The sequence below is a fragment of the Phaenicophaeus curvirostris genome, chromosome 18 (genome assembly GCF_032191515.1).
Source record: "Phaenicophaeus curvirostris isolate KB17595 chromosome 18, BPBGC_Pcur_1.0, whole genome shotgun sequence".
Classification (NCBI taxonomy): domain Eukaryota; kingdom Metazoa; phylum Chordata; class Aves; order Cuculiformes; family Cuculidae; genus Phaenicophaeus; species Phaenicophaeus curvirostris.
Genome location: NC_091409.1, coordinates 14,689,541 through 14,796,581, shown reverse-complemented (window position 1 = coordinate 14,796,581; position 107,041 = coordinate 14,689,541). Strand labels below are relative to the sequence as shown.

Sequence of the window (107,041 nt, the reverse complement as noted above, 5' to 3'; positions counted from 1 at the left end):
TTTCTCTAAACAAGGATTTTGTCTGAGCCCACACAGAGCTGTCTCGTATTTGCCTTGTGTATTGGAGCATTTTCCTGCACCCTCAGTGCGTCGCCTGCTGACACGAAGGTGGAGGGAGAGGATGAATCCAGAGGGACCTGGGCAGGCTGGAGAGTTGGGGCTGTGCGAATTCGATAGGAATGGTTGGACTCGATGATCCGGTGGGTCTTTTCCAACCTGGTGATTCTATGAATCTCATGAGGTTCCACAAGGCCAAGGGCAAGGTCCCTGTGCCTGGGTTGGGACAAACCCAGCCTGGATGGAGAATGGATTGGAAGCCTCCCGGAGGAGAAGGACTTGGGGTGCTGGAGGATGGGAAGCTCAATGTGAACCGGCAGCGTGAGCTCACAGCCCAGAAACCAACCGTGTCCTGGGCTGCATCCGCAGCAGTGGGAGCAGCAGGGCCAGGGAGGGGATTCTGCCCCTCTGTCTGGTGTGGTGAGACCTCATTTGGAGTGCTGTGTCCAGTCCTGGAGTCCTCAACATAGGAAGGAGATGGAGCTGTTGGAACGGGCCCAGAGGCTACAAGGATGATCCGAGGGCTGGAGCGAGACCAGGCTGAGAGAGTTGGGGTTGTTCAGCCTGGAGAAGAGAAGGCTGTGGGGAGACCTTAGAGCAGCTTCCAGCACTGAAAGGGGCTCTGGGAAAGCTGGGGAGGGGCTCTCGTCAGGGAGGGCAGGGACAAGGTTGAAGGGGAGAGGTTTTAAGCTGCAAGAGGGGAGATTTCATAGAATCATAGAATCATAGAATAATGAGGTTGGAAGAGACCCACCGGATCATCGAGTCCAACCATTCCTATCAAACATTAAACCATGCCCCTTAGCACCTCATCCACCCGTGCCTTAAACACCTCCAGGGAAGGTGAATCAACCACCTCCCTGGGCAGCCTCTGCCAGTGACCAATGACCCTTTCCGTGAAAAATTTCTTTCTGATATCCATTCTGATCCTCCCCTGGTGGAGCTTGAGGCCATTCCCTCTTGTCCTGTCCACTGTCACTTGGGAGAAGAGCCCAGCTCCCTCCTCTCCACAACCTCCTTTCAGGTAGTTGGAGAGAGCAATGAGGTCTCCCCTCAGCCTTCTCTTCTCCAGGCTAAACACCCCCAGCTCTCTCAGCCGTTCCTCATAAGGCCTGTTCTCCAGCCCCCTCACCAGCTTTGTTGCTCTTCTCTGGACTCGCTCCAGAGCCTCAACATCCTTCTTGTGGTGAGGGGCCCAGAACTGAACACAGGATTCGAGGAGCGGTCTCACCAGTGCCGAGTCCAGAGGGAGAAGAACCTCCCTGGCCCTGCTGGCCACGCCGTTTCTGATCCAAGCCAAGATGCCATTGGCATTCTTGGCCACCTGGGCCCCTGCTGGCTCATGTTCAGTCGCTGTCAACCAACACCCCCAGGTCCCTCTCCTCCAGTTAGTTTCCAGCCAGACTTCTCCCAGCCTGGAGCTGCTCAGGGTTGTTGTGCCCCAAGTGCAGGACCCGGCATTCCATGAGATGTTGGGAGCAACCGCCTCCCTGAGGGGGCCGAGGGGGCGGGGCCACCCACTGGCCACGCCCACCAACATGTCAATCACCCACACCCTCCGCTTGGCCCCGCCCCCATCGGGCCCCGCCCGAGATGACGTCACACAGCTCGCCTCAGCCCCCCCCCTTTCGTGCCGCGTCGCGGTGACGTCACGCGCCCGCCGGCCGCCCCGAGGCCCCGCCCCTCCCCATGACGTCACCCGCCGCCGCCGCCGCCCGAGGAGCCGCCGGTGCCGTCCCGGCTCGTCGCGGCCGCCATGCCCTCGGACCGGCCCTTCAAGCAGCGCCGCACCTTCGGTGAGCAGCGCCGCCTCCCCAGCGCCGACCCGGCCGCGTCCTGCGGCCCCGCCGTCCTGTCGCCCCCTCGCGTCCTCCCGCCGCCTCATCCCCTCATCCCGCCGGCCCATCGCCCCACCGCCCTCTCCTGCCTTCCCGCCGCCCCGTTCCCGCTATCTCCGCCGTCGCCTGCTCCTCCCCCTTGCCCCATCGCTCCCATCCTGCCTTCCCATCACCCCCGTCCCTGCTGTCACACCCATCCCCAGCGTCCCTCCTGTCCCTATTCCTGCCATCCCTCCCTTTGCACCCACCCCGCTGTCCCCACTGTCACGCCTGTCCCCATCGTCCCTGCACCCATCCCTCCCGTCCCCGCTGTCCCACCCTTCCCCGTGATGTCCCATCACTCCCCGCCGCCCCTTCCCATCGTGCCCGTCCCTCTGTCAGGGGCACGAGGGGACGGGGAATGGCAGGGGGGGACGTGGAATGCACGGGAGGGACTAGGAGGCACCAGCTGTGACCCTGAGCCCCGATGGTGACATCGGGTGAAGTAGAATCATAGAATGACCAGGTTGGAAGAGACCCACTGGATCATCGAGTCCAACCATTCCAATCAAACACTAACTCATGCCCCTTAGCACCTCGTCCACCTGTGCCTTCAACACCTCCAGGGAAAGCAGCAGCAGCTGCTCCTCCTGACCTTTGCAGCTAGTGCTGGGAAAGGTGTGTGTCTGGCTGGTGCCATCCCAAGGTGAGGATTGGTTGGGCTTTACTGCCCGAAGAGCACAGAAATCTGTGTATCTGTGCCAAACGCGGCCTCGCTTCGTGTCAGACGCTGTCCAGACACAGGTCAGGACGTGTTTCCTACCTGAGTTTCAAAATTGGAGCTTTCTGTTAATCCAACCCCTCGCTGCTCTCTTGGAAACTGTAAATATTTGGTAATTTATTGGCGCAACCCTTCTGGCCTTGAACGCGTACCCGGCCTCCTCCACCCAGCGGCCGAGCCAAGCGAATGGGCACAAACAAGGGTGAAACGAAGCCTGAGTGCCCTGGGGTGCTCGCTTGGGACCCTGCCGCGTCCTCCCGAGCCGCATGTGAAAAGCAGGGAAATCCTAAATCAAACCCTGCTGTTTGACTGGTGAGAAACAGCTCATTATGGTCAGGGAGAGTCTGGTTTGCCGCTGCAGATCGGTCAGAGTTTGTGTGAGCCAGAAGGAAAACAATATCCGAGGCTCAGAGCAGTTGAGAGAAAGCAGGATTAAAATAGCCCAGGAGGGGAAGGAGGTGGGAAGGGAGTTTGGCGCTGGCAGCTGCGGGTGCTCCTTGTTTTGGAGTGTTTTCCTCTGCCCTTGTGCTCTCTCAGCTGACTGGGCTGCAGCCCTCAGCCAGGAGGAGGAGGAGAAGGCCTGGCAGCTCATGTGGTTGCGTTGGGTCAGGGCTCAAATTGCTGGGTTGGAGAAAGTAAATACAGCTTGTTTTTGTCTTGGAATCATTACACAACAGGACCAGGAAGCGATTGTTTACAATGCAGTTGGAAAGGGCCGATGGAAAACATCACGGGTGACGCTGTACCCTCAGAATGGCTTCATTTTTAAGTCTTCAAAACTTTGTAGAAGTGGAACGCTTCCAAAAAACCAGAGAAAAGGCAGAGTCAGGAATCTTGGCTGTTTACAAAGGGCACCCAGGCTCCAGTTTCACAGCAAGTGGCTGCCTGAGGTCTTGGGTCTGAAGATTCTGCTTTCCTCAATGCTTGTTTTCCTCCTCCTTGTATTTTTGAGATTAGTTTTTAATCTGTGAGTTTCTTCTACTTGTTCTGCTTTGTGTTGGGCCTATCCTGAACAAAATGTTTGCTTTTCTGTTCATCATTGAGCACTTGAGCAAGGAACTGGCTGGGAAACACCAGGCTTTGAGCCAAGGTGTGTTGAGGGCACCGAGCGCCGGCTTCTCTGTGCATTAGTGGTGAGAGGGTGATGCTCTGTGGCCTGGGCTGGTCCTCAGCACATCCACAGCGGAGCATCTTTGGGTGCTTGGGATATAGCCTGACTAACCCTCTGCTCTCATCTGAACCCGCCTGCCGATGCAGAGGCAGCTGCCTTCTGCACAGTCACCTCCATTGGAGGAGGCCAAAACAATTCCCAGAACAAAGCTGTGGCCTGGGTCGAAGGAACAGGCTGTCCTGGCACCACTGCACTTCCCGTACTGAGCACGAGTCCTTCAGAGCGTTGGGTAGCGCTTGCACCTCCCACTGCTCCCAAAGTGCTGGGTTTGAAGTGGTTGCTCTGCTGCTGCACGGCTGCCAACAGGCTTCAAGCTTTTCTTCCAGCGCAGCGTGGTTACGGACGTGGACCTTAGACATAGACCGGCCGGCTCCCTGACCTCAGCTGGCCTCGTGCCCAGCATCCTGCCGGGATGAGGCATTCCCAGTAGGACACGCAGGCCTGTGTCCTGTCGGTCAGCTGGAGCTCCTGGCTGGGTGACAGATGCAGAGGGGTGATCTTAGCCTCTCTGGGCTGAGCATTCCCATCCCAGGTATACTCCTCTAGGAGTTCTGGAATGCCACCTCTTTTTAGAGGAGAGGCAGCAGTAGATAAAGTCAACGTGTGGAGCTGAATTCCCTCTTCTCTTGGCTGTGGGGAGAAGCGAGATGTTGCTTTTTCATTGCATGTAAGCCAGCCGTGCTTGTGCTGGTTGAAAGGCCAGCAGTGGGTGAATTGCTTGGTGCACCATCTTGGGCTTTTCCTAATGATTTTGCTTGCTGGTGGCTTAGAAAAGTGTCTTGATCTTGATCTGAGGTTGGTTGGAGCCAGCTTGTCCTCCTGCACCGTGCTGGGGTACTTGTGCTGTGGGAGCTGGGATTCCTCAGGGTGCGGCTGCTATTACCAGTCGATGCTGAGCTGCCCGTGTCTGGCTGTGTTAATTACTGAGGACATTCTGGGGCTTGATTTGATGTGGGGTTAATTCTCAGCGTTGAAGAAAACACTGGTGCCAGAAGGACTGAACAAAAACCCAGAACAAATGCCAGCTGGACACGCAGACCACAAATATTGATTTCTTTATTATTCTTTAATATAACAGAAGATCCAGACGGGAAGCCAGGAATAATAAACGTTACTAAGTCCTTTCTTCACTGGAGGCTCCTGATATCCCGTCGGGCAGAAGGGAGGAGGCTGATGAGGCCAGGAGCTGTGGGGCTTCTGGGCTCTGCTGCCTCTGTCATCCTGTGGCTGTGAGCCATGGCCAAGTTGTCTGCCTTGGCCACTCTCGGTGGGGACAGCAGTCAGGACAGTCCCTCCCGAGGTTTCCTGGAGTGTCATCCCACTTGTGTGATGTCCTGTGGTCTGCAAACAGCTCTGGTTGCAGTCACGCTGCTGCATGCTGCCTCTTGTCTTCAGAAGGCACTTTGGGATTGGGGTGTGAGAGAAAATGAAGGTCTAAGTCCAAGCTGTGTGTATCTGGCGCGTCTCCTCAAATGGGTCCTGGGGATCTGTACGTGCCGAGGCGTGTTTGTGCACAAACAGCAGTGACCTGGGCTGTGCAAAGTCTCTGTGTGCCCGCGCGTGCGTGGTGTTCTCTGCTAAAATGCGGTTCTGGCGGGGGTGCCAGGTCTTTATCAGAGCCATTTGAAGTGTCCTGGGCAGTTCTGAGAAATCTGAGTGCTTTCCTGATGCCTTGGAAGTTGTCATTGTGACGGGTGTTGAGGAGAAGGTCAGGGAAGAGCTCTAGGAGAGCCTGTGCAGGGGCTTCCAAGGGAACGCACTGTTCTTTTTTCAAGGCTACTGAAATTGTGATTAAACATCGAAGGGGGAAAAGCAGTTCCCTATCTGGAATTGTAATGTAAATGCTCCGTACGCCATCCAGACGTGGCCCAGGAGGGGTTGTCCATTCCCAGCGCTGGCTCAGGAGCTGTGGCGGGTTGGGAGCCCTGGTTTAAGGTGTTTGAATGCCAGAAGTCCAGGGCTCATCCTGCAAGGGGTGACGTGGTACTGTGCAACCAGAGAACAAGTGTCTTAACAGGAATTTGGGCTTCACAGCTGGTGTGGCTCCACTTGGTCACGAGCTGAGCCATTATCAAGGATTTGCCAGATACAAATACTCATTCCTGGAGCCAGGCTTAAAATCACAGAATCATTAAGGTTGGAAAAGACCTCTCAACTCATCCAGTCCAGCCATCACCCCAGCCCCACTGCGCCTGCTAAACCGTATCCCACTGCCACATAGTTTATGAACCCCTTCAGGGATGGAGACTCCACTACTGCCCTGGGCAGCCGGTTCCAGGGCTTCACCACTCATTCACATGCAGAAATTTTTCCCAATATCCAATCTAAACCTCCCCTGGCACAATTTGAGGCCACTTCCTCTCGTCCTGTCCCTTGCTCCCTGAGACCAGAGCCCAGCACCCACCCCCCACAACCTCCTTCCAGGAGCTGCAGAGAGCGATGAGGTCTCCCCTCAGCCTCCTCTTCTCCAGGCTGAACAACCCCAGGGCTCTCAGCTGCTCCCACAACCCCTGTTCTCCAGACCCTTCCCCAGCTCTGTTCCCTTCTCCAAACCCATTCCAGCCCCTCAATGTCTTTCCTGGGCCACTGCTGGCTCATGTCCAACCGCTATCGTCCAGAACCCTAACCCTAACCCTTTTCCCCAGGCAGCTTTCCAGCCACTCTTCCCCAAGCCTGGAGCTGCATGGGGTTATTGTAACCCAAGTGCAGGACCCGGCGCTTGGCCTCGTTGAACCTCTTACAGTTTTCCAGTCCCACTCAGTCACATTGTGAAACTGCTAAAGAAATGAAGGTGATTCCTGTTTGTCTTTTCAAATCCATTTTCAAGCTCCACCTTGGAGCCGGAAACATTGGGAACTTATGCAAATGAACAAGAGTGCTGAGATCCTGCTGCAGGCACCAGCCCCAGCAGCCCCGCATGCAAAAAGCCACCCAGATGTTACACATCTAGTAAGGAAGCTGTAAAAATGGAACGGATAATCGTGCAGGGAGGTCATGTGGGTAACTCCTTCCTCTGGCAGTGGAGCATCGCAACCTATACCCCGTTTCAGAGACATAGTTCCCATCAGACTGTAAGTGCAGAACATCCTTTCCTGAATGCAGGAGTCTCCTCCTGCTCCTTCTGCGGTGCCGCTGGCCTGAGAACGAGCTCTGTGGTGTTGGGCAAGGACAGGCCAGGTCAGCTGTTGTGGGGACTGTGACATGTATGTGGGAGGTATTTCCTGGTGCCTCAAGGTGTCTGGCCTTGGGGTGGTGTGATATTACAAAAATACTTGTTGATGTTCCTCTGGATTGACCTACATGACTTGGTGGTGTCTTCAGTGGTTGCCAGCTCGTCCCAGACATAGCCTGATTTCAAACCATCCAATTCCTTCTCTCCTTGCGGAACATCTCATGGAGAGCAGAGGTCATTCATAGGCTCGTAGAATCATTAAGGTTGGAAAAGGTCTTTCAGCTCATCCAGTCCAACTGTCAGCCCAACCCCACCTTGCCTGCTAAACCCTGTCCCCAGGTGCCACAGCCACATGGTTTTTTAACCCCTCCAGGGATGGAGACTCCACCACTGCCCTGGGCAGCCGGTTCTAGTGCTTCACTCTCTGTCCTGGGCCTGCCCACAGCAGCTTCTTGAAGAAGCGTGTTCATTTTTGCATCTGCCTCAGATCCACCCACAGGCTGCCCGGCAGAGCGTCTTGTGGCTGGCAGGGCTCTCTGCACATTCCCTTCATGCCGTGGGCAGCTTCACCTGGAGCCCTGGGATGTGGGACTGCAGGGAGAAGCAATAGCTCATGGCTGAATTTCTACTCCCTGCTTTGCTTCCTGCATGCGGATCTTTCTGAGCTCCAGCTGTTGACCTGGTTGCACATTGATGACGTTTCCAGGTGGGGTTTTTCCTCATTGGTGTGTTCTTAACAGCGTTCCTGTTGGGCACAGGAGCCGGGCTGGTTGGAGAGTCCATCCACTGCCCCAGGGCAGCACGGGTGCCTGACCAGTGTTTGTCCAGTGTCTCCTGAAGAACGCTGCCCTTTACGCAACTGCGTTGTTGGAGACCTCGCCATGTGTTTTGCTTCTGTTCCACCATCTGTACCTTCTGTCCGGTGAAGCTCTCGTGCATTCTGGGCTGTGCTTTCATTCTGTGTCTGCACAGCGCCCGGCACAGCAGAGACCACGGCCGCACAGCTGATCAATAATGCTTGGAAGGTCTGGCTTAACATCTTCTGCTGTTCTCCTTAACTGCCATAACGATTTCCTCCTGCATTGCCATGGGATCTGTTTTGTGCCTGCATCTTTGGGAGAGCAGCTTGGGAAGGACCTCAGTCCAGAAAACAGCTGAGATTCTGGTGTTTGGGACAATTTGCAAGCTTTGCTGCTGGTTCTTAACAGTTGAAACGGCAGTTGGAGGAATTTTCCTGGCACATGCGATGCTACAAAAATAATTCTGCCTTTCGATAGGCCCTAGCGGTGAAATTTTACTAGGAAGAACCAATAAAAAGTGTGTGTTTTTATCTCGCTGCTATCTTGGGCTCTGGCAGCCTGGGGAAAAGCCTGGCTTCCCACGTGGGAGCCGTGCGGTGCCCACGCCTGGGAGCAGAGGCCGCGCTCTTCGTGTGGAGTTCATTAATCCTCACTCAGCTCCTTCAAAGCAGCAGTGGCTGCAGCCCCTTCATCTTCACTTGCCTGGAGTCCCCAAGCTGCTGGAATCCAGTCTGGTGTTTGGCTTCTGCTGCAGCGAGGAGGGGACAGAGGGAAAAATGTGGGTAGGGACTGGGATGTGTAAGCAGCTCCGGTTCACTGTGTGTAGGTTAAGGATCATACGGGCAGCCGCCTGGGCTGCATCCCAAGCCGTGGGACCAGCAGGGAGGGAGGGGATTCTGACCCTCTGCTCTGCTCTGGTGAGACCTGCTTGGAGCCCTGAGTCCAGCTCTGGCATCCTGAGCATAGGAAGGATGTGGAACTGTTGGAGTGAGTCCAGAGGAGACCAAGGAGATAATCCAAGGGCAGGAGCACCTCCCGTATGAGGACAGGCTGAGAGAGTTGGGGTTGTTCAGCCTGGAGAAGAGAAGGATGCAGAGAGACCTTACAGCAGCTTCCACTGCTGAAAGGGGCTCCAGGAAAGCTGGGGAGGGGCTCTGGATCAGGGGGTGCAAGGACAAGATGAAGGGGAAGGTTTTTCAGCTGGAAGAGGGGAGATTGAGATGAGATTTTAGGAAAAAATGTTTTGCTGTGAGGGTGGGGAGGCCTTGGCCCAGGTTGCCCAGAGCAGTGGTGGCTGCCCCATCCCTGGAGGGGTTCCAGGCCAGGCTGGATGGGGCTTGGAGCAACCGGATCCAGTGGGAGGTGTCCCTGCCTGTAGCAGGGGGGTTGGAACTGGATGGGCTTTGAGGTCCCTTCCGACCCAAACCATTCCATGATTCTATTACTCATGATGGCTGAGTGCAGCAGAACAGGGGAAAGTCTCAGCCTCAGCACAGGGATAATTTGGGAGAGCAGCAGGAGAACAAGGCTTGTGAAAGCTGAGGTGCAATGTTTGAAATACGAATGTGCAGGCTTTGGTAGTCACTGAGCAGAGGGAGCATTTTGTCTGCTGTGAGCTGACATCACAGGTGCTGGGCTGGCAGCTCTGTCCGTGTCTCTCAAGTGCCCAGCAGCTTTCTTCTCAGTCCAGTGACATATACATTAAATTACAGGTGGTGTTTATAGCCATCCCTCGGCGTGTGGTGTTGAAGATGCTTTTATGAGACAGAGGATCAACCTCCAGCTTCCGCCCCAGGCTAAGGAGGGTGTGGGTGACCATCACCTCTTTCTTGTGGGAGATCTCTAGTACCTCAACTGTTGTGCAGACAGAAGTTGCCCTCGTGCGGGGTTTGATACAGGATCGCTTCTCATGGTTCCCAAGCCTGCTCAGTTGGATTTTCAGGCTAGAGTGGGACTGAGCATGGTCCTTAGCAGAACTTCAGACGTCCCGGAAACTTCATAGAATGAATCATGGAATGGTTTGGATTGGAAGGGACCTCAGAGCCCATCGAGTTCCACCCAGGCAGCAGCCTGGCTGAGGCAGAGCCGTGGGTGCCCCTTGGGGGATGAAGGGCTGTGGTTTCGGGGCAGGTCTCTGAAATGCCAGGTAGGTGAGGTACTCGATTATTTTCTGTGTAGTGGCTTTTTGAGTGTGATGGGCAGGGAACATCCTGCCATGGCTCCTCAGTGGCAATGGCCTCCGGCCTTGTGTGGGAGCTGGTGATGCTTCCTGGGAGCAGGAAGGGTTGTCAGGCGTATGACGGCCCTTCAGTGCACGCAGCCTGGACTGGCAGGATGCTCTGGGATTATCTGTGTTCCTAGCCACAATCACCGGCAAAGGCTTCAAATTTGCCTTTGGTGAGATGCTTCTCAGACCCTTCTTGTAATCGACTGCGTTGTTGGGGCTTCCTCTGCCAACGGTTCAGTTGACCCGGCATCTTCTCCTGTGGAGCAAAGAATGGGATGAGAGGAAATGGCCTCAAGTTGTGCCAGGGAGGTATAGATTGGATATTAGTAAAAATGTCTTCACTGAAATGAGTGGTGAAGCACTGGCAGAGGCTGCTCAGGGCAGTGCCGGAGTCTCCATCCCTGGAGAACCTTGTGGCCGTGGCACTTTGGGACATGGTTTAGTAGGCACGGTGGGGTTGGGCTGGATGGGTTGAGAAGTCTTTTCCAAACTCAATTATTCTATGACCTTGCAAGGAAAGGTGTGATGTCTGGGAAGCCTGTCCACACGGCCATCTGATAGTGTGGAGAGAGGTGCAGGATAGGGTGGACACTGAAGCTGGAAGAACCAACCAGCCATGAGGACACCCAGCTTTCTGCAGGCTCAGTTAATGCCCAGCAGGTCTGAGTCAAGCTGCCCGAAGTCCTTTTGCTGATAAGTGTTGTCGACAAAGGCTGTCGATCTCCGACCCCCCAGCTGCTCTGTCCTGCTGAAGCCTGTCCCCTGGGAACGTGTGGGAGCCGAGCTCTGCAGAAGGGTGGGGCGTGCTCCTGGTTGGGTGCTCCTGTGCTGGGTGCTGCTTGTCACTGTGTCCTTCAGCATTCCTGAGGAGGCACTGCTGTACCTGTGTCACGTGCAGTTGCTGATTCCTGCATAGCTCCTTGCTAATTGGGACCTCAGGGGAGAATTGTCTGTGTGACAAGGACAACTCTGGATGCTCTGGAGCCCTGGTCAGGGTGAGAAGGAAACAAGAACCACATCTTCAGTCATAAAACCCAAGCTGAATTTTCCATTAAATCCAAATAATCATAGAGTTACAGAATGGCTTGGGTTGGAAGGAACCTTAAAGCTCATCCAGTTCCATCCCCACCTTGGGCAGGGACACCTCCCACTGGATTAGGGGCTCCAAGCCCCATCCAGCCTGGCCTGGGACACCTCCAGGCATGAGGCAGCCACCACTGCTCTGGGCAACCTGGGCCAGGGCCTCCCCACTCTCAGCCTGTCCTCGTGCGGGAGGTGCTCCAGCCCTTCTCTTTGTCAGGTTGTGGCTTGCAAGGTGGTTGCCTTGGTTTTGTCTCAACTAGCACAGCTGGATGTTTCTAACTTCACTTCTTTACTCTCTTTCCAGCGGATCGTTGTAAAGAGGTACAGCAGATCCGGGAGCAGCATCCAAACAAAATCCCGGTAAGTTCTCATCCCTGCTGTTCTGCATTCGACTTGGTTCTCAGAACCCCTCTGTGCTGCTGGATTGCCTCCACCTACTGGCATTGGAGGTCACCAACTTTTGCTCCCAAAAATCAGCGCAGGATGCTCTCCGTAAGCCTCTGGAGCCTTGTGCTAGCTGCTCAGTAGTGGAACACATTGCCAGCAGTGCAAAATACAGCCTTTCTGTTAAGCTTTGTGCTCACTCTAGAGGCACGGAACTGATTTGATCTCAAATCTGCGGTGGGAGAAAACTCTGAAATGGCCTTTGTTGTGGTCGACATAGCTACCTGAGTTTTCCTGGATGACTCGGTAAGGGTTTCTCTTCATCTGCTCGGAGAAAGCTGTATTGAAAGCAAAGAGCCTCTGTTAAGATAACTTATGCACAACCAAACGGTCACACCCGTTCTGTGCTTTCCTAGAGCTAGTAGGTGAGGCTCCGTGAATTACCTCCAGTTCTTCCTGCCCTAATGCTCTTTCTTGCTCTGGCTGTGAATGTGCTTCTGCTGTCCTGCCTGAGTATTTACTTCTCTTCTTGAAAAGATGGAGAACTCAGAGAAGTAACTCAGGGCTTGCTCAGGTTAGTATTTGCCATGCCGTGGTGTTTGTGACCAAAACACGGGAGGTGTTCCTAGCTTAGCTCACTCTCAGCGTTGGCCGAATATCAGCCTTGTCTGAAAATTGCCCACAGTCCCTCAGAGTTACACCTTCAGGGCTTAATGTCTCAAAGTGCTCTGGGCACACCTGTGTATTCCTGCCTCGCTCTTCTTTGGATTTTAGTGCAGCACGGAATCACAGTCATTGAGGTTGGAAAAGACCTTCCAACTCATCCAGTCCATCCATCACCTCAACCCCACCGTGCCTGCTAAACCCTGTCCTCAGCTGCCACTGCCACATGGTTTTTGAACACCTCCAGGGATGGGGACTCCACCACTGTCCTGGGCAGCTGATTTCAGTGCTTCACCACTCATTCACTTAGAGAAGTTTTTCTTGATATCCAATCTAAACCTCCCCTGGCACAACTTGAGGCCATTTCTTCTCATCCCATCCCTTGTTCCTTGGGAGCAGAGCCCAGCACCCACCTCCCCACAACCTCCTTTCCAGGAGCTGCAGAGAGTGATGAGGTCTCCCCTCAGCCGCCTCTTCTCCAGGCTAAACAGCCCCAGGGTGCTCAGCTGCTCCCACAACCCCTGTTCTCCAGTCCCTTCCCAGCTCCATTCCCTTCTCCAGATGCTCTCCAGCCCCTCAGCGTCTTTCCTGGAGTGAGGGGCCCAAAACTGAACCCAGCATCTTCTAGCAGAAAGAATTCTTTCCCTTTCCTGTCTCCCACCACCATTGTGGTGTTCATGTGTTGTCAGTGCAGCCGAGCAGGACTTTCCCCTCACAGCACAGCAAATCCTGTTGTGCTGTGCCATCCACCGACGTTGACCACTGCTTTCAGTGTGGTTTTCATGGCATTCTACTTGTTCTACTTTTCCCCGGGGTTACAGCGGAGCAGTTGTTGTTACAATGCCCTAAAGCTCTGGCCATAGCGACAGGCTAGAAATAGGTTGTACCTAAAATACTCAGGCGTGTGTCTGTCGGGTGCCTGTAGACAAGGACGTGGTGCCTGGGAAATGAACGGAAGGAGCCACAGCTCTGCATCCGTGCGCAGAGTTTTACCAGCATTACTAAAACGTGGTGGGAGAGCTTCCATGGCTGGCGTGCTCATTGTATTGGGGTCAAACGTCACGTGCCACAGGACAAGACCTTCGTGTCATCGGGACTGTGGGTGTGGTTGTCTGGGGAGCTGTGTGTGGGGAGGTTCAGCCGTGGCAGATAGCTGACCTCCCACCCCTGCTCCGGGACCTCTTTGTTTGGTGCCTCGTTGTCCTTGCCTGTGTCCTGAGTGCCAGCATTGTGAGAGGGTGGAGGACTCAGCTGAACGTGCAGCCGCTTTGCTGTCCTGGCTGATGGACGTGCCAGGGGAGGGTGCGCTTTGCGGAGGGTTTGCTGGAGCCGTGGGAAGAACCAGGAGAGGAAAAGGATCCCAAAGTCCTCAGAGATCCAGCTGCATCTGCCTCATTGGTACCTCTCAAGGCTTGGTCCCCGTTAGACCCTGACACCACATTTGATACTGTCTCTTCTCTGCATTTGGTGTTCGGGCTGCCTGCAAAGCAGAAACAGAGCGTGGTGTGGGGTAGCTGTGGGTCAGAGCGGCACAGGAAGGTCTAGGTCCTCTGTAAAAGGCAGGAGGTGGGTTTCCCAAGTAGCTGGCTTCCCTGGAGAGACTCTTGGAAGGAGCCAAAGGGGTTTGAGCCCACAGCCTGGGGGAGGAGTTAGGGAGAAGATTGCCCTGGTCACCCCCTAATGCTGGCAGAAGTCACAGCAAGCTGTGCCGCAGCTGCTGCCTCTTCTTGTGTCTCCAGTTTCCACTCAGAGCCCTTGGGTGACTCGTCTTTTGCTCTGACAGAGGGCCGGGAGGATTTGCAGAGCGCACGACTTGGCTTTGTGCCCAGGGAAAGGCATTTCTCTCGTGTTTCCATGAGGGTAATTCCAGCGGGGGCTGAGGAAGGGGCTGTGCCATATAGACGGGGGGGGCTGTGTGGGGATGGAGCTGGTGGTGAGTTTGCCTGAGCCCGCCAGAGACAAAGCACCGGATAACCCGGGCTGCCGGAGGCAGGGAGTCAGGGTGAACCCATCCCAGGACCCCTCACTGGCACATGGAACAGGGAGACGGGCAGGAGCCGAGGGCTTCCCTATCCACCTCGTGCCGGGGGCTCCTTCGCTCCCCCAAAACTGGCTGCACTTCCATGGGAAGCAGCGCTGGGCACGGAACATGCGGCTGTGTCGAGAAGGGCAGGGTTGGATTGGCAGCGAGGTGCTGCTCACGCTTGTCTCTGCTGGGAAGGAGCCTCCAGCTGCTGCTGGCTCCTCCGCGGGCCTTCTGGCTGCACCCTCCACCCAGAGCCTCGGCAGGTGCTTGGGAAACGCTCGTCTACCCTGGTGGAGGAGAGGCCGAGCTCCTGCCTGCCCATCGCCCTTGCCGGCGCTGGCCGCAGGGCTCTCCTTCGGGAACCCACGGAGCTGGGTCCCGGTGGGAGCAGCTGCCAGCTGGAAGCCAGCTCCGGTGAGCCCTGGGAAATCTGAACGCTGGAACAGCTTGTGCTGGGCAGCAAGGGGAGCAAACCACATCCCAAAGCACTGGGATGGGGAATTCAGCGAGGCCCAGGGAGTCACAGGCCATGCTGCCAACGGTGGGTTAGGGAGTGCTCCTTTCGTGCTGATAGGGAAGGCTGAAGGAAGGTTTGGGAGGGCTGGGGGTGCATTTGGGAGGGCTGGGGGTGCATTTGGGAGGGCTGGGGGTGCATTTGGGCCATGCAGAGAGGTCTTTGTTGGGTTACATGATTAAAAGCTCACTGCACAGCTGCAGAGTGCGGAGAAGCAGTGGCAGGGGAGGGAGCCCAAGTAACAGCCTGTCCTGGCGCAGTGGTGGACAGAAACCCAAATTATGGATTTGGAGGAAGGGACAGCCTTGTCTGGGCCCTGCGAGGGCTGTGCCAGGGAGCCACAGACCAGTGTCCGCGGCGGACACAACTCAAACTGGATCGACACCAAAGCACCTTTTGGACTGAGGAGGGGTTACTCTGTGTATTCCCACTAAAGCAGCTCTGCCCAGCTCAGCCAAGGGTGTGGGATGAGGCTGTTGGTGCTGTGTTCGTGTGAGCGCTCTGCGTGTCCGTGCTGGTCTCTGTGGCTGAGCATGTGTGCAGGTTTGTGTGTGGTACACACACGTATTGCATAGAATCACAGAGCGGTTTGGGTTGGAAGGGACCTTAAAGCCCATCCAATTCCAATCCCCTAGCCATGGGCAGGGACACTTCCCACTGGATCCGGTTACTCCAAGCCCTGTCCAGCCTGGCCTGGAACACCTCCAGGGATGGGGCAGCCACCACTGCTCTGGGCAACCTTCCAACCCTCATAGGAAAGTGTTTCTTCCTAAAATCCCGTCTCCATCTCCCCTCTTTCAGCTGAAAACCGCTCCCCTCATCCTATCCCTGCACCCCCTGATCCAGAGCCCCTCCCCAGCTTTCCTGGAGCCCCTTTCAGTGCTGGAGGTGGCTCTAAGGTCTCTCTTTTCGTGCATGCGCCTACTGGGGTCACATTCTCGGCCTGCAGTCGTGGGGTGGTGGCAGCCTTGCCTGTGCTGGGCTGCAAGATCTGGCCCGTTTGCTACCAAAACCCCTTCCCACCTCTTCAGAGTGGCCCCAGGACAGGGTTCAGTCTATGAATGCAGCCCAGACCCCCTCTGCCTTGGGGCTGTGATCCCAGGCTCTGTCTGTCCCCCTGTGGTGGGTTCCTGCTGCAGGAGCTGGTGTCCCACGCCGAGGGATGCCTGACCTGAGGCAGCATCTTGGGAGAGGATATGGGAGGGAGGTGGATTTGTATACAAGTCCTGTGGCCACGGGGATGTAATATTAGCATTTGGTCCTGCGTCCAAAGGCAGACAAGAACATCTTGTCCATTGGCCACCTGCTCCCATGGCTGGATCCTCCAAATAACAGTTGGAGACAGGAACTCTTGGAGCTCCTCTACACAACAGGCCCTCTGTCTGCTCAAAGCACAGGGCAGATGCTGCTATAACAGCAAGGCCGTCCTTCTCAGTCTGTTCTTGGACTAATTGAGAGGTTTTTCTTTGTGGGATGAAGCTGGCTGGTAATTAGAGACATTTGCCTCTGTTCCTGCTCGATGTGAGTGAGAAATGGGGTGCAGGGCCCTCCCTGCAGGTGAAGATCCACACACAGCAGGAACCCAGAGCTGTGGCAGGAAAGGGATGGAAAATGTCTCTTGCTGTGCGCCATGAGTTCAGTCCTTTGCTCAGGCCAGCAAAACTTGTGGGTTTGGTTGATCCAAAAGCGATGTTAAAATACACTTCACTCCTTTTCCGGATCTCTGGCATGGCAGGGGAGGTGGCTAAACTGTTCTGCTAATGCCTACTGCTCCTCGGGCAGCTGGAGCAGGCGATGCTCTAGTTTGTTTCTGTTGGATGCTCTCACTGCCTGGCTTGGGCAGACCGATGGCTCCCCTGAAGCTGTCTGCAGGCAACCCGATGGTCACCTCTTGTGGTCTTTTTCTCCTCTGAGGGTGACATGGAGTGGGGCTCTACCTCAGCCCTTCCACGCGTGCTGGCTGGATTTGTAGCCATGGCTAACCCTGCCCTTGCCTTCCTTCCCAGGTCATCATCGAGCGCTATAAAGGGGAGAAACAGCTGCCGGTGCTGGACAAGACCAAGTTCCTTGTCCCAGACCACGTCAACATGAGTGAACTGGTCAAAATAATCCGGTGAGTGGGGTGGCCCCAGCTGGGAACAGTCCGCACCCACAGAGCAGGGACATAGAGCGGTGGGTGAGGAAGGGCAGAGGCACCTGCCAAGGGTGGGATGGGGAAACGGCAACCACAATGTCCTTGCACTGAGGAGTTGAGGGAGGCAGGATCTGATGAAAGGCAGTGGCCTCCCCCTCATGGGGGACACTCCATGAGCTGGTGAGGGGGTCTCAACCCCCTTCTTTTATCCCTCAGCTCAGATGGAAAGGGCTTTGCAGAGTCTGACTTGGGAGGCCTTGTAGCCCTGAGCTGGGTGGCGGGCACTGTGTCCTGTGCCTGTGGGAGGAGGTCCCAGTGCTGTGGGCCCCATGGGGCAGCACTGCAGGGGGAGGTGGAACCTGCTGTCCCTGTCCTGCCCTGCTGGGATGACCCAGGCCCTCCTGTCCTTTCCCCCTCAGGCGTCGCTTGCAGCTGAATCCCACGCAGGCGTTCTTCTTGCTGGTGAACCAGCACAGCATGGTGAGCGTCTCTACCCCCATCTCGGAGATCTACGAGCAGGAGAAGGACGAGGATGGCTTCCTCTACATGGTCTATGCTTCCCAGGAGACCTTTGGCTACTGAGGCCTGCCAAGAGGTGGCATGCGGAGACGGATGAACTGTGGCGCACGGGCCTCCGGCCGTGGAAGACAACGCAACCCAAGGCTCAGGAGAGGGGGACTGCGCTGACTTCCTCTTCCTCCCTCCCTCCCTCCCTCCTTCCCCTTCCCATCACCCCATCACCGAAGAGGCTCGTGGCATGCGTTGGTTCACATCCATCCTTGAACCCATGTTCAAGGCCAGGTTGGATGAGGCTTTGAGCAACCTGACCCAGTGGGAGATGTCCCTGCCCGTTGCAGGGGGCTGGAACTGGATGATCTATAAGGTCCCCTTCAACGCAAACCATCCTGTGATTCTATGATCCCTTCACCTCTGTGCAGATCAGCCCCGCTCTCTCCGCACCCACGTGTGTGCACACGTACAGACACCCTCCCCGCGCCCACGTGGGCCTCGTCGTCCCGTCCTGTCCCCTGGTGTCACCTCCAGCTGCTCCCGCCGTGCCATGTGTTCCCAGCGTGCTGCCGGGGGCGGAGGGAGGACAGGGAGAGCCGCCTCTCCTCCAAGACACTCGTAAGGGCCGGAGGGCCGCAAAAGCAGCAAACAAATGTTACCGTTGCTCCCGAGTTTTAATTGATTTTAATTACACCCATATCAGATTCTTGGTGCTACTGAGTAGATGTAGGCGTCTCTATAGGTCTGTGGACAATGTATATCCTTTACATTTATTTTATCGGTTGGTTTGTTTGGGTTGGTTTTTTAGGGATAGATTGGAGTGGGGAGAGGGGGCAATCTTTCCTGTATTCTGTAGGTAAATAAATCGGGCTTTGTTGCACTTTAAAGCATAGTAGATGTCAGAGTGGAATTTACTTTTAATTTATACAGTTTGCTATATGAAGTGCTGCTCCTCTGTTGTACCTAGATTGTTTCTGGTTTGGTTTTTTTTTTTAAATACAATTGATTTCCCTTCTCTCTGTCTCCCCATTGCATGCAATTTTTCCGTCTCGGTGTGGCAGAGTTCGCTCCAGGAATATACTGATTTATATCTGCTATGTTCCTGTTCCTGTTTCTCATGTATTATACCAAAAAAATGTATATGATAAAACTCCCACCCGGTTTAATCTATACAAAGGTATATATATAAATATATATATAAAATAAACGTAAATTCAAGTTGTGTCTTGTAGGAACGCTCTGTTTCCATCTCATTTGTTAATGTTCTTAGTATCCAGGAAGAGTGATGCGTGCTCCCAGTGTTCACTGGTGCCTTGTACCTTGCCCAGGCTTTGGAGCTGGGCATTCCCAGCTGCAGCAGAAGGAAATGCAAATCCTCCCCATCTCAATTTTCCTTCTATCCAAGGAAGGAGCTGGTGTAAGGGACAGATCCAGCAGAGTGCACGCAGGCCGGGAAGCGCTGAAGGAAGATGGTGGGAAGCCAGCTGGAAGCCCAGCACCCGGCAGAGTGGGAGCAGTTGTTCTGCTTCTGGCAGCTGGAGCAGCAACGTGGTTGCTCTTCGCTAAGGACCAGCCTTGCAGTATTTCAACTCTGGTCCTGAGCCCAGGTTGTCTCCCACCAGTGGCTCCACATCAACATCAGCCCAGCTACAGCTTCTCCTTGTGGGAGCTGTAGAGGAGTAGCAGTGGGCTGGAGCCCTCAATGGGGTGCGGTGGAGCTGAGGTGTCCCACCACCATGAAGGTGGTCACCTAAATCGGGCTTTGTGGCCCCTTCCAACCCAGACCATTCTGTGATTCTGTTATTTTTCGGTTGGGAGTGAAAGGAAGGAGGGAAATGGAGCATTTGGTTCAGTTCAGTTCTGGGCCCCTCGCTCCAAGGAGGATGTTGAGGCTCTGGAGCGAGTCCGGAGAAGAGCAACAGAGCTGGTGAAGGGGCTGGAGAACAGGCCTTATGAGAAACAGCTGAGAGAGCTGGGGGTGTTTAGCCTGGAGAAGAGGAGGCTGAGGGGAGACCTCATTGCTCTCTATAACTGCCTGAGACAAAGTTGTAGAGACATGGGTGCTGGCCTCTTCTCCCAAGTGACAGGGGACAGGACGAGAGGGAATGACCTGAGGGGAGACCTCATTGCTCTCTACAACTACCTGAAAGGAGGTTGTGGAGAGGAGGGAGCTGGGCTCTTCTCCCAGGTGACAGGGGACGGGATAAGAGGGAATGGCCTCGAGCTCTGCCAGGGGAAGTTCAGGCTGGACATCAGAAAAAATATTTAATGGAAAGGGTCATTGGTCCCTGGCAGAGGCTGCCCAGGGAGGGGGTTGAGTCACCTTCCCTGGAGGGGATTAAATGACGGGTGGACAAGGTGCTGAGGGACATGGTTTAGTGATTGGTGGGAATGGTTGGAATTGATGATCCTGGGGGTCTTTTCCAACCTAGTGATTCTGTGGGGGTTCTGGGTGACAGCGGCTGAACACGAGCCAGCAGTGGCCCAGGTGGGCAAGGCGGCCACCAGCCTCCCGGCTTGGATCAGCCATGGGGTGGCCGGCAGGGGCAGGGAAGGGATCGTCCCCCTGGACTCGGTCTCGAATCCTGGTTCAGTTTCAGGCCGCTCACTGCAGGAAAGACCTTGAGGGGCTGGAGAAGGGAACAGAGCTGGGGAAGGGTCTGGAGAACAGGGGTTGTGGGAGCGGCTGAGGGCCCTGGGGCTGTATATCCTGGAGAAGAGGAGGCTGAGGGGAGACCTCATCGCTTTCTGCAGCTCCTGGAAGGAGGCTGTGGGGCGGTGGGTGCTGGGCTCTGCTCCCGGGAACAAGGGACGGGATGAGGGGCAGCTCTCCGCGTCCGGTGTCCCCGCCGGTGCCGGGATGCTCAGCCCCCCCACCCCCCCCCCCATCCCGGTGCCGCCCCCGACCCCGCGGTTCCCGTTCCGGTGCCGCCGCTGCCATGGCCGCGCGCTCCCTGCTGCCGCTGCTCTGCGCGCTGCTCCGCGCCGCCGCCGCCGCCGCCCCGGGACGGGTACGGGACACCCCCCCCCCACCCCGGCCCCGCATCCCCCCAAGCCCTGCACCCCGCACCCCTTCCCCCCGCATCCTCGCACCCCCCAGCTCCGCGTCCCTGCACCCCGCATCCCGCACCCCCACATCCCCCGGCTCCGCACCCCGCGTCCCTGCCCCCCGCACCCCCACAACCCTGTATCCTGCACCTCTGCGCCCCCCATCCCCCCAGCCCTGCACCCCCCAAGCCCCCAGCCCCGCATCTCGCATCCCCGCTGTTCCCCAGCCCCGCATCCTGTACCCCGCATCCCTCCCAGCCCTGCGCCCCGCAGCCTCGCACCCCCCAGCCCCGCATCGCAGCCCCCCACATTCTGCACCCCACTTCCCCCCAGCCCTGCACCCCACGTCCCTGCCCCCCGCACCCCCACAACCCTGTACCCCGCATCTCTGTGGCCCCTGTCCCCCCAGCCCCGCATCTCGTGTCCCCGCTGTTCCCCAGCCCCGCATCCTGTACCCCGTATCCCTCCCAGCCCTGCGCCCCACATCCTCGCACCCCCCAGCCCTGCATCCCGGCATCCCACATTCTGCACCCCACTTCCCCCCAGCCCCGCATCCCTGCACCCTGCATCCTCCCAGCCCTACATCCCGCATCCTCGCACCCCTCATCCGGCACCCCTCATCCTGTACCCCTTATCCTGCACCCCCCAGCCCCACATCCTGCACCCCACATCCTCACACCCCTGATGTTTCCCAGCCCCGCATCTTGTACCCCGCATCCCCCCAAGCCCTGCACCCCATGTCCCTGCACCCCACATCCCCCCAGCCCTGCACCCTGCATCCTTGCACCTCCCAGCCCCACATCCTGCACCCCACATCCCCCCAGCCCCACATCTCTGCACCTCGCATCCTGGACCCTGCACCCCCAAGCCCTGCACCCCCACATCCTGCACCCTGCATTCCCCCAGCCCCACACCCTGCATCCTCGCACCCCTCAGCCCCACCTCCCTGCACCCCACGTCCCTCCAGTCCCACACCCTGCGTCCTTGCACCCCCCAGCCCCATATATCTGCACCCTGCATCCCCCCAGCCCCACTTCCCTGCACCCCACATCCCTGCATTCCCTCCCCCAGCCCCACACCCCTGTGTCCTCGCACACCCCGGCCCCTCACCCCACATCCTCACAGCCCCACCCCCTGCATCCCTGCGCCCCCAGCCCCACATCCCTGCATCCTTGCACCCCGCACTCCTCCAGCCCTTCACCCCTGCAGCCCCCCACCCTGCAAACCCCAGCCCCCAGCCCCCCCAGTCCCCCATCCTCGCACCCCCAGCCCCGCAGCAGCTCTGCCCACACAGGGTGGGCTTGGGGGGCTCTGCCCTCCTTCCTGCTCCCAGGAGGAGCCGCGTCACTTGTTCCCAGGGGAGCGGGAGGGAGGGCAGCCCCGGGGATGGATCGGTTGGTGGGGGGTCCTTCTGCTCAAGGATGGTGGGGTCTGCACGCCGGTGTCGGTTGGGAAGGGAACGTCTGGGCCCTTATTGCATTAGCAGCTCCTTTTGGGGTGTGCGCTGCCTGGTTCTTCGCTTGGTGCCACCTCCTTCCCCTGGGGGTGACAGATCTCATGATTCGAGGCGGCAGGGTGCCCGGGAGCTCTCTGGAACAAGGACAGAGCTCCTTGGGCATTCCCAGTGCCCCAAAGACCTGAGTCTGCCCCAGTTACTCAGTCGGGGAGGTGTCAGGTCTGTATTGCTGGGTGATGTGGGTCCTCAGCCCTTCCTGGGGTCAGGCGTTACCAAACCCAACCCAACCAAATCGAAAGCTGCCTGGAGGAGAAGAACCTGGGGGTGTTGGTTGACAGCGACTGAACATGAGCCAGCAGTGGCCCAGGTGGCCAAGAAGGCCAATGGCATCTTGGCTTGGATCAGACACGGCGTGACCAGCAGGTCCAGGGAGGTTCTTCACCCTCTGTACTCAGCACTGGTGAGACCGCTCCTCGAATCCTGTGTTCAGTTCTGGGCCCCTCACCACAAGGAGGATGTTGAGGCTCTGGAGCGAGTCCAGAGAAGAGCAACGAAGCTGGGGAAGGGGCTGGAGAACAGGCCTTATGAGGAACGGCTGAGAGAGCTGGGGGTGTTTAGCCTGGAGAAGAGGAGGCTGAGGGGAGACCTCATTGCTCTCTACAACTCCCTGAAAGGAGGTTGTGGAGAGGAGGGAGCTGGGCTTTTCTCCCAAGTGACGGGGGACAGGAGGAGAGGGAATGGCCTCAAGCTCCGCCAGGGGAGATTTAGGCTGGACATTAGGAAAAGATATTTAATGGAAAGGGTCACTGGGCCCTGGCAGAGGCTGCCCAGGGAGGGGGTTGAGTCACCTTCCCTGGCGGAGTTTAAATGATGGGTGGATGAGGTGCTGAGGGACATGGTTTAGTGTTTGATAGGAATGATTGGACTCGATGATCTGGTGGGTCTTTCCCAACCTGGTGATTCTCTGATTCTATGGAATTGCAGCAGCACTAAAGGAGGCACAAAATAACCGGACAGTGCGAGGAGCACCCAGGGTTACTTGTAGCCTTCCAGGCTGCATGAAAAGGGAGAAAGAGAAAAAATGAGTGAACTAGGCAGGAGGGGATCGTCCAGCAGAAAGCTGATAAAGTCTTACTAGTGCTGTTTGGGGAAAGAGGCATCGCGTGGTGAGCAAAAAGAAGGCACAAATAATAGATGTTGCTTGGGCCCAGTCTGAGAGTTGTCCTGGGCCTTTCCTTATTGCACGCCAGCCCTTTTTGGGGCGAGCTCTGCCTGGTTCTTCATCTCTCCCGTTACGGCGCCGTGCTGGCAGAAGGGACACAGCAGAACCAAAGAAGGGGGCACAAAGTGACTGGTTGGTGAGAAGAACAGCAGGGTGTGGGTGCAGCCTTGCAGACTGCAAGAAAAAGGAGAAAGAGAAGAAATGAGTGAATTAGGCAGGAGGGGATTGTCCTGGCCTGGGAACGCCTCTCCCGTGAGCACAACATTCGTAGAATCATAGAATGGTTTGGGTTGGAAGGGACCTTAAAGACCATCCAGTTCCAACCCCCAAAATCCCTTTGTTCTCCGTTGAGGGACAGAGAAGATCCTGTTTGTTTGCTTTTTGAATGAGTTGAAGATGAGGTGCTTTTTAAAGGTGGGAATTTTCTGTCTGAGATCTCTTTGCTAAGTGCAGTTTGTCTTTGTCTTGAGCCCCTGGCCGGGTCCGTGTTGGACCTCCCTGTGTGTCCATTTACTTGGTCAGCTTCAGCGTGCCTGGCCCAGATGCTGCGTTACACCTTCTCTTCTGCTTTGGAATCAAGGCTTTTCTCTTCCTGGTGGATTCTGCTATCTTTTTGTTGCCACAGAGAAATGGGAATGATTTTCCCTCCTTCCTTGAGCCCCTTCCCGCTGCCGTTAAGGGACGATGCGCCGTTCCTCTTCTGCTCCAAGCAATCACCTGCCTGTGTGAGAGCAGCGCAGGCAGATGATTCCATGTCCTGTGGGCAGAGGTTTGGTCCTCCTGGCTGGGAAAAGCTTGTGGGATATATATCGAGCTCTTAGTAATCCCAGTCTAAGTATTGAATCAGGATATTGGACAGAGGAAAGAAACCCTGGGATGTGGGCAGGACAAGTTATGGTGAAAGGTCAGTGAAAGCAAATCTTTATTGGTATTTGCAGTTAACATTGGCTTCATGTTCCTTTTTCTCGTGGTTTTGAAGTGAGGGATGGAAAAAGAAATCCTGAATAAACAGGTGATATTGAAAATGCCGTCCTTAGTGTTTTGCAAGTTTGACCCGTGGTTTTATCTAGGGATGCGTTTGGGAAGGGGCAGGGAAGAGGGACAATGCTCCTAGAGGAGAAGTGGCTCATTTCTTTGTCTGACAGTTTGTTAGGTACCTGCTGCTAGCAGGGGGAGGAAAAGTCCGTGTTGCCAGACAAACTGCAAACTCCCCAAGCATGGGGTTTTGTTCACTTTGTTTTTTTTGCTTCTGTGCTCAGCGCACGCTGGGTCTGTGTTTGCAGGGACAACCCCAGCCTGCGAGGCTCCGTGCTTGGCGTGATGGTCCAGAGGCAGGAGTAGGAGGCGGGCAGTGGGTTATCGGGAGCCTGCTGCTGCGGGGGCTGGCAGATCTCATGGTGCCCAGGAGGTCTCTGGAACAAGAACAGAGCTTGGGCGTTCCTGGTGCTTCAAAGACCTAAATCTGCTCCAGTTACTCAGTTGGGGTGGTGGCTGGTCTGCATTGTCCTGTCAGAGCGGGCGATACAAGGCTGGGTCTTCACCCCATCCCAGGAGTCAGGTATTGCCCGACCTAACCCAAAAAAAGAGGTGGTTGAATGTTTTGGGCAAGTTCATCGCTTTTTCTTTGGAGGAAATGTTCTGATCTGTTAAGCCGAAAACTTCACCGTGGCATCTCACCGCCTGTTTCTTTCTTTTTCAGGGTTGGTTGAAAACTTACGGCTACTTGCTTCCATCCGACAGCCAAACATCTGCCTTGCAGTCAGGAAAAGCCGTGCAGTCCGCGGTTGCCACTATGCAACAGTTTTATGGGATCCCGGTGACAGGAGTTTTGGACCAGACAACTATTGAGTAAGATCAACGTAGGCTAATTTTGTCTTTCCCATTCTTAACGCATGGTCCTATTACCTGGGTAATTATTCCTGCTACAAGAAGTCCTCAAAAGGGGTAATGTGACTCAGCCCAAGAAGTCTTGATTATGAGAAAGTGTCCCTAATGAAAACATGTGGACAACTCCACCTTTTCCTGTTGCCAAAGTTCTGCTTGCGAGTGTGAGGAGAAGCTCTTGTTGAGTGCCGTGCTTTGTACATGGATCCCTGTTGCTGGTGCAGAGACAAAGCGTGAATCCCGTGAGCTTCTGACAGCGGAGAACATCAAAGGTTTAATATTTTTCATCTCTGTCTGGATTTCGGTGAAAATGTGGCTCCAGAATTGGCTTCTAATGTATTTCTTAATTAATCGGAGTTGTGGATCTCCAGAGATGCTGTTTGTGGAGATCTATAATGCTGAATTGAAGTGAGTTGTTGTAGTCTGGTGACTATAGTCACAACTACTTAGCTGTTGGTTATCATTTGTTAGATGTTAGGTGTTCTCTGCTGTGTTGACCATGTGTTATTTGCGATCGGTGCCTTGATACTGCTGAAGCGTTGGTCTAAATCACTTGGGCTGAAGGGACATTGCGTTTTCGAGTCTGCTGCCCTCGGTGTGCTCTCCAGCGTGTACTGCGAAGGGTAGCGCGGGAAGCGATGTCATGACGTGGGAAGCAGTGTCGTGACACATGAAGCAGTGTTTGTTGCTGGTGCCTGGATTGCCTGGATGTTGTGTACTGGCCAAACTTGGCTGCTGCTGGTCCAGATTGGAGGAGTTGGAAGGGACCTTAAAGACCATCCAGTTCCAACCCCCAAAATCCCTTTGTTCTCCGTTGAGGGACAGAGAAGATCCTGTTTGTTTGCTTTTTGAATGAGTTGAAGATGAGGCGCTTTTTAAAGGTGGGAATTTTCTGTCTGAGATCTCTTTGCTGAGTGCAGTTTGTCTTTGTCTTGAGCCCCTGGCCGGGTCCGTGTTGGACCTCCCTGTGTGTCCATTTACTTGGTCAGCTTCAGCGTGCCTGGCCCAGATGCTGTGTTGCACCTTCTCTTCTGCTTTGGAATCAAGGCCTTTCTCTTCCTGGTGGATTCTGCTATCTTTTTGTTGCCACAGAGAAATGGGAATGATTTTCCCTCCTTCCTTGAGCCCCTTTCCTGCTGCCGTTAAGGGACGATGCGCCTCTCCTCTCCCCCTGCTCTGTTCTCTCCCTTCACTCACAGGAAAATCCTCTCGTTCTCCATTGAGGGACAGAGAACATCCTGTTTGTTTGCCTTTCAAATGAGTTGAAGATGAAACGCTTTTTAAAGGTGGGGATTTTCCATCTGAGATCTCTTTGTCTTTAATCCCACAGTTTGTACTCAGGCTGCGGCAGAGCCAGGCGGGGTGCGTGCCGCTGGGTGTAGCAGCTTGCGGCTGGGGGGCTTCTGAGTTGGAATTAGGGGCAAGAAAAGGCTTTTATATTGAGCTGCTAGTTGGGAAAGTTCAGGAGCTGTTTCCGCTGCCCTGTGGGTGATGGTAAAGGAGCAAACTCCATGTGGGAGTCGCTGCTTGAGTAAGTGAAGCCAACCTGGCCTGGAACCCCTCCAGGGATGGGGCAGCCGCCACTGCTCTGGGAAACCTGGGCCAGGGCCTCCCCACCCTCACAGGAGAACATTTCCTCCTAAGATCTCATCTCATTCTCCCTGCTTTCAGCTGAAAACCATTCCCCTTCATTCTATCCCTACCCTCCCTGATCCAGAGCCCCTCCCCAGCTTTACTGGAGCCCCTTTCAGTCCTTGAAGCTGCTCTAAGGTCTCCCTGAAATCTTCTCCAACTATCTCAGTCTGTCCTTGTACAGGAGGTTCTCCAGCCCTTGGATCATCTCCGTGGCCTCCTCTGGACTCGCTCCAACAGCTCCATGTCCTCCCTGTTGTGAGCTTTGAGATTGCAGTTCTGAATTTTTGTCAGCATCGTAAGCTCCATCCCTTTAAGGTGACTTTAGAATCAGCCAGAGCACAAAGTTATTATTTTCTATGGTTGCTTTGTTAGGCAACAAATTCTGCATGTTCTGTTTATGCTTATTATAGAATCATAGAATCGTTTGGTTGGAAAAGACCTTTGAGATCATCGAGTCCAACTGTACCTGCCCACTACTAAACCAGGTCCCTGAGCATCCACCCACCTCCCAAATACCTCCGGGAATGGTGACTCCACCACCAAGCCTACAGATTTTCAGCTCCTTCCCCCCACAGCCCCAAATCCCGAGCTCGTCATTTCCCTCAGGAGCGGAACCCACGTGTGTGAAAGCCGCCACGTGGGAGATGGGAAGGAACAACCATTGGTTTTGCTTACTGGTACCTGCAGGGAAGTTGGGGGGTGTCGGCTGAGCAGAGGGGCTGTGTGGAGGTGGCAGGTTGAGGATGTGTGCTTACCTGGACAGAGAGTGGGGAAAAAGACATGAAAGCCTTGGACCGGAGCTGGGAGAGCAGCTGAGTCTGGATGAGACTCAGGTGGAATATGGGGGTTCAGAGAGACCGACATGTGATGGGGTTGAAGGAGGCGTGGGTTGCATAATTCTCTGAAAGTGCTGATGTCTTGGAAGTGCTGGCTCCAGAAGCCCTTGGCACCCAGCGAGCCAGTGTTGCAGCTTTGCCTCTGGAACAGCCCCGTGCCCTGCCCCGTGTCCGTTGTGATGCAGCTGGTGCAGAGGCAGGGAATCTGGCTGCCTTTGAGGGAATTGACTTTTGGTTGAGTGTCTGGGTGGTTCTGATCAGCTTTGATAGCGCGGGACTGATTCCCTGCTGGGCACAGGGCAGGTGCTGGGAAGGAGCAGCTGGTGTTCCTACAGGGAACACCTTGAGATGTGAGGGGCTTGGCTCTGTCTTGCTGGTGTGTCAGTGCATTTAGTGCAGTCCTGGGGATGGGTCCTAGGCATCCGTGTTGCTTTGGTGGCCTCCCTCTTACCTGTTGTCTTCTAGAGGACAAAAGCGCTTCTTTATCTTTAGTGCTGCTTCTCCTGGTGCTTAAAATGAGCCTGTTCTGAAGGAAGGCTCATGCACAGTGTGAATTACGACAATGCCATGCAGGTAGTCTGTTAAACTGCCAGTTTGAGTAGTTTATGGTGTAGGTGATTTTGATTTTTCCAAGTCTGTGCAATTCAACAACCTTCATATGAACACAGTAACTTGGTGTGAAGTGGGGCCCTTGTTACTTAGCTCAGACTTGAGACTTTTCTTGCACAGCAGGGAAATCAATCCATATCCCAGGGCGATTGAGAGGAAACAGAGGTTCATTTTCTGATTGTAGTCAGGGCCTGGTGATGGTGATGTTCAGAGTACTGGGCTTCTCATAAAGCTCAAGAGATGGAAAGCAAATTCACACTACGGTTGTGTAAGGTTCTGCTAAAAACTCTGCTGGATCACACGACTGGAATCAAAAACACTCAGGAAATACGTAGGGGAATACAGGCTACAGCAAGCTTGGCGTCTCTGGCAGAGTGGTAGAAGCAATGGAAAAGAACACAAATAAAGGACACTTGGAAACACCTGGGGTATTGATGTTGAATTAATGTGGCTTTTCTCAAAGCAAACCTTTAGATGTACCACGTTTCTTTTAAGAAGGCGGCAGCTGTGTGGGCAAGACAGATCTGGCTTCCGATTTCTGAAAGAGCTACTGTGCTGCGAGGTGTAAGGTAGAGTCAGTGGGGGAGAGCTGTGCTGGATTAGCGGCTTCCAGGACCTGAATGGGCTCCAGGAAAGCTGGGGAGGGGCTTTTTGCAAAAGCGCGGAGTGATAGGATGAGAGGGGATGGCTTTAAATTGGAAGGGAGAAGATTTAGATCAGGCATTGCGAAGAAATTCTTTGCAATGAGGGTGGGGAGGCCCTGGCCCAGGTTGCCCAGAGCAGTGGTGGCTGCCCCATCCCTGGAGTGTTCAAGGCCAGGTTGGATGGGGCTTGGAGCAACCGGCTCCAGTGGGAGGTGGAACTAGATGGGCTTTAAAGCCCCTTCGAACCCAAACCATTCTATGATTCTAAATAAAAGCAGACACTTAGCTCCCAGTCCAGGCACCCAAGCTGGTGACCTTAGTTCACTTCCTGAGTGTAGAAACCTGATGAATTTCAGTGCAGTCACCTGCCTTGCTCTCCCCACCAAGAACAGAGCGAATGAGAGCCATTCCACAGGCAGTCCTGTGCTGGACAGGAACCCAAGCTGCAGATATAAATCATAGAGTCATGGAATGGTTCTAGACCCTTGTAACAAGTCCCTCCCCAGCTTTCCTGTAGTCGTTTTCAGCACTGGAAGCTGCTCTAAGGTGCCCCTGGCGCCTTCTCTTCTCCAGGCAGAACACCCCCAACCCTCTCAGCCTGTCCTTGTAGCAGAGGTGCTCCAGCCTTTGGATCATCTCTGTGGCCTCCACTGGACCTGTTCCAACGTCATGGGCTCCAACCACCTGCTCAAACAGGGACAGCTAGAGCACGTTGCCCAGGACCATGTCCAGTTGGCTTTTAGATACCTTTGAGGACAGGGACTCAACCAGTTCTCTGGGCAGCCTCTGCCAGTGTTTGACCACCCTCCAGCTGGAGCAAGAAATGAAAAGGTCTGTTAAGGCTGGAGATAAAAGAGGTAGGGGAGGAGACCTGACTTCTCCGATAATAGTGCATGGATTCCCGTGCAAGGGGCAGCATCCATTGCTCTTCCAGTTCGCTTGGCCACAGGGGCAAGAGTTGCCCACGTCATGAGTGACATCAAAGGAGTCAAAGGTTATGGGAGAGCCTGACAGAACCTGGTGGCTGTGACCCACAGATTGGAGTGACCTGTTCTGGTTGTTACAGGTGAAAGTCTTAGTCATTATCTGGAAGGGTTGTGTTTGCACTCGTTCAGTCTTATCTAGCAAGTTCAGAATTGGAGGGCTTTTAACCAGCACAGCACTTTAACAAGCGGAGAGGGGATAGAGTAGGGGATAGTAGAGTTTGATCCCAGTGCCCACACAGTTTTGATCTGTGTCTCTCTTATTATTATGATTATCATAATCATTATGTTATTAATGATTATCATAAATCATTATCATCATTAAGCTCTTGTCAGGCATAAGGGCTACATGAGCTGGTGTCTGTGTTTCCGAAAGGAAAAATGGATTCTTTTTGTGTGTGGGTTGCCAGCAGTGAGGGGCTGTTCAGCTCTGTGCAGAAAGGGTAAACCTCAGAGAGGGAAAACCAAGCCCCTTGTGGTGTCCGCGTTGGCCGTCCCTCAGAGGCATTTGGTCATCTCCATAATTCTTTTGAATCTCTTTTCCAAAGTCTTTGTCAGCTTGCTTTTTCTTCCTTGCCTTCCAGGTGGATGAAGAAGCCTCGGTGTGGAGTCCCGGATCATCCCCACCTACGCCGTAGCCGGAGGAAAAAGCGGTACGCGCTAACCGGGCAGAAGTGGAGGCAGAAGCACATCACCTACAGGTATTGCCCCCTCCCCGCTCCTTTTTGTTTGGGGAATAAAATGTTCTGTACTGTTTGGTATGCAAATTCTGTAAATACTTTAAAAAGCCAGATGTTCCCTGTGATGACTGGTTGAGGCTTTCGTTCTCAGAACATGGTGGAGGGGAGCACTTTCAGAGCACTGGAGGAACGGAGGAGTCTATTCTCAGTTAGAAAATAACAGATTGGTAAAGACACCTAAATCCCAGCCATCAGTCCTGTAATTTTGACAGGGAAATCCTAGTAAGCTCCTTTGTTCCCCTTGAAATCTAAGGCTGTAGCCTTTAGATCACGTGTCATCTTTAACAAACGGTTAAAGCGGAGGAGCAGCATTCTCTAAAGGTGTGATGCTTTCTCCCTCCACTGTTTTGCAACATTTGACTGAGTAAGTATTTTCCCAGAGGTTTTTACCTTTGGTAATTAGTAGAACCCTGGCTTTTGTCCAGATTTGGGGCTGCGGAGGCAACATGCTGAAATGGACTGTGGGTGTCAAATGGGAGTCGTGAAGTGATGGTTATGTCCCAGAGATGGCTTTTGAGTTACTTGGGCCCTTAGCTTTTCAGAAGAAATTCCCAAATGATACTAATGGGAGGTTCTGACAAGAATGTCGCTTCAAGATAAAATGACCTCCCTCTAGTTGAAAGTGTAGCCTTTTAACTTTTTTTAGAGGGGGAAAGGAGGTTGTGGAGGAGTGAAAATTAGGAATGGAGGCGTTAAGGAGAAGATATGGGAGAGCAAGGCAAAGGCAGAAAGGAAATCTGTGGTGAAGAGGTAGAACTATGAGTGACCAGCATGGAGAAGGTGCCAGAATGCATAGGAGGAGATGTGATGGTGTGAAGGGAAAGAGAATCAAGGACTGGGGCGCTCTGTTGCTTCTGCTGAGAGCTCCAAGGAAGGAGGAGGAGGATGATTCTTAAGTCACAGTGAGGGACTGCAGAGACTCGGAGGAGGGACTAGTTCAAAGCTTTCACTGATAATCATTCCTTGAACTCAAATTTTAAAGGGACCCCTTCTGTATGTGAAGATCTGAGAGACCAACCCTGCTTCCAACCTTTCCTGGGCCTTAAGGAAAACCAGAATGTAATCATGGAAATAAAACATCTCTCAATGGGTGTGTGGAACCTCGGGAAGCAGGTTGGCAGAGGGCTTCAGCCATGGCCAAACTTGTCACTGTTAGCTTTCCAGTTCCAGTATTTGTTGTGTGCTGTTCTAGCCTGGTTATCTTAGTTTACCACCGGATGTATTACAGCATCTTTCATCTGTCAGCCTTAATATTAAACTGAAGCTGCTCACGCCAGTAAGGTTGTATAGTTGACCCAAAGGTTTGTTTCTCATAAAGAATGCTAGTAGTCAGGGTTTTCATACACTGGATTCCATTTTAGCATGATGATTCCAGGCAAAATCTGAAGTAGTTTGCATTTTTAAGCTAAGTTTACTGTCTATGCCAGGATTTGAAAGGTTGTCAGTTTTTAGGAAGGGATGCGAGATCGACCAGAGTACTGAGAAAATTCTTAATAATAAATGTAGACTTCAGATCAGGGCTGTAGTTTTGTGGATAACTTTAGTTGTAACAGCCAAGCTTTGCATGCACAAAGCAGCGTCCCCCAAAAAATGAAGACCCTTTGGAAGTGGAGAGTGTAGATGTGTCTATGTGTTGGAATTATAACAAGAAGCCTCGAATGTATTCAGCACATTTGAGCAACCTTTCTTTCTCTTCCGCGCAGTGTTCACAACTACACCCCCAAGGTTGGAGAGATCGATACGAGGAGAGCCATTCGTCAGGCGTTCGATGTTTGGCAGAGGGTGACACCACTTACCTTTGAAGAAGTCCCTTACCATGAAATTAAAAATGACAGAAAGGAAGCAGATATTATGATATTTTTTGCTTCTGGTTTCCATGGAGACAGTTCTCCGTTTGATGGAGAAGGTGGATTCCTAGCTCACGCTTACTTTCCTGGACCAGGAATAGGAGGAGATACTCACTTTGATTCAGATGAGCCATGGACCTTGGGAAACTCGAATCACGATGGTAAGAGCGCAGGTTGTTTTTCAAAACAAGGACAAGTTGACCGTAGACACAAGGACAGACTTTCAACTAGAAAGCGTGTGGTTAGTGGAGCTTTCGTCTCCCATATGCTGGTTCACGTGTTTTCTAAAACCTGTATTCTATCTTAAATAGGTAAATAATTTTATTAGTAATTTTGTGACTCTGTGTGCCTCTGTGCACACGTGTGAATATTGAGAGTTAATAGAAGTGTGTGCCCGCTGGCTTTCTACATCCCTTCAGATTTGGACCACGGCTCTGGGAGAGAAAAGGTGAACACGAGGGTGTTGAAATGTGATCTCTGTGTCTCATGGAATATGTAACAAGGGCACTTAGAGTTGGTTGTAATGGTGAATAGGCAGTTGAGAGAGTAAGGACATTTTCAAGTCGTTTTGGTCTGTGTTTGTTCTCCCACAGTCCAAGTGTGGTCCTAATTCTTTTGGTCAGAGGCTGGGGCTGGTTGGTTTCTGTAGGAGACTGATGATGACAACAACTGGGTTTGTGATACTGAGCAATGAAGAGTTTCTGTGTCTTTCTAGCTTTACCTTACTAACAGCAACGAGCACTTTCTGATCCGTATTCAAACCTTTCATTGAGGGTAGTGATGACTTGTAAAAAGTTTTAAATTGGAAAACCAGAGTTTTACAGTGGCCTCTTAAAATGTAACTCCAATTTCTACACTCTTGGTGAGCTGGGAAGGACGTCTGGTTAAACCCTGAGGGATTCAAAGACACGGTGTGAAACATTCTGTAAGGCTTAGAAATTCACTGGAAATGTAAACGTGGGTCGACTTTTAAACTGGATAAAACCTTAGCAGCATTTTTGTGGCCGTGATGTCTAAGGGGGTAATGGGGGTCTAAGGGGGGATGTGGGGGTAATGTCTTTCATTAGAGCAGTGGAGTTTGAAAAGGGGAACAGTTTTCGGGTGTGCGAACCAGCTTCAGGCCTGACCTAGAAGCGACAGTGGAATGCAAATGGAGAAGATCCCTTGGAGGTTTGAGCTGGCATCTATGAGATCATCTGTGAAAGGAAATGGAGCTGAGAAGTTCAGTGTGGGAATGCTGATTTGTAGGAAGGCAGAATTGATAAGATACATGTCTTCTTGGGGAAAGAGAAGTGATGTTTCCTGGCACGTTTGAATGACTGGATCAGATGTAGGCAGAGAGAGGTTCTAGGCGTGGGGTGGGGTGAGTGGGAGGTTGTGGTGTGGTGGGGGAGCACTCTTGCTGTCTTGAAATGTGATGAATTTTTATTCCTGGGTTTGTGGTTGGCGAGCAGCTTATAGGTTTCCCCTGAAGATGAGGATTGACAACTGGAGACAGTGGTTGCCTCGTGAGGACAGGTTTTGCAGCACTTAGGTGTGGTGCTGCTTTGAGCCCCCTACTGCAGAAACGACATTGAGGGGCTGGAACGTGTCCAGAGAAGAGCAACAAAGTTGGGGAAGGGACTGGAGAACAAGGGAACTGGGGTTGTTTAGCTTGGAGAAGAGAAGGCTGAAGAGAGACCTCATCACTGTGCACAACTGCCTGAAAGGAGGTTGGAGTGAGGTGGGTGCTGGTCTCTTTTCCTAAGTGACAGGTGATAGGATGAGAGGGAGCGGTCTGAAGTTGTGCCAGGGCAGGTTCAGATTGGACATAATGAAAGATTTCTTCACCAACAGGGTTCTCGGGCACTGGCAGAGGCTGCCCAGGAGGCTGGTGGAGTCACAGTCCCTGGAGGTGCTTAAAAGACAGGTAGATGAAGTGCTCAGGGATGTGGCAGGTATGTTTTGGCTTAATGATCTCAAAGGTCTTTTCCAACTATGATTGGTTCTATGATTCTGTGGTTTTATCGGAGGTCTGAGTAGGTTCAAGCCTGGCCTTCGGAGTTATTTGATCTCAGCTATGGGCTGTGAGGGTAGCTTGTGTGCTGGGAGCGGCCACCACGTAAACCTGTGTGTGAGGCCTGGGATTGCAAGTGTTGGGGACATAACGTCCTTCAGGAAGGTGGAAGGGGAGGTTCTGAGGAGTTATATTCATTTTTTTCTCTTTTTTTCCACATAAAGTTTCCTTCTGATGATAAGCTTAACAAGGCTGGAAGGCAACTTAAAGACCAGGACAGATGGCTCCCTCCTGGGAAAATTTTCCACTAGTTAGGACATTCTAACACAAATTGTCACTTTTAGGAGATATTTTCCTGTAGTTTTTAGGGTGGTGTTTGAGAGCAATGTATACAATGAGTAGGGGGCTCTGTTTATATAAAGATGATTTCTTATGCATTATCCACGTGTCTCTTCCCAAAACACGATGTACTTCTCTGGTGTGCTGAGTAGCTGACACGAGTAGTGTCCTCAAAGTGCATGTGATTGGTATTTGAGGGAATGGGGTGCACTCCGAGTGTGAAAATTGATGAAGGAATTGAGATTTCCATTCTGGAGGACAAAGATCAATTGTCTATTTGTTTTCAAATGACCGATCTGCATAGACAGGGCGGCACGGCTGCCTGAAAACTCATTTAGAAAAATAAGTGTCCAGGGAGGGTGTTGAGAATGGGTCAGAACTCTCCCCTCCACCTGGGGAAGGCTGATGATAGAAGGGAATTTCATGTGTTGAGGGTGACAGGGGTAAGCCTGGAGCAAGAGCATTGAAGATGTGTTAAATGTTTGGGTTTGCCTGTTCTTAGCCTTGATATGCAAATGTGAAAAATATCCTATCCTATCCACAGGGTGATCCATGCCTTTCTAGGAGGGTTTTTCCTTCTGTTTCACTATTTCCTATCATGTAGTCTCACTAGCTCCAGGTTCTCACCTCTGATGTGTTTTACTTGAACTGCTGTTAGGAGGTTTCTTTCTGCTGTTAGAAGGTTGGTGCTGGTCTCTTCTCCCAAGCAACAAGAGGTGGGGTGAGAGGAAATGGGCTCATGTTGCACCAGGGGAGGTTTCGGTTGGATATTTGGGAAATCATCTTTACTGACAGAGTGGAACCAGCTGCCTAGGGCAGTGATGGAGTCCCCACACCTGAAGAGGTTCTAAAAACATGTAGATGTGGCACCTGGGGACGTGGTTTAGTTGGCATGGTGGTGTTGGGCTCACAATTGGACAGGATGGTCTTGGAGGTCTTTTCTAACCTCTGTGAGTCTCGGTCAGAGGTTTCCTGCACTGTGACCAGCTCGCTGCCTTTTCTCATTGGAAAAAAAAGATGTTAGAGAGGACAATATTGCCTCTTCAACAGGAATTATTTCTTCCGACATGGTCTTGCTTATCCTTATGATACATACTGTGGGGCAGTGGGGGTGTTGAGGCTGGAACTGAAGAAATCTTTCAGTGGAAGTATAAAAATACCCTACGAGTAGGTCAGCGTCAAAGCTTTCATTTATTCAGATGGAAAAAAATGAGTGGTTTTGTCCATTCAGCATCTATTCAATAATTATAGAAAACTTAAAATAGCCATGAAGTCACCACAGCATCTTTACATCAACCCACAAAACAGCACCATTCCTGACAAGAATGTGTATTAGTAGAAGGGATAATTGGAACAATCAGCCTCAAAGCTCTCTTAGCCTTGCAACAACTGTAAAGGTGAATCCTGGTCAACAGAGCTGAAACTGGCACTGTGTGTCCTCAGAATATTTGACTGATCCACTGGGTGATCCAGTCAAACTGCTTCGGAGGCTTCAGCAATGGTTCAAGCGGTATGGATGAAAGCAAATCATACCACAGAAAGTCTCTTCCTGTCAGAAAACACGAAGGATGATTTGAACCAATCTTTCTATGACAACAGCCGTCTCTGATTTGTACTTGGAGAACGTGATCTACCCTGTTGATGGAAGCTGCTTTCTCATGAAGGTACCTCATGGTAATGCACTGGGGTTTGTTAGCAACTTTATCACCCCAGCTAGTGGGTAGTTAGTTGGAATTTTTATAATCATTATCATTTTTCATGATCATTATTATACTAATCTTACCCCTTGGGGGCAGCATGACCATTATCATGTCCCTTAAAATTACTTATATAATCACTGTAGCTGTGATGCTGTCGATTGTCTGAGGCCATGGTAGGGGGCACATGCACCAACACTTCTGTTTTCTCCTTCTGGGAAGCGTGACCCTGCACAAGCTCTCAAAAGGAATGCAAAGTTTCCTTCCCCCTTGATATTAGTTACAATTCCACTCCATTCGTGCGTGCAATTCCATTAGCTGAGTGATGTTTTCAATCCATGATCGGTGAGTTATCATCTGAATTGTGCTCCCTCTCTGACAGTCCCATAGCAAATTGTGGAAGATGAATTGGCCCAGAAGGCCAAACCTGATCCTGGGCTGCATCAAAAGCAGCGTGGCCAGCAGGGCCAGGGAGGTGATTCTGCCCCTCTATTCTTCTCTTGTGAGACCTCATCTGGAGTAGTGTGTCCCGTTCTGGAATCTTCAAAGAGATGGAGCTGTTGGAACAGGTCCAGAGGAGGCTACAAGGATGATCCAAGGGCTGGAGCACCTCCCATACGAGGGCAGGCTGAGAGAGTTGGGGGAGTTCAGCCTGGAGAAGAGAAGGCTCTGAGGAGATCTTAGAGCAGCTTCCAGTACCTGAAGGGGCTACAAGAAAGCTGGGGAGGGACTATTTCCAAAGGCTTGTAGTGATAGGACGAGGCGGAATGGCTTTAGATTGAGAAGAGCAGGTTTACACTGGACATAAGGAGAAATTTCTTCACTATGAGGGTGGGGAGGCCCTGGCCCAGGTTGCCCAGAGCAGTGGTGGCTGCCCCATCCCTGGAGGTGTTCCAGGCCAGGTTGGATGGGGCTTGGAGCCCCTGATCCAGTGGAAGGTGTCCCTGCCCATGGCAGGGCTGGAACTGGATGGGCTTTAAGGTCCCTTCCAACCCAAACTATTCTATGATTCTAATTTAGATGATATTATGATAAGGATGTGAAAAACTGTTGGAAGCTGAACTCCTGGAGGAGCCCTGATTAACTGGGATCAGAATTCACTTGTTAAGTTTTCTGCTGAGAATGGGAGGAGCTCTAAGGATGAAGCAGAGTGTTGGAATTTGGAAGGACCAAGGCAAATCAGAGACATGTTATGGCAAACAGGATGCCACTGGAAAAGAGGAGGAATGTGGCTTTACGTGTGGAGATAAATTGTCTATGTGGCCGCACAGCGAGGAGCAGTGGGCATGGCCACAGTTGCAGGGTCTTATCTCGTGCTCCTCAGTAGAAATGAAAGCAGCTCTGGGCCTTTAGCTGATCTCAGGCTTTGAGCAGCAAGGGCTTCTCAGGCTGTGAGGGACTTGAAGGCCACTGATGCTGTTTGGAGTCATTGTCTTTTAGCAGTGCGTCGAGTGTAGCTGCTCTTGTCCTCTCTGAGGTGGCGTTTGGTCACTGAGTTATGAGTCAGTGCAGTCAGTCTCAGTGTCCAAGCTGCTTGCATTGCCAGCAGGGACGCTGAAGGTGACTTTGCTCTGCTTTCTCCAAGTCTTGGGCTTTTTGTACTTGAAATGTGTTGTAGAAACAGCCAAACATAGAATCATAGAATCACTAGGTTGGAAAGGACCCACTGGATCATCAAGTCCAACCATTCCTATCAATCACTAAACCATGTCCCTCAGCACCTCATCCACCCGTCCCTTAAACACCTCCAGGGAAGGGGACTCAACCCCCTCCCTGGGCAGCCTCTGCCAGTGCCCAATGACCCTTTCTGTGAAATATTTTTTCCTAATGTTCAGCCTAAACCTCCCCTGGCAGAGCTTGAGGCCATTCCCTCTCGTCCTGTCCCCTGTCACTTGGGAGAAGAGGCCAGCTCCCTCCTCTCCACAACCTCCTTTCAGGTAGTTGTAGAGCTTTAAACTGCTCAACTCAAGACTCACAGCTGCTGACATACGTTGCTCACCAAAGCTTGTGCCTGAAGGAGGGTAAACAGACCTGGCCATGCTCCGAACTTTCTCCCTCAGCTGCCTCAGTATCTTAACAAGCTTGGCTCAAGCAAGAGGTGCTGCATGAAATCCATTATTAACTGGCCAAGTCAAGCATTTCATAGCCTTTTTATGAAAATAATTATGACGCATGTATGCATTTGCAACAGCAGTTTGAAAAGGTATCCTGAGTGGCTGAAAGTAAGTCCAGTCGATTTAGATACCGGTGAAGTCGTGGCTGCTGGAGGTGTTCCAGGCCACCTTGGATGAGACTTTGAGCATCCTGATGCAGCAGGAGGTGTCCCTGCCCATGGCAAGGTGATGGATCTGGATGGGCTTTAAGATCCCTTGAACCGAAACCATTCTAAGATTCTATGATTACACACGGCTGCTCGTACACCCCTCTGGCAACTCAAACGCGTTGAATCCAGGTTAATTACAGGAAATACATTTTTATCTCCAGTTTAACATTGCAAATAGTGTCACTGATAAGCCCAGGGAAATCTTCATGGACTTTTCAAAGGAGAAGACCGATGCTGTTACACATTTTGTCGACACCGTGCTACTAAATATGTGATGTCTGCTGACCTGCTGCAGATATTTGCTTTACAGCTGTGTGGATGCGGCCGTGTGTAGCTATAGCTGTATTCCTCTGTCGGTAGGGACAGTTCTTGTTCTGTTCCCTGCAAACAGCAGTGCCTGTGTCTTATTAGTGCTGCTGCCAACAGCCCTGGCTCTGCAGTACCGACCCGTGACCGTAGCGAGCACGGCTGTTGCGGCAGGTGGGTCACCAGCCTCTGCTGGGGCTCTTCCATCTCCCACGGTGACGCCTGCTGTTGGTCTTCCTGTGCAATCCCGATTTCATTCCAAAGCTTACGTGTGCCAGGCACCGTGCTGGTCAGGAGTTGCACTGAAGCAGCAGTAGTAGAAGGCTTAAAGTGGAGCTGGATTGGTTTATGGAAGACATTTAGAGAACGCTTTTAATGCTAAAGCCAGGTAGGTGCTGAGGTATCCATGCCCTGCCAGGGTTCAGCGCTATTTTTTTCTTCCAATGCGCTCAGAGTTGAGCTTCAAGACCATCATCTGCGTGTTTGGAGGTGTTGTCAGTGAGAAGGTGCCCGAGGGCAACCACTGCAGCTTCTTCAGGAAACAACCCCAGCAGACAAGTTGTTCCTGTAGAAACTCTGGTGTAACTCAGCTTCACATCAAGCTAGTTTGATCATTTTGCAGTTCACAGGGTTCATTTTTCAGTATCCTGGTGCTCTCCTACCCTGTACAGCTTCACATCTGGACCCAGTTCTCTTTGGAAATGTAGGATTACCACTGTGACTGCTCATCGGATATTGCTGAGAAATGCTTTGCTAACAGTGAGTAAACCAATGAGCTAATCATTACAGCAAATGTGTCCCCACAGATCCCAGTGGGTTCCTCCAGAACCTGCTTTGGAAAGCTTCTTCTTCAGGGTTTCTGAAGAAAAGCCAACTGGAAAGAGCACCAGCCTTCACAAGCCACTGCCGAGCCAGTGTAGGAGATGAGACCCCACGGGTTGTTTTCAGTGCCAGATCAGTGCAGGAGCTTCTGCAGAAGTTCTGGAGGAAAAGGTCCTGAACCATCTTTTGGGAAGGCTTTTGCTGGCCACAGAGGAGAGGAACCGGACACATTTTTCTCTGAGATTCCAGCAGGAGGACTAGCGTTGTCTCAGTGGGTGTCTACGTGGACAACAGAGCAAGCACTTCTTAAGCCGCCATCTGGACATCACGTATGTTCAGGAGCCTGAGCAGGACTGCTGATGCTGAGAGGTGCATAAAATACTAGCTGGCAGTATTTTTGCTGGATATTTGATGCTTTTGAGGTGCCATCTGTTGTTGTTACTAGTTTTTAAATGCAGGGATGTACAAGGTCCCTGTAAACATTCCTGATCAATCCCATAAACATAGAGTGTATATTGGGGTACGTTCTATAGCAGATCCTCCAGCATTAAGTGAGGTCTGTGTAAGAGAGTTTGGCTTTATTTTTACCTGGTCAGGCAGCTTTTTACTACAAAAGCATTTCCAATCCCTTTGGTAACATCGCTGACTGAGCATTCTTTATCCTATTTGATTTGCTTGACCACAATGGTGATATTTTGGGTGGAGGGAGGGACTAAGAGGAATGAAGAGTATCCAGTTGTTGCTTTTTCCCTGCAAAACTTCCAAGCAGACTCTCTCCTGTCTTCCTGCACCCCACTGAGCTGGCTCGGACAGGCACAGCGTGTGCTTGCTGAAAAACTCAATGGAGCTTCCCTTAACCCCTGTGCCTTCACCCAGTGTATTGCTAGAACTTGTGCTCTTTTATCCTCGATTAATTCCTGTTTCCTCTGAGTTTTGTCTTGCTTTCTGTCTCGTTTCTCTCTTGTTTTCCCTCTTTTTTCCTGTGGCAGGGCTGAGGCCAGCACAGACAATCTGCAGAGTACCAATACAGTGAGCGATGTGACAGAGGGTGCGGGTGCTCACAACACATTGCACATAGAATCTCTGTGCTGTGTGGCTGTTAAATGCCTTTTTGATTTTTCTTTCTCTGATTTCTCAGGTACTGAACATCTCCACATCTAAAGAGTTTTGTTCTAATAAATGGCATTTTGAATCCGTTATTATTTTTCAGGCTTCTGACATGCTATTGTTGAAAACGAGCATCAGTAGTTTTCAGACTGAAAATCGAGCTGCTTTGAAGTTACTCACGCGTCCGAAGATCTGTTATCTAAGACTTTCATCGAGATGTTGGAAGTCAAGTGGGTCATAAATTGAATTAAAATGTCCATTTATTCCATCAGACCTTTTTATGGTCGCTCCCTGCAGCAGATTGTGCTGGTCAGTTGGTCAGTACTTCTGTAACTCAAGATGACCACTATCTAGTCTCTAGAGCACACCTACCTAACACTGATTTCATCCTGTCACTGCTTAGAGAGGCTTGTTCCCACAAGCCAGAGTTCTCCAAAATCATCTGCTGATGCTGAAATAAATTGGAGTGAGCACGTAGACACGTGGTCTTGAGACAGCTGACCCTGGTAAAGCGAAATCAAATCAGGCGGCTTAACTCAGAAACACTTTGAGGTTATGTCGCTGTTGTGTCAGCCCAAACCTAGAAGGCCATAAATAGAGAACTTACAAATGAAAATGTTTTATGAGAGTGAAGTGAAGAGAGGACACCCACCAGCACACCTGGAAGATGTTGTCTTCAGAGTTGTCTTCTTCGCGTCTGGACGGCAGCTCTGTAAGTAGCACTTTCTTTTGTTGCATAATGCTGTCGTTACAGACTGAGAAGTGGCGTCAGGGTAGTGTGGGGCTAGCGCCGTGGGGTTGTGAAGCTTTGTAGTGCTAGTTATTGAGTTTATTATAATTTATTATTTAGCCTGGAGAAGAGGAGAATGAGGGGAGACCTCATTGCTTTCTACAACTGCCTGAAAGGAGGTTGTAGCGAGGAGGGAGCTGGGCTCTTCTCCCAAGTGACAGGGGACAGGATGAGAGGGAATGGCCTCAAGTTCTGCTACAGGAGGTTCAGACTGGACATAAGGAAGAAATTTTTCACCGAAAGGGTCATTGGGCACTGGCAGAGGCTGCCCAGGGAGGTGGTGGAGTCCCCATCCCTGGAGATGTTTAAAAGACAGGTAGATGAGGTGCTTAAGGATATATTTTAGTGACACCGAGTTGGACTTGGTGATCTCAGAGGTCTTTTCCAACCTGGTGATTCTATGATTCCTGCAGAAATTCATTAATAAGGGTCACCTGCAAATTCCACTTTCAAACCAGTATATTTGCAAATGCACCTGGTGTTCACAGAGTTCCGTAAAGAAAATTATTATCCATTGCTTTTGTTAGTAATTCTTTACTACACGGAGTATGATCCCAGCTGTAGGTGTCTGGAATGCTGCTGATTGCTGTATAATCAAAGTGAAATATTTTACTCCTTCCCACAGGGAATGAGATACTCTGAAACTCATAGGAAGGAACCCGTAGGGATCAAAATGAAGTCTCATTCTCTTTAAATGGAAGAGAAAATGCAGGTCGTGAGAATCAAGGTGAGCCAAGAAGTCTCTTTTTGCTGCCTTCCTTTGTAAAGCAGAAACAGATGATGTGAAGTGGGCCAAAGCCCGGTAGTATCTCTAACAAACTTGCTGCATTCCGCTTGCTGAAGGGGAGAGGAGGGAAATAACAGGTGTTCAGGAAGATTAAAAATGAGAAATAGAGGAATTCTTGAAAAGAGTTTGCTGGTCCTTGTGACTGAATTGCAACATCAGCAGTGGAATGACACCTGATATTCTGGATTTTGACATCACCACCAAGTGTTAGATGTGGGAGCCTTTTAAACTGCATTTTTATTCTTTCTCATTTCTGAAGAAGAGCACGAGATTTGCAGATGGTTTAACTAGAATTGCCTTCTCTCCCCTCCATCCAAGATTACCAGTTTGAGAGAGAAATGTCTCTTGCATCTCTTGCTTCTCAGTCCTGCTCAATCTTTCCAGTCCCATCAGGAACTTTCATTGTCAAAGTAGGGCTCCTGTCCGAGGTGGAGCGCAGCCTCTTAGTGGCAAAGGGCACCTCGCATCACTTCCAGCACAGCACGTTCTCTGCTGCCAGCACCAGGAGCTGAATATAATTTCAACCTGCCTGGCAAAAGAATCCCAAATAATGCAAACAGGTTTGTGTGCTCTCTGCCCACGCCAGGGCCAGTTTGAAACACACTGGGCCAGGCTGCAAACTGTTCCAAAATCCCTCTTTTTTTTCATTTGTAGTTACATTACAGTTGTTCACAGCTGTATTTAATTCTGTTTGTAGACCTTGCTGTATTTAAATACTTTTATGAAATAAAACCACCAGTATAGCTTCTTCTCAGGGCCATGGGGAGCTGGCGCACCTCCTGTATGAGGACAGGCTGAGAGTTGGGGCTGTTCAGCCTGGAGAAGAGAAGGCTGCGGGGAGACCTTAGAGCAGCTTCCAGTCCTGAAAAGGGCTCCAGGAAAGCTGGGGAGGGGCTCTGGATCAGAGAGCGCAAGGATAGGATGAGGAGGAACGGTTTTCAGCTGAAAGAGGAAAGACTGAGATGAGATCTTAGGAAGAAATGTTTTTCCATGAAGCTGGGGAGGCCCTGGCCCAGGTTGCCCAGAGCAGTGGTGGCTGCCCCATCCCTGGAGGTGTTCCAGGCCAGGTTGGATGGGGCTTGGAGCAACTGGATCCAGTGGGAGGTGTCCCTGCCCATGGCAGGGGTGGAATTGGATGGGCTTTGAGGTCCCTTCCAACCCAAACCAGTCTAGGATTCCTTGATTCTTTTCAAGATTGATGGAAGAAAAGTTGTATCTACTTTTTCCATGTCTTTATGAGTAATTTTCTTTTTCATCTGTTCTCCCTGTTCAGGGAATGATATGCTAATATAGGCAAATATGGGTTTTCATTTTGGCATTGCAAATTCTTTGGTATTGAAAGATAGAGGGAGATTTGTCAGCTGCACACTTGTTGCATTGAGCATCGGGCTGCTGAGCCACCTGACACAGTCACAACTTCTCCTCTCTCTGGCTGCCCACGACTTCCCTCCACGTCACTTGGTCAGTTCTGGTCTCACCATTCCAGAAAAATCTTTTCTCTTTTTCCCATGGATTTCTACAGCAGTCTGTCCTCTTAGAGCCTTCTGTGCCGTGTTGGATAAAGCACAGCTTGCAGCGCTGCTCGGGTCTGTAACCCAGCGAGCAGACCTGGGTGGCACACGGCCTTCTAGGGACAAGAAGGCAAACTGAGGATTGGTAGCACAATGCGGTTCTTTGTCCTTCTGCAGCCACTTGATCTCATGGAGATCACTTTGGTAACGTGACTGTGGTACATCTTCCGTTAAGGCTCTCTATCAGTTCTTTTCTGGTGAAGCTGTTTGAAGACAGCGTGAAGAGTTTCCATGAAGCACGGGTTGCTAAGAAGGGTAGTTGATGTCCCGTCCCTGGAAGCATTCAAGGCCAGGTTGGATGGGGCTCTTGAGCAACCTGATCTGGTTGAAGATGTCCCTGCTTGCTGCAGGGGTTGGACTGGATGGGCTTCAAGGGTCCTTTCCAACCCAAACCATTCTGTAGTCCTTAAGATGCATCATATCCATGGCTATGTTCATGAACATAATAGTTTGTGAACAAAATGAAACCTGTATTTCTTTTTGACATCTGTTTTCTTCCTTTTTAGATCGAAAAGCTGTTTTCCACATCTCATTTGATGCAAAGAAATGGAAGAGCAGTATCACCACTTCTTCAGGCTCTCAGAAGACTGAGAAGCTTTTCTTGAGCCGAGCATGTTGTGGAGGTGAACGGAGGAGTTCAGACAAATCACATCTTATGTTTGATGGTTCAGACCTACTGGTCTGAAGGTGCAAGAACCAAGGCATGGCTTAGAGTAGCCCTAAAGCTTCTTTAAGTTGTGCTTGGGGAACAGTTGCCTCACATGGCTGTTGGCGTGGAAGGGATCGTTTTAGTGCATTTAAAAGCACGTTCAGTTCACACAGGCTTTTCTGTAAATACCCGACGCATGCCATTGTCACAACCAATGATCTGAATCCTTGAATCAAGCTTACTTAAATAAAATTTCACAATTTAACCCTCATATGTCTTTTGAATGATGTCTGAGTAAGTGCAAAATGTAGACATGCAAACATGGTGATACAGTTTGTAAAGTATAAAATTGATATGACAGAGATCACAGTTACTTTTCTGTGCTTAGTCAGATACACAATATTGTTTGTATTTCTGTTGTCTTAGAAGCTCTGTCCTGGATTTGCGCCCCACTGTGCAAGGTGCTCTACGGAGTCTACGTACACTTGTTACAGCTCTCTCTATACAGCTGTCGTGCTTAGGGATAAATCCTGAGGGTGGTATCACACCATTGCTGTAAAGGTAACCCTGGGACCTGTTCCTGCACGTGTTTAGGCTTTGAATGAGCTGTTTTGCTGACCCGCAGCAACTGGGTGCTTAATAGCTAAATACAGAAAAGGTTTTGATATGGATTTTTGTAATTAAGTGAAGGAAATTGTGCAAGACAGCATGTGCTAGCAGTTCCACGAAGAAAACCTTTCTCCAAATGTGTGTTACCTGACTGAACAGACATTTGTCCAGCTGAAGATGCAAATCCAAGAAGCATGAGTGATGGAGTCTGTGACTAGAAGGAGGATCATACATAAATCAGTTTGTGCCTACAGTGTTCTCTGTGTTGTTGCAGTAAAACTATGCATTTCTTTACAGGGAAATGTAATATATTACATTATAACATATATGGTGTTATGTTATATCATAGTGTATATATATTATATTGCAGTTTATCCGAAGTAAGTTAGCTTGAGTGGGAATGTATCAGCTACCAGGAAGTTTACTCTGAGCACAGGTTTAAATTACTTTTAATTAAGGGAATTCAGCTGAAAAGGCTGTTTGAAGCTGTCTGGTGTGTGCAGGGGGAGCACAGAGCTATTAAACCGGGTGTGAGATTAGCGGTGTATTCCCCTGGTTTGGCATCATGGTAGTGGGAGATGCTTTTGTATTGTTACAGGTGTGTCCTCAATTCTGACTTTTTGTTGTGGTAACATTGTTTTGGTAAAGAAAACACAACTTTAAAGCTAAATTAACTGTTTTAAATTTAATTTTAATTCTAAATTAAATTTGTTCCTTTATGTTTGAGCATAGCAGGTCAAACTTTCACTCAATGAACCCACTTAGGAAACTAATCCCAGTTTTACAGGGTTCGTCCTCTCTCTGGAGCTGATTGGTGCCCATTTGGGTGCCTCCAGAGAATCAGGAAGGAAAAAATTCAGGTGGGTCTCTGACCGAGCCTGTTTGGTTGGTACTGGTGGTACAAAAATTAATGCTTGGGACCTTGTCCTGCAAATGCAAAGCAGGGGTGGTCAGCTCCTCCTTCACCCTGCTGTCTTACCTGGTGGTTGATATGCACTGAATACAAGTTTTTCTTGTTACATGGACTTGGAGGAGGAGGTTGAATATGAAATCAAGGAGCTTTATCCGGTTGTCTGGCCTTGTTTCCATATAAGTAGAAAAGTTTTGAGCTAGGCTATTAGTTCTCCCTTCTGGATCTTGCTCCGAGGAGATAGGTGACGTTATAAGTGCTGTTTGGACAACAACTGTGGAGAATGAGAAGGTCAGAGACCTTACTGTTGTGTTCAAGATCCCACAGAAACAGTTTGAGAGGTCCAGGCTCCTTTCAGGACTCCTGTGGGTCGGCCAGGTGGGCTGTTTCCAGACCGCAGTGGGTAACAGCACACGAGCCGTCACAGCTCCGAGTGAAGGGCTGTGGGAGGAGAGAAGTGCACTGTCAGGCGATAGTTTTATACTTGATATTTTCTTTTCAAAGCAAATCCTAGCCCACCCTTTGAAAAGAAAATGAACAATGTGTTCTCTTCCACGCTGTGAAACTCCTGACCATTTATAAAAATAAATGGAACTTCTTGCTTAACACCATCATTAAACTGACCTGGGTGATGACCTATGTCCTCTTCCCATGCAATATGTATTGTCCACTTGCCCTCGGAATGATGTAGCTGCTTTCAGACTTGGGACCCTCTAATAGAATCCAGCAGGTGCAGAAGGCCGGTGACATGGGCATGCTGGAAGGAAGAGAACTCTGGATGTGTCTGGGAGGAGGCTGGACGAAAAAGAAAGATGAGGGGCATGCAGTGATGAGGAATCTTTGGCCAGGGCAGGGAGCAGGAGGAGAGGGAACTATGCCTGGGAACTATTGTACTGCCTTTCAGAAGGCTTTGAGATGAAAAGCAACCACGGCATTGAGAACCAGAGTATTTGTGGAGCAGCAAGAGGAGATTTTTGTCCTACGTTCTGTGGAAGTCATTACCTAGGAACTCTTTAGCTCCACTTCCTCTGCTCCAGCCTCCACCTCCCAGGACATCGCTGCTCCAGCTTGATCTCCTCACAGTGCATCCTCCTGCAGGAGAACAGCTTTTCCGCTCAGTGTTGACTTGGCCTCTGTGCTGGGCTGGAACTGGGAAGGTTCATTTTGAGTCTCTTATCTCCAGAAGCAAGGCAGCAGAGCTCCCCAGCCAAAACTTGCTGTGCGTCCTTCCACACCACTGGCAGTCAAACCAGGGTTTTAAAACCAGACAGCAGCTGTTCTCCGCAGTTGTCTGTATTTCCAGGTGTAGGGAAAAGGTGCATTTCTGTTCCAAAGTGGAAGAGCTGGTTGGCCTGACCACTGTGGTTGTTGACATACTTCTTCAAGTATGAGCCTTCATCTTATTGGATGCGCTGATCGTCTCAGAACTCTTCCTAGTTGTCTCACTGATGGTCAAAAACTAACAACGAGTGATCTGCTGGACCTGACACTTGAAAAGGAAGAGCTGGTGGATAGTGTGAAGATCAGTAGTGTCCTTGGCTGCAGTAACCATAAGATGCTGGAGTTCAGAATATGTGTCAGAGGGGTCACTACAGAGGTCAATGCTGTTTAACGTCTTCGTGAATGCATCTTAGTGATGCAGTGGAGCGCACCTTCAGCAAGTCTGAAGATGATGCAAAATGTGGAGGGTTGGCTGGTGTACTGAATAGTGATGCTGTTCAGAGACACCTTGAGAAGATGAAGAAATGGGCTTACGAGAACCTCATGAAGTTGAGCAAAGAGAAATACGAAGCCCTGAGCGTTGGTTTTGTTGGTGGCCAGCAGACTGGAAAGCAGTTCTGCAGAGAAGGACGGGGGGGTCCTGGTTGATGCCAAGTTGAACGTGAGTCAGCAGTGTCCCTGCAGCACAAAAAGCCAACAACATCCAGGGCTGTATTGCCAGCAGGTCACGGGAGATGATCCTTCCTTTCTGCTCAGCACATCTGGAGTGCAATGTGTGGGGCTTCCCGACAGAAGAAACCTGAAATACAAAACCTGACTGGACAGAGTCCTGAACAACCTCCGTTACTTTACCTTACTTGAGCTGGTGGTTGGACTAGACAACATCCAGAGGTGCCTTCCAACCTCAGCCACCCTGGGAGTCTGTCAGATGCTGTTTGCCAGCTGTAAAGTGGGCTGGCAGTTGTTCTTGGCAGAAACAAGTTATTGAACGCTCTTTAAAATTAATTTAAATGAAGATAGCGTCTGATCTTATGCTCCGGATAAAGGTTTAGCACGTAGAGGTGATATTGTGTAAATTCATATGTAGACTTGCGTAGAGACAAGTTCTAGATGTGCTTTTAATACAAAGACTCATTGGATACTTCGTCGAGGAGGAAAATGCCACCAAATTGGTGAGGAAAAAGGTCTCCAAGCACTTTGCACGGGCCCAGCCCACGGTGAAGGCGCCGAGTAGTGACTGTTACCATGGACTTGCACGTGTGAGTAGTTGTGGTAGCAGTGAGTATTCTGCTTTCATGAGCGTTTAGGTGCTATAAGAGAGTAAGTCTCTTGAATTTTCAACTTCGAGTCACTTTTGCAAACTGGGTGCATCTTCTAGGCTTGAGTAGCTTTGAAAACCCATAAGGGGTGATCAGTCCTCCAAACTTTACTGTGAAACTACTTAATGCTCTGAAACTACTGTGGTGTTGGACACTGCATTGACTTGTTCTGCACACACCAGAATTTTCAGGAACAGATGAGAAAAAGGTATAAAGTAATTCCCCATTTGGATTTCCTGAATACGGAAATTCTAGAATTTTAAGTACGTATATGGCTGAACTTTAGCCCATGTAATTTTTTGGATGTTTGTATTTCAACAAATGTATTGGGACATTCACTTGAAATGCATTTGTCTGTCTTAATGTCTTGCATCTTGACATGTTTACGTGCTCTTAACTCCAATGTTCAGGCAGTTCAACCATTTTGGTGGGGTGTATGTGACTGGTTGGGCACTGTTTGTTCCTGACTTTAGGTATCTTGGGATGCTGGCGAAGCACTTGAAGGCTTGCAGGGCTCTGGACCTGTGTTGTCAGCTTTTTATGGATAACAGTGAAGCAACAGGTCTTTAGAAAGTGGAGAGTTCTACATGAATCCTGGTTGCAACTCCTGTCCCAAGGAAAGCTCAGCCGTGTACCCAGAGCTGAGCTTTGTTACTTCTGAGATTGGCTCAGTCTGGAGATGTGGGGAATGGAGATCCACTGTTTGGAGATGCTGCCAAGCAGTCACAGAGCTGCCACTGACACTTGTCTTCTCCTGTGCCTGACTGCAAGTGCTCTTGGTCTGTGCCTTGCCAAAAAAAAAAGCGGAGGAGCCCGATTTGGGCAGAATTGAGGACTTGGGCATCTTACTGACATGGGGAGACTCTTCCATCTGTCCTTGTTGGCTTCATTCCTCACACAGCATTGCCTGTGTCACTTCCCATGTCAAGGTGCCCTCACGGAGTAGGACATCCAGGGACAACCTTAGATCAAGGAGACGAGGGTCCCAGATCCATTGGACTGAAGAGGAGTGTGTGCCTGTGACATAGAGTTGAAGGTACCCCTACTTCACGCTCCTACCAGCTTCTGAACTAGACAGGGCTCCTCAGCCCTTTCTCTTCCTGTTGAGAGCATGTCTCTTCTTTCCTCCTTCCTCCTTCCTTCTCCTGCCACTGGGATCCAACCCAGCCTTTCCCTGTGTGGCTCTGCCTCCTGCAGGACCTTGCTACCTGTACTCACCTCCTCCTGCAGACACAGCAGTGCCAGGAGCCCAGCAAAGTAAAAGCCTGTTGAGGAACCTGTGCTAGAGGAGGTGGGGTTGTCCCAAGTATGACACGTGCTACGGTGTGTGCTAGCCTGGTCTTCTCTGTCCTTCCTTCTGCTTTGTCAGGTGCCTTCTATATCTCCCCTAGGATTTGGTGGTGAGCAAGGACACCTCCCACTGGATCAGGGGCTCCAAGCCCCATCCAGCCTGGAACAGCTCCGGGGATGGGGCAGCCACCACTGCTCTGGGCAACCTGGGCCAGGGCCTCCCCACCTTCACAGCAAAACATGGCTCCCTAAGATCTCATCTCAATTTCCTCTCCTTTCGCTCCATCCTTTCACTCCAGGCAGGTGCCTGTTGTACGCGGTGCTCCTGGTGATGGGTGGTCATGGGCTTCTGCTCCTTTTGTGACAGTGACTGTAGAAGCTGCACAGACTTTTAGGATTAACCCCCCCCTGCTCCAAGAGCTGTCCCTGCAATGGGACCTGCTGGACAGGGGGGTAGCAAAGCATTTGCTTCTTGCTTTATGAGTAAGTGGGGCTTGGGATTGCAGCGTTGCTGTTGACTAACCCGGCTGTGCCTTCCTTCCACAGGGAACGATCTCTTTCTGGTTGCAGTCCATGAGCTGGGACACGCGCTGGGTCTGGAACACTCCAATGACCCCAGTGCTATCATGGCTCCGTTCTACCAGTACATGGAAACGCACAACTTCAAACTGCCCCAAGATGACCTCCAAGGAATTCAGAAGATCTATGGTGAGCAACACGATCCACTCATTTATTTACACTGAGCTGGAGTCCAGTGAGCATTTTACAGCTCTCAAAATGCCAGCGGCTGGTGGGCTGTATTTCTTGCTGTAGCTGAATGGGGAGCTTGAAAAGAACCTTGATCACAGCCAGATGTCCAGCGACTGTCCTAGTGGCAATATCCTTGCACAGGTCAGGATAACCAAACCCCTGTGGTGTCACTGCTCCATCCCTCGCTGTATCCCCAATATCAAGGAGCTCTAGAAAGGGAAAACCAGGCAATTGCTCTGCTCAAGGTTTGTCCAGTGCAAATAGATGAGAAGAATGAGAAGAACGTGGAATGTCAAGGAAAGGTAAAGAGTTTTTATGCACTCTCTTTTCTCCATGTATAGAAAGCAGGGAAAAAAGGTTGGATCTGCTTAGGGAGCACTTCACTTCTTTTAAACTCCAGCTGAACGTTGTTTTGTGTCGTATACCTAAGATATGGGCTCAAGGAAAAGAGAGAGAAAAAGAGGCAGAGGGATTATAGGAAAAAAACAAGGGGCTGGAGATGATGGAGGACCATGTGATGGGATCATGGGTACCAGGGTGAGAGGACAGACTTTCAGAGAATTATTGGCTGAAGGAGATTCAGGGAGCAGAGGGAAATCCAGGTTTTAGGAGCCGCAGTCAAGGGGAGGCTGAGCTAGAAGGTGCTAAAGGATACAGTTCACGACAGTCTGAGTAAACCAGATTTTATCAAACACCCCTGATTTCGTTCTTTGAGGAAGGAACAAGTTTGACAGAGAGGTTATTTAATAAATGTAGTGTAGAGCAACTGCGCTGTGTAGCTATGCAACAGTTGCAGCTGCTTGACATCAACCTAGGCAGAGAATGGATGGAGAGAAATGTTTTTCCATGAAGCTGGGGAGGCCCTGGCCCAGGTTGCCCAGAGCAGGGGTGGCTGCCCCATCCCTGGAGGTGTCACAGGCCAGGCTGGATGGGGCTTGGAGCAACTGGATCCAGTGGGAGGTGTCCCTGCCCATGGCTGGTTTCCCTGGCTCCTGTCTCAGCAATGGGAATAACCTGACATCAGTAGAGTGCAGTTCATCCTCACTGTAAGGCAGATTTTGAAGTAAGGTCCCACATTTAAAATAAGATGGCTTGAAGAGCAGCCAGGAGGAGGTGGCTCTTCCCTTTAGTGCAGCTGAAGATTTCTGTTCATTACCAGGATGAAGTTGTGTGGCAATTGAGATATGGTATCATATACTTCTGTGTACTTTAACACAGGATTTATTCAGATACTCAGGATAACGGAGACTCTGGATCGTTTTGAAATGCAGTGCTGGGGTAGCGAGTATTAAACTTTCATTGAATAATAAACCTAAAGTTCCATTTTTGAAAGCTGCTCGCATGTCATTCCGCTCTTTCTGCTTTGAAATGTTGGTTTCACTCCTGTGGGCTTGGACTGATCAGAAGGAAAAAAATAACCTTAATTTATCGCTGACAGTGGAAGTGCAATTGAGAACATGTTATGGCTTCTCTGATTTCAGATACCCCTTTGGAAAGGGAACCAATAAGGAATTAACAGCTGTGATTCTTCACATTCGTGGTTGGAGCCAACCTCAGCTGGGGACCAGCACGGCTTGGGCAGGGACCCAGGGCTGGGCTGGAATGGGTGGGGGGTGGATGTACTGGGTGATGCTGGTGAGATCCATTGGTGTCTCCTGGTCCCTGGCGGTTTGAGAGAGCCCTGCACGGCATCTTGAGCACAGCTACAAGCAGAGGGATCAATCCTGCCCTGCCTGCAGCTCGGCAGCACCACCACCACGCTTCCACCTGTTTTTCACTTAGTAGTGACATCAAATTTAAGCCACAAACCATGTGGAAATCCTCGGTATGCAAGATGTGCTTAAAATTAACCAGTTAAAACTAACCCAGCTTGGAAAAAGCAGTGTGAGTGAATCACTGCCTGGTGCAGGGGGTAACTGGGAATTCCTGTTGCGGAATCATGCAAGTCTCTTCTCTGAGCTGGAGTGGGGTGGGGATGGTGGATGCGGAGACAGCCGGTCCTGCAGGGAGAAGAAGCAGCTTTTGCAGCAGGGGCTTTGGCTCCTCAGGCAGAGATTTTGGCCCTTTGCACAGAGTTATAGTCCAAAACCTAACGTTTAGTTTAAGATTAGGTTTTACTCTTACGGTTCGCAAAGAAAAGATGGAAAATGAAGGTTGTGTTTCTCTTGGAACTGGAGATATGAGAATACATCCTTTCATCTGAGCTTCTTACCACTGAGAGGGGGCTGCCGAAATACCATTCTTGTAGCTTTAGCAGGAACGTTCAACCAATGTGTTTTATTTTCACTGCGCCGATCGGCTTTGTTGTGTCTTGGCCAAGAGCCCATCCACCAGAGTGCCTGCCCAAAAATCAGAACCTCCTGCTTCCTTGCTGCTCTGACATTCTCTGCTGTGCAGCTCCACGCTCTCAACATGTATTATTTAGAAACCTGCTGTGCAGAAGAAGTCAGAGAGCCAGAGCTGCCTTGCCTGCAGCTTCCTTTTTAAAAAGTAAATTCTATTAAAACTTCCAATTTTTCATTCCATTGAAGTCGTTAAAGCAACAGAGTCTCTACTTGTGTCAGAATGGGTCCAGAGGAGGCCACAAAGATGATCTGAGGGCTCGAGCACCTCTGCTGTGAGGACAGGCTGAGAGAGTTGGGGCTGTTCAGCCTGGAGAAGAGAAGGCTGCGTGAAGACCTTGGAGCAGCTTCCAGTGCTGAAAGGGGCTCCAGTAGAGCTGGGGAGGGTCTCTGGATCAGGAAGGACAGGGATGGGACAAGGAGGGATGGCTTCAAATTGAATTAGACATTGGGAATTGAATTAGACATTAGACATTCTTCACACTGAGGACGGGGAGGCCCTGGCCCAGGTTGCCCAGAGCAGTGGTGGCTGCCCCATCCCTGGAGGTGTTCTATGTGAGGTTGGATGGGGCTTGGAGCAACCAGATCCCGTGGGAGGTGTCCCTGTCCATGACAGGGGTGGAACTGGATGGGCTTTGAGGTCCCTTCAAACCCAAACCATTCTAGGATTCTATGAAAGCTTAAGTCCATTTTGTTCCCTTCTTTGGGGAATGATGCATTTCAAATGCATTTTTATGTTGTATCTATATTTATTGGTTAGAAAAGAAACATGCCTAAATCTATTCTGCAATGATTTGTTGAATTATTAAGTTATTTTCTGCTGGATTTGTTTCAAAACTCACCTGAAGAGGCAGTAGGTGGTGTGAACTCATCTGTGCTTCATGCTGGTTGATGTAAAGTCAATGGTTAAAATGTTATTTGCACACCAGGTTGGAAGAGGTGTTTCCATCTTCTGATAGGTGATTCTTGCAGCGTGCTCCTTGACAAAATGAGGGAAATGTGGCTGTTCCTCACATGTCTTTTTCAGAAGGTTGTCTTGCACTGTCTTTACAAGCCCATGTCACAGGTACCATACCCAGGAAGGAATTAAACAGGAAATAATACCATTATGTAGGTCCTCTGGGTGTTCTGTTGATGTTCTCTTTTAATTTTGCGAGTGTTAAAGGCGGCTCCACCATGCAGTGGAGAGAGGAGACATCCTCAGCCATGGCCTCACCAATGAACCAGTCGTCCTTCAGCACTGCTTCTCCTGATCATTGTGTCCTGCTCTAAGCATCCTTTTGCGGCTGTGAAGCAGCCTCTCATGGTAGGAGCAACTCTTCTGACTCTGTGCCCGAGGAGCAGAGGGGTTGGCATGATGGGCAGGAAAAACTCACGTCTGCACAGATGCTTGGAGATGATAAACTAGGCCATGACATCTTCAAGACCCTTTCAAAGCCTGAGGTCACAAAGGAAGGGTCTCCTAATCACTCAAAGATAGACCGAATTGTTAAGCCTGGAGACAACCTTAAGGAACTGGGTCCTCCTAGATCTCACTGAGGATGTCCCAACCGGACGCATCTTCTGTGCAGCTCAAGAGAGGAGCTCCAGTCACTGTATTTGGTGCAAACCATGACAGCTGAGGTCCGGGGTGGTCATGATACCACACCAGCCCCTGGCCAAGTATCTATACAAGGTCAGCTCCGACATCCGTGTACAGGGGATCAGCAGGACACTGTGTCCATGAGCCTGTAGCACCTTCTGCCACCCTCATTGCTGCTGTGCGGCAAGCATGGGCTCCGTAACCTTCCTCACCTCTTCCCAGTGGTGACCCAGAGAACAAACCCAGATCCTTGTAACCTGCACTCGTGTGTGAGAAGGATGTTGAGGCTCTGGAACGAGTCCAGAGGAGAGCAATGAAGCTGGTGAAGGGGCTGGAGAACAGGCCTTATGAGGAGCGGCTGAGAGAGCTGGGGGTGTTTAGCCTGGAGAAGAGGAGGCTGAGGGGAGACCTCATTGCTCTCTCCAACTACCTGAAAGGAGGTTGTGGAGAGGAGGGAGCTGGGCTCTTCTCCCAAGTGACAGGGGACAGGACGAGAGGGAATGGCCTCAAACTCCACCAGGGGAGGGTCAGAAAGGATATCTGGAAGAAATTTTTCACAGAGAGGGTCATTGGGCACTGTCAGAGGCTGCCCAGGGAGGTGGTTGAGTCCCCTTCCCTGGAGGTGTTTAAGGGATGGGTGGATGAGATGCTGAGGGACATGGTTTAGTGATTGATGGGAATGGTTGGACTCGATGATCCGGTGGGTCTTTTCCAACCTGGTGATTCTGTGATTCTATGATTCTATGATTCTATGAAATGGTCCATGTGGTGGCACTGCATTGTGAGTGGCACCACCAGAGCAAGCTTTGCTGTCATGCAGGACCTGGAAATGTTAGGCATGGGGCTGTTTTCTGATGATTTCCTCTTGAACTTGGGAAGGGAATAGAGTAATGATCTTATCTATAGGGGCTGCAAGATCTGGGACTTCTGGATCCAGGTCCCATGGTGCCAAGTTTATAGGAAGGCAGGGGAGGGAAAATACATGGCAATAAGAGAGTGGGAGGGGTCTGCCCTGGTGTCGTATCTCTCTCACGCCACAGATACCAGACTCCCTGTCCACGTTGCATCCCTTTGTTTGCGCCTTTCCTCCTGCACCCAGCAGGATGTGCCAGGCTCCACCTTGGGTGCATCCACCGAGTCTCACCTGCCACATGCCGGGTTTGCATCCCCATTCCTCTGAAAACCAGGCATTGAGTAACGCATCCGGCTCCTGGTGCCGTTCTTGGGGTCCACCCTCCAACCGGGGGGACTCTGCCGCGGTGCAGGGACTCACCCGTGCCCCCAGCAGCCCTGGAGCTGCCCAGAGGAGCTGTGAGAAGAGGGAACTCATCCTGCTGATCAGACGCCTCCTGACGAAGGGGGAACTGAAGGAGAACCCACCTCTTGGGAGGTTTCTCAGCTGATGGAGAACCACTGCTTCATGTTACGGCTGGGCTTGAAACACTTCTCTCATCCCACAGATCTTTCTGAGTAGAAACCAATGTTCTGTTTCGCAGTGGAGCAGATGTCAGGCTGCTTAAAGCTTTTCCATAGGGGAACTGGGCTGCAAGCACCACAGCTGGAGCAACTTGCAGAACCCCCAGACTCTCATCATTTGCCTGCCTAAGCCTGGGAATTTCAAACTTGGATTTCTTGCACCCAAAGCAGAGAACCCAAGCGCAAGGTGAATGGCCTCGTTACGGAGCTCAGGAGAGCGCTCCCTTTGGCTTAGGGCAAGGATTTCAGCCATCGATGCTTGTCTTCCAGGTGGATGTTCTATCACCCTGGTGGCAGTTGGTCATTCAGAGGACATCTCTGTGAGAAGAAACCCTTCCTGCTGCCCAGTGATGAGCACAGGGACCTTTGCCCAGCTGTCGGGCGCGCTGTGGGTGCTGGCGAGGACGCCCAAACTGACTGGAGTGGCCAGTTTGCTTCACTACTGCAGTCAAACCCCAGACGCGCAAAGCTCTCTGTGGGCAGATTTACCGAGCGAGCGAGGGAAATGAGTCCTTCCAGAACTCTGAGCTGTTGTGGACGGACCATCTCTTGTCCCTGAGATAGCTCCTTGGCAGCTCTTTTTCTTTGAAGAGGGACCTCTCTCTGCTGCCCTGGAGTCTGCAGAGCAGCCAGGTGGGTTTCTTTCGCTCTCCCTGGCTCTTTTGGATTGTAGCTCTTGCTTTGGAGCCGAGGAACCTCTCCTGTGTACCTGAGGAGCTGGTAGGGTCTTGCAGAAACCTCAGCTTCTTTCATCCAAAACCCTCCCTGTGTGTTATTCAAAAGTCAGGACCATAGTTTTATTCTTGGAGTGAGCATTAAGAAGATAAGGGCGGATCCTTATCTCCCCTGATCAGGAAGGAGGGCTTGGAGGAGCTGTGGTGGATGCCGAGGGTGTCGAGCAGTTGAGGGAACACTCTGTCAATAGCCAGGAGGACAGCACAACTAGATTTTGTCCTCACCTATCGACACAGTGGCTCCTAAATGCCTCCTCTCTCTGTGTTATCTTCACAGGTCACCTTGGTATTCAGATGGTCTGCGACAGAGGAAGCATGAAGGGAGGAGGCTAAGTGCCAGTGGCGGGAGTCACACCCTCAAGGTGATCTGCTGTGACCCAAAAGCTTTCTGACATACTTTACCTTGGTTGTGGTAGAAAGAATCGTAGAGTCATAGAATAACCAGGTTGGAAGAGACCCACCGGATCATTGAGTCCAACCGTTCCCACCAATCACTAAACCATGTCCCTTAGCATCTTGTCCACCCGTGCCTTAAACCCCTCCAGGGAAGGTGAATCAACCCCCTCCCTGGAGGTGGTAGAAAGGAAGAAAGTCTTCTTCTCCACACAGTGTGTAAGGCCCCAGCAAGTTGCTTCCCTCCAGAATGTAGAGTTCCCCACTCCAGGAGGTTTCTTACCTGCTTCTCCCGTGGAAGTGGCGGCAGGTTCAGCCCCAGGGGTGGGTTTGGCTCTGGTGCTGGGATCACACGCAGTGACCGGGTGACCAGGTTCAGGCCCAGCTGCAGACCCGTGCAATAACCTCTCTTGCTTAATTTCTCTCTCAAAGACGTTTGCTTTGGCCAATTCTCTGAAGCTGCTCGGGGAGGCGCTGCCCGAGGCTGCCTGGGCTGCGACGCTGCCTGGTTTGGTACCAGTGGTGGGTGTCACCGGTTCCTGCGGTGAATACCGAGGTGCCAGCAGCTCTTGAGTAACTCTTTGTTCACACGCCGTCTCTGCTGCTGATAAACCTGTTATATCCTGCCTTTAGCCCCTGTTTGGAGGCAGGGTGCTGTGATCAGAGTCCAGAAACTGTTGCAGGTCTATTCCTTCTGCTTTCGTGCCAGCTGGTGCTCTGAAGTGGCTTAGGTCTTATGAGATAGCATCTTTCTTCAGCAATGGATGGGCTGTGCTTCTGCTTTCCACCCCGTAGACCAAATTCTGCCTGCCTAGTGCTTGGACCTGAGGATTTTTGTGGGTGTGTGTGTGCTCATGGGCAATAACCGTAGGATTTCCTTCCCCCTTTAGCTGTAAACCCACCCTCAGTCAGTGACAAAGTGAAGGCAGCAACTACAAGCAAGAAAGGCAATCGGTATAACCACAAGAGGAGACAAGGCTTTCTTCAGAATAAATCAGAAGGCCTAGAATGCATAAAACCAAGACGAGAAATGAAAGATACCAAGGGAACATCCACGGCTGGTAGGGAAGGGCGGTAAGAGGAACGTCTTGAGTGCAATGTCGAAGTCCACATCCAAGCAAGCTACAGCATCTCTGCAAAATGTGTGGAAGCCTTGTCAGCGCTGGGTATCCCCTCAGAGCAATTCACCAGCGTGGGTTTGGCTGTTGCGAGCAGTGAGTGTGTACGGCAGCCCAGCTCCCGTTGTCGGTCCAGCCCGGTGATCTCTTTCCACTGCTCTCGCAAATGTTTCAGTGAATGCAAATCTCTGCTTCACCCAAATCGTTGCTGATTTGCACCATCCTGACCGCAGTGAATTGACTGCATTCTGTTTCAGTGGCATCTTGGGGCTAATGGAAACCTTTCCATCGGTCCCCTGGGTTGCAGGCGCTATTTTAGCTTTCCGCTTCTCTGCAGAAGACTGAGACAGCCTTTGGGCACTTGGGGTGAACGTGAAAGAGCTGAGCAGGGCAGGCTGTGACTGGGGAACACGTGTTCCTTGCTTGTGTGGAGAGAGTGGATCTTTCACCCCATGGTGCTCTGAAGGCAAAAAGATTGGTGACTAAACTGTAATTGTAGAATCGTTTGATCAGAAAAGACCTTTGAGCTCATCGAGTCCAACCGTACCTGTCCACTACTAAACCAAATCCCTGAGCGCCTCATCTACCCATCTTTTAAACCTCTCCAGGGATGGGGGCTCCCCCACCTCCCTGCGCAGCCTCTGCCAGGGCCTGAGAACCCTTTCAGTAAAGAAACTTCCCTAATATCTAATCTGAACCTCCTCTGGTGCAACTTGAAGCTGTTCCCTCTCATCCTATCATAACAATAAAGGAATCGCTTTCTAATTTCTAAATTCCTTTGCAGTTCCCCTTCGATTGTAGCATTGCTTTTCACTCCTGTTTTTTTCTGATTTTGCTTTGGTTTTGGTTGTTTTGGTTTTTTTTGTGGTCTACTAAACATTTCTCTTCAAGGGTTATTTCCTTTCATTTCAGTTGGGACTGTGATTGGCGTGGGTCCTCCTTCTTTTTAGCTCCAGCCTCCTTGGGAAGACCTCCAAAACCATACCGGCTCCTCTTCTTGTTGCTCCTCTGTTCTGGGACATCTCTCACGTGTGGACGCACCTCATTCTGCTCCCCGTTTCTATGGAATAAGGAGCATGTAAACTCCTCGCAATGCTTTTCACCCAGCCTGATGCCTTTTAAAACCTTCGAGGGAAGCACAGAAAATCCCACCCTGCCCACTTTGCTAACCATTTCTCTTTTCACTTCTAGGTCCTCCTGTTGAGCCCCTGGAGCCAACCAGGCCTTTACCGACTCTTCCTGTTCGCAGAATTCACTCCACATCGGAAAGAAAACATGAGAGGCAGCCACGACCGCCTAGTCCTCCTCTGGGTGACAGGCCATCGTCTCCTGGGATGAAACCAAACATCTGCGATGGCAACTTTAACACTGTGGCTCTTTTTAGAGGAGAAATGTTTGTTTTCAAGGTACCTAGAATTCCTACTTAGGAAAAGATTAATAGAAATATAAGGTAGTGAGCTTTGAAATGTCTGTGGGTGATGAGTGAGCAATATTAGAAGGAAACATAGGCAGGTTGGCTCTGCAATATTTGCAAACGGTGCCTGATGGGATGGACAAAACAGGTGGCCTGGGCACCAAAGTGCAAACTGGATAGCCTGGCAGAGAATTCGGACACCGTCAGGCTCGGAGAGGAACCACCTGTAGAGTCAGAAAGTGATACCAGTAACTGGCCAGGGATTGAGTCTCGTTGCCTCCAGAGACGGCCCGCGTTGAAGTCTGGGCTTTAGGGAGTGCTCTGCCTGCCTGAAGCTCCTGGGGGGTTTGAGTCAACCTTGGCTGTAAACAACAGCCAGGGAGGAGGGAGAGCTCAGAAACCCACGTTGGAGTGCGTTGAATACGGAAACCCATGGTCCCATTCCCAAAATACCGGTAGTTTTCACTGCCCGGTGGATGTGAGTGTGGAGAAGGACATACTGAAGGTGATTAGATGGAGAAACCACACCAGCAGCAGGCGATACCTGAACTGAAAACAGTCGAGGGCTGGGAGGGTGTCTGGGGGAAGTCTCACAGGCTCTGCCCTGCCCTCACTCATCCCTGAGGATCCACCACGCCTTTAGCTAATGATTCCATGCCTAAAGGGATGTTTCTAACTCCTCTGTGCCTCTGGACGTTGCGTGCGTCACACACAGACGATGTTAAGGCTGTTTGGCTCTCTGGGGGCTGATAGTTCAGCACGATTATACCAGGGCAGGAGCAACACCTCGAGACACGCAGAGACATCACTCACAAATGGGTTCATAATGCGTGTAACTGTGGCCTTGCTTCCCCCTGCTCCTTTTTCCTCTCCTTCTTTGCACCCCTTTTCACAGCACCAGCAACCAGCTGCTCACCCTCTTGGCTGCCGTCTTCCCCACGAAGCCCTTCCCTCACTGGAGACAGTACTGGGCTGGGTTGGAGCTGCCGTCTGAGCCAGAACTTCTGTCTTTGTTGGTTCTGGGGCGTGGGCAGGGATGAGAAATGCTTGACGCTGGGCGCTTAGCCTGGCTTGACTGCAGGATAACAATACTCGATCTAAAGATGCTTCTGGTTCTCTCAGGATCGCTGGTTCTGGCGGCTGCGCAACAACCGGGTGCAGGAGGGCTATCCCATGCAAATCGAGCAGTTCTGGAAGGGCCTCCCCTCGAAGATTGATGCAGCCTACGAGCGATCGGATGGGAAATTTGTTTTCTTCAAAGGTACAGTGCATTTCAGCCCCAGCCTCCCACCCCTGCCTCACATCACACTCCTCCTTTATGCAGGGAGGTGCTGAGAACAGGTACGCTGCCTCCTTGTCCTTTTTCAAGGGAACATTTCAAGCAGCCATTGATCCTTGAAGTATAATTTTGTGTGGATTGGCCTTGCCAGGACAATCTGTAGGGGGCTAGTATTGTTTAGTGGACATCAGCTTCCATATGCTAACACAAAATAGCTCCTGTTTCCCAGAGAGTGTCAGTCTCCTGCCTTTCTCCTTGAACATGTTTCAGCAAGACATCAGGGCAGGGCCCTCCCAAACCAGTTTGAGATGTTGATTACTGGGTGCAGTTTTAAGCACCACAGTATAGAAAGGATGTAAAGCTACTGGAGAGGGTCCAGAGGAGGACGTGGAGTTGGTGAAGGGTCTAGAGGGGAAGTCGTATGAGGAGCAGCCAAAGTCACTTGGTCTGTTCAGCCTGAAGAGGAGACTGAGGGGAGACCTCATCGTGGTCTACAGCTTCCTCACACGGGGAGGAGGAGGAGCAGGTGCTGAGCTCTTCTCTCTGGTCACCAAGGACAGGACCCAAGGGAATGGCAGGAAGATGTGCCAGGGGAGGGTTAGGTTGGACGTTAGGAAAAGGTTCTTCACCCAGAGCCCTGGAACAGCTCCCAGGGAAGCAGTCACAGCCTGACAATGTTCCAGAAGCGTTTGGACAAGGCCCTCAGCCCCACGGTGTGAACGTTGGGTTTTGCTGTGCAGGGACAGGAGATGGACTCGATGATCCTTGTGGATCCCTTCCCTCTCAGGACATTCTATGATTCTGTGAGACAATTGTCTACTAAAGAGGTAAACTGACCAACCTTACGCCAGGACCCACAGGCTCCTTGCACTGTGACAGCATTTGAATGGGATCCTGTAAGTTGAGAGTAAGTTGTAAGCAATAAAGTGGCTGGAGAGCATCAGTGTGCTGCATATAGAACCACAATACCTGGTCTTCTGCATTTTCGTCTGCAGCTTCAGTCCCTCAGCAAGGAGCTCCCCAGCCTGAATGAGGGATGGCAAAGACAGGGTGTGAGAGAAGTGGAGATTGAGGTGAGATCTTAGGAAGAAATGTTTTGCTGTGAGAGTGGGGAGGCCCTGGCCCAGGTTGCCCCAAGAAATAGTGTCTGCCCCATCCCTGGAGGGGTTCCAGGCCAGGCTGGATGGGGCTTGGAGCAACGGGATCCAGTGGGAGGTGTCCCTGCCCATGGCAGGGGGATTGGAACTGGATGGGTTTTGAGGCCCCTTCCAGCCCAAGCAATTCCGTGATTCTGTGTTTCTATGAAATTGTGACTGACCTAGAAAAGGTGAATGGGAAAGGGTTGTTTAACTTCTCCTCCAAAAAAAAGAGCTGAGGAAGAGAAAATAAAATGAGGAGGTTTCAGGTTCAAAACGAAGAGGAGCAGCTTTTTCACTTATTACAGTTAAGCCTGTAAACCCTCAGTGTGCTGTGGTTCATTGTGGCTATTTCACACTTAGAGCAATTCAATTGCTAACGAGGCAAATCTGCTTGTTGTTTGTGTCCCTGTTTGTTTCTAGGAGATAAATACTGGGTTTTTAAAGAAGTGACAGCAGAGCCAGGCTACCCACACAGTCTGGTGGAGCTGGGGAGCTGCCTGCCCCGGGAGGGCATCGACACGGCTCTGCGCTGGGAGCCAGTTGGCAAAACCTACTTCTTCAAAGGCGACAGGTACTGGAGGTACAACGAGGACAAGCGAGCGACGGACCCAGGATACCCAAAGCCCATCACCGTGTGGCGAGGAATCCCTCAGGCTCCACAGGGAGCTTTCATCAGCAAAGAAGGCTGTACGTATCGGCAGGCAGGACGCCTGCTAGAGCGGGAGTAGCTTGTGTGCCTCCGGGGTTGGATGGTTGGATGTGGGGTGCTTTGAGTATTTCCTGAGACAGGAATTGTCTCAGAAGCTGTAGGGCCACACCGGCACCTGCGAGCACCAGCACTGAGACCCTTCCTGACCTTCACCCAGCCCACAATGCCAGCTCTGGGCGATGGGAAGGGGAATTCTGGGTTTGCTGCCACAACAGGCCCCAACCAAATTTTCCTGGTTGCAAGGATGCCACAACTTTTCCTCCCAGTTCCTGAGTCGCTCTGTTAGGGGCTCCAACTTGCCTGACAGGTCGCACCTCGAATCCTAGGTTCAGTTTTGGGCCCCTCGCTACCAGGAGGACGTTGAGGGGCTGGAGCGAGTTCGGAGAAGGGAACAGAGCTAGGGAAGGGGCTGGAGAACGAGTCTTTATGAGAGGAGGCTGAGGGATCTGGGGTTGTTCAGCCTGGAGAAAAGGAGGCTGAGAGGAGACCGTATCACTGTCTGACTGAAAGGAGGTTGGAGTGAGGTGGGTGTTGGTCTCTTCTCCCAAGGAATGAGGGATGGGACGAGAGGAAACAGCATCAAGTTGTGCCAGGGAAGGTTTAGATTGGGTATTAGCAAAACTGTCTTTACTGACAGAGCAGTGAAGCCCTGGCAGAGGCTGCCCAGGGCAGTGGCGGAGTCTCCATCCCTGGAAAGATTCAAAACCTGTGTGGCCGTGGCACATGGGGCCAGGGTTTAGCAGACACGGTGGGGTTGGGCTGATGGGCTGGAAGAGCTGAGAGGTCTTTTCCAGCCTTAATGATCCTGTGATTCTGCACATCATAGAATCAGAATCGTGGAATCATAGAATCATAGAATCGTAGAATCACTAGGTTGGAAGAGACCCACCGGATCATCGAGTCCAACCATTCCTATCTGGCACTAACCCATGCCCCTCAGCGCCTCGTCCACCCATCCTTTAAACACCTCCAGGGAAGGTGACTCAACCCCCTCCCTGGGCAGCCTGTTCCAGTGATATATTAGAAATTTTCACACAAGTTTTCACATCTTCACACAAGTACAGTTGTCAGGTTGGAAGTAGTGTGGTGAGGAATATTCTCTTTTTTTTTTGTCTCCTAGTTTATACCTACTTCTACAAAGGGAAGGAGTACTGGAAGTTCGATAACCAGAGGCTGAGCGTGGAGCCAGGCTACCCCAGGTCGATCCTCAAAGACTGGATGGGCTGCAACCAGAAGGATGTTGAGCGAAGCAAGGACCGACGCCTCCCCCACGACGATGTGGATATTATGGTGACAATAAACGATGTGCCTAGCACTGTAAATGCGATCGCAGTTGTGATCCCTTGCATTTTGTCTCTGTGTATCCTTGTCTTGGTATACACAATCTTCCAGTTTAAAAACAAAGAGGTGCAGCAAAACGTTGTGTATTACAAAAGACCTGTCCAGGAGTGGGTATGACACAGCCCGCTGCACACTGCAACTCACTGAGCTGATGAGGACGATGGACAAAAAGGAAAAAAAAAAGAAGAAAAAAATGCATTCAAAAGCCTACCAAACGAAACTACTTCAGTGACTTACAAGATTGGGACAGCCTGGGACCGAAAGCAGCAGGAAAACTGGAAAAAATACAGGCAGCCTTGCAGTGTGGAGCCTCTTTCCTTCTTACTGCCTCAGTCGTACGTCAGTCTTGGTGTGCCATCCTCCACAGGCTCGCTCTGCGAACATCAGAGTCTTCAGGACAGGTTTCAACTGACCTGGGAAACTTCCTTCAGTTCCCTGTTAAACCCAGCATTCTCCAGTGTAGCCAAACCACCTCTGAACAGAACCATTTTTTTAATAGCTGTCTCATAAATGAATTAAGATCATGAAATCTATGAACAGGAACAATTCAGTATCGTGAGCAGAAGACATTCTGATGCTGAACCATTCTAAAAGACCTTCTTAGTTTATTACGAAATCCAGGGAGTTCCCTGGGTACGATTTTCCAATACCTGCTGGTCAGATGTTTTGTACATTCATAACGAATCAACGCTGCCGCTCAGCACAGTGCATGAGGAACCCCTGAGCACTCAGAGAGGGCGAGGAGTGCGGAGCAGACGCTCGAGAAGCACCAAACCAGACACCGCAACGTTACCTGGCGACATCGAGCCCTAGAGTGGGACAATCTGAAGACAGATTGGGTCTAAACTAAACAATCATGGGAATGCATTATTTTGTTTTGGGAGCCATTCATGAGAGAAATAGTTCAATGTCATACGGTGTTGTTTTCAGCTCCCATCAGCAAGAAACAATGAACCAATGGTTACCGATATACTGAAAAATATGTGTAGATGTAGACTGCACTCTGCCCCCCCCGCGTTAAGATGCTGGGAAAAGATGAATTGTTGTTCCGTGGCATGTGTAACTAGATTGTGGAATGTGTACGTTGGCTTTCAGGAGAATGGAAATGTTTGTTTGGAGTGAGGTCGTCGTTATATTTTGCTGGAATAGTCAAGTTACAGTAAGAATTAGGCCTGTTTATAAAACAAAATCCAGTCCCTGTAGCTGTTACAGACATTGTATGCCTTTGAAATTTGGGTTTTTTTCTGTTTTTGCTCACTTCTTCACAGGCAAATATTTGGCAAGGCCCAAAGGAAGCACAGCAGGACAAGTTCATCGCTAGCCACATCCGACAGACGTGAAATCAGGTAAAGGCTAGAAAAATATCTGAACTTTCAGCTTCTCACAGGTCTCTTCCAACAGGAGGAGAACTGCTTCTCCCTCCTACAGCTGTGAAAGGTTTAGGATGCTGTGTCCTAACCACAAACTAAGAGTGGGGGAAGAGTTTCTTGGAATGCGATGGCAAAGTCCATCCCTGTACGGAAATGCCGTTCATACAAGTGTCTGAAACGCTTTGCGCGTTCGCTGTGAGGAGCAGGTGATGAACGCGAGCCCTCTGTACGATGTAAACACAACACGTGGAATGCCCAGGTAGGGTAGAACAATTAACAGCTTTGTGATGTTGGCCATGAAATAATAGGATGACAAACATGCTAGAAATATTCCTAATTACAACGATGAGGAGTGAAGAAAGGTCGTTAGCATTTGGAATTGCTAACCAGTGCTCAAATATTGCTGTGGTGAAGCAGGATAGGCAAGTAGAACCTTCTAGTGACACCCGCTAGGACTGCATCACGCGTGGTCTCAAACTGTATTTTGTCCTTCATTACCGAGTTCCATAACCGAGCTGTTTATTGTGTTTAACCATTAAAAAAAATATTACCGATGTATTACAAAATGAGAAGCTAGTAGATGCAAAACTTTGGATTTTAGTGAAAAAAAACCAAACAGAAGAACCCCGTGCTAACGTCTCATGATGGGTGAAGGAGTGCAAAGGACCAAACGAAAGCGGAGCGACTAATTAGCCACCCCCCAGGCTCCTCCGTCCGTTGCTATGTGTACTTTGTATGTGGTAGGATGCGCACCACGAACACCACATGGCACATCAACTCATCTGTACGCTGCCATCTCCTCTGGGACTGTGACAGCCCAAACCTTTGAGCAACTTCCAACAGCCATCATTAAAAAAATGAAACATTTACAGCCTAGAGAGATGTCTGGTTTGGTTTGTGGGGTTTTATCCTCCTGTCCACAGGTTGATCTGTTCAAGCCCCTGGGCTGCGTCAGGAGCTGCTCGGGCAGCACGGTGCCGGGGGCTGGAGCAAACCGGGCTGCTTCGTCGTGTGCTGCGTGTCGCTCGATGGGGCTGGGGACTGCAGTCAGGCACCACCTGCCCTGTACAGCTGGAATTCAGTCTTCCTCAAAGAACTGCAGCTTCAAAGAATGGCAGAAAGCATTCTTACTGCTCCATAAGTGGCTCCTGGTGCAGGTGCTGCTCTCTTTGCCCAAGAAAGAAGTGACGGGATGAGAGAAAACGGCCTCAAGTTGCGCCAGGGGAGGTTTAGATTGGACATTAAGAAAAATTTCTTTGCTGACAGAGCGGTGAAGCACTGCAACTGGCTGCCCAAGGCAGTGGGGGAGTCCCCATCCCTGGAGAGGTTCAAAAACCATCTAGCCATGACACTTGGGGCCAGGGTTTAGCAGGCACGGTGGGGTTGGGTCGGATGAGCTGAGAGGTCTTTTCCAATCTTAATGATTCTGTGATTCTGTGCCAGGTACTCAAGCTTTCCAGGGCAGGAGGTAATTGTGTAGGTGATCCAGGAGCTGCGAAGAGGCCCTCTGAGCGCAATCCCATCCGCTCTTCTAAGACTGCCACCCGTGCCCTCCTGAGCTGACATGGGTGCCAGCTCAGACATCATATTTGTGTAAGGGATGGCGCCTTCATAGTCTCAGACCTAAGCACTTCGCGGGGCTCCTGTGCCTGATCAGCCACCTCTGCCACCTCCCGGGGTGGTGGGCAGGGTGGGCGTTCCAGTTCCGATCCCGAAATGCAGCACCAGGACGTGTCGGCACCACGGGGGAGCAGGGGGAGAGCAGGGCTAAGCCCCTAAGCCCAAGGCGCCAGGGACGGGCCGTGTGTGCAGCCAGAGGGAGTCCTGGCACATGCTGACCCGGTGCTGTCAGTGAGCAGCCGCTACCTCCACTCGCTGCGCTCAACAGCTGCCTTCTCTTTCTTTCCCTGTTTTTGACCACTTTGAACAATTCCATCATAGCGTGAGGTTTAACAAGGCCAAATGGCGGGTCCTACACATGGGGCACAACAACCCTGAGCAGCTCCAGACTAGGAGAAGTCTGGCTGGAAACTGCCTGGAGGAGAGGGACCTGGGGGTGTTGGTTGAACAGGAGCCAGCAGTGGCCCAGGTGGCCAAGAAGGCCAATGGCATCTTGGCTTGGATCAGAAACGGCGTGGCCAGCAGGTCCAGGGAGGTTATTCTCCCTCTGGACTCGGCACTGGTGAGACCGCTCCTCGAATCCTGTGTTCAGTTCTGGGCCCCTCACCACAAGAAGGATGTTGAGGCTCTGGAGCGAGTCCAGAGAAGAGCAACAAAGCTGGGGAAAGGGCTGGAGAACAGGCCTTATGAGGAACGGCTGAGAGAGCTGGGGGTGTTTAGCCTGGAGAAGAGGAGGCTGAGGGGAGACCTCATTGCTCTCTCCAACTACCTGAAAGGAGGTTGTGGAGAGGAGGGAGCTGGGCTCTTCTCCCAAGTGACAGGGGACAGGACAAGAGGGAATGGCCTCAAGCTCCACCAGGGAAGGTTCAGAAAGGATTTCTGGAAGAAATTTTTCACAGAAAGGGTCATTGGGCACTGTCAGAGGCTGCCAAGGGAGGTGGTTGAGTCACCTTCCCTGAAGGTGTCTAAAGGACAGGTGGATGAGGTGCTGAGGGGCATGGTTTAGTGATTGATGGGAATGGTTGGACTCGATGATCCAGTGGGTCCTTTCCAACCTGGTGATTCTGTGATTCTATTAAAGTAGGCTCATTTTCCCAGTTAAGTTAGAAGTGTGCTGGGATACCCAACCCCTGCAGTCAGAACAGAGGTGCTCCTCCGCAGTATGAGGGATTACAAATCCCTAGATTATAACTAATCATTAAAGACCAAGGGGATCTCCATCGCACACCATGGGGACTCGGGTTTTTAGAAACCTCTGTGAGGATCCTGACAGAGGTTTATGGACATTAAAACTCACTGTGGCACCCAAAGCTACACGCACCATGGCTTCTTCACTGAACATTGAACTGTGAGACATTCTTTTCTCTCTCAAAACCTCTGGACAGGTCTTCACCATCCTGTTGCATTCATCCCAGGGCTTGATCCCAGTCCATCTCACAGCACCAGACTTCTTTGTCCGGCACAGCTGGAATCAGTCATAGATCCTCACACCATTCCTGCAACCCTTCATGATACCTGAACCTGAAGGGGATTGCCTTCCCCTGCGTGGTAGCAAAGGCAGTTTTACTGCTGTGGAACGTGACCCACAGCCTCAGCAATTCCCTTGAGAATTTTAGAGACTTCATCGCTCTCTGCAGCTCCCAGAAAGGAGGTTGTGGGGAGGTGGGTGCTGGGCTCTGCTTCCAAGGAACAAGGCATAGGACGAGAGGAAATAGCCTCAAGTTGTGCCAGGGGAGGTTTAGATTGGACATTGGGAAAAATGTCTTTGCCAAATGAGTGGTGAAGCACTGGAACCACCTGCCCAGGGCAGTGGGGGAGTCCCCATTCCGGGGGGGGTTCAAAAACTATGTGGCTGTGGCACCTGGGGACAGGGTTTAGCAGGCACAGTGGGGTTGGGCTGACAGTTGGACTGGATGAGCTGAGAGGTCTTTTCCAACCTCAATGATTCTGTGATTCTATGATTTTTATGAATCCTGAGAAGCTGTTTTACCAAGACCCAGTACTGGGGGTGTACAACTTGATTTTATTGACTGTTCCTTAACTCCTGCACTTTCCATCGCCAGGAGAGAGTGCCGTCTTCGAGACAAAGCACAAAATAAGGGTCAGTCAGGTGTTGCACGGGGCTGCAAGTGACTCAAGCTGTGTAATGCCAAGCTGTGTAATGCCACTTGTAATCCTGCTGTTCTGTACCCCTTTACCATCCTGTACCCCTTCACCCAAGCTGTCGTTGCTCCCTTGCTGTTCTCCTGGCTTCATCCTCATAGCTCTGCACCTGCAAGCTCTGACACTGCCAGGCGGGTTCTCCTGGGAAGTAACTGCCAACAGCATGAGAACTGCACTCCGCCTTTCCTTCGGCTTCTTTTGGAGTTTTTAGTTTACAGAAGAACCAAAATTTAGTCAACAATGGAGTAGAGAAGCATTACCTGAAAATATGCATTTGCAGGACAGCTCGGCAGCCCCTGTGCCCTGTTTGCATCCCATCGACACACAGCACTCCAGATAGAGATGCTTTGCCTTCTTTTCCTAACTAACTCCAAACATCGCTTGCATTTTGACTGCTGCTGAAGACTGAGCCCACACCTCTGTTCAAATCCATACCTTGAGGCCACCAATTTGCTCTTCTGCTGCTCAGATTTTGCACCATGGGTGTGAAATTAGGATTCTTAACCACAACACCTTCATGGTCAACCGCACCAAATTTACCTTTTATCAACCCATCAGTCTGTCCTTATCCTTACAGGTCAGAACAAGTGAGTGTGGACTGACTAATCCACTGCCTTTCTTAATCAGGACACAACAACGCTGAGCATCGTGGCTCCCTGGAAAACCATTTACTCTTTTTCCCCCACCTCAAGCACGTGGAAGGGCTTCCCTCGTATTCCATAGGATCATTCACCCAACATCCTGTAAAGCCTTTGGCACAAAACCAGCCAAACACATTTTGGAAGTACAATCAACCTCACAGCAGACCTTCTCCAGGTCTTGCAAAACACGACTTCCCATTAAACAGCACCTTTTATACTCTCTCATGATGTCATGTGCCCATTTCTAGCAATTACATTCTTTATTATAGTTTTCTTTCCTGCACACAGACCCATCTTCCTAGGTCGTAATTCCCACAAACCCTTGTTTAGAACAGGGGGCACATCTGCCACCTTCCAGATCCCAAGCTTCAACACAACTTCTGTAAGAGGCCACAGAGCACAGGTCACAAAGCCCTGCTGCTCCGCCTGATTCCCTTTGGCACATCCTAACACTGTACCAGCACCTTTCCTATTGAAGGATTTGGATTACAGTGACTGGATTATTTTTTCTTGTTTAGCGCTACACAATTTTGAACATGCAACACACAAAAATCACCAATATGGTCACAACAGGGCCATGGATACGATCCAAGGGCTGGAGCACCTCCCATTGAGGACAGGCTGAGAGAGTTGGGGTTCTTCAGCTTCAAGAAGGCTCCAGGGAGCCCTTAAAGCAGCTTCCAGCACTGAAAGGGGCTCCAAGAAAGCTGGGGAGGGGGGCTCTGGATCAAGGAGTGCAGGGATAGGAAGAGGGGGAACAGTTTTCACCCACAAGAGGGGAGATTGAGATGAGATTTTAGATTGTGAGGGTGGGGAGGCCCTGAGCCAGGTTGCCCAAAGCAGTGGTGGCTGCCCCATCCTGGTTGGATGGGGCTCAGAGCAACCAGATCCAGTGGGAGGTGTCCCAGCTCAACACCAAACTCAGACTCTGCCTTTTGTACCCAAGAACAGAGCCCTCTGAGGAGGCCAGAGCTGAGCAGTCTCTCGCTCCTACTGTTCTTGGAGTGTCTTGGACCTGGACTCGGCACCCAAGAAGACTATATCCAAGGGTCCATGAGCACCCAGGATCGTCAGCCAGAGCAGTGTGGAGCTGGTGGCAGGAGGGTGAGCTGTCTACAAACAGCCACCTCCAGCTCAGTTACCATTCCCGACAGACCAGAAGATAGGATTCCTGTGATCAGAGATGGCCCTATGGGAATCTTTATTTCAAAGTTTTAGGAGCAACCCTTAACACAAACTTGCCCCAACATCCAGACAGTAACACAATAATGGAAGTTTACTTTTCTATAAAGCCTGAAGCACCAGGGCCAAAAAAAGAGCTCTGCGCACACCGCTGCCAGGAAAGCCTCAGTAGAGTAGTGCAATTGTGTGAAAGCACGTGAGGAGCTTCCACACACCCTTCGGATGGGGAGTGGAGGCATTTCTACACCATCAATGCACTTTGAAACAGGCAAGTGGAAGTAAAGCAACTAAAATGAGCAAGCAAGAAGGAAGAGCTCCAATTAGAACCACATGCAGGGCCTGCAGCTCCTTTTTGTTATTATCATTCCCTGATAGGGGCAGAGCTCTAATTAGCAAGATCCTAAATAACTGACTGAATGGAGTAACTGCTCAGAACCGTGTTACTTAACCTTTTTCTCCAAGACAACTCAAGATCAGGTGGTTTATATCTCTCTACTTGCTGACTTCCAAGCATTTCCCAGCAGAGTCACTAACCCCCACAGAAAAATCTGAGCCTGCTGGCAAGAGCCTGTTGATGCCCCAAGAGCCACAGTGTCTGCAGACAGCAGAGCAAACCGCGCTGTTCCACACACACTGCTGCTGTGAGAAGGCCTTGGACTGACTTTGAGAAACCCTGGCTTTAATCAGAGCTGATCCCTGTGGGAATACCTGCAAGCCAGGGCAAGAGAGCAGGTGATGACTTCCAAGTTATTTTGTGCAAGTAAACTACTCCAGTTTTGGTATCGGACATGCAAGGGGCCCTGCAGGCTGCCTGCAGCAGAAACACCACAGCAAGAGTGTGGGAAGAGAGGGCAGTGCCATGTGAGCGTGGAAACAGCCTGCTGAGTACAGAACACCAGGGCATTATTTAAGGCAAAACAATCCCTAGCGATTAATATCCAAGAGCCACAGGTGTAAATATTGTGGGAATTTGAAGGGCTTGGTCAGCATCCAAAAAGGAGAAAGCAGAGCTGAAGAACTGGAGGAAGTCAGCAAAGGGATAGAGAGCATTTCTGATTCGTAACTTAGGTGTAATTTGTTCAGTTTTGTAATGACACTAAAGTTTACAAAACAGTACAAAAAATGTTTTTGCCTCTTCCTTGGGCTGCAGAAAAAAACATCAGGAGGTCTGGAAGTCTGTGATCCAAAGTGCAGCTTGACATTGACTCCTTCGGAGCTTTCTGGAAAGCAGGAACCAGCACCACTCAGGTCAAGCTGAAAGACAAAATAGAAAGGAGATGTAGCACATGAGCACCAGAGGGCAGAGGCCTTTCACAACAGCAGCACAGCTGGTTCTCAGGCCCAGTTACACAGGCCCAGTAGGAATTTCCCTTCCCAGACCGTAAGGGTCTCTTGAGAAGAGCAGCAGACCTAGTGGCTGCTAACAGTCATTGTAAGAAAAGACGTTGGCAAAGGCAAAACATACACTCAGCCTGGTCTGGGCAGTTATCAAGGCACAGAGCAAGCTTAATTATGCCTCTGTTATGTTGAGAAACATCAAGCCTTTATAAAGGAACTCCGAAGGCACAGCAAAGAACTCCTCAAAGGGTTCTTAATTCCAGGAATTCCTTTTTCTTTCCTTATCCTTATTTCTGTATGTTCTAGTAACTGAGAACTCAGACACTAAGTGACAATGGCCCAGGTAGCTCAAGAACACAGTTCCAGCACCACAGCAATGATCCTGAGAGTTGTAATCAAACAAAATCCCCAATAAATTTTGCGTAGGACGTTCATCCATAAGTGTGCCTAAACCTTGTAAAATATTTGCACACATTAATGAATGGGGAAGCTCCCTTATCACAACCACTCCAGGCAGAAAACAAGAAAACCTGTCTCCCACTAACAGGTAACTTGGATGAAGCCTTTGACAAAAAGGCTTAAAAAAAGACATTTAGGGTAGCAGCCTTAAATTAAAAAGATTTAAGGCAGCAGCAGACAATCTCCAAAGTCTTTTTGGCTCTAGAAATGGTTGTATCAGGCATTTGAAATTATAACTTTCTGGGTTACAACAATCACAAGCCAAGATGTCAAGCAGAGTCACTAGCATTTTAACTTTAAAATAAGGTTTGTTTAAAAAAATCCATTCATTTCATAGCTGAGCACTGAACAACTAGGAAAAAGGTGTCTGAAAGTTGAAATGGACACTGTTTTGCTCAGAAAGTATTGTCAATGCAACAAAAACCCTGACAAAGACTAAGCAGGTTTATTAGCTACAAGGAAACAAACCCTTCAGCACAGAGGTGCTTACTGTCAGGAACACAGAAGAAAAAGGAAGAGAAAAAATGGCAATTAAAAAAAAATATATATAAATTGTTTGTGGAAGCAGCTGGCTGCACAGTAAAATCTTGCCTGTTTTGATCACAGTTACACACAGGCCTGGATCCTCCATACCTGTCAATCAAGGAATCTCTCATGTTGGTAGCAATGGCGCTTGGCTGAGCTTCATTCAGCTTGAAGATACTCTCTATGACGGAGAGCTCGGTGCTGGTCGTGTCCAGCCCACAGAAGGCACACCAGTCATTCACAACCATTCCCGCTGCAATCACCTCGCTGCCACGATTCACCGTTCCAGCCTGGCAAAACAAAGCAGCAAGAGCTAACGGGGTACGCTGACAGCAACACATTTCACTTCATGTCCTTATTACAATTCTTTAGCAGCGGGCTTCAACCCACTCTCCTCTAAAGACTAAAGCTCCTGCCATCAGCAGAACCTTTAGAAAGGTTTCAGATAAAAAGATTACTGGACAGGCCTTAATCTCAGGAGAAAAAACTGTGTGGCATTCAGTGAAATGGAATCTAACAAGTAAGAAGCACAAATGCAGAGCAAGCAATTGCAATATTCACAAACCCAACCGAGCAGGCACAGGATTTTATTGCTTCATTTTTTTAAACACCGCCTCTGGCCAAACCACAGACGACCTCGCGTTCTGCACGAATGAATCAGCACAAGTTGCATAATCCCAGCAGAGCAATGGTTCAGAAGCAAGAAGCAAACTGAAGGTGCTAAGCAGCTTATACAAACTTAGAAAACAGGGAAAACGTCCCAGAAATCTTGCCCCATTCAAGTCTCCTCCCACCTGGAACAGCTCTGCAGAAAGAATATCTAGAAGCCCAAATGAACCCTGAAACTGAGAACTGGGTTGGAAGGGAATGGTATGAGAAAATAAAAGCCTATAAATGCCTTACCACGAGTGGGACCTGGAGCAATGAAGACAGTTCATCCTGATCATCAATGGAAGTTTTAGGGTGCACAATTCCTCCCTGGTTACTAAAAACACAATAACTTCCAACCAGCACCTGGTCTGCTACTGTTTGCCTGAAAACCTCAACCTTCAGGACATCTGCCAAGATCTCTTCTGTCTCCTGTCAAGAGAAAGAGGGGATAAAGTTCTCTGCAAAATGGTACTGGAGTCTGAAGTCAAGCTATTCCTGCACACAACCATCAGCTGGAATCCTCCCCTTGGAAAGCCCACCCATGCTTTCACAATCCATTGCAATCCAATCATGATAAAACACACTCAGACTCTGTACTCCAGATGTTCCCAGTGAACCGTGCACACCGAGCTGGCCCTTCTCTGGATGCGCTCCAGCCCCTTAATGTCTTCTTGATGCTCTCGTTACACACATGCACGCTCGTTTTAATATTTTACATAACAAAGCAAACTGCACCCAACACACTTCCATACCCCACTCCTTCCTTCCACCCTAGCACGCTGAATAAGAGGGCACACAGTGATTCAGGGCAGGGCACATCCACAACTAAAGATAAACAGGAAAAGAGGTAGATGAACTGAAACCAAGCCCAAAGTCCAAAATCCAACTCTGAGACTTCTCTCTTAAGAAGGAAATATGAGGCAGCACAGCCCTGCTGCTCCCCACGTTACAGACAGCAACTCCCAGCAGTTACAAGCCCAAACGGCAGCCTGGCTATCACTGCATGTGCATGCACTGTGAATTTAAAAGCATTATTGAGCCATGTACCCTGTCAAGGTCTGGATGAACGAGAGCTACATAGTCATTGCAGGTAGTGACATTGCCCAGAGCTGAGAGACGCTCTTCTACTCGCTGAATTCGTACAGAATCTGGCAGGCTGTTGCGGATGTGTTGCAGCTCTTGGTCTGTTGTACTGCTTGGGACCAACAGCCCATGTCTGTTCCCTAAAGTAACAGGGGAACAGGAGAGGAAGGAAAAAAAAAAGAGAAAGAAAATTTAAAAAAAAAAAAAAAAAGACTGTTTCCACAGGGTTTCCTGCTTTCCTGATGTTCACGTAACAAATGGCCCTTCCCTACCCACCCCACCCAGGCTAAGAATTCAGCCCAAGAGAAATAATGTCACTGAAAATAACCGAGCCCCACAGGTGAGGGAAATCTAGGATGAAGCGTAGGCAGAAAGGGGTGAATGGCACCATCTTTAACCACTTCTCTTTTTAAATAGCACTAAAGGAAGCCCGAGGTTCTCAATGAAACATTGTGACTGGGAATTTCCTCCTTGCCAGCTGCCCCACAGGAGGTACAGCTGCCCCTTGCCTGTGTTACTTTCACAGCAGTAGCGTAGGACGGACACACACATTCTTTGCAGGAACAAAACTCAAAACAAGAAGCTCTCTGGCCAAAGAGGGTCCCACCAGCCAGGGATGGGTCAAAGCTGGTCGTTGATTACCACGTTTGCCATTGCCTCCCCCTGCCCAGGCTCTGCCCCTCCAGCGCTGACTCTGAACCATAAACTTAAGGAAAAGGAACCTTTTCCTAGCTTGCAGCAACCAGCCTTAGGCATGTCTGTAGCCCATCTCCAAGCACCACAAGGCAAATGATCCCCACTACTCTAGCTCCTTGCTATTGGGCGAGTTTCCCCTTTTCCCACTGCTTTCACTCCTCCCCTTGGAATCATTAGTGGTTGGAAACGACCTCTCAGCTCATCCAGTCCAACTGTCAGCCCAACCCCACCGCACCTGCTAAACCACGTCCCCAAGTTTTTGAAACACTACAGGGATGGGGACTCCACCACTGCCCTGGGCAACCGGTTCCAGGGCTTCACCACTCATTCAAGTAGAGAAATTTTTCCTAATATCCAATCTAAGCTTCCCCTGACACAACTTGAAGCCACTCCCTCTCATCAACTCCCTTGTTCCTTGGGAGCAGAGCCCAGCACCCCCCTCCCCACAACCTCCTTCCAGGAGCTGCAGAGAGCGATGAGGTCTCCCCTCAGCCTCCTCTTCTCCAGGCTAAACAGCCCCAGGGACCTCAGCCGCTCCCACAACCCCTGTTCTCCAGCCCCTTCTCCAGCTCTGTTCCCTTCTCCGGACGTGCTCCAGCCCCTTCATGTCTTCCCTGGAGTGAGGGGCCCAAAACTGAACCCAGGATTCGAGGTGCAGCCTCACCAGCACTGAGCCCAGGGGGACGATCCTTTCCCTGCTCCTGCTGGCCACCCCATAGCTGATCCAAGCCAGGAGGCTGGTGGCCTTCTTGCCGCTGCCCCGCGCCCACCTCACCACAAGCTCCTTTCACGCCCTCACAGCGTTACAGCTGAGGGGCGCGGCCCTTCCCGCTCCGCACCTACCCACGCACATCCTGCCGATGATGCGGCAGCCGGCGATGGACGCGTGAACCACAGGGATGGTCCCGAACAGCTCCCCCTCGAAGACGCTGCAAGGAGAAAGCGCCGTTAGGGCCGGAGAGGAAGCGGGGTGGGGGCGAGGCCGTGGAGGCGGCTGGGCCGGACCCCCGCTCATCCTCACCTGTAGAAGTTCTCGGAGCCGCCGATGGCCACGAGGCAGTAGGCGTTGGTCAGTTTGGCGAAGCAGCCCAGCTCGTTGTTGTTCTCGAAGCTGGCGCGGATCGCCATGGCCGAGAAGGGACGGCGAGAGGCGGGGTGGGACAGGCCGGGACGAGGCGAGGCGAGGCGGGGTGTAATGGGATGGGCCCGGCAGCAGGGACAGGACAGGACAGGACAGGCCGAGGCGAGGCGAGGTGAGGCGGGGTGTAATGGGATGGGCCCGGCAGCAGGGACGGGACGGGACGAGAAGCTCCGCAAGCAGCCGCTGCGGCCTTCGCCCCAGCACGCGCTGCGCCACTTCCGGTACGGCGGCCGGAACTGCCGTCAAGGGCGGAAGGGGCGGGACAGAGCGGCGCGCGCCGCGACCGCGCCCCCCGACAGCGCCCCCGCCCGGCCGGGAGGAGCGGCCGCCGCCACGTGGGGCGCGACCGGGGCTGTGTGTGCCCCCCATAGGGCTGTGTGTCCCCCCCATAGGGGCTGTGTGCCCCCCCATAGGGCTGTGTGCCCCCCTATAGGGCTGTGTGTGCCCCCACTATAGGGCTGTGTGTGCCCCCCTATAGGGCTGTGTGTGCCCCCATAGGGCTGTGTGTGCCCCCACTATAGGGCTGTGTGTCCCCCATGGAGCTGTATGTGTCCCCCTATAGGGCTGTGTGTCCCCCATAGGGCTGTGTGTGCCCCTATAGGGGCTGTGTGTGCCCCCCATAGGGCTGTGTACCCCCCCCAGGACTGTGTGTCCCCACCCATAGGGCTGTGTGTGCCCCCCATAGGGCTGTGTGCCCCCCATAGAGGCTGTGTGCCCCCATAGGGCTGTGTGTGTCCCCCCTAGGGCTGTGTGCCCCCCATGGAGTTGTGTGTCCCCCCCATAGGGCTGTGTGTGCCCCCCATGGAGCTGTGTGTGCCCCCTATAGGGCTGCGTGTGCCCCCATAGGGCTGTGTGTGCCCCCCCTAGGGCTGTGTGCCCCCCATGGAGTTGTGTGTCCCCCCCATAGGGCTGTGTGTGCCCCCCCATAGGGCTGTGTGTCCCCCCCATGGAGCTGTGTGTGCCCCCATAGGGCTGTGTGTGTCCCCCCCATAGGGGCTCTCCTGGTCTCTGTGAGCCTCTCTGGTTCCACCATGGGGCTCTCCTCGTCTCCGTGGGGCTTTCTCAGCATCCCATGGGGCTGCTTCTCCCCACACCCACCATGGGGCTATTCCAGACCTCCATGGGGTGTCCTGACCCTTCCGCGGGGCCATCTCTACCCTTGTGTGGCTGTCCTGCTTCCTCTCTGGGACTGTCCCAGACCCCTGTGGGGCTGTCCTTCCTCTGTCCACACCACCTCCACGTTGACATCATCTGTGGACAACAACACTGGGGTGTAGATGTGTCACCCACAATCCCGTGTCACCCGAGGGCCTCATCATGGCATATGTGTATATGTGCATAGAGGCTGCCTGTGTCCAACCATGACCTCTGTCAGGTGCCACCTTTGCTCAGATATGGTCTTGTGAAGGCACCATCCATATGGTGATACCATCCACGTGGAGATGTATCTCATCAGTGTGGTGATCCCAGCCATGTGATGATCCCACCCATATGCAGACACCATCCGTGTGGAGATTCCATCCATCTGGTGATCCCATCCACGTGCAGTCACCGTTTGTGTGGTAATCGATCCTACCCACGTGGTGATCCCACCAGTATGCAGACACCACCTAGGTGGAGATCCTACCCACGTGCAGACACCATCTATAAGGCGATCCTACCCACATGCAGGCACCACTCATAGGCTGATACCAACCATGTGTAGATGCTGACCGTATGCCCAGACGTGCCACCTGTATCCTCCAGGCACAGCTCAGCTGGGCCCTGGTGAAGCTCAGAGTGTTCTCCTCCCCATGAAGGACCCAACATAGCTCCTCCCAGCAGAAGAGCTCTTTTATTCTTAGCCACGTTGCCATGCCTTAGCCTGTTTCTTTTTCAGCACATGGACCCTGGGAGAGGAGTCGCTCAGTCCAGGGAGGCTGTGGCTTCACCCTGAAGGTTCCTCATGGTGAACACCTGGGGGTGTTGGTTGACAGTGACTGAACATGAGCCAGCAGTGGCCCAGGTGGCCAAGAAGGCCAATGGCATCTTGGCTTGGATCAGAAACGGCGTGACCAGGAGGTCCAGGGAGGTTCTTCTCCCTCTGGACTCGGCACTGGGGAGACCGCTCCTCGAATCCTGTGTTCAGTTCTGGGCCCCTCACCACAAGAAGGATGTTGAGGCTCTGGAGCGAGTCCAGAGAAGAGCAACGAAGCTGGTGAAGGGGCTGGAGAACAGGCCTTATGAGGAACGGCTGAGAGAGCTGGGGGTGTTTAGCCTGGAGAAGAGGAGGCTGAGGGGAGACCTCATTGCTCTCTCCAACTCCCTGAAAGGAGGTTGTGGAGAGGAGGGAGCTGGGCTCTTCTCCCAGGTGACAGGGGACAGGACGAGAAGGAATGGCCTCAAGCTCTGCCAGGGGAGGTTTAGGCTGAACATTAGGAAAAATTTTTTCATGGAAAGGGTCATTGGGCACTGGAACAGGCTGCCCAGGGAGGGGGTTGAGTCACCTTCCCTGGAGGGGTTTAAGGCACGGGTGGACGAGGTGCTGAGGGACATGGTTTAGTATTTGATAGGGATGGTTGGACTCGATGATCCGGTGGGTCTTTTCCAACCTGGTGATTCTATGATTCTATGATTCTAATCTCACCTGAATCTGTCACCTGCTGATACTAGAAAGAACACAGACACCTTTGAATAGGAACAAGACTAATTTGCCACCCCTATTTTGATTGCAAGCCCCAGATTTGAGGATCGGTGGGGAAAAGCAACCACTTGACTATGAGCCTGGTCAGAGTTCGAACCGGCTGTGTATGTGTTTAGATTTTAGCTTGTTGTACTTGGTGATCAGATCCAGCTTGCTGTGCCCCAGAGTCAGTCTCTTCTCAGCCCCGTATGTGCTGTTCTTTTCCATCAGCACATCCTCGGGGAGTTTATCATAGCAAGGAACCACAGGCTTTTTATCTCGTTTTAGTAGGCCGTATGGGGATAGCAGGTCCAATTTTCCTTGTCTGGGATTCTGTCTTTTTTCCACTCCATAAAAAGTGGTGTCATTTTCTGCTGGTGGTTCCCTGGAGGTACCAGCAGGCTCTTTCTGCTTCGCGCTTATCCCATTGCTGCTGGCTCCCTCTGAAAGGGACTGCAACGTCTGCTCCTGACTTAGAGCCTTCTCATCCCCTCGCTGACTGGAGCCTGGGGCGGGGGAAAGTTCTGGCTGCAATGATGTCCACGCTGTCATGAGATTTGATTTGTGATACAAAGCTGGTGAGGACTTATTTGGAGGACTCTTGGGCAAGTCTGGTGGTTCTCCTTGCTGTTTAGGGCAAGAAGGCTTGAGAGATGTCTCTTCCTTCCCTTTCTTAGTACCAGAATCGGAGCTTGAATCTTGCTTTTCCTGGTGTACGTTGCAGTTGGAGTTTTTCAGAAAAGGAGACATTTTTATGCTTCTGATGCTTACATTGGAAAGGCTGCTGGAGGGGCTGGAGGTTTCAGCATCGTTCACCTGTGGAGGTTTTAAAAGGGAGTTGGCAACTTTTGAGGTATTCTGAGAAGAGGGGCGCATCCCGGGCTCTGGCACACAGAAGCTGGTCACTGCTCTGGACTCTGCATACAAGTACCGGAATTCCTTCTCAAACTCTTCGACAATTTGACCACGGAAGTGGGTCGCCAGGCTGGTGTGGACTTGGCTGCAAAGCCAGGTGAAACTGTGAAACAAGAATAAAAACCGCACATGTAACCTTAGTTCACTGAGTGTCCAAGATCCCTCGTGCCAATAAAACATCAAAGTGAGGTATTGCTGCCCAGTTTATGTCATTAAGGCTTTTTCTGAAGTATGGAAGTCTGAGAGAAGGGAATGGAGCTGGGGAAGGGTCTGGAGAACAGAGGTTGTGGGAGCGACTGAGGGCCCTGGGGCTGTTTAGCCTGGAGAAGAGGAGGCTGAGGGGAGACCTCATCGCTCTCTGCAGCTCCTGGAAGAGGTTGTGGGGAGGTGGGGGCTCTACTCCCAAGGAACAAGGGATGGGATGAGAGGAAGTGGCTTCAAGTTGTGCCAGGGGAGGTTTAGATTGGATATTAGGAAAAATTTCTCTACTTGAATGAGTTGTGAAGCCCTGGAACTGGCTGCCCAGGGCAGTGGTGGAGTCCCCATCCATGAAGGGCTTAAAAAACCCATGTGGATTTGGTACTTGGGGCCATGGTTTAGCAGGCATGGTGGGGTTGGACTGGATGATCTTTTCCAGCCTTAATGATTCTATGATTCTAAGGTCTCAACTTTGACAAGAGCAGGATGCAACCACAGAAACTACGGGAGAACATTTCAAATATTCTCAAGTAAATATCATTTCAGGAGAGCGGCACTATGCTTTGGGACCTTATCAATGTTTACTTCACCAGACAGCTTTTTTTGAACTTTTAGAAGGAAAAGCAGCTCTTGGCTTGTTCCTGAGCACCACACAGTTGTTATGGTTCATAATGTTGTTTTGAAGAAAGTTGTGTACTGACAATCAGCATACACCCCCCCCAAAGAACAACATGAAGTGAAAAGATCAATTCTCTTCTGCTTAACATCCAAACAGATAAATTAAATAAGAATGAAGAAGTAGTAAAAGAATGAAAATCCTTTGCAGGTGGCACAAAGAGTATTCAGAGATCCCATACGGGAGGCATAAAATAAATACATACAGCTTCACAGTGAGGCATGAGGAAAAACACAAAAATCAGCAGGGATGGCTAAATGACAGAAGCTATTAAGACCAGAAAGCCCATCTTTCAAATAAGATTGGGTCAGACATGATAAAAGCCATAAGAAATAATTTACAGCACTCTGAGTCGAGCACATGGTCCATGCATAGTAGGAACACTCAGATGATTCCTCTGCATCAGTGTTTATTGTACAGGAGCTCAGGAGGATCCCTGCCCTGAACCCATCTGTGTACAGAACATAAAGGAGGATCAGAGGAGGCCACGGAGATGATCCAAGGGCTGCAGCACCTCCCGTACAAGACAGGCTGAGAGAGTTGGGGTTCTTCAGCCTGGAGAAGAGAAGGCTGCAGGGAGACCTTAGAGCAGCTTCCAGTGCTGAAAGGGGCTCCAGGAAAGCTGGGGAGGGGCTCTGGATCAGGGAGTGCAGGGACAGGATGAAAGGGAACAGTTTTGAGCTGAAAGAGAGGAGATTGAGATGAGATCTTAAGAAGAGTTTGGTTTTTTTTTACTGTGAGGGTAGTGAAGCATTGGCACATGTTGCTCAGGGAGGTAGCGGAGGCCCTATCCTTGGAGGTGTTCCAGGCCAGGCTGGATGGGGCTTGGAGCAACTGGATCCAGTGGGAGGTGTCCCTGCCCATGGCAGGGGGTGCAACTGGATGGGCTCTAAGGTTCCTTCCAACCCAAACCATTCTAGGATTCTTGCCAGCCATGGCTGTTACTATCACCACAAACTAATAAAGGTCTTGTCCTCCATGAATGACATGGAAGAAATAGCCAGGGAATGATCATTCTTGGTCTCTCCTGGTATAAAAATGAGGCATCAAATGAAATTAAAATGTTATGAATCCGAATCAGACGAGAAGAGGCCCTTCGTTGCACAACACACCATAGAGGAGAGCTGCGGAGCTCGTCACCGCAGGCCACCACAGGTGCTAAAAGTTCACAGGAGTTGATGGAAGTGGTAAGGATTTTGCTGCCTTATTTTTTCCATAGAAAACTACCTCACACGGAGATCCCACATGAAGATCTGAATCCCCCTGGGGCACAAATTGCAGGAGGCTAGGAAAGGATGGCTGTAGGATAGACAGACTCCCTTCCCTGTCTTACTTTCAGCCCCTACTGGAGCAGGAATCCCCCAGGAACCCCTGCAGCCCAGCCTTTGGCCAGGAGATGGAGTTGCAGCATCACCTCCCCGGAGGTGGGAGACCTGCCTGTCCTCCCGCAGCATCCCCGCCTGCAGGTGGGAGACCTCCTAACACCCCATGCTTCCCAGTCCTTATTTGCTCACTTCCTACTTAATTATAAACTCTTTCTTGAGGTGACTCTCCACCCATTTAGATTTGAAACTTGCTCTTTAAAGTTCTTTCCTCTTGCTTGGGACATGGGTGCGTTAAATCCCAAGCCTCCTCCAACTTCACACCCACCTGGATTTACCTGCCCATGGCCAAACACTTATGTAGGTAGTTTTGTCTCCCTCTGTACTGAAGCCAGGTGCAGAACTTCTGTAATCCTATCAACTTTCTCCACTCATTTTCCAGTCTCAGTTCTCATGTTGGCTTCAACCCCAAATCTTGAGTTTCTTTCCCTACAACACAGCAAACAATGAGCTCCTTCCTCTCTGTGCCGGTGGCAGGACACATGCCGATACTTTGACCATCTTCCACTTTGAGCTGAGAAGATTCATTTCCTCTAGGGCAACTCAAACAGCCACGTCACTCCTTTTCAGGCTGACAACACCACCTCTCCTCCCTAGTCCGAGCCTGGCAAATGTTTACTCTAGTTTTCCTGTTCAAGATCCTGTTTAGCTCTACCCTTATTTGCCCTGAGGCTCCTCTCATCTGCTGCACTAGTAAATGTTTTCATATCCTTCACTCTGTTATATTAAATAGGTGCTCAAAGAAACACACTATTTCTTCTGGTGCCCAGAATAATATTGAATACCCAGATAGATAATTATATTTAGGATTTTAGCCTATTACTTTTCCTAGATATCTCAATAAGTGCTGTTTTCTCTTTGTTTTCGTTTAGAGGAAATGTAATGGTAAAAATGGAAAATATTAAATCAATAAACACGTAAGAGTTGATGGGTCTATACTAATTTGCCCACAGTTGGAGATAAAAGCAGTAAGCTTGGTTCCCATTTTTAGAAAACTTTCCAAACCCGTGCCTGATTCCTACCGATATACCAGAATGGGTTCAATTTGCCAAGAGTGTTTTGGAAAATAAGAAGGGCTTTTTAAAATCTGTCAAGGAAAATGTTAACATGGAGAACAACAGCATCCATTGTAGCCCCTGTTGATGGCTGGAGACGTAACTAGAGATTAAAAATGGATTTCAGGCAGATTTTGAGGAAGCATTTGAAAAGCAAAGAGTCTTTTGTTACAGCTGAAGTATTAAAAGATGCATCTGAGGACAGGCTGAGAGAGTTTGGGTTGTTCAGCCAGGAGAAGAGAAGGCTCCAGGGAGACCTTAGAGCAGCTTCCAGTGCTGAAAGGGGCTCCAGGAAAGCTGGGGAGGGGCTCTGAATCAGGGAGGACAGGGACAGGATGAAGGGGAACAGTTTTGAGCTGAAAGAGGGGAGACTGAGATGAGATCTTAGGAAGAAATGTTTTGCTGTGAGGGTGGGGAGGCCCTGGCCCAGGTTGATTGAGTGGTGAAGCACTGGAACCGGCTGCCCAGGGCAGTGGTGGAGTCTCCATCCCTGAAGGGCTTCATGTGGCCATGGCCCTTGGGGACAGGGTTTAGCAAGCACATTGGGGTTGAGCTGACGGCTGGACTAAATGAGCTTAGAGGTCTTTTCCAACCTTAATGATTCTGTGATTCTATGAGTCAATGCTCAGTCAGGATGACAGCAAAGAATGGGAAGTGAGTTACTTGCTTGGATGAAGGATAGCAGAGACATTTGGATCTATATTATAGAGCGCTGCAGCGCAGCCACTGGTCAATGGTAACATAAAAATTCACATTAATAAAAACGGAGATAGGATGAATCTCAGGGGTAAAATAAAATCCCCTAATACTACAAAGATGAGGATTTTATTTGTAGCCTTATCAGATTCTCCCTCTTCCCTGCTTAAAATAGGACAGGGAAGTCAAAGAGCATTTCAGGACACGGTTGTGGAAATTAAATCAGGGAAAGGATGGTAGAATCATAAGAAAATGGAAAAATGTGGGAACTTAGTGGCTCTATAAAGAAAGTTGGATTGTATCTTAACCTAGATGAAACCTGGCTGCTGCACAATGTGTTACAGAAGACAGAGCGAGGCTTTTAACCAGCATCTGAGATGTGTAGAAGGTCAACACAGTTTGAGATTGTCCACGTTACCTCAGGAAGAAAACCAAGGAAACTGTAATTCTGATGTAAGGACAGGATGGAAATCAACGACACTTTGGTAAGAAGTCAAAACTTATAAAGAACATCTGAACAAATTGAACTGTATTTAGAAAAGTGCATGATGGTGAACAACCAGATCAGACACAAGTGTTTATATACGTATGTAAATTTTACAAGCTTAAGGAACAGGTAGATGTGAAATACCTGAGCTGAAATGACAGCTCTGAGACAGAAGGCATCTCAAAAACTTACTGAGTAGAAAAAATCCAGGAACAGTCTAACTGCAAGGGCAGAAATCACGCAGAAGGGACAAAAAGAGGATGTGCTGCCAGGGCAGTGGTAAAACACAGTAAATAGAAGAGTCAAATGAGGCAAGTGATATATCAACAAATGAAAAACATTCCTGTTGGATTGAAATTTGGTGTAGTGTTTGATAGGAACGGTTGGACTCGATGATCCGGTGGGTCTCTTCCAACCTAGTTATTCTATGATTCTATGAAATTCCACTCCCAAAGAGGGAAAAACGTAATATTAGAGCTATCCTGTGAACACCCTGAGCAGAGCGCTGATGGCAAATGCGCCACGCGAAGGAAGCGCTGGGAGGCAAAGAGAGCAGAAAGCAGAGGAATAAAGGGAGATTCGGGTATAAGCAGATTGAACCATTACTGGGAGAGCGGCAGAAACTGTATTTTAGACACTATAAATGGCTGCTTTTTGGAGAAACCAACCAGAAAACCAACAAAAGGAGAAATAACATTACCAGTTCAGAAGGCTTCTTTGGAAAGGCCACTCGGCAAAAAAATAACTATGACGTACCTGTATCAAATGTTCTTTCAGGACCAAAATAATCCACAACAGGAATACTGAATTTAAAAGGGAAAGTGAGGAAAGCTATTAAAAAGGAATTTAAAACACTAACCAAAAAGGTTAAATGCTTGAGGTGGTTTGAAGATTGTTTAAAGATGCTATATTAGAGTCTCAGAAAAAATGTACCTTTCAAAATAAAGACATTTTAAAACATCCAAGAAGTCACCATAGTTAAAAGGCACATTAAAGGCAAATATTAAAGTAAGCAGCCTTCAAAAACTGGAAGTCAGCAATTTTCCAATTATTAACCAGGGAATAACCTATGATTTACAACTGAACATAGTAGCAGAGGACTGGAAAGTTGTAAATGTGAACCTTTTAAAGAGCTCCTGGAAAACTACAACCCAGCCAGTCCTGTTTCCATACTGAACAAGCTGGTAGAAATAAATAGAGAGTAAAATGATAGATGTATAAATAGCTGTAATCATAATGCTGAAGACTCAGCATGTTTTTGTGGAAGGGAACCGTACCTCAAAAGCCTCTTGCAGCTCTTTGAAGGAGGCAGCGAGCACGCAGATGAGTATGATCTGCTCGGTGCTGGATACTTGAATTTACAAAGAGATTTTGACATGGTTGTTCCACAAGGTGTCTCAGAAAAATTACATGATTGTGCAGTACAAAGAAAGGTCTTCCTGAGGAGTAACAGCTGATTAGACTTTCTAGCAGCCTTCCGGTATTGAAAGGGGATCCAGGAAAGCTGGGGAGAGGCTCTGGATCAGGGAGTGCAGGGACAGGATGAGGAGGAAGGGTTTTGAGCTGCAAGAGGGGAGATTGAAATGAGGTCTTAGGAAGAAATGTTTTCCTGCGAAGGTGGGGAGGCCCTGGCCCAGGTTGCCCAGAGCAGCGGTGGCTGCCCCATCCCTGGAGGTGTTCCAGGCCAGGTTGGATGGAGCTTTGAGCAACTGGATGCAGTGGGAGGTGTCCCTGCCCATGGCAGAGGTTGGAACTGGATGGGCTTTAAGGTCCCTTCCAACCTAAATCATTCTATGATTCTATGATTAACACTTAGAAAAGAGTTTCCAGGTGTCAGCGTTCCCAGGGACAGTTTAGGAAATGAGCACTTCAATGTTTAGCACTAGTCAAAAAGGGAAACAGTAGGGCAGGAACTGCCAGGATGGGGGCAGAGGAAAAGACAGAGGATGCTAAGGTATAGTGGCTGGGGATATCCTGACCACACAGATCTAGTCAATTAATCTCACAAAGGACAGGCATTATGATGAAAGGTCTGGAAGTTCATCTGCATGAGAAACGACTGAACAGCTAAGGATACTTCTGTTGGAGAAGAGATGATTCTTATGAGGGATTATAGTGGAGGACAAAATCATGGATGCAGTCAAGAAAGCAAATAGGAAAGAGTGATTTACTGTGCCCAGATTGTGGGAATTCTGGGGCATCAAATATAATTATCTTGCAGTAGGTCTAATGTAAATGCAACGGACCACTTCTTCACATGAAACATCAATTAAACTGCATAACCCATTGCCAGAGGCTATCATGGAGACCAGCCATGGTGGTGAGAATCCTCCTGTGGCAAACCAAACATATAGAAGCACATACAGCATATAATTGTGGAGATTTTGATACCTCTAATCCTTGCACATAAGATTGCTGAACTCAAAAACCTGCCACTGGGTAAGAACACTCTTATCCTCTTTCCTGTATCATCCTGAGACACCCCTGCATCTGCTCTGGATCTTTGGCTTTACTCAGTGACTATCATCATTCTTTGAATCACAGAATCACTAGGTTGGAAAAAGACCCACTGGACCACTTTGACTCTAGCTTTCCCATCTGCGAGGAGAGTAATCTAAATATCATCCATTCTAGGGACAGTACCAGGCTGCAGTACACCCAGCAGCAGACTTCACAATTTCCTCCTGTGTTTCTGACCACTGCTGAACGAATTCCACAAAAAGAGGCCATTTCTTCTAGTCCAGAACATCACGGGTGAACTGGGACAGCAGAGGATCACGTATGAGACCCTATTCAACTGAATAATTACCTTCCAGAACTCCAGAAGCTTCAGCAATACAGAAATCTATGCTCAGAGAGGACATCACAGACCCAAATCCCTGCCCCAGAACAACAGAGGGAGAAACTGACCCAAGAGAACAAAATCTGCATTTTAAGCAATACTGTCACTCTTGGCCACAGGGAAAGAAGTTGTTCCTCCAGCTGTGGAGTTCAATTGGTTAGACATGTGACCCATTTTAGCCATCCAGAAATGAGTGGTCTTGGTTATCTAACCCCCATCCCTTGCAGGCAAAGGAGTTGGATAGATATTTCCAAGCAGTGATTCACCTCATTGCTCCTAGGATGGTCAAAATGCCATCAGCCACTGCTCTCCACGTTGTTTATATAGATCTTCTCTGCTTAATGCTTTTCATCCGAGTACTTCTATTCTTCACTGCCAGAGCTTGATAAAGTGAGACCTCCACATTCAGAGATGAGGAAGTCAGAAGCAGAAGAGAAGGTGCTTGGAGCTACAGGAGGTTGTGGAGAGGAGGAAGCTGGGCTCTTCTCCCAAGTGACAGGGGACTGGATGAGAGGGAATGGCCTCAAGCTCCACCAGGGGAGATTTAGGCTGGACATTAGGAAAAAATATTTCACAGAAGGGGTCATTGGGCACTGGCAGAGGCTGCCCAGGGAGGGGGTTGGGTCACCTTCCCTGGAGGGGTTTAAGGCACGGGTGGACGAGGTGCTAAGGGACATGGTTTAGTGTTTGATAGGAATGGTTGGACTCGATGATCCAGCGGGTCTCTTCCAACCTGGTTATTCTATAATTCTATGATTCTATGATGTAGATGGAGGGTCCAGCATGTGCTGGCTGGGAGATGGAAGAGAGAGAAAGGGAGAGGGAGAGGAGTGTTCAAGGAGACCTGGTGGAAGGAGAATAAAATATTGCCAGGGCACCAAATTCACAGACGTAACAGAACAGTCTGTCCTGGGAGTTGCGTTGTTTGTGAAGGATAATGTGTGACAGCATGAAAATTCCTGTGGGAAAGATCTGTAGGTGGAAAATTCCGAGTCTAATAATGAAAACAACCTCTGATCGATGGTGGTCAACATTAACTGAGGTTACAGAGGTGCAAAATTAGGACAGGTAGTAATAGTGGGAGATTTCATCCACTCATTTACATACTAGGTTAATGCTTCACTGGGGTGAGCTGTGGAGAAAAACTTTTTGGAAGCAATAAATGATTACTTGCCAGAATTAACTAGTCTAAATTGTTTGACCCACAAGAAAAGATGCTATTCAGGATGTGGTCTGGAATGATGCATAGGAGGCGATTCCAGAGGTAGAAGTGGAAGAGCCCGTTTGTAAGAATGCTCACAATACAATTTTAACTCTGTAGGGGGTGACAGCAATCTAAATAAATGCAGCACGTGGACATTCGACTTCATGAAATGTAACTACGTGAAAATGCAGCAAAAAAGTCAAAAAGTCAAAAAAGTCAAAAAGAGGTGAAAAGGAGTGGGTTGCAGTTCTGGTCCCTGCATCTCAAGGACACAGTGAGGTAAGAGAGGGTGCAGAGAAGGGCAATCGAAATGACTGAGGGATACAGCAGCTGCCGTGTGAGGAGAGACTGAAAAGGCCAAGGTCTTCACTTTAAATAAGAAAAAGGCAGGAAGGGTAGATAAGATGAAAGCCTGGAAAATTGTGACAGCAATGCCTTAGCTGAAGGCAGGACAGCTGTTGTACCAATGTGCAGCAGCAAATCTAGGGGCAAGTCATGAATCATAGAATCACCAGGTTGGAAAGGACCCACTGGATCATTGAGTCCAACCATTCCAATCCATCACTAAACCATGTCCCTCAGCACCTCATCCACCTGTCCCTTAAACCCCTCCAGGGAAGGTGACTTGACCCCCTCCCTGGGCAGCCTCTGCCAGGGCCCAATGACCCTTTCTGTGAAAAATTTTTTTCTGATGTTCAACCTAAACCACCCCTGGTGGAGCTTGAGGCCATTCCCTCTCGTCCTGTCCCCTGTCACTTGGGAGAAGAGCCCAGCTCCCTCCTCTCCACAACCTCCTTTCAGGTAGTTGTAGAGAGCAATGAGGTCTCCCCTCAGCCTCCTCTTCTCCAGGCTAAACACCCCCAGCTCTCTCAGTTGCTCCTCATCAGGCCTGTTCTCCAGCCCCTTCACCAGCTTCGTTACTCTTCTCTGGACTCACTCCAGAGCCTCAACATCCATTCTTTAGAACAGACAATGAGTTAAGGTAAATTTATGGACAATAGGTACAGAAGGGAATAAGTAGGGTTGTGTGCAGCAGTGGTTCGTGCTGTGGGAGGACAAGAGGGATAGACCACAGGCACCAGTTTGGGCTGCTCTCCCTGAGCAGCATCAGCTGGGGACAGAATTGAGGCTCAGTGGAGCATCATTTGACCTAGCAGAACATTTGTTATGTTTGTGAGAAATGAAGCAGTGATACTCATGGATATGTTTTGGAGGTGCCAGTGTGGGCAGATAAGCACTTAATGCTGTCTGTAAGCTTGACAGCAAGGTAAGAGCAAGAGGATGGCTTAGAAGAAGCTAAAGCACCAAGATGAAACCTGATATTTATAAGGCAAAATTAAGTGGAAAACTAGCGTATCATTGTCACGGAGGCAAAACCATTCAAAGTTGCATCATTTAGTATTTTGATAATTAATATTTTCTCAGGGTCTGTAGTCTTTGTTGCCGTAGTTGCTACTTTTTCTTACCTGTATGTACCAGCAAGAACTTGGTCACAATCAATCAGGATGAACTTCTCCAGAACCTGGCCTGCAAATTTCTTGCCTGCTTTGCTGTAGTACGTGTCTCCACTCAGACATCTTATGCGCATGTTCTGAAAACAAAGGAAGCAGATTTGGTTCCCACAGGTGAAGTGCAGCAAGGGATTAAGTATTTCTTGGCCTCTACATTATTTTGTCACCCTGTCTGCTTCTATAAGATAAAAACGCCAGCAAACATTAACAAGTTGCACTTAGCTATGAAAAAAAGTTGGAGAAGCCTAAATGCCCACAAATAATTTCTGAATGTAAAACCATACAACTTCTTCCAGATTATTGATAACATTCAACTAACCACACTAGCTGATGGCTCTGCATTTAAACTAAATTTTGACCCATAACAACTACGCCGTCTCTAATCAATCGAGTGTGCTGGTCTGATTAAATGCAGCGTCAGGCTTCTTAAAACTGAAATATCATGGAATTCTAGAATGGATTGAGTTGGTAGGGACACTAAAGCCCAGTTCCAATCCTGCCATGGGCAGGGACACCTCCCACTGGATCAGGTTGCTCCAAACCCCATCCAATCTGGCCTGGAACCCCTCCAGGGATGGGGCAGCCACCACTGCTCTGGGCAACCTGGGCCAGGGGCTCTCCACCCTCACAGCAAAACATTTCTTCTGAAAATCTCATTGAAATCTTTCATCTTGCAGCTTAAAGCCGCTCCCCTTGTCCTATCCCTGCCTTCCCTGATCCAGAGCCCCTCCCCAGCTTTCCTGGAGCCCCTTTCAGCACCGGAAGATGCTCTAAGGTCTCTCTGGAGCCTTCTTTTCTCAAGGCTGAACAACTCCAACTCTCTCGGCCTGTCCTCATACAGAAGGTTCTCCAGCCCTTGGATCACCCCCGTGGCCTCCTCTGGACTCGCTCCAACAGCTCCATGTCCTCCCTGTGCTCAGGATTCCAGAACTGGACTCAGGGCTCCAGGTGGGTCTCCCCAGAGCAGAGCAGAGGTGCAGAATCTCCTCCCTCCCTGCTGGTCCCACGGCTGTGGATGCAGCCCAGGACATGGTTGGTTTCTGGGCTGCAATATCTCTTAATAAAAGATTTACAGAAATGTATGTCCACATTTTAAGAATTGCCTTTTATCAGTGTATTTTAAAATGATATTAAAATATCCAGCTGCCATACTCAAGTGAAACAGACTTGATCCTCATCTGTTTTAGAGACCACAAAGAACTTCTCTTGCCCACCTTCTGCCTGTAAAACCTGCTGACCAGTACACCTGTGACACAAGGCTCAGCATCCATCGGGAACCTTTGTTATGAGATTATGACATTATGATGTGAGATTTTTGCCAATAAATCAAAGTTATTTGCATCTCATCTTGGGGAGGCAGAAGAGGAGAACAGTCCCTGGAAAGAGTTAGTGGTCTGGTCTGTATGATACTGGGCCAAACAAAGCATCTCGCATGTAAACCACCATCCCTAGTGCTGCACAGGGCTGGCCTGCTTGGTCATCCTTGCTGCCCTCCAGGCCAGCTCCATGGCCACCTGCAGCGGTTTTGGCATGCCAGGAGCTACCACATGCTGTCATCACCTTTGGTGGCCCGATAGATCCCGTGTGGTGAGCTCATGTCTGCCCAGCACTGGTCCTGCAAACAGCAAAGACCTGTGGCGGGTGGCACAGGCTTCACCGACCGCTGGGGTTGCTTTGTCTCTTTTTGGAGGTGTTTGCTTCCCATGGCTGGTAGGTGCTCCTGGAAGGAGCACTGCAAGTTGCCTCCAGGGCTTTGTAGGAGCAGCGAATCTCCTCCAGACTGGGGTCCATCTGACCCAACCGTCTCTCTCACAGTAGAGACGAAGAGCAGGAAGAAGGCAATCATTTATGATGCTGCCCCCTAATCTTGCTCCTGACTGTTTTGCGCGCAGGGAAATTCCTGAGCCTCTTGTGGTTTGCCTTGGTGGGAATGTTCTGTGGACCTCTTCTCCAAGTACTTGTCCAGTCTTCTCTTGATTTCATGGAAACTTTTAGCAGGGCAGATCTAAAGCTTCACAGTCTTTGAACTTCAAGTCTCATTTGTTGCCTTGTTGCATCCCAGAACATGTCCTCATGCCTATGAGAAGGGGGAAACTTTTTCCCTGTAAGGACAGTAATCATAGAATCGTAGAATGGTTTAGATTGGAAGGGACCTTAACGATTACTCAGTTCCACCCCTGCCATGGGCAGGGACACCTACCACTGGATCCAGTTGCTCCAAGCCCCATCCAGCCTGGCCTGGAACACCTCCAGGGATGGGGCAGCCACCACTGCTCTGGGCAACCTGGGCCAGGGCCTCCCCACCCTCATGGTGAAGAATTTCTTCCCAATATCTCATCTAAATCTCCCCCCTTTCAAAAGTTACCCAGACAAGTTGTGCAGTCTCTGTGCTTGGAGATTTTCAAGACTTAAGGCCCTGAGCAGCTATATCTGACTCTGCTTTGAGGAAGAGGTTGGACTTGATGACTTCCTGAGGTCCCTGCCAACTTGCATCAACCTGTGATAGTTTGAAATGCCACCACAAGTTGCTGATATGGAGCTTGATACGCCGGATGCTTGGGGAGGTGTTCACCTCACCTTGTTGCCAATCAAAACAGGGATTCCTTTCTTCTAGTGCTGAGGTTTTAGTAATATTAGTTCTCACTGGGAGGAGCTCCCTCTCCCCTCCCTGATAAATTAAACCCACATCAAATAAGGGGTAACCCATAGATTTGTCCCCACAGTATTTCTTCACTCCATTTGTCCTTTCCAAGGCTGGGGGAGTTTCTGATATCTGGCTGGTTTTTTCTATCCTCTTCTTCCATCCTTGAATTTTCCAAACAAAATGAGAAGCCTGCAGTTTTGCAGGAGAGCCAGACGGTGAGGGATCACTTGATTTGGAGAGTAGTTTAGGCAGCAGTTTTAGTAGATGGCTCTTTGAAAACGTCCAACAATGAAGTCTTCTCCTGTGACCACCATGGAATTTGCTGATGTTCAGCAGCAGGATCTGACACCAGCAGGCTCCTACAATGGTCTTCCAAGGAAGATGCTGGAAGTGACATTTGCCCCAAATTCCCCATTAAACCCCAAATTGTCACCAATTATTCCAAATGGAGATTTACCATCACATCCTGTTGCAACTCAGAGCCAGGAATAAAACAGGTACACTCATCCCACTTCGAATATCAAGCATGTATGCTAATGTCCTGCTTGAGGTGCATCAACGTAAGAGCCTTTCACATTGGGACCTGCCAGTGAGTCACTGAACGGGGGAGGCAAGTGGTGATTATCCAGCCGAGCACAAGATGTGACATCAGGTCTCACAAAGAGACATCACCATGGATGTAAACTCATTCTAATTTTAATTAAAAACAATGGCCAGGCTCTTGGATAAGAAACAAATAAAATAAATTTTGGAGAGATGGAATTTATCTGGATCCACCAAGTGACTTCAGTGCTGCCGTTGTTTATGAAAGCAAACATGCTCCAGTGTGAAGGCCAGGTTGGACCAGGCTTTGAGCAACCTGATCCCGTGGGCGGTGACCCTTCCCAGGGCAGAGGGGTTGGAAGTGGATGGGCTTTGAGGTGCCTTCCAACCCAAACCGTTTCATGATTCTGTGAAGACATTTTCCCTAGCAGTTGCCATCTCAAGAGGTAGGATGAAATGGGTCCAGCTTGTGAAAGGCAAGAAAGGACAGAGCAGCATCACCAAAGGGGAAGGAGCAAGCCTCTCTATACCAACCTTTGTGTAGACAGGTTAAAAATGAGGGGAAATTAAGACATTTGTAACTGCGTCTATTTTGAATGCTGTGAACATTATTTTTGCATTTTCCCTAGCCTTTTTTTTTTAGTTAAGAATGGTTTTGAGGTACTGGATAACTCCCCAGCCTTGGTGGAAACCAAGATGAAGGGAAAACCTATGAAACTGGTGGCTGGAAGAGAATCAGCCCTCCAGGGAATCCTATGTGCCCTGTGAAGGAGCACAGCCAGGACTGCTGGCCCTGTGGGACTATAAAACAGCTATGAAGCCCCAGCTTCTATTGATAGGTGGTAGTCAGAAAGGGGACACTGGGAACAGAATCTTATCCCACATAATAAGTGATAGGATGCAAGGAAATGGCCTGAAGTTGTGCCAGAGAAGGTTTAGGCTGGATATTAGGAAAAAATTCTTCACCAAAAGAGTGGTGAAGTGCTGGAACTGCCTGCCCAGGGCAGTGGTGGAGTCTCCAACTCTGGAGGTGTTGAAAAACCCTGTGGCCGTGGCACTTGGGGACAGGGTTTAGCAGGCATGGTGGGGTTGGGTCGGTGGTTGGACTGGAGGAGCTTAGGGGTCTTTTCCAACCTCGATGATTCCGTGATTCTATTCTATGAATCTAAAGTGAGCTCTGAGATCTGAACTATGAGCAGTTTAAGTCTTGCAATTCTATGTCCTTCCTGGAGCAGAGGCTGAGAGGGGATGAGGAAAGGAGATGAGACAGGTCCACACAAATGTAACCTTTCTCCATCTGCCCCCCTGCCCCAGCCCAGCAGCGTTCAGGAATCCACTGCATCTTATTGGTGTTGACTTCACACTTCTTGTGTGTAAAACTGAAATGAAAGCCACCAAACACAGACATATGGAAGTAGAAGGCTCCTCCATTCCTTCTCCCGTGCTTCCAGACAGATTTCAATTTCCTAAACCAAGAGGTCTCTTAGCCTGGGACAGTGGGAGAAGGGATAGGTTCTAGGGACCAGGTAGAAGGAACTGAACAAAGAATACCTGGCTTTTATCAATTCTAAGACCTGTTTATCATATCCACAGTGTAATTGAAAACTTACTGGGAAGTTGTCCTGAGTAAGAGCCATTTTATTGCACATTTCCACAAAATGCTTCAAGTACTCTTCGTCCAGGATCAGGTAAACAGGGACGTGCCGTCTGCTTGAGGCCTCCAGCAGGTCACACAGGATTTCCATGTCTGTAAACAGATCCATCACAATTGCTATCACCTAGCCAGGAGAAAAGAGGTGAGAGAAAAACAAGAGATTGTTGAAATCTCATGCCCAAGTGAATTGTGCTTTAAACAGTGAATTAATCCTCGATCCTCTGGAATTACTATCTGTGGCCACATGAGTGGAGATGAAGACATTCCCCATCCAGCTACCTCTGTCATTCACAGAAAGAAATAGCTGAATGGGTAATATATGTGCACAGACCGTGAATATTATCGGTATAACAAGTATGTACTGCCTTAAGCAACTATGCCAGAAACAGCCCATGAACAGAAGAGCTGAGACCGAGCAAAACCATTATCCAATTGGTACAAGTGACTCTGTAGATGACTAGCACGTTAATCACAGAATCATAGAATCATTAAGGTTGGAAAAGACCTCTAAGCTCATTCAGCCCAACCCCAACGTGCCTACAAACCATGTCCCCAAGTGCCACAGCCACATGGTTTTCGGAGCCCTCCAGGGATGGAGACTCCACCACTGCCCTGGGCAGCCAGTTCCAGAGCTTCACCACTCTGTCAATAAAGAATTTTTTCCAAATATCCAATCCAAGTGTCCCTGGTACAACTTGAGGCTGTTTCCTCTCATCCTATCCCTTGCAACTTGAGAGCAGAGCCCAGTACCCACCTCATAGATTCGCCAGGTTGGAAAAGACCTCTTGAATCATCGAGTCCAACCATTCATATCTGCCCTCACAACCTCCTTTCCAGGAGCTGCAGAGAGTGATGAGGTCTCCCCTCAGCCTCCTCTTCTCCAGGCTAAACAACCCCAGGGCCCTCAGCTGCTCCCACAACCTCTGTTCTCCAGACCCTTCTCCAGCTCTGCTCCCTTCTCCAGACGCGCTCCAGCCCCTCCATTTCTTTCTTGGAGTGAGGGGCCCAAAACTGAACCCAGGATTCGAGATGTGGCCTCACCAGCACCGAGCGCAGGGGGACGATCCCTTCCCTGCTCCTGCTGGCCACCCCATGGCTGATCTGAGCCAGGAGGCTGGTGGCCTCCTTGCCCACCCGGGCCACTGCTGGCTCATGTTCAGCCAGCTGTTAATATAATGAAGTGCGATTGTTTTCAGGAAGGACACACTGCCAGGTAAGGGAGAAGGTATCTTGATCAAGTATGTACACGTCCTTCTTCCAAGGTCACATCCTAGGGATGACTAGACAAAATCATAGAATAATGTGCGTGGGAAGGATCCCTTCCCTTTCCCTGCTGGCAGCACCCGTGATGCATTATGTAATGTAAGAGTAGGAAGAAGGAATAACAGTATTGAAAAAAATCATTCAAGAAAATCTCTCTCAACCAACTGAAGATTTGCCAGGTAAGGTCTCCAAAGGAGGAGTTTTAAAAAGGAACAGAATTTTGAAATGAATTGCCAGTTCTTTAAAGAATGAGACTGAAGAAGGCACCTCAGACCACTGTGGAGATGGGAAGGGAGGCAGGAGAACACCTTGGCTAAATGAACTCTCCAAAAATGAAGGAAAAGACAGAAAGTGAAACGTAGGTCTTGACAAGTACCTACAACAAGTGAGTTGTCCGAGAACTAGAAAATTCAAAGTACAATATAACCTGCAGCTAGAACAATGGATGAAAGGAAATTAACCATAAATAGATGAATATGTGACTGGAGAAAATGCTTCACTGTTCCTCACAGAGTGAGGTTGTCAGCAGGCAACATCAAGGCAGCCACTAATCAGGATCAGGAAGGGACTGCTGGGATCCATCTGTTGGGCATCACCATTAGTGACAGGAATCAGGGGAACTCTTGGAGAAGGAAGAAACAGGCAGGAGGGGACTTGGTGAGCTGATGATCTGTCAGGCTTCACACAATTCACTCAGGGGGCTTGCGGAGCAATCCGGTGACTTAGACCTTGCATAGTTAACACTGAGAACCCATGAAAGATGGCAACACACTGGGGGACTGAAAAAGGTTTACCAAGAAGCCTGCTTCATTTTGAAAGCCAAGAAAACAATGGAACTTCTGACTGAGTACTTAGTCCCAGTCTTGACCACGCCTTAGCTGTAAATGAGGTAACTGCTTGGTACTCGTAAGTTGTGCACATAACTCTGAGTTTGAATTCCTGTGCTTGGCGTAGGATGCCCAAATAAAGACAACCCAAAAAGCATCATGCACCCCAGGAGGAAGTAGGAATCCTGTTTCCAAACACCTTCTCTGCCTGTGTTCAGGTGTGGCCATAGACACAGTTCTCCATAGTCCAATGGTCTATGGAGTAGACTACGCAGGGAGATTTTTCTAGCATTTCTGCTGCGCTGCTCCTCTTCAAACAGAGATAAATGCAGATGGCAGCAGTTGACTTTTACGTGTCCAATGGTTCAAGCTTTAAGCAGGAACAAGCTGAATTGCATTAGTGGGTCTGACCTGGAATACCTTCAGAAAAGAGCAGAGGAACTCTAAGTATCGCTGTCCTTGGATGTAGGGACAGGCTCATGTCTCTGCTGGCTCCAGTTTTCATTAATAAACTGCTCTGTTTTCATTAATAAACTGCCTCTTTCCAGGCTCATACTCATGGCTTCAGATTCTGATTCTGAAGGGCACTTCTTTCGTAACCCTCATCAGTGCTGCCTTCCTAGAAGCCTTCTGAGGCTCTGGCAAACCCTTCTCTTCTCCTGAAACAGACCCATCTAGTGCGAACAGCAGAATAGGCCCTGGAAGAATTCTGAAAGCATAGAATGAAAGGGTCCTCAGCTTCCCAAATTAATGTTGTTGCTGCACTATCAGCATTAGGTACTGCTGAAACCCACACAGAAAAGCAGGACTTCACAGTGTCCTTATGCATCAGCCTTCAACAAAAGACCAAAGGCAAGCTATCCAAATGACTCTGATGGGCCACCCTTCTAATGATGAAGCACCAAGAAAAAAGCTACAGCCCAAACTTTTTGTGTGGCCACAAGCAAGCGCTTCTAAGCCACACAAGTCTCACAATATTCTAGCTCATCACAAGATTAGGTCTGAGGCAGGCTTGGTGCTTGACGCAATCTCAAAGTGGCTTAGGACTTCAATATCAAAGAATCATGGAATGGTTTGGGTCAGAAGGGACCTCAAAGCCCATCTAGTCCCACCCCGGCCATGGGCAGGGACACCTTCCACTGGATCCGGTTGCTCCAAGCCCCATCCAACCTGTCCTGGAACCCCTCCAGGGATGGGGCAGCCACCACTGCTCTGGGCAACCTGGGCCAGGGCCTCCCCACCCTCACAGCAAAACATTTCTTCCTGAGATCTCATTGAAGTCTTCCCTCCCACAGCTGAAAACACTTCCTCCTCCTCCTCTCCCTGCACACCCAGATCCAGAGCCCCTCCCCAGCTTTCCTGGAGCCCCTTTCAGTCTTAGAGACATAGAATCATAGAATCACTAGGTTGGAAAAGACCCACTGAATCACTTCCAACCTAGTCTATGATTCTATGATTCTTGGGATACAGAAATCTATGAGTTTTGGAAGCTGCTCTAAGGTGTCTCCACAGCCTTCTCTTCTCCAGGCTGAACAACCCCAACTCTCTCAGCCTATCCTCATATGGGAGGTTCTCCAACTTTGGGATCATCTCCATGGCCTCCTCTGGACTTGCTCCAACAGCTCCATGTCCTTTGTGTGCTCAGGACTCCAGAACTGGACTGAGGGCTCCAGGTGGGTCTCACCAGAGCAGAGCAGAGGGGCAGAATCCCCCTCCCTCCCTGCTGGTCCCACTGCTTTGGATGCAGCCCAGGACATGGTTGGTTTCTGGGCTGCGAGTGCACGTTGCTGGATCATGTGGAGCCTCTCATACCCCAGCTCCCCAAATCCTTCTCTGCAGAGCTGCTCTCAATCCATTCTCCACCCAGCCTGTGTTGTTTGCCCTTGCCCAGACCCAGGTGCAGGACTTGCCCTTGGCCTTGTTGACCTCCACGAGGCTTGCACAGCCTCCCCTCTCCAGCCTGTCCAGGTCCCTCTGGATTCCATCTCTTCCCTAAAATATGATGACGGAGTCAAAAGAGACCAGCACTCCTTTGTCCCTAGACAAACTCTCTGACCTCAGAGGCACTGCTTGTACATAGAGTGCACAGGAGGTTCACACCACCTTGTCCTCCTCTCCCAGTGCTCCCAGGGTCTGCTCGAGTTTGGGGTTGAGCTTGCCCCAAGCTGGCCGTGCCAGGCTGCCGCGCTCACCCGGACAGATGGGGCTGAGCCGGCAGTGGCACGGCTGCCCGCGGAGCCTGGCGCCCCGGGGAGGATGCAGCGGCTGCCAGGCAGACCCCCATCTCCTGGTAGCAGCGAGGCAGGGCTCTGGCACCGATGCAGGAGCAAGCGCCCCGGGGAACAGCAGGACTCCAGCTTGTGCAAGCTGGGTGGAGCCCTGCGTGATAGTCAGACTCATGTTTTCCGAAGCGGGTCTTCACTTGGCATCAGGAGACGGAACGGGCTGTGGCTCCGTTCACAGCCTCCTCACATGCCATCAGGAGGGATTTGGATATGGTTGCCCTTGGGGGTGCTGGCAAGCACCTGCTGCTAATCATAGAATCATAGCATAGAATCATAGAATCATGAGGTTGGAAAAGACCCACAGGATCATCGAGTCCAACCATTCCTATCAATCACTAAACCATGTCCCTCAGCACCTGGGGCAGAGTGGTGTGAACCAACCAGAAATACCAACTGTCCTGTTCCTATTGTCTTATACAGGGATTTTCATAGAATCATAGAATCACCAGGTTGGAAAAGACCCACCACATCATTGAGTCCAACCATTCCCATCAATCACTAACCCATGTCCCTCAGCACCTCGTCCACCCGTCCCTTAAACCCCCTCAGGGATGGTGACTCAACCCCCTCCCTGGGCAGCCTCTGCCAGTGCCCAATGACCCCTTCCATGAAAAATTTTTTCCTGATGTCCAGCCTGACCCTCCCCTGGTGGAGCTTGAGGCCATTCCCTCTCGTCCTGTCCCCTGTCACTTGGGAGAAGAGCCCAGCTCCCTCCTCTCCACAACCTCCTTTCAGGCAGTTATAGAGAGCAATGAGGTCTCCCCTCAGCGTCCTCTTCTCCAGGATAAACACCCCCAGCTCTCTCAGCCGTTCCTCATCAGGCCTGTTCTCCAGCCCCTTCACCAGCTTCGTTGCTCTTCTCTGGACTCGCTCCAGAGCCTCAACATCCTTCTTGTGGTGAGGGGCCCAGACCTGAACACAGGATTTGAGGAGCGGTCTCCCCAGTGCCGAGTCCAGAGGGAGAAGAACCTCCCTGGCCCTGCTGGCCACGCCGTTTCTGGTCCAAGCCAAGATGCCATTGGCCTTCTTGGCAATGTCAGGCAAGAAGGTTGCAGCCCCACATGCACTGGGATTCACAGGAGGAGAAGAGGCTGTGCCCTGACACAGTCTAAAATCATGGAGAAGCAGGAGCCCACAGTGTGGCTGCTCATTCTAAGCATGGGTGTGACAGGAGAGCACTAAGAGCCACTCAGATCACCTTGGTGAACAAAGCAGAAAGCTGTTATAATAACATCAGCTCAACCCCAAAGCCAAGAAGCTCTCAGGGAAAACAACCCTGCAAGTCTTCCCCTTGAAGCTTCCCGAGAATATATTGAGACAAAAGTGAGGTCTAAAGCCTTGATGATAATTCCAAGAGTTCTAAAAAGCAGTGGAAGTTAGGCACCTAAAGACCATCTCCATTTCAGGTTCCTGAAAACTCCTATCTCACATTAAATGACCTTGGATATTTCTGTCAATCTGGCCTTACAAAGCTAAGCAACATCTCTCCAGTGCCTCCAGCCCCTCAGTTTCAGTGGTGGGAGCTGCGAGGCTGGGGCTGGCTCAGAGCATCCCTGTTCCTCACCAAGCTGATCATAGAATGGATTGAGTTGGGAGGGGCATTAAAGCCCATCCAGTCCCACCCCTGCCATGGGCAGGGACACCTCCCACTGGATCAGGGGCTCCAAGCCCCATCCAGCCTGGCCTGGAACACCTCCAGGGATGGGGCAGCCACCCCTGCTCTGGGCAACCTGGGCCAGGACCTCCCAGCCTGGGCAGGTCAGGACGTTTCAAAGCCACTGCTGCCCCCCAGGCACTAGAAAATTCACACCTCGGCATTGCAGGGTTAAACCCTGACATTTCTAACTCCACTTCTGGCTACTCACAATTCAGCAATGACTGCAGTCATCGCTTTGGGAATGACAGACAGCACCTACCGGCACCCCATGGGGCTGCCATCTGTCTGGTTCCCAACCAGCACAGCTGGTTTTACTGGTATTTGCCAATAGCAGCGTGGGTTTTGTCATTCCCGTGGTGCTGCCACTTGAAGCGATACATCCCTTCTCTGGGAGAGCAGCAGGGACCCTTCCACCATCGTGCGGAAATGCAGACGCACAGCCAGCGTCAGAGTTGTACAAGAGGGATAAAAGAAGGAGCGTGGACCTTTCAAAATAGGTTAGACCTCATCCAGCACAAGTAAAATTGTAATAGTATTGTCAAACCAGGCTAAGGCGTGGCTGTGCCGCATCTTCTAATGTCTGCGAAGGGAAAAGCTCAAATCTGAAAATACATCTTCAAAGGCAGCGGGTTTCTGCGAAGCAGAAAGACAAACCGCACCAGCAAAAGGTACCAATAAAACCAATGCCCTTTTTGCTGATTTGTCAGTACAAATAACGCTGTTGCCACGTCTGCCAGCTGCTGTGTGCATGGCTCTGTGGGAGAAACCAGCAAACAACATTTGAAGACGTGCATCTTCCTGCCTACGGAACCCAGGAGAAGCATTCAAGGCTCGTAACGATAGGACTAGAGGCAATGGGTATAAACTGGAGAGGGGTAGATTTAGACTAGACATAAGGAGGAATTTCTTCACCATGAGAGTGGGGAGGCACTGGAACAGGTAGCCCAGGGAAGTTGTGGCTTCTCCATCCTTGAAGATGTGTTCAAGGCCAGGTTGGATGGTCCTTGGGTAACCTGATCTAGTGGGATGTCCCTGCCCATGGCACAGGGTGGGACTGGATGATCTTTAAGGTCCCTTCCAAGCCAAACTGTTGTACGATTCTATGATCTCAACATTTTCCCCACATCACACCAGCACTGTATCCCCTTCTCAGTTAGCTGGAAACACGTGGGAGGAGGGGACACTCCTAAGGACGGCGTGGGATGAGAGCTTGAAGTCTAGTGAGGAAAAGGTCTCAGGTGAAGAAACAGCAACTGGAAAGCAAAAAAGCAAGCAGTTCTCCACACTGTTCCTGTCGGCACTTCAAGCACAAGATGTTTTCACCTCCGGTTGCTCTTTTGTCGTTAAAAGACAAACAGGTAACATCCTTTTGGATGGTTTGATGAACAAAATGACTCATAGACTACTTAGAGGTGTGTAAGTAGAGTCGTGAATGGGCTGGAAGTGCTATCAACCATAGAGTTAATCACGGGAAGCATTGGCCAGAGCTGCTAACCTAGAAGCCAATAAAACACCAGGAATAAACTCATAAGATTGTTGAAAGCTCATTCTCCTGTTTCATGCAACAGTCGATACCACTGTGTGAAAATCCCCAGCTTTAACATAAAGGCCTGAAGATGGTCAGTGCTTTTTCAAGCCAAGCAGTAAAACGCTCAAAATGTACTTAAAGTTCAATGAAGCGCCTTCTGCCTGGGCAACCTCCCTGCAGCAGCAAAGATGTTCCTGTGAACTGACAAAGCAGCAAGGTATTTTTCGTGTGGATTAAAGGATCATAATATCATCAGAGATCCGGGACACGTGCGAAGTGACAAGGGGACGTTTCTTGGTTGTCATTCACTTTGTGTGCTCTACCATGACTACGTCTTAATCCCCGCTACTGAAAACGGTGCAGTAAGTGTCATGGGACTTTGCAGATCATTTAAGATATCATAAATCATCTGCCTGCAAGGACAAACAAAGCTTTTGTCACTTACTTCCTGGACCAAACTTCCCTTCTTTGTCTACAAAGGTGCAACAGAAGTTCAGGCATTAAGCAACAGCTGCTTATGACTGGGCAGCAGCTTATGTGGCCAAACGGTCTTCTTTTGGATAAAACATGACTATTTACCCCATATCACCCCCAAATTCCAATGATACATGGGTTTTTTGATGATGTTATGATGCTGCACAGCAATCTGAGCTGCTGCACGGCCCCACTTTCATCTGCTGGGGACAACGTTAAGTACATTCAACTCTGCAGGTGGTGATAGAAGAGAATCATACAACCACAGAATGGTTCTATGTGCTGGAGGGGACCTCAGAGCCCATCCAGTCCCACCTCTGCCCTGGGCAGGGACACCTCCCACTGGATCCAGTTGCTCCAAGCCTCATCCAACGTGTCCTGGAACCCCTCCGGGGATGGGGCAGCCACCACTGCTCTGGGCAACCTGGGCCAGGGCCTCCCCACCCTCACAGCAAAACATTTCTCCCTAAGATCTCATTGAAGTCTCCCCTTGTTCAGTTTAAAACCTCTCCCCTTCGTCCTGTCCCTGCACTCTCTGATCCAGAGCCCCTCCCCATCTTTCCTGGAGCCCCTTTCAGCACTGGAAACTGCTCTCAGGTCTCTCTACAGCCTTCTCATCTCCAGGCTGAACAACCTCAACTCTCTCAGCCTGTCCTCATATGGGATGTTCTCCAGCCTTTGGATCATCCCTGTGGTCTCCTCTGGACTCGCTCCAACTGATCCATAATGCTTTATCTCATTCTGCCTGGACACAGCTTGTGATTTCTGCACTGGGCAGCAGTGAATTTGAGGAGTGACTGTAAAGTTAAATAAGAAACTACTGGAGCGATAAGAGAAATTGCGAGAAGCTGGCTGGGTAAAATTGAACTTTGTACTAAGAGTTTCCGCAGTGTCGCCAGGCTATTGCAATGAAATACTACAAAAGAAAATTAACGTGGAACAGAAGAAAAGAACCATAATGAGGACAAAGACAATAAAAGCTGGAAAGATGTCTGAGATAGGCTTGTCCAAGGTGTCTGAGATACGCTTGTCCAAGCTGCTGCTTGGACTGTACACAGTGCAGTGGCAAAAGAAAGAGGAAGAAGGAGCACAATTTAATGAGTAAATTCACACCAGGATTGTGCTTGCCAGGCAGGTATTGTAGTCATCAGGATTTTATTACGTCTGAGGGCTGGCAATCAACAGAAACTGGGCAGAACGGGCTGATCTCACTCATCCTCAGACACATCAAGACTAGAAGATACGATGATGTATTCTAACCTACTTCCAACCACAGGCAGGGATTTTCAGCCCCACAAGTCTACTCAGGTCCTGTGTTCTCCCAGGCAGGCCACCACCGGTAACCTCTTGTCCTGCGATGGCTGGAGGTTGGGAGAAGCCCTCACTGTGTAGGGTCTCTGGCAGAGGAGGTGGAGGACAGCACAGCTTTCACGCCACATGCCCTGCTGCTCATAGGCTTCAGGCTTCGTTACTTTTTTTTTGGTGCTCTGCAGAGCCACAGCTACAGCCGCAGAGTGCCTTAAAGGCATGGCATGAAATCCCAGGCAGAAAGAAATGACAGGAGAGGAAAGGAGCAGGAACAGTTACAGATTTGCTGGGGGAAAAAAAGCAATGACATCATGCCAGACATCTAGAGAGTGGCAACAGCTTGGAGCGCGTGGGGCACAGCTGTGGGACCAGCCACCAGGACACCGGTGTGGCGGCACCAGACCCAACTGAGGGGATGAAGCTCTGTACGTACCGTCCGTGCCCGGCTGATCAGGGACCGGAGCAAGTCCTTAATGCTGTTAGCTTTGTTTCTTTGGAAAATCACAGTGGCTTGAGTCTGGCCGGACACTGCGAGGAGCGGTGACGCCGGCCACCCCAGCTCCAGCTCTGGAGGGTGCACGTCAGACATGAGCGGAAAGTAGGTGCCAGAGGTTAGTTCGGAGTTGAGGGAGGATTTGTCTCCAGTGTCCGCATCGCCAGGGTCAGCCTCTTGGTCTTCTGTTGTATTGGGATCTGGAAAGCTTTGGTTTCTCTGATGGCTTATATATTCCATGTCCAGGGTGGAAAGAAAAGGCAGCTCCCGTTCCTCGGTGATGGCGCTCATGTAGCCGCGTTCCCCCTGCTCAAGAAAGGCGTCGACGGCAAGCCTGGCTGTTTCACTGTGCTGGAGCACCAGCTGGGTGGGCTCCCTCCACCACGGCTTCTTCAGCCGCTCCAGGCGGGTCTTCAGTGGCCCAGCCACCCCTTGCTGGCTCCCAAAGCCGCGATGGAACTGGGGTCTCACCTCCACTGCTAGTAAGTTGAGCATGACTGGAGTTGTTGAGGCCAGCAAGTGCCTCTCCATCTGGATAAGTCCTCTGTGCGACTCCAGGTCTTTTCTGGCCCTCTTGCACTCCTGGGCTCCTCCCAACAGGTTCCTTCAGGACTCAGCATAAGCTCCACTCCTGCTCAGGAGTTAATCACCAGGTACAGCCTCCCACTCCGAGGGAGGAGCTGCTTTTCCTGGCTCCCTCACACACCCCATACTGGGTGCTCAGAGTGCCCTTTTACAAGAGGAGAGCCATCAGCTCTTCAAGCTGCTCCTTCCCTTTCCCTGTAACTGATTTAGGTACTGCCCTCCCCTTGCTGAATGAGAGGTCCCCACCCTTGGCCAAGCAGGCTCTAACCTGTTTTGTCCCTCATTGTGCTCACAGTGGAAATGCAGATGCTGAAACTTGTTCCTGCATGAAATTTGCTCCAAATCAAACATGCTGCTCGATGTCAGATATAACGAAATACAAATATCCCAAGCGGGTAATCAGACTCCGCCAGTTATTCACCCCTGAACCACAGCTAACACTCCTGGTTACTGCTCCTTGGGAGCTCGGGCTCTGCTATGTGGACATCCAACACAGAAGCCAAAACACCATCTTTTTGGATATCATAGAATCACGGAAAGGTTTGGGATGGAAGGGACCTCAAAGCCCACCCAGTTCCACCCCTGCCATGGGCAGGGACACCTCCCACTGGATCCAGTTGCTCCAAGCCCCATCCAAGCTGGCCTGGAACACCTCCAGGGATGGGACAGCCACCAACTGCTCTGGGCAACCTGGGCCAGGGCCTCACGCACGGTCCACACACTCTATAGTCTGTGATCAGTTAACTCCAGCTTCCCCAAAGCATCATGGAGGTTTCTTTGGAGAAACAATACAGGCAGATATCAATATGCGATTTAAAACGCTGTGTTAGGAAAGCACCACCCAGAACACAATACAGCACATGAAGAACTATGCCAAGAGGCCCCAAATCTCCCCACCCCATTCAGCTCCATCAGCCTGGAGCTACCAGACTCCACAGAGACTAACCAGAGAATGAAGAACTGGCTGGATAGCTGATCTAATCAGCGAGGCTTTTATCTGCAAGTCACAAACCCCCTGTAGATTATG

At 50.4% G+C, this 107,041-nt stretch overlaps 4 protein-coding genes and 1 long non-coding RNA gene across 6 annotated transcripts; 3 read left to right on the top strand and 2 right to left on the bottom strand.

Moving 5' to 3' along the window:
- The first annotated feature begins 1,738 nt into the window (after positions 1 to 1,738).
- Positions 1,739 to 18,574, top strand: MAP1LC3A (microtubule associated protein 1 light chain 3 alpha). The gene is made up of 4 exons (XM_069871795.1): positions 1,739 to 1,853; positions 11,413 to 11,468; positions 16,702 to 16,808; positions 17,249 to 18,574. The coding sequence occupies exons 1-4, from the start codon at positions 1,814 to 1,816 to the stop codon at positions 17,409 to 17,411; spliced, it is 366 nt and encodes a 121-aa protein (XP_069727896.1). The 5' UTR covers positions 1,739 to 1,813; the 3' UTR covers positions 17,412 to 18,574.
- A 1,683-nt stretch (positions 18,575 to 20,257) lies between these two features.
- MMP24 (matrix metallopeptidase 24) lies at positions 20,258 to 66,493 on the top strand. 2 transcript variants are annotated; one of them, XM_069871761.1, is made up of 9 exons: positions 20,258 to 20,350; positions 24,765 to 24,913; positions 30,241 to 30,357; positions 32,100 to 32,404; positions 50,526 to 50,687; positions 59,566 to 59,780; positions 60,911 to 61,049; positions 62,627 to 62,893; positions 64,036 to 66,493. In XM_069871761.1, the coding sequence occupies exons 1-9, from the start codon at positions 20,279 to 20,281 to the stop codon at positions 64,371 to 64,373; spliced, it is 1,764 nt and encodes a 587-aa protein (XP_069727862.1). In that variant the 5' UTR covers positions 20,258 to 20,278; the 3' UTR covers positions 64,374 to 66,493. The 2 variants fall into 2 exon arrangements, with proteins under 2 accessions (XP_069727862.1, XP_069727863.1); XM_069871762.1 differs by lacking the exon at positions 20,258 to 20,350 and having other exon boundaries at positions 24,855 to 24,924.
- On the top strand, positions 40,977 to 44,994 carry LOC138728437 (uncharacterized). Its single transcript, XR_011338703.1, has 3 exons — positions 40,977 to 41,545; positions 42,249 to 42,350; positions 44,488 to 44,994. It is a non-coding gene; the product is annotated as an uncharacterized lncRNA (long non-coding RNA).
- A 4,734-nt stretch (positions 66,494 to 71,227) lies between the features above and the next one.
- On the bottom strand, positions 71,228 to 77,333 carry EIF6 (eukaryotic translation initiation factor 6). Its single transcript, XM_069871781.1, has 6 exons — positions 77,006 to 77,333; positions 76,828 to 76,913; positions 75,253 to 75,428; positions 74,458 to 74,634; positions 73,663 to 73,844; positions 71,228 to 72,486 (listed from the first exon to the last, which is right to left on the bottom strand). The coding sequence occupies exons 1-6, from the start codon at positions 77,110 to 77,112 to the stop codon at positions 72,477 to 72,479; spliced, it is 738 nt and encodes a 245-aa protein (XP_069727882.1). The 5' UTR covers positions 77,113 to 77,333; the 3' UTR covers positions 71,228 to 72,476.
- Positions 77,334 to 79,747: 2,414 nt separating this feature from the next.
- On the bottom strand, positions 79,748 to 106,111 carry FAM83C (family with sequence similarity 83 member C). Its single transcript, XM_069871754.1, has 4 exons — positions 105,370 to 106,111; positions 95,551 to 95,718; positions 90,709 to 90,833; positions 79,748 to 80,805 (listed from the first exon to the last, which is right to left on the bottom strand). The coding sequence occupies exons 1-4, from the start codon at positions 105,958 to 105,960 to the stop codon at positions 79,893 to 79,895; spliced, it is 1,797 nt and encodes a 598-aa protein (XP_069727855.1). The 5' UTR covers positions 105,961 to 106,111; the 3' UTR covers positions 79,748 to 79,892.
- Between the last annotated feature and the right edge of the window lie 930 nt (positions 106,112 to 107,041).

Bases quoted from the DNA above. Each gene is read 5' to 3' on its own strand.
- MAP1LC3A (XM_069871795.1), top strand. From the start codon at position 1,814: ATGCCCTCGGACCGGCCCTTCAAGCAGCGCCGCACCTTCG. The intron at 1,854-11,412 runs GTGAGCAGCGCC...CTCTCTTTCCAG, and splicing joins CAAGCAGCGCCGCACCTTCG to CGGATCGTTGTAAAGAGGTA. The intron at 16,809-17,248 runs GTGAGTGGGGTG...TTTCCCCCTCAG, and splicing joins GAACTGGTCAAAATAATCCG to GCGTCGCTTGCAGCTGAATC.
- MMP24 (XM_069871761.1), top strand. From the start codon at position 20,279: ATGGCCGCGCGCTCCCTGCTGCCGCTGCTCTGCGCGCTGCTCCGCGCC. The intron at 20,351-24,764 runs GTACGGGACACC...TTTCTTTTTCAG, and splicing joins CCGCCGCCGCCCCGGGACGG to GGTTGGTTGAAAACTTACGG. The intron at 59,781-60,910 runs GTACCTAGAATT...TGGTTCTCTCAG, and splicing joins GAGAAATGTTTGTTTTCAAG to GATCGCTGGTTCTGGCGGCT.
- EIF6 (XM_069871781.1), bottom strand. From the start codon at position 77,112: ATGGCGATCCGCGCCAGCTTCGAGAACAACAACGAGCTGGGCTGCTTC. The intron at 76,914-77,005 runs GTGAGGATGAGC...TTCTCCTTGCAG, and splicing joins GGCTCCGAGAACTTCTACAG to CGTCTTCGAGGGGGAGCTGT. The intron at 74,635-75,252 runs GTACATGGCTCA...TTCTCTTGACAG, and splicing joins TTCATCCAGACCTTGACAGG to GAGACAGAAGAGATCTTGGC.
- FAM83C (XM_069871754.1), bottom strand. From the start codon at position 105,960: ATGGAGAGGCACTTGCTGGCCTCAACAACTCCAGTCATGCTCAACTTA. The intron at 95,719-105,369 runs GTACGTACAGAG...TCTCCTGGCTAG, and splicing joins TGATCAGCCGGGCACGGACG to GTGATAGCAATTGTGATGGA. The intron at 80,806-90,708 runs GTAAGAAAAAGT...CTTGTTTCACAG, and splicing joins GTTCTTGCTGGTACATACAG to TTTCACCTGGCTTTGCAGCC.